The following is a 144179-nucleotide window of genomic DNA, read 5'->3' on the forward strand; positions in this document are numbered from 1 at the left end:
AAATGTCAATTTTTGACTCATTTTGATATAGTAATAAAAATAGCGTCACTTCTGACGTCATTCACTACCAGTAAGTGCAAATAAATCAAATAAATAAGTGAACATATTTTATATAAACTTTTAAACAGAAAAAAAAATACAAAAAAGAAAAAATAAGGACCATCAGTTTAATGTATCTTTAACATTTTTAAAAAATGGCAGTTATGGGTGCAAATTTTGACTCATATCTTATTGAACCATTTAATGTCATTTGAAAGGTGAAAGGACCGTTTAAATATATAAATTATAGCAAAAAAATTAAATCATAAAGAACGAATTCAATAGCTACCCATTTTATATGAATATAAAATGGGTTGGGAAGTTTACTATTTATAAACCGCGAAGTGGTTTAGAAAAAAAGAGCGTAAACTGTTCTTCTGATTTCATTCCTTAATTAAAAACAAAATTATTGAAACCAGATTGAAATTAAAATAAGAAGATGATAATGTAAGTATGCCTTTGTCTTAAAAATATATAAAGAAGTATACCTGCTAAGGCAATGCTCAAGATGAGAAAGAGACCGATAAATTTCCCCATTCTGAAGTGCTGATACGTCCAAATAGAAATGCAATAAAAGTTGATAGACAATTACCACCGTACTGACTGGTATATAAATAACCTTGACCCAATCAGTATATATAAGTTACAAAATTGAGGGATAAACACGTACTTCTATACGTGTCGAACTATCATTTTCGACTCATGTTTCATATTAAGTAGATAATTAAGTCAAATGTCAACAGGTTGTGAAAAGGATTGTATATCAAATTGTTTAATAAATATTAATGAAAATTTCAATTTTCAGGCATTTAAGCTTAAAAATTCGGGCTTCATGGGATTTGATCACGTGAGCAAACCGTATTTACACTACTGGCTCTAAAAAGTACTGAAAGTGCCATTTTTTACTGATAATTTCTGATATTTACTGATATTGTACGTTAAGTGCTGAGAGTTGCTGATATTTACTGATAATTTTACTGCTGTTACTGATAATTGCTGTTGGTTCTGATATTTACTGATATTTACTGATGCTTTTGCTGTGAGCTCTGATAATTACTGATATTTACTGAGATTTACTGTTGGTACTGAGAATTGCTAATAATTACTGAGAATATTTTAAGGACCAAAACATTGTCTTTTAATTATTAAATAACACATATTTCAGATTTAACACAATTTATTTAATTATATATTCTTAAGATTTTTTTATTTGAACTTCGGAAACTCACAGATCACATTTTAGACAATATTATAAAGCCGGTCAAAAATTGGTACTTAAACTTAAGGCAGACTCCACAAAAATTTTAATTTCTAAAGGCGGTTGACATTTTTTTTCAACAATGAAAAACCCCATAATTCCTAACATGATTATTTTTCTTTTCAAAATAGAGAGATACCCGGTCAGGACTTTATAATGTCTTTGAGGTTTTACTTCACAGAAAGATTAGCGAGGCAGTATCTGTGTATAGTATACATACTTTCAGCAGATCAAGAGGTTTGAATATCGCAATTCAACCTTGTAAATTGTCAGTCTGGCACCTTGTGTATGACATTACGTAATATCCGTATACAGGAATCCATGATCTTGAGAATATTTATTCAAAAAGAAAAGTATTATTTTTATTGACAACAATATAAATAACGTATTAGAATGATTTTCATATTCATCATCTTATTTGTTCCGCATTCAATTGATTCAAAAAAGTTGGATAAATAATCTCTCTCTCTCTCTCTCTCTCTCTCTCTCTCTCTCTCTCTCTCTCTCTCTCTCTTTCTCTCTCTCTCTCTCCTACCATTTGCTGAAATCAAAATAGGTAACAATCGGCGAAGAATAATTTCTATTGTCCGACCTTTCACTCTTTCTCTTTTAATACATATGTAATATATCTTCTGTTGCACGGCTAAGTTAAATGTTGTCATGATCTAGTTCTATTATTGTAAATCTGCCCACCCTGCTCTCTCTCTCTCTCTCTCTCTCTCTCTCTCTCTCTCTCTCTCTCTCTCTCTCTCTCTCTCTCTCTTGCTCGCATATATTATCTAGTCCTAAAATTTGAGTTTCCGAGTCAAAATGGCATAACGGCATTAGCACGATAAAGTTCTATTTCAGCATCACAACCGCCATTTCAAACTGTTAACTTTTCTAAGACTACAAAGAACACCAGCTTAATATAGTGAAAAAGTGTTACGGCTTATCATGCTTTAATTCTCTCTCTCTCTCTCTCTCTCTCTCTCAGAGAGATATCTATTATAACGTTTTTTGAGGCGTCAATGCAGAAAGGCATAAGCATGATTATGTCCCATTACAGTATCATAACGACCGATTGCAACAGCGATTTGATTGAAACCCCCCCTCTCTCTCTCTCTCTCTCTCTCTCTCATTAATACTTTAGTCATGCACTTGTATGCGGTTATATGACCAGCGGCTATATAATTTTGAAAATAAGACACACAATTTAACTGATTTTCCTTAATCTATGAACGCTTAGATATTTAATCTCCACGCCTAAAAGCAAGCAGAAAAAAATATTTTGTATGTCTGGGATTAAGAAAAACCTCAGAACTAACAGAGAGCACTCAGACTATACACACGACAGGGTGACCACGGCAAGATGTGAAAATTGACCACCTGTGTATATGTCTGGCAGTCGCTGAAAAAATTCTTTTGTATGTCTGGGATCAAGAAAACCCTCAGAACTAACAGACAGCGCTCAGAATATATACACGACAGGGTGACCGTGGCAAGGTGTGAAAATTAACCACCTGTGTATATGTCTTGCAGCCTCAGAATTAATAAATATAAATGGCCGGGAAATACAATGTGAAACAAAAGTGTTTGATTTTATTTTGAAAACAAAATTAGTGATTATGGCCGGGATAAAAACATCTTAAGTTTATAATTATAAATATTTAACACGGTTCAATTAAAGAGTTGATCGCTCAAAATTTAGAATCATTAACTAGGTGTTTATCAATTACATAAAGTGGTTAAAATCTTTTTTTTTTACTATGGATTGTTCTATATATACAATGTAACACTGTAGTATCGAGTGGATTGGCACACGGGGATGGGATATATAGCAATTCTGCAATTTCTACATTCATTTATTTATGTGCTGAATTGTGTTAATCAGCTAAAATAAAACTTAGAACAAGAACAAACAGAAAAATATGCATTGAAGTAAATAAGCAGATTATAAGAAGAATAATCAAATCTAATTTTTGTGGTTGTAAAAAAGAAGTTACTGTTGATAAAACTTTAGCTAGATCTTACATATTTCTTTTTAAAAAATGCCCGGTATTTGTTTACCGATAATTTTAAATAAATATAATTTGCATGTTACAGTAATTAAAATTAATCTCTTAAAAATCCCCTGCCTGTAATTCTCAGTAATTATCAGCAATTCTCAGTACCAACAGTAAATCTCAGTAAATATCAGTAATTATCAGAGCTCACAGCAAAAGCATCAGTAAATATCAGTAAATATCAGAACCAACAGCAATTATCAGTAACAGCAGTAAAATTATCAGTAAATATCAGCAATTCTCAGCACTTACAGTACAATATCAGTAAATATCAGAAACTATCAGTAAAAAATGGCACTTTCAGTACTTTTTAGAGCCAGTAGTGTTATATCCCGCTATACATCCAAAAATGATACCTTATGTTTTTAAAAAACTCAATCATCATTAAAACCTAGAAAAGTTTATAAATGTCGTTAAAATTACACGGTTTAGATGTTAGCTCAACATGTAAGAAATTTCAACATTTAATGTATTAAGTTTTTATTTATTTTCCAACAATAAACCATATATCGGGATGGGAAAATAGACCTTCAATGTCTTTTAACCTTTATTGTCTTAGCGTACGTATTAAATCTATGAATTAATTAATTTTAAGGTGGTATGGAACATCTGTCGATAAGATGTGGATTAACGTACAAAAGTAGTAGGAAAATCATTGACATTCATCACATGCTTAGTGTACCTATTTACTAGATATAAATCGTGTCCGCGTTATAATATGATATATGATATATAATATGGGCACTCCGTTTTGGAAAATTATTCCCATGAAAACTAAAATTGCATTAGATTGTTCCATTGTATTTATTCACCATCATAGTGATGTATTAACCAAAAATGTCCGATCCAAAGTGTCTGCCCGCGATGCATGATGAACTCGTCCTACACTTTTCGCCAATTAGTCAACCCACGTTCTTGGTTACCCCGTTCTGGAAAGTTCTATCCCATTCTATCACCAGGGGTCGCGTTTCACAAGCGTTTTGTACATCAAAATTGAAATGCGCATTCAAGAAACGAATTGATTTATTTTAATTATTCAACGCTTGTCAAAATTTAACGTCTGTGTGCAGTATAAGTTAGTTCCTAGTAAATATATTCACTCTTTACGTAATCATTCAATGTTTTTTCATTGCAAGCATTAATTGTGATGCAAACTCCTGATGACTTTAAACCGCCAAAGCGTGTCTACCACCTTACTCTCATTTTTGCTATTTCGGGCTAGTTTATCGAAAAAGGAATTATTAATTTCATAAAAATTACTTATCATGTATAATTCATTTAAAGCTTACGGACATCATCTCACATTTGTTGAAATATTAAATGTATAAGCCATTACACTGGTGCAGCCATTTCGAGTTTTATTGTCAAAAGGTCCGAATTTATAAATATAGGTTGTTACACCGTATATTATTAAGTAGTCGATAACTGAAGTCAGATATTTGTTTATATTCGACATCTAAACTTTTACAGACATACATTTTTTCCCATTGTTGAATGCAATGAATTTTAAACTCTTTTTACATTCTTGTCTGTAAACAAGGTTTTGTAAACTTCATCTTCATAAAATTTCTGCAAAAAAAATTTACATTTTCTTCCATACAAGTTATCAGAACCAGTTTGAAAATAAAAAATCTAAACCAATTTTCTTATCCACAAATTTTGACATGGAGATAATAGTCTTATATTCACATAACCAATTAGATTTATATTTAATAAAATAAGTAAAACTTTCTTAAGATCGAATTCTGCCATTATCATCCAGTGTATCTTTAACAAATAGGCTGCCACTCTTAACCCAGTTTTCGAAAAATAATACATTTCCTTTGTATCGCATATTACAACTGTTCAACAGTCGAAGCATATCGACATTTGAAATTGCATCTAATCGGGATATTGTTTACATTCATTTAGAGCACAAAGTACTTCTTTATAAAACAGTGAACATTTTTTATTATCTACGGTACTCGAAAATTGTAAATATACATTACATTGTACATCTATATAATATTTGTTTGGATAAATATTCATTAGAAGAGAACTTGTTAGATGATACACAATCCTTTTAAAGATTTAATCGACTGCTGTAAGGTAAGTGAAATAATATTATTTTTTCCCTTTGTTACGCTATATTGTTCAAATATGGTTCCATTTGATACTTTTTATCTCCTATGCGTTATATCTGTTCATATATATTTTTAAATAACTAGCTACATATTAAACAACAATACGTGCAATTGTTTGCTACCGCGCGTTGATTCGATACTATCATTCGTACCTCGTGAATTCTCATTTTAATTTTGTAGACTGCATCACCCCTTTTGATATGTACCCCAAAAGGTATATCAGATATCTGGGAAGAAGTGCTAGTATCGGCAGGTGTTTTTATTAAAGCTCTTTGTTCTAAATCATGTATACATCATATCATTCATTATCAAGTAGTTTAAAGAATTTTTTATTATTGCTTTTAAATGTTTTTTTAATTTCAAAATATGGTTAATTTCTGTGAATTGTCTTAACATACTCATTTTCCATTTCATATTTTAGCAATCATTTTGACTATAAGAATCATGAATTGTATTTTATTTGAAACAGAAATGAACATTGCTTAAATTTGATATGTTTTGTATAAATCAATTGCTAAAAATATGGAATGGGAAATGATTATATTAAAACAAATCGGCAGTGTTGTTATTGTATACAATAATTCAGTGATCAAATATGTTAGTTGAGCAAATTGCAAAATGAAACAGATTCATAAAAAAAAATGAAATTGATATTTTTATTCACGTTTTATTCAACTGTGCTTCACAAAGAATAACTTCTCGCATTCTCCTTGAGCACCTGTAAAGCAAAAAATAAATAAATAATGATTTGACAATTTTATCAAATTTATACATTGTGGAGTCGTTATTCAAGAAGTCAGTTGATTTGCTACCTTTGAATACTGTTTCTACGGCAAATGTTCAACATGATTTGAAAAGTGTTTAGTATTAAGAATGAAAACCTACATTATAAAAGGACCGGAAACATAAAATGTATTTAAATGACAATTTCTTTTGTTTTTACTTTTAATGACACAGTAAGTTCTTATTTGTGAAAACCTTAGAAATACTTTTACGTGCATCCCATAATCACCTTGTTTTGACCAAATTATCTATAATTGTTCTGTATTATGCAGCCATTAGATAAACGATTTTACACACACAGAGATGCAGCAAAATATCAAATTATGGACATAAATTAGTTCAACGTACTTATCTACAATGACAAACATTCCTGCTGTCACACCAAGCACCCCTGTAACCAAGAGCCAGGCAATGAGCTAAACAGAACCGAACTCCACCCATCTCACACGTAAATCTTTTCTGAATACCTGAAGTTGTAAAATTGTTTGGCATTTAATATAAATGATGGTGATCAACAGAATAATCTGAAAATACAATATCCATTAAAAAAACATGTATTTATAGTATGGTTATGTGATATTCAAAAATTAAAATGTATTCATATTATTGGAATATGATATTCAGTTATCAATTCTTTTATCAAGAACAAAAAAAAAACTTACTTGCATCTATTTCTGGAAACAATGTTCCTGAAAAAGTTAATGATAATAATCACAATAATGATACTACGAAATTATATCTATGTCAATAATAAATGATCTCAAAAAAGTTGAAAGATTTTAAATTATACAATTTTAAACTTATACCTTGTGTAACAATACACAATTGTTTACTTGTTGACTGATGACGTTGACATGCATATTATTTGCTAAGCATTACGAAACAATGCTGTATAGTTTTGATTTTTGTTTTATTCATTTGATATGTAGTATTGCATCAATTTCATTTTATTTTACACAATGAGAAATGTTGGACATTTAAAATACACATACGTTGATATCTTGTTATGATTAAATTCTTACTGTTACGCGCTTTCTGATTGACTATAAAAATTTATGTTATATCGTATAAAGAATATTGCCTACGTCACAGTGAGACTAAATTCAAAAACACATTAATCCGCCTGACGTTACGTTTAAAGGACTATATATGATTTGAGTCTAAAATGCCCCCCTAAATTGAACATCATCATATTACTGATATTTTTTGTTTTTTGAGCACAAATATGCGTGTGAAGATTTTTCATAATTTTCATTTTGATTCAAGTGCCCACACTTTAGAGATACATCATAAAGTTTACCTGTTACCGCCAATTGTACATATGTTGCCTAAAATGGCTTGTTTTCAAGCAGTTTTTTCTTTCAAAAAAACACTGAGCGCATGCTTGAACAAACAAAAAATTTCATCAGAGATGTATCTATCCAAGATTAATAAGTAACAAAAATATTTTTTTTGTTCAAAGTGTCGTTCTATGTTTCCCATTCAAACAAAAATCAGAAAAATGTCAATTTTTGACTCATTTTGATATAGTAATAAAAATAGCGTCACTTCTGACGTCATTCACTACCAGTAAGTGCAAATAAATCAAATAAATAAGTGAAAACATATTTTATATAAACTTTTAAACAGAAAAAAAATACAAAAAAGAAAAAATAAAGACCATCAGTTTAATGTATCTTTAACATTTTTAAAAAATGGCAGTTATGGGTGCAAATTTTGACTCATATCATATTGAACCATTTAATGTCATTTGAAAGGTGAAAGGACCGTTTAAATATATAAATTATAGCAAAAAAATTAAATCATAAAGAACGAATTCAATAGCTACCCATTTTATATGAATATAAAATGGGTTGGGAAGTTTACTTTTTATAAACCGCGAAGTGGTTTAGAAAAAAAGAGCGTAAACTGTTCTTCTGATTTCATTCCTTAATTAAAAACAAAATTATTGAAACCAGATTGAAATTAAAATAAGAAGATGATAATGTAAGTATGCCTTTGTCTTAAAAATATATAAAGAAGTATACCTGCTAAGGCAATGCTCAAGATGAGAAAGAGACCGATAAATTTCCCCATTCTGAAGTGCTGATACGTCCAAATAGAAATGCAACAAAAGTTGATAGACAATTACCACCGTACTGACTGGTATATAAATAACCTTGACCCAATCAGTATATATAAGTTACAAAATTGAGGGATAAACACGTACTTCTATACGTGTCGAACTATCATTTTCGACTCATGTTTCATATTAAGTAGATAATTAAGTCAAATGTCAACAGGTTGTGAAAAGGATTGTATATCAAATTGTTTAATAAATATTAATGAAAATTTCAATTTTCAGGCATTTAAGCTTAAAAATTCGGGCTTCATGGGATTTGATCACGTGAGCAAACCGTATTTATATCCCGCTATACATCCAAAAATGATACCTTATGTTTTTAAAAAACTCAATCATCATTAAAACCTAGAAAAGTTTATAAATGTCGTTAAAATTACACGGTTTAGATGTTAGCTCAACATGTAAGAAATTTCAACATTTAATGTATTAAGTTTTTATTTATTTTCCAACAATAAACCATATATCGGGATGGGAAAATAGACCTTCAATGTCTTTTAACCTTTATTGTCTTAGCGTACGTATTAAATCTATGAATGAATTAATTTTAAGATGGTATGGAACATCTGTCGATAAGATGTGGATTAACGTACAAAAGTAGTAGGAAAATCATTGACATTCATCACATGCTTAGTGTACCTATTTACTAGATATAAATCGTGTCCGCGTTATAATATGATATATGATATATAATATGGGCACTCCGTTTTGGAAAATTATTCCCATGAAAACTAAAATTGCATTAGATTGTTCCATTGTATTTATTCACCATCATAGTGATGTATTAACCAAAAATGTCCGATCCAAAGTGTCTGCCCGCGATGCATGATGAACTCGTCCTACACTTTTCGCCAATTAGTCAACCCACGTTCTTGGTTACCCCGTTCTGGAAAGTTCTATCCCATTCTATCACCAGGGGTCGCGTTTCACAAGCGTTTTGTACATCAAAATTGAAATGCGCATTCAAGAAACGAATTGACTTATTTTAATTATTCAACGCTTGTCAAAATTTAACGACTGTGTGCAGTATAAGTTAGTTCCTAGTAAATATATTCACTCTTTACGTAATCATTCAATGTTTTTTCATTGCAAGCATTAATTGTGATGCAAACTCTTGATGACTTTAAACCGCCAAAGCGTGTCTACCACCTTACTCTCATTTTTGCTATTTCGGGCTAGTTTATCGAAAAAGGAATTATTAATTTCATAAAAATTACTACTTATCATGTATAATTCATTTAAAGCTTACGGACATTATCTCACATTTGTTGAAACATTAAATGTATAAGCCATTACACTGGTGCAGCCATTTCGAAGTTTATTGTCAAAAGGTCCGAATTTATAAATATAGGTTGTTACACCGTATATTATTAAGTAGTCGATAACTGAAGTCAGATATTTGTTTATATTCGACGTCTAAACTTTTACAGACATACATTTTTTCCCATTGTTGAATGCAATGAATTTTAAACTCTTTTTACATTCTTGTCTGTAAACAAGGTTTTGTAAACTTTATCTTCATAAAATTTCTGCAAATAAAAATTTACATTTTCTTCCATACAAGTTATCAGAACCAGTTTGAAAATAAAAAATCTAAACCAATTTTCTTATCCACAAATTTTGACATGGAGATAATAGTCTTATATTCACATAACCAATTAGATTTATATTTAATAAAATAAGTAAAACTTTCTTAAGATCGAATTCTGCCATTATCATCCAGTGTATCTTTAACAAATAGGCTGCCACTCTTAACCCAGTTTTCGAAAAATAATACATTTCCTTTGTATCGCATATTACAACTGTTCAACAGTCGAAGTATATCGACATTTGAAATTGCATCTAATCGGGATATTGTTTACATTCATTTAGAGCACAAAGTACTTCTTTATAAAACAGTGAACATTTTTTATTATCTACGGTACTCGAAAATTGTAAATATACATTACATTGTACATCTATATAATATTTGTTTGGATAAATATTCATTAGAAGAGAACTTGTTAGATGATACACAATCCTTTTAAAGATTTAATCGACTGCTGTAAGGTAAGTGAAATAATATTATTTTTTCCCTTTGTTACGCTATATTGTTCAAATATGGTTCCATTTGATACTTTTTATCTCCTATGCGTTATATCTGTTCATATATATTTTTAAATAACTAGCTACATATTAAACAACAATACGTGCAATTGTTTGCTACCGCGCGTTGATTCGATACTATCATTCGTACCTCGTGAATTCTCATTTTAATTTTGTAGACTGCATCACCCCTTTTGATATGTACCCCAAAAGGTATATCAGATATCTGGGAAGAAGTGCTAGTATCGGCAGGTGTTTTTATTAAAGCTCTTTGTTCTAAATCATGTATACATCATATCATTCATTATCAAGTAGTTTAAAGAATTTTTTATTATTGCTTTTAAATGTTTTTTAATTTCAAAATATGGTTAATTTCTGTGAATTGTCTTAACATACTCATTTTCCATTTCATATTTTAGCAATCATTTTGACTATAAGAATCATGAATTGTATTTTATTTGAAACAGAAATGAATATTGCTTAAATTTGATATGTTTTGTATAAATCAATTGCTAAAAATATGAAATGGGAAATGATTATATTAAAACAAATCGGCAGTGTTGTTATTGTATACAATAATTCAGTGATCAAATATGTTAGTTGAGCAAATTGCAAAATGAAACAAATTCATAAAAAAAAAATGAAATTGATATTTTTATTCACGTTTTATTCAACTGTGCTTCACAAAGAATAACTTCTCGCATTCTCCTTGAGCACCTGTAAAGCAAAAAAAAAAAAAATAATAATGATTTGACAATTTTATCAAATTTATACATTGTGGAGTCGTTATTCAAGAAGTCAGTTGATTTGCTACCTTTGAATAATGTTTCTACGGCAAATGTTCAACATGATTTGAAAAGTGTTTAGTATTAAGAATGAAAACCTACATTATAAAAGGACCGGAAACATAAAATGTATTTAAATGACAATTTCTTTTGTTTTTACTTTTAATGACACAGTAAGTTCTTATTTGTGAAAACCTTAGAAATACTTTTACGTGCATCCCATAATCACCTTGTTTTGACCAAATTATCTATAATTTTTCTGTATTATGCAGCCTTTAGATAAACGATTTTACACACACAGAGATGCAGCAAAATATCAAATTATGGACATAAATTAGTTCAACGTACTTATCTACAATGACAAACATTCCTGCTGTCACACCAAGCACCCCTGTAACCAAGAGCCAGGCAATGAGCTAAACAGAACCGAACTCCACCCATCTCACACGTAAATCTTTTCTGAATACCTGAAGTTGTAAAATTGTTTGGCATTTAATATAAATAATGGTGATCAACAGAATAATCTGAAAATACAATATCCATTAAAAAAATATGTATTTATAGTATGGTTATGTGATATTCAAAAATTAAAATGTATTCATATTATTGGAATATGATATTCAGTTATCAATTCTTTTATCAAGAACAAAACAATAAACTTACTTGCATCTATTTCTGGAAACAATGTTCCTGAAAAAGTTAATGATAATAATCACAATTATGATACTACGAAATTATATCTATGTCAATAATAAATGATCTCAAAAAAGTTGAAAGATTTTAAATTATGCAATTTTAAACTTATACCTTGTGTAACAATACACAATTGTTTACTTGTTGACTGATGACGTTGACTTACATATTAATTGCTAAGCATTACGAAACAATTCTGTATAGTTTTAATTTTTGTTTTATTCATTTGATATGTAGTATTGCATCAATTTCATTTTATTTTACACAATGAGAAATGTTGGACATTTAAAATACACATACATTGATATCTTGTTATGATTAAATTCTTACTGTTACGCGCTTTCTGATTGACTATAAAAATTTATGTTATATTGTATAAAGAATATTGCCTACGTCACGGTGAGACTAAATTCAAAAACACATTAATCCGCCTGACGTTACGTTTAAAGGACTATATATGATTTGAGTCTAAAATGCCCCCCTAAATTGAACATCATCATATTACTGATATTTTTTGTTTTTTGAGCACAAATATGCGTGTGAAGATTTTTCATAATTTTCATTTTGATTCAAGTGCCCACACTTTAGAGATACATCATAAAGTTTACCTGTTACCGCCAATTGTACATATGTTGCCTAAAATGGCTTGTTTTCAAGCAGTTTTTTCTTTCAAAAAACACTGAGCGCATGCTTGAACATACAAAAAATTTCATCAGAGATGTATCTATCCAAGATTAATAAGTAACAAAAATATTTTTTTTTGTTCAAAGTGTCGCTCTATGTTTCCCATTCAAACCAAGATCAGAAAAATGTCAATTTGTGACTGATTTTGATATAGTAATAAAAATAGCGTCACTTCTGACGTCATTCACTACCAGTAAGTGCAAATAAATCAAATAAATAAGTGAAAACATATTTTATATAAACTTTTAAACAGAAAAAAAAAATACAAAGAAGATGAAATAAAGACCATCAGTTTAATGTATCTTTAACATTTTTAAAAAATGGCAGTTATGGGTGCAAATTTTGACTCATATCATATTGAACCATTTAATGTCATTTGAAAGGTGAAAGGACCGTTTAAATATATAAATTATAGCAAAAAAATTAAATCATAAAGAATGAATTCAATAGTTACCCATTTTATATGAATATAAAATGGGTTGGGAAGTTTACTATTTATAAACCGCGAAGTGGTTTAGAAAAAAAGAGCGTTAACTGTTCTTCTGATTTCATTCCTTAATTAAAAACAAAATTATTGAAACCAGATTGAAATTAGAATAAGAAGATGATAATGTAAGTATGCCTTTGTCTTAAAAATATATAAAGAAGTATACCTGCTAAGGCTATGCTCAAGATGAGAAAGAGACCGATAAATTTCCCCATTCTGAAGTGCTGATACGTCCAAATAGAAATGCAATAAAAGTTGATAGACAATTACCACCGTACTGACTGGTATATAAATAACCTTGACCCAATCAGTATATATAAGTTACAAAATTGAGGGATAAACACGTACTTCTATACGTGTCGAACTATCATTTTCGACTCATGTTTCATATTAAGTGGATAATTAAGTCAAATGTCAACAGGTTGTGAAAAGGATTGTATATCAAATTGTTTAATAAATATTAATGAAAATTTCAATTCATTCTCTCATGCCAAGCTGTTTGTTTTCTTTTTTCAAAATGTTTTGATCACGTGAGCAACCCGTATCTATATACCGCTATACATTTAAAAATGATACTTTATATTAAAAGAAAACCAATCACCATTAAAACCTAGAAAAGTTGATAAATGTCAAGTTACAATTACACGTTTTAGATGTTAGCTCAACATACAAGAAATTTAAACATTTAATGTATTAAGTTTTTATTTATTTTCCAACAATAAATCATGTACTGGGATGGGAAAATAGACTTTCAATGTCTTTAACCCTTTATTTTCTTAGCGTACGTATTAAATCTATGAAATGATTAATTTTAAGGTGGTTTGAAACATCTGTCGATAAGATGTGGATTAAATTACATGAAAAATGAAATACTTTCATTGGTGAAGAATTTTCAAATCTCACAATATTTAACCCAAAAATACGTTTAGAAATTTTTAGAGTTGTAAAAAATTTAAAATCAGTGGCATTCGAACTCATGACTTACAGATCCATAGCAAACCCTCTAACTAACTGCGCTACGCTGTCAGGTGAGAATTTTGTGAAAGAAACTATTCATAAAATTATACTTGATTTTTATTGTTTATTTCGATATACATGTATAATACGTCACAACATGGAGGTGTTCCATTCCACCTCCATCACGACTTTCTGTGTGTGTGTGTGGGTGGGTGGGTGGGTAGGTGGGTGTGTGTGTGTGTGTGTGTGAAAACAGAATTTCAGTTGATTGAACCAAATTTTAGCTAAGATAGAAATATTTTTTTCATTATGATGTAATAAGACTTTTAACTTGTAAAAAAATACAAATTTTATATGAGTAAATCAAACAAAAGCGGCTTAAATTATCAAATATGAACAGATTATTTTGGCTGAAAAAATATTAAAGAATGAAAATAATATCTGTGGCCTCATCTTAAATAAATCTTTTATTTTTCAATATGCAATAATATACAAATATTGACTTGGGTTGAGGGCAATATTGATTATATTAGCCCCCAAGGGACGAAATATTGCCCGACGCGAAGCGGAGGGCAATATTTTCGTCCCAAAGGGACTAATATAATCAATGTTGCCCGAAAACACAGTCAACATTTGTTTTGTTATATGAAGAAACAAACCAAAATTTAAGAAAGTAATTGAAAACAAATCGCCGTAATTTTCTCAGCTCAACAAAGAATTCACGAATTCAATTTTGTGCAAAGTTCATTTCCAAAATATCCTGAGCATCAAACGTCACTGGTGATATTCCGCCGACCGTAAGAACTACCATACAGATGTTCTACCTGATTTTACTTCACAGTAATTCGCAAATCCTTATATCCGGCATGATAGCAAACCGTCGCATTGCGCGTCCGTTGTTTACTTGCCTTGACTGACTGTCTATTATGACGTCACCTTGTTTTGGAGTTGCGAAAAGTTATTTACGTCATCGTTTACGAATCAACAAATCAGAGGCGATTATTTTAAAATAGAGGGAATGTTCTCTAGATGTTATTCCTAGCCAGTCAATATCAAAAAAAATATTGACCAGTCAATATTTTTCGGACGAGCTTATATTATGATTATTGACTATTCGTCTATATACAGTTATATAGTGAGAATATTCTACTGAATATAACAAAAACACTTAAACGTATTGATTTTTTAAAAGAACAAAATATGCAATCAACTTTGATACATCAATTCCTGCTTGATTGACCCTATCACTGAATTATGCATTTCTAATGTACGTTTAATGTAAGTATATAAGATGCAAAAAATGATGCCGTCATCAATTCAAATTTCTTGTCATAAACAATTTTTAAACTACTAGTAAGTCAAAGTCTGTTAAGACTTATACATACGCAAGAAACTTCTCTAAAAAATTTCATGTATTACTGTTTACTGTGCGTCGTAAGATACAATGTCAAAGATCATTTCGAATAAAAATGCAGAATCAAATGTAATTTGTGATATAAAAATCATCCTCAAACCCGAGCTTAAGTCATATCTCTCTGTCAGAGTGTCTTAACTTTCAGAACATGTTCTTAAAATACTAGAAATGAGTTTACTTGTCATAGCTGAGAAATCCGACACATTGATTCACTCAAGAAACGCATAATAGTTATTTGTATGATTGAGTGTTTAACTTTCCATTTGGATGTAAGTTGGGAAAGTTTAACATAACATTTGTAATGCATGACAGATATAGTTCTGAGATTCATTTCATTTTTTTGACAGTATTTTGTAAAAAGGGAATAATATAAACCCTTTTATATAATATACCCTGTATCTGCCCGAGACACTAATATCATCCAGATGACCGAAGGCCCGAAGGCTGATATTGGTCGAGGGCTGACACAGTGAGTGATTAGGAATATGGTATAATTTAATTTATTACACATTTAGTATTGTTATACTTTCATGTCAAATGCTGAAATCGCGTAAGGTTCGACGTAGAATTCACTGTTACCCTCCCAAACAGACGCTATTTATATAACAACATATCGCACATATCATAAAAAAAAAAGAAAGAAAACCCTTTTCCATGTACCATTTTTTCTATCTTTTAAATTCCAAAGACACGTAGCTATTGTCTTAATCAAAGTAGTGAGTAAAGTAACAACAACAATTTAACACAAAACGTTAGCATAAGCAATCGTATTATTAAAGGAAGTGAACATGAAAAAATTATCTAGAGCTCAAATTTGTCCGTTGTGTATAATGATATCTGAAAACCATTTAGACACAGCTTTTCTCAGTAAGAAGATATAGCACTTAGAATAACTAATTCTTGCAATCCATGAGCGCTGCCATATTGTTAAAATCATTACCTCCCTGCTGGGTTATCGCTTAACATAGAGGGCAGCACCGATACTGACGTCAGTGAGACACATATTTACTGATGATTTTACTGTTGTTACTGATAATTGCTGTTGGTTCTGATATTTACTGATATTTACTGATGCATTTGCTGCGAGTTCTGAAAATTACTGATATTTACTGAGATTTAATGTCGGTACTGAGAATTGCTGATAATTACTGAGAATATTTTAAGGCCCAAACATTGTCTTTTAATTATCAAATAACACATATTTCAGATTTAACACAATTTACTTAATTATATATTCTTTTTATTAACTGGATATTTAGCTTCTTTTGAACTTCGTAAGCTCACAGATCACATTTTAGACTTAATATTAGAAAGCCGGTCAAAAAATGGTAACTAAACTTAAGGCAGACTCCACAAAAATTTTAATTTCTAAATGCGGTTGACAATTTTTTTCAACAATGAAAAACACCATTTTTCTTAACATCGTAATTTTTTTTTAAATAGAGAAGATACCCGGTCAGGACTTCAAACTGTCTTTGAGGTTTTACTTCACAGAAAGATTAGCGAGGCAGTATCTGTGTATAGTATACATACTTTCAGCAAATCAAGAGGTTTGAATGTCGCAATTCAACCTTGTAAATTGTCAGTCTGCCACCTTGTGTATGGCATTACGTAATATCCGTATACAGGTATCCATGATCTTGACAATATTTATTTAAAGTGAAAAGTATTATTTTTATTGACAACAATATAAATAACGTATTAGAATGTTTTTCATATTCATCATTTTAGTTGTTGCGCGCTTAATTGATTCAAATAAAGTTGGATATATAATATTTATTACTACATGTAGTATTCATCTCTCTCTCTCTCTCTCTCTCTCTCTCTCTCTCTCTCTCTCCTACCATTTGCTGAAATCAAAATAGGTTACAATCGGCGAAGATAACTGACCGTCCTTTCACTCTTTCTCTTTTAATACATGTGTATTATATCTTATGTGTTGTCATGATCTAGTTACATTATTTAAAATCAGCCCACTCTTGCGCTCTCTCTCTCTCTCTCTCTCTCTCTCTCTCTCTCTCTCTCTCTCTCTCTCTCAGATAATCTACTAAAAGGTATTTTGAGGCGTCAATGCAGAAAAGCATAAGTACGATAAAGTCCCATTACAGCATCACAGCCGCCGATTGCAACAGCGATTTGATTTTAAACTTCTCTCTCTCTCTCTATGACCAGCGGCTATATATAAATTTTAAAAAAAGACACACGATTTAACTGATTTTCCTTAATATATGAACGCTCAGATATTTAATCTCCACGCTGAAAAACAAGCAGAAAAAATGTTTTGGTATGTCTGGGATCAAGAAAAACCTCAGAACTAACAGAGAACGCTTAGACTATACACACGACAGGGAGACCACGGCAAGGTGTTGAAACTGGCCACCTGTGTATATGTCTTGCAGCCGCAAAAAAGATTCTTTTGTATGTCTTGGATCAAGAAAACCCTCAAAACTAACAGACAGCGAGACTGGGATCAAGAAAAACCTCAGAACTAACAGAGAACGCTTAGACTATACACACGACAGGGAGACCACGGCAAGGTGTTGAAACTGGCCACCTGTGTATATGTCTTGCAGCCGCAAAAAAGATTCTTTTGTATGTCTGGGATCAAGAAAACCCTCAGAACTAACAGACAGCGAGACTATATACACGACAGGGTGACTGCGGCAAGGTGTGAAAACTTGCCACCTGTGTTTATATGTCTTGCAGCCTCAGAACAAACAGATGTAAATGGCCGGGAAATACACCGTGAAACAAAAGTCTTTGATTTTATTTTGAAAACAAAATTAGTGATTATGGCCGGGATAAAAACATCTTGAAGTGGTTAAAATCTTCACAATTTTTTTTTAGTATGGATTGTTCTATATATACAATGTAACTCTGTAGTATCGAGTGGATTGGCGCACCGGGATGGATTATATAGCAATTCTATAATTTCTACATGCATTTTGTTTATGTGCTGAATTGTGTTAATCAGCTAAAATAAAACTTAGAACAAGAACAAACAGAAAAAAATATACATTGAAATAAATAAGCAGATAATAAGAAGAACTAGAGCAAAGCTCGTTGCAAAGCAATGAGTGGGTCTTCCGTTAATGTCGAAAGTAAAGCTAAAAGTACTTCTTAGAAGCAGAGTTCTTAAACTAGTAACAGAAGTATCTTAAGTTCAAACAGATAAAATAAATCGAATGATTCTAGCTACGACTTAACAAAATCCGAATGATTTTAAGTACGAATTAACAAAAACCTTAACAATTTAAAGAACGACTTCACAACAAAATTTCGAATCGAATGTGTTTAAGTACGACTTTACTATTTCCGAATTATTTAAGGTACAAGTTAACTTAACCTTTAACTAACATCTATTTTATCAACCCAGAATGCAGAATCATAATTTCCTTAAAAATAAGCTTTTGAATGCTTATATCTCGCAATCAATCATCCGATTTTTAAACGGATTTCAGTTTTAAATTTAGATTGATAAGCTTTTTTGCATTTATAATTAATAAAAAACTATTGCTCCGGAAATAGTAATTATGAAAAACTTTTAGAGCCCTCCTGACCTCTAATTTGACAGGACAGCCCACTTTTTTTATTTCAAAAAAAGGTCTAGTAAATATAAACTTATTTTGTTCAACAAGTGTTCAAGAATTGTTGACCGTTCAAGTTATATCTGAACAACTGTGTTTAGGGGCCAACCCTTAAACTCCGTAACGGAGTCACCAACAAAAAACTTTTAGGTAGAATTTTGTTTAAAGCATTATTATGAGCAACTTTTTCTCTACACTGCTTTTCAAAGGGTCGATCTTCCGTACTGTGTGCTTGAGCATCATCAAATATCAGAAACTTACCGATGTATAGTTTACATAACTATACCTTTGTGAATATTTTCTATTTAAAATTACTATAAAGTAGACAAAATTAAGTGACCATTTTAAATGGCCCAGCTTAAATAATGGACAATAGGATAAAAACTATTTTTTTTAATTTTGCTTTGACCTTGACCTTTAACTTAGAAATTTCTCCAGCTGGCATAGAACTTCTAATTCAATCTCATTCCCCCTAATATACAGGCATTTTGTTTTAATTTGACCAAGATTAAGCAACTAGTACTGGGAAATAATCTACGGTGTAAAATTGATTTTAAAGAGATCTGTTTTGACCTTCATATTGACTTGGTTCAAGGTCACTGCACGCCATTAACCAAAACACTCTGTTTGAATTCTGCTAGGACCTTCACAGTTGACCTTGAAAATTGGCTCAAGGTCACTACACACCCTTTACTCAAAAGCACTATTTATGCGAAGTCTGAGCCAAATAGAGCTAGGTGGAAAGTATAAATGTCTGGAAAAAAGGATTTTTGCGTGATCCAATATGACCTTGACCCTTTACCTACAAAATCATTCAAGGTCTATGCACATCGTTTGACCATAGACACTCTGTGAGTGAAGTATTAGCCAGATTGAACCAAAGGGAGAGAAGATATCCCCTAGACAAGGATTTAATACATAACTGTGCAATTACCTTAACCTTACACCTATAAATATGGTTCAAGGTCACTGCAAGCTTTTCACCCAAAGGCACTCTGTGGATGAAGTATAAGCCAGATTGAGCCAAAGGGAGAGAAGCTATGCTCCGGATAAGTGATCTTGGAGGGAGAGAGAGACGGATGGACAGATGGACAAATTGATCACTATAGGGTACCCGCATAAATAAGCTTTTCTATCTAACTGTGAAATAGTTTCTGTGCTATCTGCCCATGGTGAATAATCATCAAAACCATTCCCCAGCAGCATTAAATTTTCCTCATTTTCAAACTCGGAACACCTTTGATGTAATCCGATCGCTGCATTAAATTCTTAGTCCGATAACTCTGATTTGTTTATCATAAAAACATTCTGCATTGCCGACAAATAAAGTTTTTTTGGGATAATAAAATATATATTTACTACTTGGACGATAGCAAGTTTATTGTCCACCTCGACAGCAACTATTTCCCTCGGCCTCGCCTCATGATATAGTTGCTGTCTTGGTGGAAAATAAACATGCTACATCCTCATAGCCAGTAAAAAGGTATATAATGTCCCATCCACCTACATTCCGAGTTATATAACCTCCCATTTGTAACCTGCAATATCACTGTGTAGTCAACACAACAGTCATAGCCGCAAGTTTCACAATTTAATCCTGCTTCTCATGCATTTAACATTAGTAACCTTCATATTGCATACCAATTCAAACAGGAGACATCTCTCTAACTAAAGATAATCATTTAAGTTCATTTCATGAATCATTACAACACTCATAAGCCTTCAAGTACAGCAACTCTCAATTTATACAAAATTATTAACGGGTACTTTATTCAAAACTGTCCCTTGCTGCCTTTAACTTAGTACACTATCATTTAATGAAAAGACGTTTTGTCTTAGACTTAGAAAGCTAATGCAATTCTGAGAAAAAGTATACCACATATTGCCAATTCCATTGAGGTGTAAGAAAAATATGGCCATTTAAGTGAACCCACCATTTCAACTTTCCTCCATTCAACACAGCCTTATTGGGTTCTCCATAGTAAAACATCTTTACCTAACCTTTTAGAGGACATTTGCTGCTCAAACTCCTTCAATAAGAAACCTTCTTCAATATAACATACATCTACATGATATTATCATGATAAAAGCATCACATCACTTAGAAATGCCCTACATGTACACTGTATTACCGCCCCCCCCCCCCCCCCCCCGCCCATCTTTTGATTTTTATAAAGTTATGGTTTGAAATCTTTTACCTAATTTTATGAAACTTTTGGCAATTTCTTTGAGTCATTTTCACACATAATTTAAATTCATCAATGATACTAAATTTTGATCTTTTTTTTGTTTATTGAATGATTTGTAGCATTTTAAAAAAAACAAATAGGCATGTAATTCTGCATGTGATTTCTTTTTTCCATGAAAAAAAGTAAGCTAACAATCCTATTTAGTGAATATCTAATCTATTCTGGTTTCTTGTCTCCTTTTAACAATGCTAAAACAGTAACACCTACAAGTTCCACATCTGTCTTTAAAGGAGAATTCCATGGAAAATGTTGAAATTTTACACGTTTTACTACATTTTTATGCATATATACATTAAAAGGTAAAAATATGTTGTTTCTTGATCATTTCAAACGTAATCAACATGGCAGCTAGATGTTATTTCAAGGTCAAATGTATATTTACATTACCAACATGTAATCTTAATGGTGACAATTGGAAAAAGCGTAGTGATTTTTCAATTACCGTTTGTAAACACATCTAAATATAATTATAAAATTATAAAATACAAAAAAAAGGAAACATAATTGCATACTTTGATTGAAAAACAAATTTTCACAGCATTACTTTAATAAAACAGCCTTAATTTTGTTTGTTATAATTTCTTATCAAACACAAACCACAATAAGGCATGATGCTTTCTTAAAAGGTCCATTACAGTAACTGTTCATGAATTATCCGATTTAATTTGAATTACCAGTAAATAGTCTGTAGAACACAAGGAATATGCATGTGGGTAGAGGTGACAGGTTAACCTCAAGAGCTGAAAAGAACAGGTAAAAACCATGTGGCCACCAATAGCTGAAATAAACTAGAGCAGAGCTCGTAGCAAAACCACGAGTAGGTCTTCCGTTGTTGCTGCTAGTTGAAAATATGTGATACTAGACTTTGACCCGTGCGTGCACGGATGTACATTGCATTTTATATCGGACATTTACGAAATAGATACATCGACACACTGTATATTGTTGACATTTGCAAAACCAAGCTTTAAGCCTAAAATGATGCTAATAATTTCACTTCACTCTGCTGATTTGGAATAATCTAACTGTGTCTCGGGAAAGGCCTTCACCATAGTTAAAATGCCTCCCATATTCCTGTAATACTACACAAAAAAAGCGTGTGACTTACGTGCGAGAAACATTTCGTGTAAACCGTCTAGAGCTTCGAGTGAATCGTGGAGCGTTTCGTTTAAACCGTTTAGCGTTTCGGACAAAGCGTGCAGAGTTTCTGGCAAAGCTTGTAAATCGTTTCGAGCAAAGCTTGTGAAACTTCATCAGATTTCATTCGAAACTCTCTGACAATTTAATTGTTTCAAAATGGCGCCCGTGTTTTTCATTACTTTAAATTAAACTGTCTGTGATTGGCAAAACTCTTTTGTAGGTATTAACATGAAAAAAAAATCTAGAAGAAACGATATACTTATCTTTTTACAAAATTGATTAATTTTCAACAAACAGAGGGAAGGTATTTGTATTAAAAGACGACTAGTTACAGAGTACATGTATATATAACGTTTTTATACGATGTTTCAGTACTGGTACAATATTAAAATTCGCTATACATAAAAGATATTAACTACAGTTGGCAAAACATGATTTCCATTAGAACAAACCTAAATCAACTTTAACTTACACGATCATGTTTTCATGTATTTGTTTTTAATTATATACATCGATAACTCTTACTGAGAAGCAGCACCACTCACCTCGGACATCGGGTGAGACCTGCACCTGGCTGAACCTGTCAATCAAACTATGTGTATTTGTTTTCATTGGATGATCAAGCGTCTCTTTTTCTGTCAATAGCCAATGGAAAATTCTAATTAGTTAAAAGAAATAAAATATCAAAGAAAAAAGTAAAATAATCCATCAAATAAACGGCAGGCGTCTAGATTTCCTCGGCAGGCGTATGAATTCTACGAAAGAGTTATCTATCTTTACCAACATTGAACATTTTTGCTAATTTTGTGCTAAATAATCAATATAAAGTCAACTTTTTATCCCCTCGCGCAACTTGTTGAGAAGGGGATATAGCATCGCTACCGTGCGTGTGTGTGTTCGTATGTGTGTATGTATGTGTGTATGTATGTATGTGTGTGTGTGTGTATGTATGTGTGTGTGCACTCCATTTCAATTTTATAGTAAATTAATAAAAAACCTTCCAATAGAATTTCCTTAACCTTTGCACAAATATGCCTCATTGTAAAAAATTAAAACAAATGCAATGTCATATTAATTGGTCAAATTTTTATGCAAAAACTTAGATAAAATTACACCATTGTAAAGGAGGGGGGGGGGGGCATACATTATGACAAAATTCGTTCAAAACTAAAAAATATTTATCATTGATTGCACACTTCTGTAAAATAACAAATAAAAAATGCATGTGCCTTTCCAAACCATTAATACTATTACAAATTATTATTTCATTAAATCAATGTCATAATCAATTTTGTATACGAGTTTCAATCGAAATTTCTGAGTAAGAGTTATCAATCTTCCGCTTCACTTCTTTGAAACCAAAGTGAAAGTAAGCAGTTCAAATCAACAACTTGATATTTTTTGGATTTAGATCTGGTACAGGTAAAGAAAATGTAGTTTTTGCAGTATTGGAGGGTTAGTAGAATGTGGTCTTCTCATTAATATAACTATATATTGCTAAATAATGCATCCCTACACACAATAACTCATGTTGCAAGGGGATGCTCCGCTTAGCGGTGCCCTCGTTGTTATTATGATACTTAATTTAGTTAAGTTAAATAAAATATCAAAGAAAATATTAAAATAATCCATCAGGTAAACGGCAGGCGTGTGGTTTTCTCTCGGCAGGCGTGTTTTCCCCGGCAGGCGTCGGCAGGCGTGTTTTAGTATGACCCTTTTACAGTGTTGGTGTGTTGTTCAATACAAAATAACACATACATATACATAATAGTAAATAGAAATTCAAAAGAGTAGTGTGCAAAATATACGTGAAAATACACTGGACAAATAATATTCCGAGATTCCTCTGATTCTAACGCCCGCTTTTATATTGTGACGCACGTCAAAAGCGGAGGTTAGAGTCAGAGAAATCTCGGATTAGATTGAAAAGTGCAAATACTTTGAAAAGAAAAAGTCAACACGACATATTCTGTATTGGAACATACCTTTATAATCTGTCATACGTTAGTTGAACTGAAATGTCCACTATCGACGTCTTGCAGGCCATTCTTCGTTGACACACCGCTATCAGCTGTTGGCAGTCAAAGCATGGTGAGTTGACATGGTGAATCGTACGATAATTATTTCGATTAAAACTAATAAGACTAATAAAAATTAACAATGTAATTATCGATCAAATTAACGAAATCGTTTCAATAAACACTCTGGTTCACTATTTTTAAAAAGGAGTTCGGTTTTATGACCTGTACGAATTGTTTTCAGCAGGAGTTACTTTCAGTGTGATTTTTGCACTATTTTTAAACCAATAACGAGGAATCAAAATTTCCGGAAAATTCAATTTTTAAATCCCAATATCTCTGTTATGCATCGTCCTATTTTAAAACGAATTTCTGTTTAAAATTAAGCTTAATAAAAGCTCATTTGTTCCTTTATGTTTTATATCTTATGTCAGAAGATTGTTATTATAAAAGACTTAGTAGCCCTTCTGTTCCCTAATTTTAGGGGTTAGCCCCTTTTTCTTGATATCAAATAAAAGGTCTCGCTTATATAAACATATTTTGTTCTACAAGTGTTCAAGAATTGTAAACCTTTCTCGAGATATCTAAACAACTGTGTTTTAGGGTCCGACCCTTTAACCTCTTACCGGGGCCATTAACAATAAAATTAAAGGCATCATGTTGTTAAGAACATTATTTTAAACAACTTTCGTTCTACATTGCTTTTCAAAATATTTCTCCTTTTTTAAAATATTAATGACAAAATTTTGAATTCTGGCCCCTTGAAACCCCTAATTACGTAATATATGACTTAAGTATGGTAATGGATAGATAAACAGCTGTACAATGAACATTTTTGCTTCTATAATTAATAACAAATTATTGTTCAGAAAAGAGTTATTGTAAAAAGACTTAAGAGCCCACTTAACCCCTTATTTGAAGGGTCAGTCCCTTTTTCTTGATATCAAATGAAAGCCCGTGCAAATTGAAACAACTTTTGCGTTTCATATTTTAACAAAATATGTACACATCGAAAGGTATTACAGAAATGAAAAAATTTGGTGCTAATTTTCAGGTTCAGGCGATTTTCGAGGTCTTGAGTATTTTGCATAATTGGAAGCATGGGGGTACATCTACAGGCATTCATCTACAATCCTTGAAAATTTCAAGCTTCTATCTTGATTAGTTTCGGAGAAGATGCATGGACAAAATGACCCTTTAAAATTTACCAAATTGTCTATATCTGATACCGGAAGTGACGTCATCATTTGAAAATTTAATTATATGTAGCGACGATGATGTTCTATCACTCCTGAAAATTTCGTGGAAATCGGTTGTTTTTTTTTTTTTTTTTTTTTTTAGAAATAACGCTCAAAAAAAGTCAGAAAAAAAAAATAATAGGAACTAGAGCAAAGCTCGTTGCAAAGCAACGAGTGGGTCTTCCGTTAATGTCGGAAGTAAAGCTGGAAGTTCCTGTAAGAAGCAGAGCTCTTAAACCAATTACAAGAGTAACTAAAATTTAAAAGATGAAAAAAATCGAATTATTCCTGGTACGACTTAACAAAAACCGAATGATTTTAAGTACGACTTAACAAACACCTTTCCGATTTCAAGAACGACTTAACAAAAAAAAATTCGAATGTGTTCAAGTACGACTTAACAATTATTTTTGGTACGAGTTAATTTCACTTTAAACATTACGCTATTTTTTAAACCAAGGACGCGGAATCAAAATTTCCGGAAAATCAATTTTTAAACCCCGATATCTCTGTAATGCATCGACCGATTTTAAAACGGGTTTCGGTTTTTAAATTAAGCTTAATAAAAGCTTCTTTGCTGCTTGATGATTAATATCAAATTATTGGTCAGAAAAGAGTTATTATGAAAAGACTTAGTAGCCCTTCTGGCCCCTAATTTGAGGGGTCAGCCCCTTTCTTTTGATATCAAATAAAAGGTCTCGCTAATATAAACATATTTTGTTCTACAAGTGTTCATGAATTGTAAACCGTTCTCGAAATATCTGTACAAATGCGTTTTAGGGGCCGACCCTTTAACCCCTTACCAGGGCCACTAACAACAACATTTTTGGTATCATATTGTTAAGAACATTATTTTGAACAACTTTTGTTCTACATTGCTTTTAAAAATATTTCTCCTTTTTCAGATATTAATGATCAGAGTTTTGAATTCTGGCCCCTTGAAACCCCTAATTACGTAATATATGACTTAAGTATGGTAATGTATAGATGAACAGCTGTACAATGAACATTTTTGCTTCAATAATTAATAACAAAATATTGTTCAGTAAAGAGTTATTGTAAGAATACATTAGAGCCCTCTTGACCCCTAGTTTGAGGGGCCAGCCCCTTTTTCTTGACATCAAATTAAAGGTCTTGTAAATATAAACATATTTTGTTTAACAAGTGTTCACAAAATGTTTACCGTTCTTGAGATATCTGTACAAATGTGTTTTAGGGGCTGACCCTTTAACTCCTAAATGGGGTCATAAACAAAAACATTTAAGGTAGCATATTGTACAAAACATTATTTTGAACAACTTTTGTTCTACATTGCTTTTAAAAATATTTCTCCTTTTTCAGATATTAATGATCAAATTTTGAACTTCTGGCCCCTTGAAACCACTAATTACGTAACATATGACTTATGTATGGTACTGTATAGATAGACAGCTGTACAATGAACATTTTTGCTTCAATAATTGATAACAAATTATTGTTCACTAAAAAGTTATTGCAAATAGACTTTAGAGCCCTCTTGACCCCTAATTTGAGGGACCAGCCCCTTTTTCTTGATATCAAATAAAAGCCCGTGCAAATTGAAACAGCTTTTGCATTACATGTTTTAACAAAATATTTATATGTCAAAAGATATTACGGAAAATGTGCGAAAATTTTGTGAAAAAATTTGGTGCTAATTTTCAGGTTTAGGCGAGCTTCCAAGCCTTGCGCATTTTTCGCAATTGGAAGCATGGAGGGAAATCTACAGACATTCATCTAAAATCCCTGCAAATTTCAAGCTTTTATCATGATTAGTTTCAGAGGAGATGCGTGGACAAAATGACCCTTAAAAATTTACAAAATCGTCCATATCTGAAACCGGAAGTGACGTAATCATTTGAAATTTTAAATAATCAGTAGCGACATTGATGCTTTATAACTCCTGAAAATTTGGTGTAAATCGATTGAATAGTTTTTGAGAAATAACGCTCCAAAAAAGTCAGAAAAAGAAAAAAAAGTATAATAATAAAGAAAAAGAAACTGTAGAATAACAGAAGGGTTTTCCGTTGAAAACGGAAAACCCTAACTAGAGCAAAGCTCGTTGCAAAGCAACGAGTGGGTCTTCCGTAAATGTCGAGAGAAAAGCTAGAAGTACCTTTAAGAAGCTGAGTTCTTAAGTCAATTACAAGTGTAACTAAAACAATAAGAAATAAATCGAATAATTCTTGGTACGACTTAACAAAACCCCAATGATTTTAAGTACGACTTAACAAAAACCTTTCCGATTTCAAGAACGTCTTAATAAAAAAAATCCGAATGTGTTCAAGTACGACTTAACAATTATTTTTGGTACGAGTTAATTTAACATTTAACTTTACGCTATTTTTAAACCAAGAACGCGGAATAAAAATTTCTGGAAAAATCAAATTTTAAACCCGAATTTCTCTGCAGTCCATCGTTCGATTTTAAAACGAATTTCAGCGTTAGATTAAGCTTAAAAACTTCTTAATTTTACTTAATGAATAATATCAAATTATTGCTCAGAAAAGAGTTATTATTAAAAGACTTAGTAGCCCTTTTAGTCTCTAATTTGAGGGGCCAGCCCTTTTTCTTGATATAAAAAAAGGTCTTGCAAATATTAACATATTTTGTTCAACATGTATTCACGAACTGTTAAACAATCTTGAGATATCTGAACAACAGTGTTTTAGGGTCCGACCCTTTAACTCCTTATCGGGGCCACGAACAACGAAATTTTAGTTGCCATATTGTTAAGAACATTCTTCTTAACATTTTTTGCTCTACTTTGCTTTTCAAAATATTTCTCCTTTTTTAAAATATTAATGATCAAAATTTTGAACTTTTGGCCCCTTGAAACCCCTAATTACGTAATATATGACTTTGATATGGTACTGTAAAGATACACAGCTGTACAGTGAACATTTTTGCTTCTATAATTAAAAACAAATTATTGTCCAGTAAAGAGTTATTGTAAAAAGACTTAAGAGCCCTCTTGGCCCCTAATTTGAGAGACCAGCCCCAAATTTTTGATATCAAATGAAAGCCCGTGAAAATTAAAAACAAAACTTTTGTATTACGTGTTTATACAAAATATTAATACGTCAAAAGATATTACAGAAAATGTGCAAAAATTTTGTGAAAAAAATTGGTGCTAATTTTCAGGGTCAGGATTCACAATTGGAAGCATGGAGGGAAATATACAGATATTAATCTACAATCCCTGAAAATTTCAAGCTTCTATCTTAGTTTAGGAGATGAGTGGACAAAGTGACCCTTTAAAAAATTTAAAATCGTTAATATCTGAAACCGGAAGTGACGTCATCATTTGTTATTTTTATAATCTGTAGCGACATTGATGCCTTAGAAGGCTTGAAATCTTGGAGCAAATCCGTTGAATAGTTTCTGAGAAAGAAGGCTTTAAAAAGTCAGAAAAAGAAAAAAATAATAAAGAAAGAGAAACCGTAGAATAACAAGAGGGTCTTCCGTTGGAAACGAAAGACCCTACTAATTAAATCTAATTTTTGTGGTTGTAAAAAAGAAGTTACTGTTGATAAAACTTTAATTAGATCTTTCACATTTCTTTTCAAAAAATGCCCAGTATTTGTTTTCCGATAATTTAAAATAATGTCTGAACAATTTGCATGTTACAGTAATTAAAATTAATCTCTTTAAAACCCCCTGTCTGTTATTCTCAGTAATTATCAGCAATTCTCAGTAACAACAGTAAATCTCAGTAAATATCAGTAATTATCAGAACACGCAGCAAAAGCATCAGTAAATATCAGAACCATCAGCAATTATCAGTAACAAAAGTAAAATTATCAGTAAATATCAGCAATTCTCAGCATTAACAGTACAATATCAGTAAATATAAAAAATTATCAGCAAAAAATGGCACTTTCAGTACTTTTTAGAGCCAGTAGTGTAACAGAGATAAAATGCCATCATCAAAATTTGAATTAAAACTTAAATGGATGTAAAGAGTTGTCATTTTCAAACAGGGTTTATGGAGGAAGATTTTGGATCTCAGAATCAGGGACGTATATGTCTCTGTCAGAATGTTGCATTCCCACCAGCAGTCACTGTTTAATGTGACATTTAAAGAATGGAATGTCCCTGGATCAGTGTTATTGTGACCTATTGTTTCTTGCATTCGGAAATTTCTTAATGTCTTGTTATGAGTTTAAACATTATTTGTGCTACATAAATGAGCACACAAGGTGCATTGCTGAGCATCCTGATTTTTAAAGAGTGTCTTATATAATTAATTAGTTCTGACAGCATAAACCGAACCGGCATACTTATCTAAGATAAAAACAAATCAGAAAGATTTCTAGAGCATTTCAGTAAAAAGTAACGGTAAGAAACCCCAAAAAGAAAATGAAATAACATTTTTATATTTATTTGAAATCTAAAAACAGCATTATATTTATGTAAACACTGACTGCCACATCTCTGTACAAACATATGGAATGCGATGGTCTCATGTTTCACAATTTTTGCACAAATCATATATAGTTACCTGAGGTTCATTTATAGAAATTTACTAAATCCTTGTCCTCTCATGACAGTTCAAAATTTTGCTTTTATACATCCAGGCAAAATTTTTTTTGTAACTTTCATCAACTCTGTATAAACACTGGCCCAGTTCTAACATTGACCCAGTCACCAGCAGCAATGTGGGTTATCTACGTCAGAGAACAGATGTATGATGGGAAAAAATAAATTACCTCCATAAACCTTTCACTGAGAGTGTTAAATTGATAAAATCCCATGATAGAATTAAACAAAAAGGTTACAGATCTCATTTTTAAGTTTCATAAGGCTTTTAAAATTTCTTAAGCAACAATGAATTTTTTGTCTTTTTGTCTTATTTTTTATTTGCTGCTTTGCGTAAGTAGGTAACGACATAAATTCAGGCAAAGTAGGCGACTAGCTAAGCTTGCGTGCCAGAACAATCGCACAGTGCCCGATTCTTGATATTTGCCCTTAGATTAACATAAGTTCCATAATCTGAAATCAAATATTTCAAAGATTTTTGCAGATGCCAAAATAAAATTTCTTGTAAACGGGAAATCGCCTTCATTTGTTTGAAAAAATCATCTACGGTGAGCCATGTGTGACAATTTCATGCATTCTATACGCATACAAGGTAAACAGTACAAATTTTAAAGCAGTTTTTGAAATTCAGTTTGATTTAATATTCTTTAAGCCTAATATTTAAAATTTATGCACATTAATGGAGAAAACAATTTTTTAAAAATAATATTCTTCGATTCACGTGATATAAAAACTCAAAACACTATGAATTGAATGAATATAGAAAATGGATTTGTGTGTTTTCTGCAAGAAAGATCTAGGTACATTGAAAACAATTGAATTACGTGAAAAGGGAAGCATTGGTGTTAACAATGCAAGCTCTGAAAGAGGTGATTCTATATCTACTAGGGCTGGACAGGTCGTTCATTACGAATGCCGACGCACTTATATCAATCCTATAGTTATAAAAAGTTTGAAAAGAAAATCAACATTACCGGTAATCCCTATTCCATCCAAATCACTTAGATCAGAAATGCAATTTAATTTTAACGAAGACTGTCTATTTTGCGAAAAACCGGTAAATGATAATGCAAAACGAAAAAAAAAACATGGTGTACACTCGGTTCAAACATTACAGTTTCAATCAACTTTAAAACAGATTTGCAATGATAGAAACGACGAATGGGCAGTCGAATTTAAAGGTAGGATAGAATTTGCTGGTGACCTTCTGCATACTTTTTATAATGAATCAGTTTTTAAGTCTGACGAAGAGAATTAAAGGTTTCTGATTAAAACAGCGGCAACACTGATCAAGAATGATATACGAAACATGCCGGTAGATAAAGCATTTTATCCAAGTGTTCAGGATATTCTGTCATAAGAGGGTCATTTACCAGACAGTTTATCATCATTTCTGAAAGTAGTTACTTCTGAGAATGTCTCATCAACCAAAATTAATTTAATTGGTCAAGCTATCATACAAGCCAGAATACCAAGAATAGTGATAGAACCTTTTCAAATTGGACTTGCAGTGCAGCTGCATCATATGCTTGGGTCCAGGTTTCTAATAGATACCCTAAACAGTATGGGTTTTGTTCATCATACTCTGAAGTCAAGAAATTCGAATCATCTGCTGTCATTTCATCAAAGCAAGAGACATACCCTTTAGACGAATCACATTGTCTACAATTTGTAGCAAATAATATAGACCTTAACATCAAAACCATTGATGGAAATAACACCTTTCATGGTATGGGGATTATATCTTGTTTGTCTCCCGGGTTAGAGAAAAACCCTCTACGCATTCAACGCTTTGATGTTACAACTGATGACTTAATTGCATCTGGCCATATCAGCTTATTTTACTTAAATGCGGAAAAACACAAGAAGTTCACACAACTTAAATTCCAAGAGCTGAGACCTCTTAAAAGCATGAACTTTTCTTGGAAGATCGACACCTTGAGAAATGTTTTATGGCCTTTAAGATCACCTCTGCCTGGTTGGTCTGGATGATGCAAATGGTTCAAGAAGGAAATAATCAAGGGGTTTCAGATATAACGTTAATGCCAATGATTGATTTGAACCCAAGTGATTTGAATTGCATCTTTTTAACGTTGATGTTTGTTTCCAAAGAAGCTTCACGATATATTCGAACTCCAATCATAACGTTTGACCAACCCTTACACTGGGAAACAGTTATGATGACAAGTAGTGAGGAATGTAGCAACGTTGTTGTACGTCTGGGAGCTTTCCACGCAGAGATGAGTTTAATTGGCAGCATCTGTAGAATTATGTCAGGCTCTGGGCTTAGAGAAATACTAGAACGCATATATGCCCCAAACGCTGTTAGTCATATGTTAAGCGGGAAGGCAGTTTCCTGTGCAGTTCGAGCAATGATGCTTTTAGAGACTGCGATGCAATGCACGCTTAACAAACATATATTCGATATGAATCAGTGTGATAAAGTTGAAAGTGACTTTGAGGAGGCAAGTCCCATTTTGGACAAAGCAGAAGAGTTAAACAGTCGCCTGTGTTCTAGGACATTTTTGTTAAGCAGGCTATTAATGATCCTGTTTTCACTGCATTGGAGAAGCGCATTCGAGACAAAACAAATGAAATCAAACAATCTCGAACAGCAAAATTATGACTTTTATTTAGTGAGATGGTTGCCATTTTGAAACGCTTCTTGGTTGCAGAAAGGACAGTGAATTGGCAGCTTCATCTTTCCACATTGCAGGAAATGTTGCCATATTGTGCAGCTGCAGGTCACAATCTGTATGCTAAATCTGTGTATTTGTATCTATCTTAAATGCAGGACCTAGACAGAGTCCACCCAGAGGTATATAACCATTTCATGAAAAGAAATCATGTTTTACGAAGAACCGATCGGTGTTGGTCAGGTTTGTATACTGATTTGATTATAGAGCAGGTATTGATGAGGAGCGTGAAATCTACAAGCGGATTCACACGTGGAAGAGGAATGGGGGAAGCTCAGAGGTCGCAATGGCTTTTGTCTATGCCAACATTAGCAGAATATAATCAGGCAATGCAAACATTTACTGACACAGGATACCAAACAAGTGATCAGTATGTCGATATGTTCAGATCAAGAATGGAATCTGAATCAGATCTAAATATATCAAACAAGCAACGCTTTGCTGAACTCCTTGTACGAAAACTGCAAGAGAGCAATATCGAAGCTATACAAAGTGAGTGTGAAGCAGATTTGTTGATAGGTCAGACAGCTGTTAATAAGGCAGACGATCACACAGTGGTTGTGTATGGAGAAGACACTGATTTGCTAAATCTGCTGTGCCATTATGCAAAAGAAGGCAGACAAATCTTTTTCACCGACAAACAAAAGTCAATGAAAAACCACAGAGTTTGGGATATATCAAAAGCAAAGTCAGTTCTTGGAAGTGATAGTTGTCGTCAACTCCTGTTTATTCATGCTTTAACAGGGTGTGATACAGCTAGTCGTTTGCATGGCATTGGAAAACCTGCTGCCTTGAAAAAGATAATGACTGACATTTATCTAAAATCACAAGGAGCTGTATTTTTGCAAGAAAATTCTAGCAAAGAAGATATAATAAAGGCGGGAGAAGAAGCATTAGTAAACTTGTGTGGTGGGGTACTGCTAGAGGGATTAGACATTCTCAGATGGAGAAAGTTCACGACAAAAACAATGTCATCTAAAAGGAATGCTGTGGTCCAAGTGCAGCCACTTCCACCAACATCTGATGCTGCCGTATTTCATTCAATGCGAGTTTATAACAGTGTCAGTACTGGAAAGGCAAATCAGTGGCAGATCTTGATCCTACAGAATGGGGTTGGTTTCTTAAAACTGGCAAACTTCTACCTATTGAAATGTCCAAACCACCTGCACCCGACTTCCTATTGAAAATCATCCAATGCAATTGTAAAACCAACTGCGACAATAAGAAATGTAGCTGTCGAAAAAATGGCATAGCTTGTTCAGGTGGATGTGGAGAATGTACAGGAATCAACTGTTCGAGTTCAAGAAATACTCCAGAATCTGATGACGAGAGTGAAAACAAAATTTTAAATTAGAAAACTGTTATATTCCTTTACAATAAAAGGATGTTAATTCCATTTCCATTTTATTTTTCATGGTGTAATGTAAACAATTTGCATCAATTGTACATATCCAATCTTGTTATCAGGTTATAAAATAAGCTGATACCATATTGATTTGATTTGGTTATTAAATTTTTCTTTATTACCATGATTAAAAAAAAAAATAAAAAATTATTTAAAAAATGCCATAAATTTGACCAATATTTCATGTTATGTTATTATTTCAATTGTTCAGATACTATTCTGTAATTTGGAGTGAAGATATTTCGTTACAAATTGATTTGATATGGTTTTTACTTTTTCCAACATTTCTAAAAAATTTTAATAACAATACATAAAAAAGCAATATTTGACCCAAAAGAATCTTAAATATTTCTAGTGAAATTGTTTTACATGTATTACTCGGACAAAAAAAAAATTAAACTGGAGTTTAGAATAAGCTGATACCAATTTATAAAATGTTTCCAGATTTCCGCGATTTTTCAATAAAAATGCTATTTTTTTACCCCAAAATACCTTCAATATTTTTTGTAAAAGTGTTTTAATCAGTTGTACAGATTAACTCATTTCATTTCAGAATAGCATCAATTGATACTCATTGATTTAATTTGGTTATTAATATTTTTCCAGATTTCCGCGATTTTTCAATGAAAACCCATGTTTTTACCCCAAAATAACAATTTTCCGCATATCATGCAAAAGTGTATTTTCAATATGTTATTTGCATATATAATAACCTTTGATTTCAGTAGTAATTAGCTTTGTAGCAATTTTCTTCAGGTTTTGCTGAAATTTTGAGAGATTGGCTAGACTAACAGAAATAATGTCTTTTTTTAACAGGGTGTCATAAATTATGTTGGCAGTCATACTGACCTGTGCATATGCAACATTTTCAGAAATACATATACATTGCGTGTCAAAGGACACAGCTTGACTTTCCAAATTAAAACGCCGAGTATTATACTCTGTTTAGAACTAAAACGCTTAACCCATGTTGACAGGTTGCAGAATGAAAAATCAATTTGCATTATCCAACGATTTCAATCGAGTTGATATTACTGTTATTGATAACAAAAATCAAATTCTAAAGAATTGTTAAAAAGTGAAATAAGGTTTCCAGGTAATCAGATTTTAAAAAAAATGATTCTTTAATATGTTATGGTTTTGTTGCTTCAATGCATACACAGTCCAACAGTTTCATATAATTCAATCTAATAAAATTGGTTTTGAACCACAAAAAGAATGGCTGTGAAATATCTTATTTGGTAAACATTTGCTGCTTGGTGTGAATTACTTATAACATAGAAACTCAGTACCAACAAAAAAACTTAAATTGTCAAATAAACTTGAATATCAAATATCGATGTTTCAACTATTGTTTTTCGACTCCGAATAAAAATAATATCTCACCATTTGTCTTTGAGAAGATTTTGAAGAAATTTCATGGTTAAATCCTAATCAATGATGGAACCAAATTTTTCGCGACAAGACACAGATATAAATTCGCTGCTTTCACCAACTAAAATCGATTTTTTGAAAACGGACAGCATTAATGTGACAGATTGCTTGTATAGCATTTCATGCTATTTGGGGTAAAAATTATTTATGAATTTATCTATATTTTCACAGATGAATGGCCATCTTTAAGTACTCCTTAAAATGGGCTTAAAGAAAGCGTAAAGATGGCTTAAAGGTGCTTAAAGGCAGCAAAAAGGCCAATTTTAAGAAACCTTTAATCCACCTTTAAGGACAACTTATAGGTCTCTAATGTCCAAACTTCTCAAGCCACTTTTAAGCCATTTTTTAGATCATGAGATTTTTTAATCAGTATTGTGCTTACTTTCTCAACAAAAGGTATTAACTTAATGACAATTTAATCAACTCTGATCAATGGATAAAAATATACCTAATATTTATGCAAAGTATTTATTTAAAAAAAACATAGCGTGCGTCTGGACAAAACAAACACCTGCTCTGTATATCCTGTATGTTCTGTGTTAGTTCCAGGGTTTTCCTGAGGTTGAACAAACAATAGATTTTAATTATATATACCCAAAGAAATGAATGCATGTCCAAATACACAAAGCAGCGATTTCATCAAAAGAAATTGATTCTACATAACGTGCACGGTAGTTAAGTAAGTAATGCATTTTCTGTCGCAAGTTCAATTATTCTAAGGCAGAAGAAGCATTAAAAACTGTTTTTCCTCTTAATAAAATGAAAAATAAAAAAAATGCCAAAAACGGGTATCGAACCGGTGCACCTTTGGTTTCTAGCATCAGCTCACTTCCAATACACCACGGAACCTCAAATATTCTTTGATAATTAGACTCTATATATCATTGTCCATTGAATCAATCTAATGTGTTTGTATGTTTCAAATCAAAAGATTTTGACTTCCATTTAGTATGTAACACGCAATATCACCTAATTACACGCATATATGTATTTAGATTGAATAACAGTACTTGGTCTTCAGTGATAAAAATAGATTATACATGATTAGAATATGTTAGGCTCAGTAGTCAATAAATTTAAACCGGTTATGCGCTCACCTAATTTATAACAATGAAAGCAAAGAAAAAGATGAAACTATTTTTTTTATAAATGCATTGAAACTATGATGGTAATAGTTCTACGCAAATTACCGGTTTTTATAATCACGGCGCCGTTCCAGCACGTAATAGTTATATATAATATTGAATATATAGGTAAAATTGCCAAGACATACGAACACAAATGCGATGGATTATTTGCTTAGATTGATTAAAGTTACCCCAAAAAGTATTGAAAATGATATACATGTATAAAACATAATGTGAGAAGTTAAATCTAATTTTTAACATCTTCAATGATATAGGTACGCTACGTTTATGACTTATATGGAACTCTCGATCTAAGTGATCGCAGAGTGAAAAAAAGAAAGCTAACGTTCTCATAAACATGTATTATACACGAAAAGAAATTTTTTTTTCAATGGTAAACAATTGGCCAAAATTATAAATGAATCATCACGGGCATTTTTTGTATGGAACTACAGAATGAATTTAAAGCAAAATAATGTTGATGACGTGCGGCAACTATTCTTAATTCATGCTCATAAAGTATGTTATCGTCAATAATTACTGTACAAAATAATTTTAAAAATCAAATTAATATAGGTTGTTATAGTGATTTGTTTTCCCTCGGACTGAAATGTCACATTTTCATTGGATTAAACATGGCACGTGATTGCCTCATATATCTCTATGTAGGTTCTTTGAGGATTAATATAAGGCAATATGGCCGTTATTGGCCGCCCCCTCACCTACTCATCTCGATATTTCATATTATTTAACACAGAAATTGTGTTCGGTAAGTCATTAAAATATTTAGAGTAGTGGCCCTTTGGAATTATTTTTAAATTAGAGTAGTTGCCCCTTGAATATTGACGTCACATAGTTGTGTCTGGAGCAGAACAAAATGGCAGCGTCTAAATTTGCTCAAATCTCGGCAGTGGTTTAAAATTGAATAGCAACGAAACATTGTGAGTAATATGGGTGAAGCGAAGATTTTTAAAAGGTATTTAAAAGGTGGTATTGATAATTTTGAAGAGTTTAAATGAGTTTAATTGTACGAGATGTGAGGTATCTAGTACATGGCTTTGCGTAGATCACCGCTATTTGTGAATGAATAGGTCGCTTGATAGTCCTCGGGAAAACAAAACACTTATTAGGTTAGTTACTGACTCACTACGGATATATATTAAGTTGATCAATCTGATAGACAGCTCGGTTTCGCCTCGCCATCTATGAGATTGATCAACCCAATATATTTCCGTAGTGAGTCAGTAACTAACCTAATCAGTAATAATATTAGGACTTTTGTTACTTTACGCCGATTTTCATTATTTTATTGCATCGTTGGTATACTCTTGGATAGTCAAAACATAGGGGTTTTTTAGCTTGTGTTAGATAAATTTAAGATAAATACTGCCAGTTAACCTTTTCTTCTCGATTTCATTTTAGAATAACTTTCATTAATGTAATGCAAGTTATAAAAATAGAAAGGATGATACATATTGAACTGTTTTCGATGTAGTTTGTTCTCTTGTTTTTCCAATCATTGCCAACCAAGAATAAGGTTAACATATTATCTAAAAACAAATTGTTCTAAATATAATTATGATACCTATGTTACCAATGTATGTTAAAGAACTTTGATTGTAGAATATTTTTTTTTTAATTTCTACAAAATAGGTTAATGAACTTTTTTTTAAATAAAGTATGTTGTCTGAATATTTTTGTGAATAATCCTTAAAGTCTATCAAAATTTAACACCATCAAATTGATTTTCAAAATTGTGAAATATTATTCATGAAACTCTTTAAAACAGTAAATACAATTAAAGGACAGAATACATTTTTTAAAAATATCAAGTTTTGATCAACAATTTTTAGAAGCATTCTAGTTCCAAAATCCTCTATAAAGTTTTCTAATTCTATCTTTTCTTAATTCAATATTTAAAACACATCACTGATGATAACATATAACAAACAGTCTTAAACTACCTTAATTGATCTCATTCTACTGACTATAAAACATAATAAAATAAAATTTTGAGAAATGCTGTCAATTCAAGCTTTTAGTGGATTTTTTTTAATGTTTTTCTCTGTGCATGTCATACAATTACGAAAGACAATCAATGAGATAAAACCAACCACGCAAAATCACATTGACTGATAGATAAAAACGTTACGTTTTATTATAGAGTTGCAACAAGATTTTAGTTGGAAAACAAAGTCAGAAAATTGAGTCCGAATTCCATCTTTTTGGCGCAAATATATTCATGGTTGAGCGCCATTCCATAAAATGATTTGAAAAAATGCCATTATTACCTCATGTAAAAGAAACTTAATGTGTTTCGAACAAAACGATCTCATATCATTGGACTTTATAACAATCTATTTTTTCAAAAGTCTAATTCTAAGTAATAAACACCCATTAACATTGCATGTGAAAGAGGATTAAAACAGCAATGCTAGAGAAATTTTTCTGACAATGATGGAATGTAAGAAATAAGAAACCTAAGCAACAGAAATGATGTCTTCTTTAACATAGTGTCATAAATAATGTTGATAGTCATACTGACCTGTGCATATGCAACATTTTCAGAAATAAATATACATTGCATGTCAAAGGACACAGCTTGACTTTCCAAAGTAAAACGCCAAGTATTATATTCTGTTTAAAATTAAAGCGCTTAAGCCATGTTGACAGGTTACAGAATGAAAAATCAATTTGCATTATTCAACGATTTCAATCGAGTTGATATTACTGTTATTGGTAACAGAGTTCAAATTCTAAAGAACATCTACTTGTTAAAAAGTGAAATAAGGTTTCCAGGTAATCAGATAAAAAATGATTCTTTTATATGTTATGGTTTTGTTATTTCAATGCATACACAGTCCAGCAGTTTCATATAATTCAATCATATAAAAATGGGTTTGAACCTGTGAAATATCTTATTTGGTAAACATTTGCTGCTTGGTGTGAATTACTTATAACATAGAAACTCAGTACCAACAAAATAAGTTAAATTGTCAAATAAACTTGAATATCAAATATCGATATTTCAACTATTGTTTTTTGACTCTAAATAATAATAATATCTCACCATTTGTCTTTGAGAAGATTTTGAAGAAATTTCATGGTTAAATCCTAATCAATGATGGAACTAAATTTTTTGCGACAAGACACAGATATAAATTCGCTGCTTTCGCCAACTAAAATCGATTTTTTGAAAACGGAGAGCATTAATGTGACAGATTGCTTGTATAGCATTTCATGCTATCTGTGGTAAATATTATTTATGAATTTACCTATATTTTCACAGATGAAGGCCATCTTTAAGTACGCCTTAAAATTGGCTTATAGAAAGCGTAAAGATGGCTTAAAGGTGCTTAAAGGCAGTTAAAAGGCCAATTTTAAGAAACCTTTAATCCACCTTTAAGGACAACTTATAGGTCTCTAATGTCCAAACTTCTCAAGCCACCTTTAATCCATTTTTAGATCATGAGATTTTTTAATCAGTATTGTGCTTACTTTACCAACAAAAGGTATTAACTTAATGACAATTTAATCAACTCTGATCAATGGATAAATATACCTAATATTTATGCAAAGTATTTATTTAAAAAAGCATAGCGTGCGTCTGGACAAAACACACACCTGCTCTGTATATCCTGTATGTTATGTGTTAGTTCCAGGATTTTCCTGAGGTTGAACAAACAATAGATTTTAATTAGATATACCCAAAGAAATAAATGCATGTCCAAATACACAAAGCAGTGATTTCAACAAAAGAAAGTGAACTTACTACCCGGTGTGGTAAGTTCCATTTATTGAAGAAGAATGCACAGTGAGATAACTCCCCCAACTGTAATAATCCTGCTTCACCTAATCCTTGCGCACATGCGCATGTCAAAAATAGCATCTTTTTCTTTTCCGATCTCTGTAGAATTCTGAAGGAGACGGTCAACATAGATCTGGACGCGTCTGACGTATTAGCCATACATAGAGTACCGGAAGGAAACAGAGGAGGACCGCGCCCCGTCATTGCGAAGTTCCGCGACACAGACACAAAAATCAAAGTGATCAAAAATCGTTCCAAAGATGAAATTAAGAAGCGCTTTGTGATGCACGACCACCTGACTCAGATGAACGCGCAACTCATCAAAACTCTAAATCTGGACGAGCGGATCAAAGGCGCGTGGTACTGTAACGGCAAAGTATTCGCGGAGGACCACGGTGGGAAGAGGCATCGATTCGACATCTTGGACAAGGTGTCAGATAAAGTCAAACATCGTCATGAGGAACAGCGGAGCAGTTTTTCCAATCGTTAAGATCGGGATCTGGAAACGAAACTTGGACCTTTTGTGATCGGGATCGAAATGTGCATATTAGCGTGTGAGTGTGTGTGTATGAATGTTGTGTTTTTTTTATCGTCTTCACTACCAAATACCAGTTTACCTCACTATTTCACTACCATTAAACTACAGGTTAATTTCTTACATAGTCAACCTTGTTTGTCTACAGTCTCAATGTGTTCAAGTGAACGAAGAGTTATATATACAACATAAAGTCTGTCAATTTTTCATGACATTTATTTTCTATTTTTTTTTGTTTTGTGATTGTTAGAAATGGCTGATCTCATAAGAATAGCGTCTGTAAACTGTCAGGGCTTAGCTACGAGCTCAAAAAGACAAGATGTACTTAATTATTACAAAAAACAAGGCTACTCTATCTTGTGTTTACAAGACACCCATTTTATACCTGATATTGAGCCACTTATTGAAACTCAGTGGGGTTATGAATGTATCTTTAATTCTTTTAAGTCAAATTCTAGGGGTGTCAGTATTTTTTTTAATAACAATTTTGAGTTTAAAATACACAATGAAATGAGGGACGACGATGGAAACTTATCGGCTATTGATACTACCATTGAAGACAATCATGTAACTTTAATAAATATATATGGCCCAAATGTAGATAATCCGGGTTTTTATGAAAAAGTTAGAGATACCGACAATGACTATTTTATATTATGTGGGGATTATAATCTTGTTTTGAACCCAGAGGTGGATACATTCAATTATTGTAACATTAATAACCCCAAAGCCAGAGAAAAGGTATTAGATATTATGAAAGATATTCAGTTAGTTGATTACTTAAAAATTCTTCATCCTGACAGAAGAATCTATACATGGCGAAAAAAAAATCCTCTGAAGCAAAGTCGCTTGGACTACATTTTAATATCAGAAAGTTTAACAAATATGGTAGAAAAGTTCTCTACTAAGCCTGGGTATAGATCTGATCATTCAGCTGTGGTTTTAGAGCTGAAATTTAATAAATTTTCAAGAGGTCGAGGGCTTTGGAAGTTCAACAACAGTCTTCTAACAGATCAAATATATGTTGAAAAAGTGAAAAAAAACTATTTTTGAAGTACAGAATCTATATTTATCTAAATATCTAAATATTTTTCAAAATCATAGCTTATTTCTTGAAGTTCTTCTCATGGAAATTCGGAGCATCACTATTTCATACTCATCATACAAGAAAAAAGAAAGAGATAAATTTGAAAAAATCTTGCTTGAAGAAATTGAGACTATTGAGGCAATGTGTAACATAGATTTCGATCTTTTAGAGGAAAAGAAGTTGAAACTCGAAAGGTTAAGGAAAGAAAAATTACAGGGTCATATCATTAGATCACGAGCAAAATGGGTTGAAGAAGGGGAAAAGCCTAGCAAATATTTTTGTTCTTTAGAATCGCGGAATTTTTTGAATAAAACTATATAAAAAAAAGTAGAAATTGATGATAAAACTATTTATGATCAGTTTGAAATCTTAGATCAGATCAGAACTTTTTATAAAACCCTTTATGCTAGCAAAGATTCAGATACCATAGATAGCAACATAGATACAAAATTTGGGGGCTCCAAAGTTGGACAAAAACACCTCTAAAGTTTTAGAGAGTAGTATATCTGAGAATGAAATACTTACTGTTTTAAAAAATATGAAAAACAACAAATCACCGGGAAGTGACGGCTTTACAGTAGAATTTTTTAAGTTTTTCTGGAGGGATCTCAAAGACCATATTGTTTTAGCTGTTAATCATATTTTTGCTAATAGGGAGCTGCCTATATCGCAAAGACTTGGAATCATTACATGTCTTCCAAAAGGTGACAAGCCTAGGCAATTTTTAAAAAACTGGCGCCCAATTACTCTTTTGAATGTTTTCTATAAACTTATTTCAGGGTGCCTTAGTTATAGAATTAAATCCTCCTTAGATTTTTTAATATCGGAAACCCAATCTGGTTTCATTAAGGGTCGTTATATTGGTGAAAATACTAGGTTTGTCTATGATTTATTATCCTTCACTGAGTCTAAAAATATACCTGGTTTACTGGTGCTCATAGATTTTGAGAAAGCTTTTGATTCTATATCCTGGAAATTTATTTACAAAGTTTTAAAATATTTTGGTTTCGGTAAAAACATAATCACTTGGATAGAAATCCTAAACACCAAGATCACAGCTTCTGTTTTACAGTGTGGTGTGCTATCTGAATAATATCCTATATATAGAGGTTGTAGACAAGGCGACCCGATTGCCCCATATCTTTTTTTCTTTGTGCAGAAATATTAGCGATCCTTATTACAAAAAATGTAAATATTAGAGGCATTGTAGCCAATGGAAAAGAACATAAAATATCCCAATATGCTGACGACACAACCTTGGTGCTTGATGGTTCTTCAGAATCCCTTTTTGCTGCTCTGGATACCATAGATCTTTTTTCAATTTTTTCAGGATTGCAGATAAATAGTTCAAAAACAAAAATTGTGTGGATAGGTTCAAAAAAATTTTCTAAACAAGTATACCATCATACAAGATGGAAACTGGAGTGGGGTTGTACAAAATTCAATCTGCTGGGAATAGAATTCTCTGTTGAGTTAGAAAAAATTGTTAGTCTAAATTATAGTGTTCAAATACCTAAATCAAAGCTTTAATACAACAGTGGAAAAGGAGAATTCTTACTCCTTTTGGTCGAGTTACTGTAGTTAAAACATTTCTTCTTCCAAAACTCAATCACCTTTTTATTTCGTTACCAAGTCCAGATATAGAAATTATTTCTTCCCTTACCAATCTTTTTTATGAATTTATATGGAATTCAAAAATAGATAAAGTCAGGAGACAACTCATTACTCAAGACTACTTAAAAGGTGGTATTAATATGTTGGATATTAACAATTTTTTAGTGTCATTAAAATGTGCATGGATAAAGAGGTAAACAAAAGATAACAAACCATGGACGGATATATTTTTAGACATTCATGGCAACAAAGTGGTAAAGTATTTGTTAGACTTTGGTGACAAATATGTACAAAACATAATAAATCATAGTAATTATTTTTGGAAAGATGTTTTACACTCATGGTTAAAAGTTTTAAGAACAATTGACTATTCATTATCTACAACAAATGTATTTGCTATGCCAATCTGGTACAATACAAATATATGTGTTGGTAATAAACCTATCATTGTCTATAATTGGTATGAACATGGTATTAAAACTATAGGTGACTTTCTAAATGAAGATGGTCAGTTTTTGAAACAGCATGATTTTCCACAAAATTATAGACTGTCTAATGTATGTACAATGCTATACACCAGTGTTATTAATGCAATATCTAGTTTCCTTAGATCTCAGTCTATAAAAAGATCTGATGTTAGAAAATATTACTATCCATACATTCCATTTTACTTTGAATGTGTTTTACTGTTTGAAAAATGTTCGAAAACCTTGTACAATCTTATTAATAGTAAAGATATTATACCAAGGTCCATTCAAAAATGGAACACTGAACTATCCATGCAACTAGAAATTAATGTTGCTGTTAAAGAGTTCTTTAAAGTATGTTTTAAAACAAGTGCTGATACCTCAGTACAATGGCTTCAGTACAGAATTCTTTTCAGAATGTTACCTACAAAATACTATCTTAAAAAAATCAATGTTAGCACTGATGATTGTTGTTCTTTTTGCAAAGAAGATGTAGAAACAATTCAACATGTATTTATTAAATGTTTAGAAATACTGCCATTATGGAATAAACTCAGCATGCATGTCTATTGTAAAACTACAAATAGAATTGGATTTAATGTTAATAATGTAATATTTGGTGAAATACCTCTAAATCAGGGTAACAAAGTTGTAAACTTTATAATTTTGTATACCAAACAGTATATTTTTAACTGTTTGAAACAAAAAAAGATCCCTCACTTAAAGGGACTATTATATAAATAGTGCCTGTTTGGGAGGGTAACAGTTGAAATTGACACCCCGAGAAAACCATTGTCAACCGACGCGAAGCGGAGGTTGACAATGGTTTTCGAGGGGTGTCAATTTCAACTGTAATCCTCCCAAACAGGCACTATTTATTTTGTTATACTGAATGTCTTTTTTAAAATTTTTAAGAAAATTTTACTGCTTTTATATAGGAATGACGTGAATTCTACAGCGAACCGTACGCGCATAATTTTCGCGCATGTAACATTTTTAAATGTTACCCGTTGCCAAGTGCGTTGCTAACGCTGAGGGTAATAGTAAATATTATTAACTGCGTCTTAACCAATCAGATTTCAGTATTTAACATGAAAGTATAACAATACAATATATCTATTTCAAATATAAGGTTGAAAGATACATATCAATTAAATCATGTGTAATGTTAAAATTTGACAAACAATGGTCAAACTGGAAAAATATTTTTGAAATTTAATTCTCCTGTAAACAATTAGAATGTGTTTCTGATATTTATGTGTGCAAGTGTATGAAAGGGTGTGTGAGTGCCAATAAATATTTGCTTTGTCTCTTTGATTCCTTGTAATAATTATGAAAATGACAATAAAAATTTAATAACAAAAAAAAAAAAAAAAAAGAATATTCTCAAAACCACCGCCATAAAGCTACTTGAGAGTATTCCTAGCTGAGTAATTCTTAAGATTTGAGTTGAGAATTTTCTCAAATTCATGTTCTCGCTCTCTCTCTAGTGTTGAAAGAGCAATAAAACGCATTGGACTACGTGTAAACAAAACGTAAGTATATCCTCTTATCGTCTGCATTTTCATTTAAAAAAAACAAAAATGGACGACAAAGCAATAATGGGAAAACGACGATCTCAAAATTGGCAAGATGACGAAGAAGTGTTGTTAATTGAGGAAGTTAAATTACGATCGGGGGCCTTGTTCGGCATGATGAAAGGGAGCGGAGCTAAAGGAAAGCTAAAAGAAACGCGAGAAAGGGAGTGGCAAATGATTGCTGATAAATTGAATTCGTTAGTATGAAATTTTGCTGGAAAACTATACTCGTTTGTATAAAATTTAGAATATATATTTGACAAATTCGTATCGGTTTAACAGTTTAAGAACATCGTCGAAGTGATTTTTCTTTGCTCGTATACACACAACTGAATAAATTTATACAAGAAACGTTTTACGATAAATACACTGAGGTGCTTAGAAGAAAGACAAACTAATTATGAGAAAAAAGGATAGTTGCATTGGTTATCAGAAAAAAAAACCGCAACTGACTGATCTATTTTTATCTCTGTTTTGTGGACACTAATAAAGGGGTGGATCATGCGTTTTCTTGAATATTGTAGACTATACGACACCAAAAGGAAGACCTGGGTGGAGGTTAAGAAAAAATATTATAATGTCAAATCAAGAAGTAAGTATGAATTCATTTTAATTTAAAAGAGTAAGATCTGTATGAATTTGGATTCATAACAAATAATTAAATGATTATATGAAATATTGCCAAATTTTACTTGATATGATCTAATTTTTTAAGAGCATAACTATTTCTTTTCAAACATTTGTTGTCACCAGAAACAGGAAATTCTTAACAATTAAGTGCATCACTTAATTTCATTTTTTATATGGTTGATGGTTTGAAGAAAAAATAGTTAATATGATCTAATTCGACACAAATTTGACACATCATTTTTCTTTTCCTTCTTGGGGTGAGGTGTATTTTTTTAGCATAAGTTTTAAATGCATATAAATTATATACATATATCATGGTCAGAATACAATTTAATTAAAGCTAGACCTTTGTTTATATATAAGCAGGCATGGGCGCGATTACTCAAGTAATTAATCGATTAATAATCGATCACTTAGGGGTATTTTGGGTTATCGATAATTAATCGATTACACTCATGTTTGTCCAGTAATCGATTACTTTATAACATGTAATCGATTATTAATAGAATACTTTAGAAAAAAATTCATTAAAATGCGCATTGTAACTGTTCTGAACATATCGTATAAAAACCCTTCAAGTAAATTTGGTTTTAGAGTTAAAGGGGTATTTTCATGATGATTGATATGAAAATTTTAGACTTCATATTTCAATCTTCATAAAATAACATTTTATAATTTCTACTGCTTATTCAAATGTCAAATTATAAGCAATTATATAGAGCTCTGTTACATATGTATATAAACAAGTTTTTTTCTTGGACGTTAACGAGTTTAGATGGAATCTTGACCTTGCACCTTTAGCCATCATAATTATTCGGTTGTTATTGGTAATACGAGAATTGCACTTGATTGAAATTTTATAATTTTGAAAAATATCATCAGAAATATGTAAAGAACTTTTCGGCAGCCTTGCTTCATGATTTGAATGAATTGTGTTTGGAGCTTGTAATTGTTTTGATTTTGAAATAGATCATTGTTGGGGCTATTTTGATTATTATTTAAACATGATTAGGGAGGTCACACCTCATTAACTGCTTTGTGGATTCCTTAATTGACAAGGACAAACACACTTACTGACACTTACACACCCTTTTGTTTCTTTCTCTGGCAAAATAGACACAAAATATAACTTTTCTATGTGATCGTAAGATTTAATGTCAATTAGTCAACAAAACCTTTTAAATAAATTTCAACGTCTTGATGAAATCTTCGTTATGCAAATGCTGCTAATTAATGTAGAACTATTTTAAGAAGACCTTGGACTTTCAGTAGGACGTAGCTATCTATTTCTTGCGTCAAAACAAGTTAAAAATGACGCGGATTCAAGTGATATATACACCGATTGCGTAGTACTTGCTCAAAAGCCAGACAAAGCTTGTTGATTTCAGAATGCCATGGCTGAGTGGCTGACAATGAAATAGACAGGCTTACGTCACATTGCTGTTTGACACAACTACCTAAAGTCCAAGCTCTTGTTAAAATGGTCCTAAATCGAAGAAAAACAATCATACTGAAAATATTGAAATGATAAATGGTAAAGTGGCATACAGTAGAAAACGATGGAGGTCATTGGGACTGTAAAGTGGCTTGCAGTGAGGTACAGTGCTTCTCAGTAGAAATGTAAAATTGGATACAGGGGAGGTCAGTGAAAGAAACATTTACAGTAAGTTACAGTCAATTTACAGTAAGTTACCGTCAATTTACAGTAGATGTCAGACAATGTCAACATTTACAGTAAGTTACAGTCAATTTCTTTAGATGTTAGACAATGTCAATTTACAGTAGATGTCAGACAATGTCAATTTACAGAACATGTCAAACAATGTCACTTTTCAATAACAACAGTTGATTTTGAGTACAGTATACCGAACCAAAGTAAATCATATACATACCATCTCACCCAAAAATCCGTTAGTTTGTCATCAGTTTTGTACAATGAGGAATAACCTTGATTAACAGTTTCATGTATCTCGTTAAAAGATCAAATTTTACACTTTTTTAAGACACTACGTCGCATTATTTTGTTTTTAACGTTTTGTTGTTGTATCAATTGGTTGGGGGAATACATGTATTATCAAAACTCGGTGGTTACAGTTGTTCACTCTGATTTGTGTAAAATCAACATAATTTATGATACCCATCCTGACAAAAGACTCAGACTAATATCCAACACTCACTTAGTCAACAAAATCCATGAACCTACGAGAATCACGAATTCCTCACGAACACTTGTTGACCCAATTTTTACAACAGAACACATTGACGTAACTGAATCCGGAACTTTAAACGTAGAGGCGCGGCCTAGCGATCACAAGGCAACCTATGTGTGCGTTACTATGAAATACAAAATTAATCGTGGATACAAACGTAATGTCTGGCGATACAAAGATGCGGATTTTGACAAACTTAGCAAACTAATTAATAAATGCGACTGGCGCAACGTAATAAGCAACGCAGAAAATGTCAATACTGCAACTGAAAACTTTACTTCACTATATTTAAAGCTTGCACGTGAATGTATGCCTGCAAAATCGGTCACTATAAAATAAGACACCAAGGAAAACTTTTGAAAATTACTAACCGGGAAAATCAAGCAACTACATCAAAGAAGATAATTTTAATCATTAGATTTATTCAATTTTTTGATCCAAGGGAAAATCCACAAGTCGGACGATATCCGAAAACCCCGAAAACTCTAAAACTGCTGAATTAACAAACAAAGTGAACATTTGTATACCGATAACAAACACAGGCACCTGACGTTAGAAATCTTTTTTTTACAATAAAATTCCAAGAACTTTGACAATAAAAAGATTTGTCACGGTCGCCATTTTGATTTTTTTAGACCGACTTATCTGACACGGTTTTCTTCATTTGCAATTCATGCAAAATTCATAGGTAAAAATAAATCTGTTCGCCACTTACTACTTTTTGTGTAAACTCGTGCATCACCTACACGAATTACGATACAACCGTTCCTTTGATTAAAAATCATACTCCGAAAATCAGAGACATAAATAACAGAGATTGTCAACTCCACCATTAGCGTGTAAATGTTACGGAATCAACCTTACTTTGAGAACTACAAGTGCAACCGCAATATTGTATAAGTCATTAAATTTGAACCTGATAGTGAACATGAACCTGTAAATATTTTAAGCATGTTTTATTTATGAATTATTTACAAAAATTCTCTATTTAGTTTTTAAATTACTTTTTAAAACTGATTGACTTTTCACAAAGTAATGGTAATGCATTACTTTACTCATGTAATGTACTGCATTATTTCAAAAAAATTAAGGAAAGGTAATGGTAATTAAATGCCCTAATTCATGAAGTAAGAGTAATGTAATGCATTATTTTACAATGTAATTCACCCCAAGCCTGATTCCAACTAAGCTGGAAAACATGAACATTAACATTTAACATGGTTTTTCAATCGATAAGATTGTATATTTTATATGATGTATAAGTATTCGTAAATGTAAAATCTATTATAGATTTTGCTTACAATGCATTGTTTAAAGTTTAAATTCAGTTTAATCATATAAAGAGCCAACGAACGAGAAGGCAAATTCAGATTTGCTTTTATTTTCTCTGTACAAAATTCCTTTAGAGACGAACAGCAGTCATACCGCAAGTAGACTGGACGCCAATAAAACACCTATTTAATTTGTAAAACATCTGTATATAACACGTCCCGATTTTAACTTCGGTTTGCGCATGAAGTTTGGTAGCATTCAGGTGAAAGATTGTCAAAATGAAATTCACAACTTTTCAAAAATGGCACATTGCGTTTGGGAACTTTAATTTTGATTCCACCATCAACCTCTTCTATTGATTAATGAGCTCGTACACCAATGAATCGTCAACGGCGCTGTGCATTCAGTTACGTTACTCATTCCACATTTGAACCCGAGCAAGAATATTTTGATCAATAAAACTATTTGTTTATTTTCAAAATAGAATTTTGTTTATACACAGAGGACTTAAAAAGATTTTATGCGTGTTTTTATGATACATATTTACTGAAATGCATGAAAGCTTTCTGCACTATTTTCTTACTCGTAGACTCAATTTATTTGTTCTACGCGTGCCTTCCTGTTTGAGACTTCGGCTGACAGTAAACGAATAGATGGGGTCACGTGACCCCGTCTAATAACAAATTATACTGGAAGTTAATTAAAGACGCCTTTTATTCAAATCCAACGAAAGACATTCCACCAATACAGTATACGTCTGATACGGGTGAATTTAATATTGCTTTTCCCTATACAGAAAAAGTTGATGTATTAAACAAATATTTTTCATCTGTTCCAAACGTTTATGACACTTTAAGTCAACTACCTCAATTGTATCACATATGTAATGACAAATTAAACAATGTTACTATTGAGGAGCAAGAAGTTATTGATATAATAAAAATACTCCCTGTTAACAAAGCCATAGGTCCCGATGCAATAAGTCACAAAATGTTAAAATCTACTTTACATTCTGTTGCCAAACCAATATGTCTGTTATTCAACAAATCTTAAACTGAAAATGTGTATCCAAATAATTGGAAAATTGCTCATGTATTACCATTGTTTAAAAAGGACGATCCTTCTGTAGCAACAAACTACAGACCTGTATCACTCTTGAGCTGTGTTAGCAAAATAATGGAAAGAATTATATTCAAACATGTCTACAATTATTTTATTAAAAATAACTTATTTTATAAATATCAAGCTAGTTTTTTGCCTGGCCATTCAACTTTATATCAGTTACTAAAACATATTACAGTATTGTTAAAGCCATAGATGAAGAGAAATTTTGTTGTATGTTTTTTGTGATTTGTCAAAAGCCTTTGACAGAGTGTGGCACAAAGATCTATTTTTTAACTTACAAACATATGGTGTATGTGGCAATAATTTTAATTGGTTTGAAAGCTACTGATGTAATCATTAACAAAAAGTTATGTATCAGAATATATTATACTCCTGCAGAGGAGTCAATGCTGGTGTACCACAGGTCTCAGTTCTTGGCCCTGTTCTAGTTTTGATATATGATAACGATGTGCCAAAAAATATGCTTTCACTGTGTAGACAGTTCGCTGATGATAACTCTTTACAATCTTCTGCATACAATGTTGCCAATATTGAATATGTCCTGAATCATGATCTGAAAGTTCTAGAAAACTGGTCATCCAATTGCCTGTTAAAATTTTATCCATCCAAATCAAAAGCAATATTTTTTACACTCAAAACAAATGTTTACACTCCCAAACTCCAATTCCAAAAAAGTCGATTAGAATATGTTTCATCACACAAACACTTAGGATTATTTTTTTGTCAGAACCTTTACTTGTCAGAGTATATTGATAATATTGTTTAAAATGTATACCAAAGACTAGGCCTGTTGAAGAAGCTCAAATTTAGCATAGGTAGAAATACCTTATCAGAAATACCTTATCTAAAATGTACATAACTTTTATTCGACCTTTAATTGAATACTGCTCTGTTGTCTGGGATGGTTGTTCGTTACAAGATGTCGAAAAATTAGAAAAAGTTCAACTCTATGCAGCAAGAATCATCATAGGCTTACCCATATTATCTTCAAGAGAGTCCCTTTGTTTAGAAACAGGTTAGATGCCTCTTTCAGAGACGAAATTTAGCAAAACTGAGCACAATGTATAAAATTCATAATAATTTGTATCAGACTATTTAAAAAAAAATTCCCTTCTATCAGGACTTAGGAATCGAATTACAATACACGCAATCGAGAATCACTTATTCATACAAAAAATTAAAGAATAATTTGGTTTAGAGAAAAAAATATTGAAAAAATTATGCAGCCATTTTTTTTTCATCGGAACTAGTGTTGAAATAATGAATAAGCACATATGTAACAAAATAGCCCTTGTTACATTTTATTATATAATCGAACACTGGTGATTGGACTTTATATTTACCTATTATTATATAATCGAACACTGGTGATTGGACTTTATATTTTACGTATCTTATAACTTTGACTATACTGATTGGACGTTACATATTATTCTTTGAACTTTTGGTGATTTGACTTATCATTTAATTTCAGAATCAGTATAGAATGCTTTCGTAAAGTAAATACCTTTATTTAATGTATATTCCATGTAAATCGAATCACGAATATTATGTGTCCATCAAAGACTTTATTGCTTTGGAGGAAGATCAGAGAGAGAGTCAATAGCTACCATGTTTACATATTTATGGGGTGTATGGTTTTGAGGTGATGATCCTTTAATGACCGTAATTAAATCCTTGCTGGTCAGTTTGTCTCCAATTTGGACATTATGTTCCCGATTTGTACACAAATATCCTGAGGGGGTAAGGTTTGAGATAAACTAAATAATTACATACATCATTCGGCTAATCGAATCAATTAGCCCTTTGATCGGCTCAGGTAGATGACCGTAATTACAGTGGTAACAACGTTATTGTTGACAAGCCAATCGTGTTTAATAGTTCGTGTAACGTGGGTGATCGTTCGTGTAACGTGCGGGATCGTGCGTGTATCAGGAAAATTGGTTTGCGTTTTTTACCGTGCGTGATCGCGCGTGATCGTGCGGTTTTTTCGTTTTGTAACTTTTTTTACGGAATGCCAGGATTTATTCTTAAAACAAAGACAAGTAGTTTTTCTAAAACAATGTGAATTTTAAACTTTTTTTATATAAGAACATTGACAGTTGTTAACATTCACTCTCTCTATCGTTGTTTAATACATTTTTTTATTTCCATAGCTCATTCAATCCTTTCTTCGGTCGAGTAAGGTTTGCTTAATTTTATAATCAGCCTATATCAAGCATTAATTGTGCATTGACAAATAATTTCAATCATATTAGCAAAAGCGACACGTTGAATGAGAGCGGCCAAGCTTACCCATTCCCCGTTTTAAACTAAACGATTATTCCCAACGTTTTTCTTTTAAATGAGAATACGATACGCATTATTATTAAGTAGATTGTATACATTTGTTTGAAATAAAATTCATTTAGACGCTTTAAAATTTAGAATAAATAGAAATAAATCAATTATGTACTGTAAATAATGAATATATTGGATGTGAAAAATCGAAATTCTATGGATCAAGGTAACAAATTTACCTGTATCCCGCATAATTAAATTGTACGTAAGAGAATTAAATTACATAAAAAGTCAACTCGTATGTAAATAATTTCGTGTAGTTTATGCATTATCTTCATTTCTATTACACGTAATTTTCTTTAACTTGTGATAGAAGTTAATATTTGTTATGGAGACAAAAAATTAATTTGTGTGTGAATCCTTTATATTTGTGTATGGATGTGTAAAAGTGTTAACTCGTAAAATACAAAACAGTGCATGACTAAAGTACATGCTGCTTCTCAATAACACACAAACATATTAAAGCAATACAAATTAAAGTAATACGTTTCCTTTATTCTAATCTTAAAAATTAATTTTGATTTTGCGTGTTTAATGGTGTAGAATCGTTCGATTGCGTGTTTTATCGTTTTTGTTCGTGTATCGTGAAGATTCGGTAAGTTAGTGATCGTCCGTGTATCGTGCGTGATCGTTCGTGTATCGTGCGTGATCGTTCGTGTATCAGAATCGTGCGTGTGGTTTGTCAACAATAACGTTGCTACCACTGTAGTCACGATACAGTGACCCTCCCACTAGTAAATCTCTGTTGCAACCTTGATTGACCCTAAGTACACTGAATAAGGGCGGGTTCTTGACTGACAAGCTTGACGCCATCTTGGAGCATCATAGTAATAAGGTGGGGGCGCCCTCTTAAGGAGCTTTTCAACACCCAATGAACACTTGTATTACTTTGATAGTCGTTTTCCCCAAATATTATAAAACTACCAACTTCTTGCAAGTTAGGTAAATTCCGACGCTCTTTCGAACTCTCAACATCTCTCTCTCTGACTTCCCCGAATTAGGACTGTGTATTTAGTTTTCTTTTTGTCGAATAAAACCACTATACGATCACTTAAGACTTTTACTTAACGTGTACACTACTTACGTAAGATACGCGTGGTAGTGTTATACATATTAAAAGGGTCATATATTTTCTTCATAATTGAAGCTTGACGTTAAATAAGATTTTCAAACACATATCATTTAGTTGTGAGATATTCACACCTTTCAAGTCAAACAACAAACGTAAACTGTGTAGATGGAATAAAACGGTTGACCAAAGCAAAATGTCAAAGTTGGAATAAATCGTAAAAATTCGCCGCATCGCGACCAAGATATGTGAAGTGACAAGACAGTTTATCCAAAAGAAATATTGAACATTGCAATAAATCATTAAACTTGTCGTAAAGCGATAATATTTAGTATACGAACTAATTACATATTGATATAGATCTGAAAATCTAATGCAAAATGGTAATCACTTCTAAAGACAGCACATGCCAAAGAGCCTGATGTACGAACATTTGCAGCACACCTGTAAAGTTATTCATGGATTCTTGACGTTATTAATTTTTAATTTTCTTCAAAATTTATTTCTTGTCAATAACAGTACAAAAGAATACAAGCGCACACAACCTTCAATGTTACAGGTCAATTAGTTACAGATTTACTAAATTACACATATAAATCATGAACAAATTTACTTGTATACTACTTGTAAAAAGAAGATAAAGTCAGTAAAAAAAAAACGGAAGATAAAAATTCTTGAGAGAAAACCGAGGGGGAGTGGTAGTTATTAGTCCCCTGCCGGTTTCACTGGAGGGGACTTTAGCTTTCCTCTGCATTCGTCCGTACGTCTGTCTGTTCGTCCGTCCGTTTGTCTATCCCACTTCAGTTTTCCACTTTTTTTCTTTATGCGTTTGAGGAATAATATTAAATCAAGTTTACACCTTTGTAGTGTCTGGTTGACATATTTTTGAGAAAATGAATTTGCTATATTCCAATTTCTTAATGTTTGGGTTCTTTATCGGGTTCAGTGTGTATTGAATAAACGAGGAAATTATGTAGTTTTCGAATATTTTTATGCTATAAAAATTGATTCTGAAAATAAGTTCAAATGTATGCCAAATCGTATCACAAATGATTCATATAAACTGGTTAAGCCCATATTTTAAAAATTGATCAAAACGTGACAGCTACATCTTTGTATTTAAGATTTCTAGCCCGAGAAAGAAAAAAAAAATAAAAAAAAAAATAAAATAAAATGAATAAATAAATATAAAAACATAAATAAATAAAAATAAATTCTCGGGCTCGAAATCTTAAATACAAAGATGTAGCTGCCACGTTTTGATCCGGTGTTTATACATTATCAAGTTTTGATATATTATTTAGTTTGTAGTTTAGTGCTAGTTTTGTAGATGTTTTTCTTCTTTCTTATGTAGTTTTTATTTTGTTGTCCTGAAGAAGGGACGGGTTGTTCCGAAAATTTGACAATATTTTACTCTATTGTTCGTGTCGTTGGTTATTTTTAGTGCTTATTTATATCTCATCTTATAACCGTGTATCTTTTGATCCGATACTTTAGAAACTATCATTTTATATATTTTGCTTCCCATCTTAGGTTCTAGTGTGTTCAATCTTCAAAATGGAGGAACTTCAAAAGTGTCGTAAAAGATATGAGGATTTCTTTGGAACTCTATTTGAAAAATTGGGATCTTTTATATCAAATTATCCCAAAATACTCATGAGTATATGTGTGGTAGTAAATAGTCTGTTTCTAATTGGATTGTTGAAGCTTTCAACTGAAAACAATGTTGAGGTGTTGTACACTCCAAGTAACAGGTAGGCGTTAGACAGAGAGTTTCTTAAAAACGTGTACTAAGATCCAACGACGAGCAATTTCGAGTCATACCAGCTTGAAACATTTGGAAGATACGTAGATGAAATGATGATTTCCAAAAACAAGCCAGACATCATGAATCAACGATATGTTGATGAAATAAATAATATCAACCAGTTTGTACAGAACTTAGTAGTTGTTTATGAAACAGATGGAACAGCTTACAAATTTGATAATGTTTGCGCGTTCAGCAGTTCTGGGTGTTCTGTACTTGGTGGAGTTGGTTTGGTCTGAATTTCAGCAACAGTTTATTTAGAGAAATTTCTCATTTCCTATGTATAATTCTCTATTATTGTCTCCAATATTTGCGAATGCCCGAAGTCAAAAGGGAAAACTTGCATCTACCATTGGAGTCAAATTGAGATATTACCTGCAACGAAACAATTCTCTTACCTAAACTTGGGAAAATGAATTTCTCAATCAGATAACCCATTTAAAACATAATCTTACAGATGTTGCTTATGCTAATTCTGAGTCGTTCGAAACAGAACTTAACAAATCTACAGACAGTGACATAACATTTTTAGTGTGACATTCACGTTAATGATGACGTATGCTTGCCAGGCTTTAGCATCGTCTTGGCTAAAATGTAACAATATTGCAAACAGAGCAAATCTGGGAATCGCAGGAGTCATCACACCAGTCTTAGGAATAGGAGCAGCGTTTGATTTTGTTAGTGCGATTGGCATAAAGTTCACGAATATTGTAGGAGTCAGGCCTTTCTTGATAATAGGTAATGCTAGTTTAATCATACATTCAAAATCATTTTGCAAACCTCTTTTACCTACATATGATAAAGTGGAGTGTTGTATGCTTTTCAGCAATATTGATGACATGTTTATTCTGATGTCTGGAATGGCGGGAGCACCGTCCCTGACGGAAGCATCAATTGAAGACAGGATGAAAAGCATGCTGAGGACGAGCGGAATATCTATTACCATAACGTCAGTTACTGATCTCCTTGCATTTGGTGTTGGGGCCACCTCGGTGTTTCAAAGCATACGAACTTTTTGTATTTATACAGGTAAGTAATATATCCTTTATTTTTCTTCGCATCTTCAATATCGATAGCATCATAGTTAGATGTCCTTTGTTTATATTTTCAGGAGTTGCAGTAATGTTTTGTTACATGAACCAGCTGTTTTGACGTGTCCTGCAATTTGTCTCAATGAAACCCGTACATCAAAAAGACGACATTTTTGTATATGCTGCATGGGAATAAAGGAAAGAGATTCTTCACAGAACAGCAAAAACACGATAGATAGATAGATAGATAGATAGATAGATAGATAGATAGATAGATAGATAGATAGATAGATGACTGGAAATATTCCACAATCAAGAGATGATGTAGAAAGACCTCTCGAAAAAGATCTTACTTTCATGCATACACTACCTGGGACAATGATTTTTTACTTTTGAGCCCGTAATTGCTGTATGTGTTAAAAATGAAAATACCTATTCACTGTCAACACAGTCTCACATTTCAAGCATCATGACTAAGGCTAAGGTAGATGCGGGATTTGACGATACATTTGAAATCAATTGGTTAACTGCATACAAACAATCACCTCTCTATGACGTCAGGACAGAAACGAAATTTGTCACTGGTTTAAAATCTTTTTTTAACACTGAACCTCGCTTTTCAAATGATATAGTCTTTAGCAATTCCAAATTAAAAATAAAATCTTCAAAATTTTACATAAAACCTCAATTTAAAATCGTCATCAGATCAAGGTGCCCTGATGGAAAGATTGCATGAAGTTAGTGAAAGTTTCCAGTTAATTTTTTTCTATACGCCTGCATTTATATTTTTTGAGCAGTACGTACAAATACTACCAAGTACCTTGCTAACAGTGGGTACATCTATTGTTGTGATTTTGGCCGTCACTTTTATTTTCATGCCGAAATCTTTGTTAGTTATAATTGTGGCATCAACTGTTATTAGCATAATGGTTGGTATTTTTGGTTTCATGTACTACTGGAATCTTACCCTTAGCTCTGTAACAATGATACATCTGTAATGAGCGTCGGCTTTTCAGTAGACTTCGCTGTACATATTTGCCATTCATTTCTATCCTCAAGGTCAGAAAGCGAAGTGCTCAAATCTGCCCTTGATCAATCTGGAGGACCAGTATTTAATGCTGCATTTTCGTCCTTGCTTGGTATTGTTATGCTATTCTTTTCCGAGAGTTATATATTTCAGTCCTTTGGAAAAGTCATGCTCCTTGTTGTCAGTTTTGGAATTGTTCACGCGGTTTTTTTTCTTCCGCTTCTGTTAGATGTACTGATGCTGTTAATGAAACGGAAAGAAATTGAAACTAGGAAAACCAACGACGAAGAAACTCAATCAAATACTACGATATTGAATGATGATAGAGTTATGTCATCGAGTGTCTCTACATTACAGGCCTTTAGACAATATATGTAGCGTAATATTACTTTGTATTGTAAACTTTAATATGTTATATATATATATATATATATATATATATATATATATATATATATATATATATATATATATATATATATATATAGGTATATATTCCTACTTGCTTAATTGAATTATTTTATAGCGAAATTGTCTTTACTGGGTTGATTGAGAAAATGATGTTCTACCAAGTCAAATTCAAATGAAAAGTCATTGTTTTACAATTGAATTACTTGAGTTGAACTATCTGTATGTTTTATAAAATCATCGCATGAAAAAAAAAAAGCCTTATCATGTTGGAATTCCTAAACACATCATTTTTACAATTCTATAGATATTTTACATGCATTGAAAAAATTATAAAATGAAATAATGACTTACTCTGTTTCACTAGGAGAGTTAAGAATGAATTGTTTTGATTTTCATTTATATATATATATATATATATATATATATATATATATATATATATATATATATATATATATATATATATATATATATATATATTGTAACGTGCGCCGAACTAGAAATCTAAAATTAGCCCAAAACTTTCCCCAATTCTAAATATAGCTACACTTACAAAAGACACCAGTCAAAACGATTAACGTTTACACATTTAATAATAGATTACACATATATCAAAACACACAAACGATAAACAAATACAGAATCAAATAATCTTAACAAAGTTTCACAGATACTCAGCTGATTGAATGGCGACAGGACGGTGTAGTTTTACGGGACGATACGCGCACACGGACGAATCACAGTTCCCAAGAAGATCACAGTTAACAGACGGATCACAGTTCACAGAAAATAAAAGACGGTCCAATAGTCACAGTTATATCTAGATCCCGCACGGCATGGCCGAATTACCGAGGATTCCTCAACGTCTTTTCTCACCGATCCCTGGCGTCTCTCTAACCTCGCAGACAACACTACACATCCAGTCGCGCGCTATGACGTCACACATAAACATAAACACAAAACAGCTGATCATCATAACATCTCCCCCCCTTAAAGAAAAGTTTGAGTAAACGAAAACTTTTACACATTAGAAAGTACACACACAAAAAATGTTCCACAATAAAATTTCAATCCACAACAATTCTTGACAAAGCATCAGCAATAATATTTTCTTTTCCTTTAATATGTTTAATCACAATGTTATGCTCTTGCAGTTCTAAACTCCATCTCATCAAATTCTGATTTTTATTTCTCATTTTGTTCACAAAGGTGAGAGGGTTGTGATCAGTAAAAACAACTACTGGATGAGCAGACGAATATAAATATACATCAAAGTGTTGCAATGCTAATAACATAGAAAGGCATTCTTTTTCAACAGTTGAATAGTTATGCTGACATTTAGAAAACTTTTTAGAAAAATATGCTACAGGATGACAAACATCATCTTCATCCTCTTGTAACAATACAGCACCACATCCCACATCACTTGCATCAATTTGTAACACAAATTCTTTGTCAAAATTTGGTGATGAAAGAACTGGAGAGACCATAAGAATCGCTTTGATTTGTTCAAATGCCTGCTGGCATGCTTCATTCCAAGTAAATTTAGAACTCTTTTTCAAAAGACAAGTCAATGGGTTTGCAATAGTTGAAAAATTGGGGCAAAACTTCCTAAAATATCCCGCCATTCCAAGGAATCTCATCAGTTCTTTTTTACATTGCGGTACTGGAAATTTTACAATTGCATCAATCTTTGCAAGAACAGGCTTTACATGGTCATTACCTACAACATGACCAAGGTATTCTACAATAGCATGGCAGAATTCTGTTTTCACAAGACTAACAGTTAAATTTGCATCTGACAATTTCACAAACAATGCTCGAATATGTAACAAATGTTCTTCAAAAGTATCACTATGCACAATCACATCATCAATATACGCTTCACTCTCATTCAGATCACAAATCAAATGATTAATCATTCTTTGAAAGGTCGCAGGCGCATTCTTCATACCAAAAGGCATGACCTTATATTGATAAAAACCTTTGGGAGTAACGAAAGCAGAAATCTCCTTAGCCCTCTCAGTTAACGGGACCTGCCAATACCCTTTTAAAAGGTCGAACTTACTTACATATTTGGCACAACCAATCTTGTAAATGCAATCCTCAATTCGAGGTATAGGGTAAGAATCTGTCTTTGTTACTGCATTTACCTTGCGGAAGTCAGTGCAAAACCGAAATGAACCATCTGGCTTGGGAACAAGAATACAAGGGGAACTCCAAGGACAATTGCTGTCTTTGTTACTGCATTTACCTTGCGGAAGTCAGTGCAAAACCGAAATGAACCATCTGGCTTGGGAACAAGAATACAAGGGGAACTCCAAGGACTATTGCTATGTTCAATTATGTCATGTTCTAACATGTTAGCTATTTCTGAATGACAATGTTCTTGTTTCACAGGGTTCATTCTATAAGGATGCTGTTTAATGGGAGATGAATCTCCAACATCTACATCATGATATACCAAATTTGTCTTTTGGGGTACATCAGGGAACAAGTCTGAAAATTCTTGTATAAGATTTGTAAGCTTCAATCTTTCAGTGTCATCTAAGTGAGCAAGTTTTAGCTTTAGATTAGCTAAAATGTCAGAGTTCTTCAACTTTGGTGTAGACTGATCATGGCACCAGTTCTGATTTGTAGTATATGTAATTGAAGAGTTTGATGCAACTACTTGTTCTGACTTGCAATAATGTGGATCTTGACTGTCATGATATTGTTTAATCATGTTAATGTGGCAGAGCTGTTTGCTCTTGCGTCGACCTGGAGTTTTGATGATGTAATTAATATCATTGACCTTTTGCTCGACCTCAAATGGGCCAAAATACTTAGCACGCAATGGTTGACCTGGAATGGGTAATAAGACAAGGACTTTGTCTCCAGACTTAAAAACTCTAGATTTACTATGCTTGTCATACCAAGTTTTCATTTTTGTCTGACTTACCTTTAGATTCTCTCTTGCCATGGTCCATGCTTGAGAAATTCTCTCTTTGAATTTAGACACATAATCTAACAGACTTGTCTCAGTTTCTGGACCTAACCACTTCTCTTTTAAGAGTTTTAATGGGCCACGCACAGTGTGACCATATACAAGTTCAAAGGGACTAAAACCCAAGGACTCTTGTTTAGCATCCCTAACAGCAAATAATAGATAGGGGATCCCCTGGTCCCAATCTTTCTCATTTGACAAACAATATGTACGCATCATAGTCTTTAAGGTTTGATGAAACCTTTCAAGAGCCCCCTGGGATTCTGGGTGATATGCACTTGAAGTGTGATGTTTGATACCTAACTCACACATGACTTGTTTAAAGACTTGGGATGTAAAGTTAGATCCTTGATCCGACTGTACTGATAGGGGTAGCCCTACATTGGTGAAAAACTTTGTCAAAGCATTCACAATTGTTCTTGACTTAATATTGCGCAAAGGAATTGCTTCAGGGAATCGTGTAGATGCACACATGATTGTCAACGGTACTGATTACCTACCTTAGTTTTGGGTAATGGGCCTACACAGTCTATAATGACCTTGGTGAAGGGTTCATCAAAAGCAGGGATTGGAATTAAAGGAGCAGGAGGGATTTTTTGAATGGGTTTCCCTACAACTTGTCACACATGACAGGACCTACAGTACTCAACTACATCCTTTCTCATCTTAGGCCAAAAAAAAATGAGCCAAAACCCTACAGTAAGTTTTCTTAATGCCCAAGTGACCTGACATAGGCGTGTCATGAGCGAGACCTATGACTGTTTGCCTGTATGCCCTAGGTACTACTATCTGATGGTGGACTTGCCACTCATGATCTACAGGAGCATAAAGGGGACGCCATTTTCTCATAAGAACACCTTGATTCTTATAATAACAAACAGGGACCTTTTCTGCCTCCTCAGGAGATAAGACCTGGGTACTTAGACCTTTAGTTTCTAAATCTGATTCTTGCTCAGATATCAGCCTATCCCTAGTAAGAGGTGTCTTATCAAACATTTCATGTAAACCCAACACATCATCCTTAGATGCATGCTGATGTTGGTTCTTAGAGGAAGTATGACTTTCTGATTTCAACAAATTGGACATAAATGTCTCATTTAGACCAATATTTAAGTCATTTCCCTTATCTAACCCCTCCCGACTTATCTTCAGATCAGGATCTCTAAGTTTATTAGCCATGGCTCTAGTGACTGCACAAGAAGGAAATAACTCTTTATTCTCCTCCTCCCCTATTATACTAGGCCTGTTACAAACAACTGGATCAGGAACAACCTTGCCCCCTGCCAAATCATTTCCTAACAGAAGAGATACACCCTTAACAGGTAAAGTAGGTCTAACCCCAACTACTACATTTCCAGAGACTAAATCTGATCTTAAACCTATGTCATGAAGAGGAACTTTCACAAATCCCAACTCTACACCCTGAATCAACACATCGGAACCAGAATACGATTTCTCAGACAGTGGCAGCACGCCCCCTAGAAACAAAGACTGAGAAGCACCTGTGTCCCTCAAAATTTTAATAGGGTGCAAGTCAGTACCATCTAAAGACACAAAACCATCAAACACAAATGGTATAAATTCCTCCCTAAGAATATTAGATTCAGACTTTACTTGGGGGTTTTCAAACTTGCTACAGACAAACTTACCTTGTACAGAAGTAAGGGCACTGGGACTGGGATTATCAGAATTAAATTTCTTTCTCTGTAATGCCCAACATTCTGATTTAATATGGCCTTTTCTCTTACAATAATTACATATAGGACCTGACTTGGTAGTCATGTCATTCTTGTCAGTGACTTTCACTTGCTCGGATGAAGTTGATTTCGAACCAAGTGTTACCTGTGAATTTTCTGGTCGCCCGCGAGAATTATCATTATTTGAATTTCTCTGTTTTGTAAATGACCCTTTATGAGTTAGTGCATAATCATCAGCTGCAGTAGCAGCCTGCTCCAAGTTTTCAACTTTTTGTTCATCTAAATATGTTCTAATTTCTGGATGAATGCAATTTTTGAATTCTTCAATCAAAATAATTTGCTTTAACTTTTCAAAGTTTGAACCCACATGCTTAGATGAGCACCATCTTTCAAACAAATTCTGTTTTTCTCGAGAAAATTCAACATGAGTCTGTTCATTGAATTTCTTATAGTTGCGAAACTTTTGTCTATAAGCTTCTGGCACAAGTTCATATGCTTTTAAGACATTCTCTTTGATAATATCATAATCTGAACTTTGGTGCAGTGACAATGCCCCATAAATTTCACGAGATTTTCCGATAAATGTACTTTGAAGCAAAAGTGGCCATATTTCTTTAGGCCAATTTAGATTTTGTGCCACTTTCTCAAAATGAATAAAGTACTTGTCAACGTCTTTCTCTTGAAATTTAGGAACAAGTCTTATATTTTTTGCGACATCAAAGTCAGGTTTAGATCTAGCATTTGCCTCAGCTTCTTCTCTTTTCAATCTTTGAGTGTCAAATTCTAATTGCTTCATTGACAATGCATGCTCATGTTCTCTTTCACTTCTCTCTTTTTCATACTCTCTCTCTTGTTCTCTGGCCAATCTCTCCTGTTCTCTAATCAACCTCTCTTGTTCAAATTTTTCCCTTTCATATGCACGTCTTTCTCGCTCTTGCTCTATCTCTAATTGTTTAAATTGCAACTCAAATTCATAATCTTTTTTCACAGGCTTTTCTACTTCAACAACTAATGACATAGCACTTGACTCTAAAATCCCTTCTTCTACCAAATACTGCACAACAACATTTCTTATCTCTGCTTTTCTAGAACTACGTTTCACATTCAATCCAAACTTTGTTACAAACAAAAACAGTTCATCTTTTGTAAGATGTTGAAGTCTGCTTGCGTCAGGAGATTTCAAAAAATCCTCTACGCTAAAAACCATTTTGACTGGCGTTTACAAAAATATTTCAACAAATTATACAAAGTTAATAAAAATATTCGAGATATCGACCCCTTTTAGTATTTACCATATAAAATGCCGAATGTTCGATATCCCGGACGAGCCCCCAATTTGTAACGTGCGCCGAACTAGAAATCTAAAATTAGCCCAAAACTTTCCCCAATTCTAAATATAGCTACATTTACAAAAGACACCAGTCAAAACGATTAACGTTTACACATTAATTAATAGATTACACATATATCAAAACACACAAACGATAAACAAATACAGAATCAAATAATCTTAACAAAGTTTCACAGATACTCAGCTGATTGAATGGCGACAGGACGGTGTAGTTTTAGGGGACGATACGCGCACACGGACGAATCACAGTTCCCAAGAAGATCACAGTTAACAGACGGATCACAGTTCACAGAAAATAAAAGACGGTCCAATAGTCACAGTTATATCTAGATCCCGCACGGCATGGCCGAATTACCGAGGATTCCTCAACGTCTTTTCTCACCGATCCCTGGCGTCTCTCTAACCTCGCAGACGACACTACACATCCAGTCGCGCGCTATGATGTCACACATAATCATAAACACAAAACAGCTGATCATCATAACATCTCCCCCCTTAAAGAAAAGTTTGAGTAAACGAAAACTTTTACACATTAGAAAGTACACACACAAAAAATGTTACACAATAAAATTTCAATCTACAACAATTCTTTACAAAGCATCAGCAATAATATTTTCTTTTCCTTTAATATGTTTAATCACAATGGTATGCTCTTGCAGTTCTAAACTCCATCTCATCAATCTCTGATTTTTATTTCTCATTTTGTTCACAAAGGTGAGAGGGTTGTGATCAGTAAAAACAACTACTGGATGAGCAGACGAATATAAATATACATCAAAGTGTTGCAATGCTAATAACATAGAAAGGCATTCTTTTTCAACAGTTGAATAGTTATGCTGACATTTAGAAAACTTTTTAGAAAAATATGCTACAGGATGACAAACATCATCTTCATCCTCTTGTAACAATACAGCACCACATCCCACATCACTTGCATCAATTTGTAACACAAATTCTTTGTCAAAATTTGGTGATGAAAGAACTGGAGAGACCATAAGAATGGCTTTGATTTGTTCAAATGCCTGCTGGCATGCTTCATTCCAAATAAATTTAGAACTCTTTTTCAAAAGACAAGTCAATGGGTTTGCAATAGTTGAAAAATTGGGGCAAAACTTCCTATAATATCCCGCCATTCCAAGGAATCTCATCAGTTCTTTTTTACATTGCGGTACTGGAAATTTTACAATTGCATCAACCTTTGCAAGAACAGGCTTTACATGGTCATTACCTACAACATGACCAAGGTATTCTACAATAGCATGGCAGAATTCTGTTTTCACAAGACTAACAGTTAAATTTGCATCTGACAATTTCACAAACAATGCTCGAATATGTAACAAATGTTCTTCAAAAGTATCACTATGCACAATCACATCATCAATATACGCTTCACTCTCATTCAGATCACAAATCAAATGATTAATCATTCTTTGAAAGGTCGCAGGCGCATTCTTCATACCAAAAGGCATGACCTTATATTGATAAAAACCTTTGGGAGTAACGAAAGCAGAAATCTCCTTAGCCCTCTCAGTTAACGGGACCTGCCAATACCCTTTTAAAAGGTCGAACTTACTTACATATTTGGCACAACCAATCTTGTCAATGCAATCCTCAGTTCGAGGTATAGGGTAAGAATCTGTCTTTGTTACTGCATTTACCTTGCGGAAGTCAGTGCAAAACCGAAATGAACCATCTGGCTTGGGAACAAGAATACAAGGGGAACTCCAAGGACTATTGCTATGTTCAATTATGTCATGTTCTAACATGTAAGCTATTTCTGAATGACAATGTTCTTGTTTCACAGGGTTCATTCTATAAGGATGCTGTTTAATGGGAGATGAATCTCCAACATCTACATCATGATATACCAAATTTGTCTTTTGGGGTACATCAGGGAACAAGTCTGAAAATTCTTGTATAAGATTTGTAAGCTTCAATCTTTCAGTGTCATCTAAGTGAGCAAGTTTTAGCTTTAGATTAGCTAAAATGTCAGAGTTCTTCAACTTTGGTGTAGACTGATCATGGCACCAGTTCTGATTTGTAGTATATGTAATTGAAGAGTTTGATGTAACTACTTGTTCTGACTTGCAATAATGTGGATCTTGTCTGTCATGATATTGTTTAATCATGTTAATGTGGCAGAGCTGTTTGCTCTTGCGTCGACCTGGAGTTTTGATGATGTAATTAACATCATTGACCTTTTGCTCGACCTCAAATGGGCCAAAATACTTAGCACGCAATGGTTGACCTGGAATGGGTAATAAGACAAGGACTTTGTCTCCAGACTTAAAAACTCTAGATTTACTATGCTTGTCATACCAAGTTTTCATTTTTGTCTGACTTACCTTTAGATTCTCTCTTGCCATGGTCCATGCTTGAGAAATTCTCTCTTTGAATTTAGACACATAATCTAACAGACTTGTCTCAGTTTCTGGACCTAACCACTTCTCTTTTAAGAGTTTTAATGGGCCACGCACAGTGTGACCATATACAAGTTCAAAGGGACTAAAACCCAAGGACTCTTGTTTAGGTAGCAAGGGACAGTTTCGAATAAAGTACCCGTCAATATTTTTGTAAAATTGAGAGTTGCTGTACTTGAAGGCTTATGAGTGTTGCTAAAATTCATGAAATGATTTTTAATGAATATCATTCGTTAGAGGGGTGTCTCTTGTTGAAATTGATATGCAATATGTAGGCCCCTTATGTTAGGTACATGAGAATCAGAAGTAAAATGCGAAACCTGCGGCTTTGACTGTTGTGCTGACTTTACACAGTGAAATTGCAAGTTACAGACGGGAGGTAAAATAACACGAAAAGTAGGTGGATGGGACATTGTAAACTATACACCGGTAAGTTTCTGACATGTGATAGTGCAGCATGCACGCGGTACGGAAGGTCAACCCTCTGCAGGGAATTAGCTGGGGGTGGTCTAAAAAGCTGAAAAATCATGAAAAATTAGCAAAATATGAAAGGGTCAAAATCTCATAAAAACCAGTATGTAGAGAATTTTACAGGTTTTGATTAGCAATTTTCTTCAGAAATTGGTGATTGGCCTTATAAAGAGTGAATTAAAGGTATTTGTGCTGAATGGGAACTGAGGAAACTCTAGTTACAGAGTTCCAAAGACATGCATCCCTTGGCTACAATGAATTGGATCAAAAAAACTGTCCCCTGCCACCTTCAAGACTACATGGTATTTTCATATTTCTCCTTTAAGTGTAATTTTGAGTGGATTTTGTACCATAAGTAATACATTTTGTGAAAATGGATGATTTTCTTCGCTATAGATGTCATAACATCATTTATTAGCTAAAATATTCAAGGGGAGTAAATCCCTCTTAAATGTGTAGAATGACCACCACTAGAGTAAATTGGCTTAGAGAGTAGGCATTTCCTATCCTGATGACAATTAATAGGCTTAAGTTAATTACTGAGATAAGAATAAATACTTTAAAACAGTTTTTATCAATTAAATCATTAAATTCATGAATTTGCAGCCATTTTGCTGTCTGATTTTATGAAATAACATTAGTCCACCTGACTTATATCACCCAATTTTTTTAAAACAGCATATTTTTATTTCAAATGAACTTTACATGTAGACAAATGCAGTTATCAAAGTATACCATATGTCAAAAAACTCAAGTTTTTGCTCCTTCCTATCAAAAAATGGTATTTTAGATGTATTTACAGAATTGAAAAAGCCACCCCCTCTTTCCAATGGACTCCATTACCATTACATGTAGGATATGTAACTGTACATTTGACCTTGAAATAACATCTGCTATGATGATTACTCTTGAAATGAACGAAAAACAACATATGTTTACCCTTTTATTGTATATATGCATCAAAAATGTAGAAAAACATGTAAAATTTGAACCTTTTTCATGGAATTTTCATCCCTCCCCAGGTACCCCGGTGTGTTTGAATTTCATTTTAATTAAACGCACATGTCACACTTGTAGGTCTTACTAATTTAGCAAAGTTAAAAGGAGACTAGAAACCAGAATATATAAGATATCCACTAAATATGATTATAGGCTTAGTTTTTCATGAAAACAAGAAATCACATGTAGGGCGACATGACTTTTTGTGAATAAAAATGCTACAAATCATCCATTTACCAAAAAAGATCAATTTTAAATATCAGTGATGGTTGTTTTCAAATATGTGTAAGAAATGACTCAAGGAAACTGCCACAAGTTTCATAATATTAGGTTAAAGTGTTCAAACTAATGCTTCTTGTGAAAATCAAAAGATAGGGGGAGGGTATACATGTAAAGGGATTTCTAAGTGATGTGATGCTTTAATCATGATAATATCAAGCAGATGCATGTAGTATTCAATAAGGTTTCTTATTTAAGGAGGTTGATCAACAGTTGACCTCTAAAAGATTAGGTAAAGATGCTTTATTTATGGAGAGCCCTGTGAATCTGTGTTAAATAGAGGAAAGTGGAAATGGTGGGTTCACTTAAATGGCCATATTTTTCTTAAACCTCAATGGAATTGGCAAAATGTGGTGTACTTTTTTTCAGAATAGCATAAGCTTTGTGATTTTAAGACAAGATGACTTTTCAGAGAATGTGAGTGTATGTTAAAGGTAGCAAGGGACAGTTTCGAATAAAGTACCCGTCAATATTTTTGTAAAATTGAGAGTTGCTGTACTTGAAGGCTTATGAGTGTTGCTAAAATTCATGAAATGATTTTTAATGAATATCATTCGTTAGAGGGGTGTCTCTTGTTGAAATTGATATGCAATATGTAGGCCCCTTATGTTAGGTACATGAGAATCAGAAGTAAAATGCGAAACCTGCGGCTTTGACTGTTGTGCTGACTTTACACAGTGAAATTGCAAGTTACAGACGGGAGGTAAAATAACACGAAAAGTAGGTGGATGGGACATTGTAAACTATACACAGGTAAGTTTCTGACATGTGATAGTGCAGCATGCACGCGGTACGGAAGGTCAACCCTCTGCAGGGAATTAGCTGGGGGAGGTCTAAAAAGCTGAAAAATCATGAAAAATTAGCAAAATATGAAAGGGTCAAAATCTCATAAAAACCAGTATGTAGAGAATTTTACAGGTTTTGATTAGCAATTTTCTTCAGAAATTGGTGATTGGCCTTATAAAGAGTGAATTAAAGGTATTTGTGCTGAATGGGAACTGAGGAAACTCTAGTTACAGAGTTCCAAAGACATGCATCCCTTGGCTACAATGAATTGGATCAAAAAAACTGTCCCCTGCCACCTTAGCATCCCTAACAGCAAATAATAGATAGGGGATCCCCTGGTCCCAATCTTTCTCATTTGACAAACAATATGTACGCATCATAGTCTTTAAGGTTTGATGAAACCTTTCAAGAGCCCCCTGGGATTCTGGGTGATATGCACTTGAAGTGTGATGTTTGATACCTAACTCACACATGACTTGTTTAAAGACTTGGGATGTAAAGTTAGATCCTTGATCCGACTGTACTGATAGGGGTAGCCCTACATTGGTGAAAAACTTTGTCAAAGCATTCACAATTGTTCTTGACTTAATATTGCGCAAAGGAATTGCTTCAGGGAATCGTGTAGATGCACACATGATTGTCAACAGGTACTGATTACCTACCTTAGTTTTGGGTAATGGGCCTACACAGTCTATAATGACCTTGGTGAAGGGTTCATCAAAAGCAGGGATTGGAATTAAAGGAGCAGGAGGGATTTTTTGATTGGGTTTCCCTACAACTTGGCACACATGACAGGACCTACAGTACTCAACTACATCCTTTCTCATCTTAGGCCAAAAAAAATGAGCCAAAACCCTACAGTAAGTTTTCTTATTGCCCAAGTGACCTGACATAGGCGTGTCATGAGCGAGACCTATGACTGTTTGCCTGTATGCCCTAGGTACTACTATCTGATGGTGGACTTGCCACTCATGATCTACAGGAGCATCACGAGGACGCCATTTTCTCATAAGAACACCTTGATTCTTATAATAACAAATAGGGACCTTTTCTGCCTCCTCAGGAGACAAGACCTGGGTACTTAGACCTTTAGTTTCTAAATCTGATTCTTGCTCAGATATCAGCCTATCCCTAGTAAGAGGTGTCTTATCAAACATTTCATGTAAACCCAACACATCATCCTTAGATGCATGCTGATGTTGGTTCTTAGAGGAAGTATGACTTTCTGATTTCAACAAATTGGACATAAATGTCTCATTTAGACCAATATTTAAGTCATTTCCCTTATCTAACCCCTCCCGACTTATCTTCAGAACAGGATCTCTAAGTTTATTAGCCATGGCTCTAGTGACTGCACAAGAAGGAAATAACTCTTTATTCTCCTCCTCCCCTATTATACTAGGCCTGTTACAAACAACTGGATCAGGAACAACCTTGCCCCCTGCCAAATCATTTCCTAACAGAAGAGATACACCCTTAACAGGTAAAGGTCTAACCCCAACTACTACATTTCCAGACACTAAATCTGATCTTAAACCTATCTCATGAAGAGGAACTTTCACAAATCCCAACTCTACACCCTGAATCAACACATCGGAACCAGAATACGATTTCTCAGACAGTGGCAGCACGCCCTCTAGAAACAAAGACTGAGAAGCACCTGTGTCCCTCAAAATTTTAATAGGGTGCAAGTCAGTACCATCTAAAGACACAAAACCATCAAACACAAATGGTATAAATTCCTCCCTAAGAATATCAGATTCAGACTTTACTTGGGGGTTTTCAAACTTGCTACAGACAAACTTACCTTGTACAGAAGTAAGGGCACTGGGACTGGGATTATCAGAATTAAATTTCTTTCTCTGTAATGCCCAACATTCTGGTTTAATATGGCCTTTTCTCTTACAATAATTACATATAGGACCTGACTTGGTAGTCATGTCATTCTTGTCAGTGACTTTCACTTGCTCGGATGAAGTTGATTTCGAACCAAGTGTTACCTGTGAATTTTCTGGTCGCCCGCGAGAATTATCATTATTTGAATTTCTCTGTTTTGTAAATGACCCTTTATGAGTTAGTGCATAATCATCAGCTGCAGTAGCAGCCTGCTCCAAGTTTTCAACTTTTTGTTCATCTAAATATGTTCTAATTTCTGGATGAATGCAATTTTTGAATTCTTCAATCAAAATAATTTGCTTTAACTTTTCAAAGTTTGAACCCACATGCTTAGATGAGCACCATCTTTCAAACAAATTCTGTTTTTCTCGAGAAAATTCAACATGAGTCTGTTCATTGAATTTCTTATAGTTGCGAAACTTTTGTCTATAAGCTTCTTGCACAAGTTCATATGCTTTTAAGACATTCTCTTTGATAATATCATAATCTGAACTTTGGTGCAGTGACAATGCCCCATAAATTTCACGAGCTTTCCGATAAATGTACTTTGAAGCAAAAGTGGCCATATTTCTTTAGGCCAATTTAGATTTTGTGCCATTTTCTCAAAATGAATAAAGTACTTGTCAACGTCTTTCTCTTGAAATTTAGGAACAAGTCTTATATTTTTTGCGACATCAAAGTCAGGTTTAGATCTAGCATTTGCCTCAGCTTCTTCTCTTTTCAATCTTTGAGTGTCAAATTCTAATTGCTTCATTGACAATGCATGCTCATGTTCTCTTTCACTTCTCTCTTTTTCATACTCTCTCTCTCTTGTTCTCTGGCCAATCTCTCCTGTTCTCTAATCAACCTCTCTTGTTCAAATTTTTCCCTTTCATATGCACGTCTTTCTCGCTCTTGCTCTATCTCTTATTGTTTAAATTGCAACTCAAATTCATAATCTTTTTTCACAGGCTTTTCTACTTCAACAACTAATGACATAGCACTTGACTCTAAAATCCCTTCTTCTACCAAATACTGCACAACAACATTTCTTATCTCTGCTTTTCTAGAACTACGTTTCACATTCAATCCAAACTTTGTTACAAACAAAAACAGTTCATCTTTTGTAAGATGTTGAAGTCTGCTTGCGTCAGGAGATTTCAAAAAATCCTATACGCTAAAAACCATTTTGACTGGCGTTTACAAAAATATTTCAACAAATTATACAAAGTTAATAAAAATATTCGAGATATCGACCCCTTTTAGTATTTACCAAATAAAATGCCGAATGTTCGATATCCCGGACGAGCCCCCAATTTGTAACGTGCGCCGAACTAGAAATCTTAAATTAGCCCAAAACTTTCCCCAATTCTAAATATAGCTACACTTACAAAAGACACCAGTCAAAACGATTAACGTTTACACATTTAATAATAGATTACACATATATCAAAACACACAAACGATAAACAAATACAGAATCAAATAATCTTAACAAAGTTTCACAGATACTCAGCTGATTGAATGGCGACAGGACGGTGAAATTTTACGGGACGATACGCGCACACGGACGAATCACAGTTCCCAAGAAGATCACAGTTAACAGACGGATCACAGTTCACAGAAAATAAAAGACGGTCCAATAGTCACAGTTATATCTAGATCCTGCACGGCATGGCCGAATTACCGAGGATTCCTCAACGTCTTTTCTCACCGATCCCTGGCGTCTCTCTAACCTCGCAGACGACACTACACATCCAGTCGCGCGCTATGACGTCACACATAAACATAAACACAAAACAGCTGATCATCATAACAATATATATTTATATATATATATATATATATATATATATATATATATATATATATATATATATATATATATATATATATATATCAATCCTGTTTTGATGTCGTTAATAAATTATTATAATATTATGAAATGATAATCATGTTAAAAGCATGGAGCATATATACTATTTTTCTCCTTTTCTCTAATCTAAAATAAGCCTGTGGTGAAGAAATCTTTCATTTATGGCACTTTTAATTTTTGTAGTGCAGGACTTAGAATTTAAAACTGTGAACTGTGGACGTTGAATTAGTCCGGATTTGCCTGTGCATCAAGTCATTGAAATTCGAAAATCTTTACCCGAACTAGCAATCCTGAGTATTTGAAGTCATAAATACTTTGTTTTGTTTGTCATGTGTATGCTTATTTTTATGTAAAATCTATCAAGAATGAAAAGAGTTCAAAGTTATTTTGACTGATATCCGTTTGTGTCTTTTTTAAATCTGAGTATTTTTCATTTCCTTCCTATTTTGATTTTATTTTGAAATTAATGTGTGTGTATTGGAGGGTTCGTGTATAAGTGTGGATGTATATGTGTTGCAATATGATATGATGATATCAATATCATCAATGTATCGTGAATCATATTACTTATATTTGTATTTATAATAAAGTATTTACTTGAAGACATAATTAGGTAAAGTGGCGATTTAATAAGTATAATATATGTACCTTGGTTTAATTGATTCGCTTATGTGGGAAAATAAACTCTTAGGTTTTGTTGCTGTTGTAGTGTTTTCTTTTTATTATTGCAACAAAGTGACATATTGACATGCATGTTTTTATTGGCCCTTAAAATGTTACAATTTTGTATACGTACTAAATTTTCACTCATAGGCAATTTCGCCACATATTATTCTCATATGTATTGCCTTTCATGTGAGAATCATATGATAATCATATGTGTATCATATGCATATCGAATCATATGAGTATCATATGTGGCGGATCATATGAGAATCATATGAACACTCAAATGTGGATCATATGAAGCAATATACATAGGATTCACATATGAAAATTCCTTCATATGATCATATGTATAACACAAGTGTAATCATATGAGAATCATATGGAAGAAACCTGTGTAAATAATTTCATAATTTTTTTGTGTTTATAAAAAAATTTATTAAAATTTGCATATTATTAATATAATCAAAGTTAAACAACATGATTTCATGTTTACAAACCTTGTAACGTTGTATAAGCCGTATTTTGGTTCTTATGTACAATAATGACACAGCTACATGTACTGCATGTGTGTTGGCTGACATGCGTGTTAAAAGAATTAATTTTAAAATATATGTTTACATATACATAATTATCCTTTTTGAAATGAATAAGTAACCATGAGAAAAAAATTAATTCAAAAAAGAAATAGAATCTCATTCCGGGAATTGAAGCGGAATCGGTTTAAAATTTGTTTTGTCACATACGTCACATTTTACGTCATCAGAAGCAGAAGATGGGATGAGAGCGATTTTTAAAGTAGGTAAGATTGTCATTATCCTATACTAAATCATTAACTTAAAGTTTATTTTGCACAACAGATTTATTCAATTTAGTCGTCATAAATTTCCTATTCACTCACCGTACCGATAATTTTATATGTATGTGAAAATATCGGTACATATATTGGGCCATAGACGTAATATTGTAGCATTATTAAGATGATTAATCTGATGTGCAATTCATATTTTTGATAGATGTATGTTACAGTTATCAGTTTATCTGTTAAACTTCGTTTATAAACAAACATCAAAGGTGAAAGTTGAGAAAAAACGATCATCTACCAAAGGGAAAATTCGGGTTAAAATGATGCAGAGCTACATGTACATGTAATACCAAAACATTCTTCATGAATGAAAATTTTTATTCATTGCGTCACTTCATTTGCCTGAAACCTTCTCTGAAATACTGTAATTGATGCATGTTAAATAACGAAACGTTAATTTTCCCGTTTAGCTACAGACCTAACACTTCATGTTTGTTTTGAAAGAAACAAAGCAGAGAAAATCAGCAGTAACAAAGCCCAATTAAAGACGCACACAACACAACAGGTGATTATGGGCAGGAAAAAGCAAACCTCGCAGAAATAATTTATAATTTGTAGGATGTAATTATTGGTCAACAGAAATCATCCTAACTCATGCAGATATTGTATAGTCAGGTTAATAATCTGCTATGTAAATATTATATTTTTTGCAAGTAAAGTTATTGATCGATATTTTCCTTGATGAATTTATACATCTTTTTTATAACTGGCATTTCTGACCAATGCAAAACATTCACAGTGTAAGTAAAAATATTCAGTATATAAAATTGACCATGATTTTACTATTTTTTGTTATGAAAATGGCCACTCAGTGACTCTATTAAATATAATTTTTGCTGGGCTTATTGAAAAGTTTATTTTTTAGTGTGTTTGATAGCTGAGTGCTCACCAGAAAGCATGTTTCAATTGAGTAAAACTGCACACAAAGATATAAATGTATACACAAACTGTGGGTATCAAAGGATTTCAAAGGTAGCATATATGTCAACCTTATGATAACTGTAAATTGCATTACAAGTTCATAACATTTCATTCATCCTAATCTAAAGAAATGCTATTTCAAAGAACCAGTAATTAAGGTCTTCCATTTCCAACGGAAGACCTTATAGTTTTCGTAGAGTTTCTTATTAAGGTCTTCCGTTTCCAGCGGAAGACCTTATTGTTTTCGTACTGTTTTTTATTATTAAGGTCTTCCGTTTCCAACGGAAGACCTTATTATTTTTGCTTTGTTTCTTCTTCCCTATTATTAAGGTCTTCCGTTTTCAAACGGAAGACCTTATTGTTTTCGTTCGGTTTCTTTTTCCCTATTATTATTTTTCTTTTTTTTTCCAACCAATTTTGTGTACGCGATTTCTCGAAAACTACTCCACTGATTTACATGAAACTTTTAGGTCTGATAGATAATGATCTGAACCTTATTGGAATTTTTTTTAATGATGACGTCACTTCCGGTTTTTAGTTATTTACAATTAAACGATTTTCAGAGGGTCGGCTTGTCCAGGGGTAAACTCCTAAACGATTTAAGATATTGAGTTCAAAATTTCAGGGATTGTAGACAAAAGGTTGTAGATCTGACATGTGGTATATATATTTTCCTGTGACCAAAAGCGCCGAAGCTCGCCCGAGCTCAAAAATTACAGTTAAAAAAGCGTCGTGATTTTTCGTGGTTTTCTTTCAATATCTCTTTCCTTGATTGTATTTTGTTACAACATGTAGAACAGAAAATCTTTATAAAGTCAAGAGCTTTTATGTGACATCAATAAAAAGGGGCTGGCCCTTCAAAGAGGGGGCTGAGGGGGCTCTAAGATCTTTTAATGATAACTTTTCACTGCGAAATATTTTGTGATAAGTTATAGAAGCAATTATGTTCATTCTAACGTTATCCACCTACACATGGCAATCATTTCCTCCTATGTTACGTAATTAGGGGTTTTAAGGGGCCAAAAGTCCAAAAATTTGATGCTCAATATCTCAAAAAGTAGGAAAATTTTGAAAAGCAATATTGAACAAAAGATGCTCAAAATATTAAGCTTAACTATCTGCAACCATAATTTCTTTGTTATGCGGTCCCTAAAAGGAGTTACAGGGTCGGCCCCGGAAACGACCCTCTCAACATATCTCGAGAACGGTACAAAATTTGTACACACTTGTTGAACAAAATGTGTTTGAATTGATTAGAGCTTTCATTTGAAATCATGAAAAAGGAGCTGGCCCTTTAAATAAGGGGCTGAGGAGGTCCTAAAGTCTTTTAATGATAACTTTTTACTGTGAAATATTTTGTGATACGTTATAGACGCAATTATGTTCATTCTAACGTTATCCACCTACACATGGCAATCATTTCCTCCTTTGTTACGTAATTAAGGATTTTAAGGGGCCATAAGTCGAAAACTTTGATCTTCAATATTTCAAAATAGAGGAAAATTTTGAAAAGCAATATTGAACTAAAGATGCTCAAAATATAGAGCAAAACAATCTGCAACCATAGTTTCTTTGTTATGCGGTCCCTAAAAGGAGTTATAGGGTCGGCCCCGGAAACGACCCTCTCAAGATATCTCGAGAACGGTACAAAATTTGTAAACACTTGTTGAACAAAATGTGTTTGAATTGACAAGAACATTCTTATGAAATCAAGAAAAAGGGACTGGCCCTTCAAATCAGGGGCTGAGGGGGGCCTTAAGTCTTTTAATGATAGCTTTTTACTGTGAAATATTTTGTGATACGTTATAGAAGCAATAATGTTCATTCTAAGGTTATTTACCTATACATGGTAATCATTTCCTCCTATGTTATGTAATTAGGGATTTTAAGGGTCCGGAAGTCCAACACTTTGATCTTCAATATCTCGAAATAGAGGAAAATTCTGGAAAGCAGTATTTAACAAAAGATGCTCAAAATAATATGCTTAACAATGTACAACCATATATTGTTTGTTATCTGGACCCTAAAGGAGTTTTAGGTCTGGATATTAAAACGATTTTTCCCAGATATCTCAAAAACGGTAACCAATTTCTAAACACTTATTAGCGGTACACAAAAATATCTGTTAACCTAAATGAATGAAAAGGAGCTGATCCTTTAAATAAAGGACACCAAAGGGATAGATAGTCTTTAACCCATAACACTCATAGATTCCGCCTCCTTTTCCGGATAAGTTTCGTTGACGAAGATCAAGAGTAAGGCCATTCCTTATTCAAAAAATCGGACGGAAGACCTCCTCGTTGCTCGCAACGAGATCGTGTCTAGTTATTATTTTTTTTCTTTTTTTTCTTACAAATTTTGTGCACGCGAGTTCTCGTAAACGGCTTGGTCGATTTTTATGAAACTTTCAGATCAAATATAGGTTGATCTGAACCTTATTGAAAATTTTTTATATTCATGACGTCATTTCCGTTTCCGAGATATTGACGATTTAGTGATTTTTTTAGGGTCTGCTTGTCCATTGAACTCCTCCTAAACGGTAAAAGATATTCAAATTTTCAGGGATGATAGACGAAAGATTGAAGATATGTCTTAAGGCAATCATCAATGTCTAGCTCAAAGAGCCTAAAAGCTCGCCTGAATCTGAAAATAGAGATAAAAAAGTCATGATTTTTTGTGGTTTTCTTTGTTTATATCTTTTCTCAAAATATTTTGTTAAAATTTGTATAGCAAAAAAGTTAATATTTATAAGAGCTTTCGTTTAATACCAGGAAAAAGGGGCTGGCCCCTAAAAAAGGGACATAATTGGGTTTAAAGTCTTTGATTTGTAGCTCTTTACTGAGAGTTATTTTGTTATAAATCATAGAAGCAAAATTGTTTATCTTACTGTTATGTACCAATCCAATAAAATGCCTTTCTCATATGTTACGTAATTAGGGATTTGTAGGGGTCAGAAGTTCAAAACTTTGATCATCTATATCTCCTTAATGAAAAATATGTTGATAAGCAGTGTAAAAGAAAAGGTGTTTAGAATGACGTTTTCAACAATATTCAACTCTCAAAATTTCGTTAACAGCCCCTAAAAGAAGATAAGGGACCGGCCCCTAAAACCTTCTTTCTTATATATCTCCAAAACGGTAACGAATTTCTTAAGACTTGTTGAACAAAATGTGTTCAGAATTAAATGACCTTTTATTTGATATCAATAAAAAAGGGCTGGTCCCTAAAATTAGGGGACCAAAGGGCTCTAAAGTCTTAAATCTGTAGCCCTTTACTGAGAGATATTTTGTTAAATGTTATAGAAGCAAATATGTTTATATCACAGTTATGTATCCAAGCAATGTAATGATTTTATTATGTGTTTCGTAATTTAGGGTTTTTAGGGGCCAAAAGTCCAAAATTTCGATCACCCATATCTCAGAAAGGAAAAATATTTTGAAATGTAATACAGAAGAAAAGTTGTTCAAATTAATGTTCTTAACAATATTCAGCCTTCAAAATTTCGCTAAACGGCCCCTATAAGGAGATAAGGGATCGGCCCCTAAAACCTTCTATCTCATATATCTCCAGAACGGTAACAATTTTCTAAACACTTGTTGAACAAAATTTGTTTAGAATTAAATGACCTTTCATTTAATATCAAGAAAAAGGGGCTTGCCCCTAAAATTAGGGGACCAAAGGGCTCTAAAGTCTTTAATCTGTAGCCCTTTACTGAGGGATATTTTTTGAAAGGTTATAGAAGCAAATATGTCTATCTCACAGTTATGTATCCAAGCAATGTAATGATTTTATTATGTGTTACATAATTAAGGGTTTTTAGGGGCCAAAAGTCCAAAATTTCGATCACCCATATCTGAGAAAGAAAAAATAAATGGAAATGCAATACAGAAGAAAAGTTGTTCAAATTAATGTTCTTAACAATATTCAGCCTTCAAAATTTCGCTAAACGGCCCCTATAAGGAGATAAGGGATCGGCCCCTAAAACCTTCTTTCTCATATATCTCCAGAACGGTAACGATTTTCTAAACACTTGTTGACAAAATGTGTTCAGAATTAAATATCTTTTCATTTGATATCAAGTAAAAGGGACTGGCCCCTTAAATAAGGGGATCAAAGAGCTCTAAAATCTTTTATCTATAGCCCTTTAATGAGAGCAATTTTGTAAAAGGTTTATAAGGCTAGATTAGGTATAATACGTTTATATATCCTAACAATATAATTATTTTCTCTTGCGTTACCCAGTTAGGGTTTTTAGGGACCAGAGGTAAACAAGTTTGATCTTTTCTATCTTAATTGGAAGAAATGCAAGTATTTCAAAAAGCAAGAGAACTTATAAAAAGCGGTACAATAAAGCATTAGTACTTCACTCCTTTTTCCATAACATGTTTTGTTGTCGAAAATCAAAGTCGATGATGTCATATTTCATTCTAAAAATCAAACGGAAGACCTCCTCGTTGCTCGCAACGAGATCGTGTCTAGTTATTATTTTTTTTTTTCCAAATGTTGTGCACGCGATTTCTCAAAAACTATTAGACCATTTTTCAATCATTTTTTCACAGATGATGAGGCATGATCTGAATTTTGTATGTTTTTGAAATTTTTGACGTCGTTACTTCCGGTATCGATTCATCGGCGATTTTGTAGTTTTTTACGACCTATTTTGTGCAGAGCTGATCTCAGAAACTATCAGAGATATGATTATAAAATTATCAGGATAGGTAGACTATAGTTTGAAGTTGTGCCCTTTTAATTTGTTTAACGCCAGTGCCGCCAGTTCTTGGAGCTCGCCTAGGCACGAAAATCGGGTACGAATTTTTTTTCAAAATTTTCATTCGTTTTGATCTGTATCTTTTTATCAGTTGATATTTTGTTAAGACATATATTATAAAAGTGGTAGGGAATAAAAAGTTCTTTCCAGCAAAATCAAGAAAAAGGGGCTGGCCCTTTAAATTAGGGGCCAATACACTCGTAAACTATATTACATATATCTTAAAAACGATAAAGATTTTGAAATGCGTTATAGAAGCAAAGTTGTTGATCGTTACACTATCTATCAGAAAACATTATTGCCACGCCTATTTATTACGTAATTAGGGATTTTTAGGGGCCAAAGTACTTAAACTTTGATGCAATCTATCTAGAGAAGGAAACATATTTTGTTAGGCAATGTAGAAGAGAAAAAGTTTGCATTAATGATTCTAATCGATTCCATCAATCAAAACACCAATGTCTGTCCCCATTAAGGATCTAAAGGGCTGGCCCCTAAAATAATAAATCATTTGTATCTCAAAAATAAACAACAATTTCTGATAAGTACAAGCACAAAATGTGTTATTATTCTTAAAACCTTTTCAACAAAATCAAGAAAAAGGGGCTGGCCCCTTTAATTAGTGGCCAAGACACTCGTAAACTCCATTACAAATAATTTTAAAACGATAGAGATTTTTAAACACATTATAGAAGCGAAGTTGTTGATCGTAACAATATCTATCAGAAAAATCATTGCCACGCCCATGTATTACGTAATTAGGGATTTTAAAGGGCCAAAGTACTTAAATTTTGATGCAATATATATAGAGAAGGAAACATATTTCGTTAGGCATTGTAAGAGAAAATGCTTGCATTGATGATATTAATCGATTCCACTAATCAAAAAACCAATGTCTGTCCTGATTAAGGATCTAGAAGGCTGGCCCCTAAAATATTCAATCATTTGTATCTCAAAAATGAACAACAATTTAAGATAGGTGTAAGAACAAAAAATGCTAGTATTCATGAGACCTTTCGTATAAAATCAAGAAAAAGGGGCTGGTCCGTACAATTAGGGGCCAATAGACTCCTAAACTCTATTACACATACCTTAAAAACGATCAAGATTTTGTAATGCATTATAGAAACAAAGTTGTTGATCGCAGCAATATCAGTTTGTAAAACTCATTTCCAAACCCACTGATGACGTAATTAGAGAATTTAGGGGACTAAAATCTTAAAACTTTAATATGCTGTATGTTAAAAAGCAAAACTCTTTGTTAAGCATTGTAAACGAAATTGACCATCGTATACATTATCTAAAAGGAAGTGGTTGAGGGAGAATTCTGAAATTTCTTTGATATTTTAATCGAATCGTTTAAAAAATTGAAGGGAAGACCTACTCGTTACTCGTAACGAGATCGTATCTAGTTATAATTATTTTTCCCACAAATTTTGTTCACGCGATTTCTCGGAAACTATCCAACTGATTTACACCATTTTTTCACAGATGATAGGCAATGATCTTAATTTATTTTGTTTTTTAATATTTGGCCGTCGTCACTACCGGTACCGATTTATTGCTGATTTTGTCACTTTTTCGACCCATTTTGTGCACGCTTCATCTCGAAAACTATCAGAGATAGGAATATGCCATTTTCAGGATTGGTAGACCATAGCCTTAAGTTGTGCCTATTGTTTTTGTTTTACGCCATTGGCGACGTTCTTAAGAGCTCACTATGGCTCGAAAATGGGTACGAATTTGTTCCCTTTTTTGTACCCACGATTTCTCAGAAACGGCTCAATAGATTTTCTTGAAATTTTAAGGAGTGATAGAAATAAATTATATCTATATTTTATTTAATATATTATATCATAATATATTATATAGAATCCAATTTTTAATTTTTTCAAAGTTTATTTCCTGTCGTCCGTTTCCTGTCCCGCGATAAAAAGCATGTGACATTGAGATCTCAAAAATGACAAGGACTTGAGCATTCAGACTTTGTAGGATTATAGAACTATAGTTGTAGATGTCTTTAAATTATTTTGTTTTGTTCGTCATAACTTCCGGTCGTCACCGGAAGCACTTCAATTTTTTTTTTTATTTTGCATTTAATTTGTTTCATAAAGAATTGAAATATAAGTAATAATCCTTACATATGTCATGTATCCGATGTTAAATAAAAACAAAAAATTCTACTTCCGGTGAGATATCTCAAATATCTCAGAAAGCGTTTTTTAAACAAATGTTTTACCCACGAAATCTCAGAAAGTCAAGTGATCAATACACGAAACTTATATAGATAATAGACATTCGATAGAACATGCGTTTAATCGCTTTCATTTTGTCAACCGTCACTTCCGGTCCTCGCCGGGATGGTTCAAACAAATCAAGCTGTTTGAAAGTTTAACTGTTTTTCTTCGACAATTTTAGTACAATTGATAAACAATAAAGTACAAGTGTCTAATGTTCAAGAAATACTAAGGTTTTTTTTTTCACTGAGCATTTCCGTTTGTCCGTTTTCTGTCAAGACACAAAAACAATGACTCCAAGAGATCTCAAAAACGGTGATGACTTGAACAACCAAACTTTATAGGATGATAGCACGAAGTATGTATCCATGTTTACATTATTTTGTTTGAATCGTCGTCACCGGAAGCACTTAAAAATAATTTTTTCCTTATTATTTTTTTTTACATGGAATGAATACCGGTATATATTACACGATCTTATATATGTTATATTAGCAAACATATTCTACTTCCGGTGAGTTATATCAAATATTTTAGGTACCTATCCTTTTTACAAATTTGATACCCACGAGATTTTAGTCACTGTAAGTGACTGAGACACGAACATTTATGAATTATAGACAATTGATTGACGATGTGTTTAACGGGTTTCTTTTGTCAACTGTCACTTCCGGTACTCACGAGAAGAGTTCATACAATTCATGTTTTTAACAACTTTAACCGATTGTCTTTGGTGTTTTATCTAGGATAATAAACAGTGATGTACACTAGGCAAGTGTATACAAAAAACCTAGCTTTTATTTTCATTAATCACTTCCGTTGGTCCGTTTCCGGTTTCGAGACAAAAAACCTAGTTTCACCAGGATCTCAGATTTTGCAGAGAGTATCCATATTACATCGTACCGTATAAAACAAAATCGGACGGAAGACCTACTCGTTACTCGTATCGAGATATAGTTATTTTTTTTTCCACAAATTTTGTGCACGCGATTTCTCGGAAACTATCCAACTGATTTACACCATTTTTTCACAGATGATATGCAGTGATGTAAAATTATTTTGTTCTTAATATTTTTGCCGCCGTCACTTCCGGTACTGATTTATTGCTGATTTTGTAACGTTTTCGTCCCATTTTGTGCACGCTTCATCTCGAAAAATATGAGAGATATGAATATGAAATTTTCAGGATTGGTAGACCATAGTCTGAAGTTGTGCCTATTGTTTTTATTTTACGCCATTGGCCCAGTTCTTAAGAGCTCACTATGGCTCAAAAGTTGGGTACGAATTTTGTCCCCCTTCTTTGTACACACGATTTCTCAGAGATGGCCCGATAGATTTTCATGAGATTTTTAGGAGTGATAGAAAAAAAATAGTTTTTCAAAGTTCACTTTCTGTCGTCCGTTTCCTGTCCCACGACAAAAAGCTTGTGACATTCAGATCTCAAAAATGATAAGGACTTAAGCATTTACACTTTGTAGGATTATAGACCTATAGTTGTAGATGTCTTTCAACTATTTTGTTTTGTCCGTCATAACTTCTGGTCGTCACGAGAAGCACTTCAAAAATTATTTTTTCTTTTGCATTAAATTTGTTTGATATGAAATTGAAATATAAGTAATATCTTTACATATGTCATGTATCCGATGTTAATAAAAAACAAAAAACTCCACTTCCGGTATTATATCTCAAATATCTCAGAGAGCGTTTTTTGATAAATGTTTTACCCACGAGATCTCAGAAAGTCAAGTGATCAATACACGAAACTTATATAGATAATAGACATTCAATAGAAATTGCGTTTAATCGTTCTCATTTTGTCAACCGGGTTCAAAAAATCAAGCTGTTTGAAAGGTTCACTGTTTTTCTTTGACAATTTTAGTAAAATTGATAAACAATAAAGTTCAAATGTCTAATGTTCATAAAATACTAACTTTTGATTCTCAGTGAACATTTCCGTTTGTCCGTTTCCTGTCAAGAGACACAACCCCCCCCCCCCCAAAAAAAAAAACCAATGACTCCACAAGATCTCATAAATGGTGATGACTTGAACAACCAAACTTTGTGGGATGATAGCCCTAAGTATGTATCCGTGTTTACGTTTATTTGTTTGAATTGTCGTCACTTCCGGTCGTCACCGGAAGTACTTAGAATATTTTTTCTTTATTTTTTTTTACATGGACTGAATACCGGTATACTATTACACGATCTTATATATGTTAAATAAGCAAAGATGGTCTATTTCCGGTCAGTTATATCAAATATCTTAGGTACCTAGGCTTTTTACAAAATTGATACTTTTATGTGTGTTGGAAGTTTTATGTTAATCATATGAAATGGCTATCATATGTAAATCATATGTGAATCATATGTGGATCATATGATTTGTCACATATGATTCACATATGATGCCCTTTTTTATGATCTCATATGAAACAAATCATATGATCCACATATGATTCACATATGTGAATCATATGTGGCGAAGTTGCCTATTTAGATTTCAATTGCTGTATGATATACATCTAGCAGTCGTTTTAACCATTTTATGTACATAAATCAGTGTAAGGGAAGTAAGTTGTACAAATTTAATGCATGTAAAACATTTAACTCTTCCTTAAAAATCATACAAATAAGCACTGACTTAAAAAAAAATTCAGACCTTATGAAAGTCAAAGAAAGCACTATTTGAAAGATTAGATAGATACAACATTAGAGAAATTAAAAATAAGTCTGGCCAGGGTACATCCAGTCATATATATGTCTTATTTACTAATACAAAAGGTTGCAAAGACATGTATGATAAACTTATTAAGGGAAAATGAGAGCACCTACATCTTCATAAATGGCTAGAAAGAGGTTTTCTTTTTACCAACAAAGATTGGAACAAAATATTTCAACTTCCTTTTAAAACAACAAAAAAGTCAAAACTTCAATGGATACAGTTTCAAATTCTACTTAGAATTATACTGATAATTGATTACTTTCACAAGATTACTAAATAAAGAATTCCCGGTATATTTCTATGTATATAAAAAAATTATCTCATTATTGACCACTTATTTGCAAACTGCTGTTGTGTACAAGAACTTTTGGAATTATGCGAGGGGTGGTTGTTAAGAAAATTTGAAATGCAATTAAGTGGCATTTGAGAAACACCCAAATTTAGTTGAAAAATAAAAAGAGAGAAATTGGTTTAAACTGCATTATCTTTTCATTTTTATAAAAAAGCATTACATTATTGAAAATATTTATGAAAGAGTTCAAGATTGAGTTTCAGTGCTTTGAAAATATAATGGAAAACAGAATATCTGTGGAGAAATATATTTTGTTCTAAAACTGTAGCTTCGCAGATTTTGAGAGGGATTGAAAAAAACTATGTGAGATATCATCATGACATACTGATTATATTTACAAGATTTAGTAGATAATATTAAAAAAAAATAGCCCCTCCCGATTTTTCCCAGAATTTCTATCGTTCGTCTCTTTCTCACTGACTTTATTTTTCTAAAGATAAATTTTATAAAGATCAAGTTAACAAAACCATGCTACCAGACAAAACTATCAAAGGAGTTTGAAATTCACGATACTCAACAATGGGAAAAAAAATATGTCTGTAAAATTTTAGATGTTGAACATAAACAAATATCTGACTTCAATTACTGACTGCTTAATAATATACTGTGTAATAATGCTTATTTATGTAAATGAAAGGTATTTGTGAAACCGGATTGCAGGATGTGTAACAATATGGAAACAAGTAAATATTTGATTTATGAATGTAAAAATGTGCTATTAATATGAAGGTTATTAACCGAATTTCTTTCTGTTGATGTTAAATGGAAACATATTATTATAGGTTTTTATTTAGAAAACAACAGAAAAAATGCAACATTAAATTTTGTAATAACCTTAATAGCAATAAGAATATATGAGTATAAAATGTATTGTAGATTAGAAAAAAATATATGAAAACGAAGAAGGTCTTAAGGATGTTGTTTACTCAGGTTTTGAGTTCTCAAATCCGGATTGTTAAAAAGTTTAATTTGATGAGTAAAATTTGCTTTAAATACAAAAGGTATTTATGAAATGAATTATTATTGACAAAACAATCGATATTTTTACTAAATTATGGAATTAGGCTCTGACAAAGTTTGACTTTTAGCGAAACAGAGGAAATTCGGACTAAATTTTTCAGATTTTGTTTTCCACTGAAATATTTTTGGTAGTACTATAATATTTAAAGTTAAGATTTTATTTGTTAGTCAACATATTTTTGCATATTTTCTGTTGGGTTATCTTGCTTTTTCGTTTAGGTAATCGCATGGCACACACTACAAAAATATTGAAAAATGCTTAAAAATGATAAAAGACACCATATCTCAAAATTTTGATCATTGACCTCATATAAATTTTATGCCAGCAGAGAAAAGTAAATATACTTAGTTTAATACTATTAATGTTTTAGCATTATCATCATTCAGTTTTTTGTAATATTGAATCAAAAATTGGTAATAATTTGAAAACTGATAGAGGAAATTCGGACTAGAATATCTATTAAAATTGTGAATGAAAACTTAATGCTTTGTATCAATTTAATGTCACTACCATTCATAAACTGTATTTCATTTGTCAAAGAGTTAGGCAATTTGTATTATTTTAACAATTAAGAAAATCTCAATCATGGTCTAAAATTTTTATGGATTTTTCTCAAATTTTCAAATAATATTCATTGGCCATTAACTCAAAAAGTAGGTCATTGACCTACTTTTTGGAAAGCGAAGAATAACACTACCATGTAAGGTCTATAACACACAATAGTTGGTTTTTCATTACCATCAGTGGAATTTTTTTTTCATTCTGAGTAAACGTCATCCTTAAGGCGCATATCAAATCATCTCTGATAAATTACGCATCTGTCTTACGTTTGAAGAACAAATCTAGAGCAAGTTATATCACTGATTTTGCTAGTATGTTGTAAAAATATTACTGTATGTAAACTTATATTATAAAGGATTATACATTTATAGATAAAGTATCTACTAAGAGGAGACCAGTCCTCCAGTAGCGCTGTCTGTGAGGTATGTGAATGAACTGTAACGAAAAATAGGTGATCCCAGTAGACAGCATATATCTACATGTTTTGTTAGAATTCTTCAAAATTATTTACTCGGATTTACATGTATGAGTTTTATGATAAACCCTATTATTATTAATACTACTACTACTACTACTACTACAACAACTACTACTACTACTACTATTATCCCGTTTACAGCAATATACGTGTACCTTAAAATGTAACTTTACTCTACTCTACCATAAAACATATTCTAATCAAGATCTTTCAAAACAAAGAACATGACACTCTTAGTGTCTGTACCGTCAAATAACTCGATTTATGTGAAGTTAGAGGTATGTTTTCGATTAATGCTATGAAATAGAAAAACCTGAACGAATACTATGGCAAATGATCGAACCTGTCTATTTTTTCAGTTATCTTTTATTGTCTTACAAATAACACCTGCGTTTTTTCTGATTGCCAAGACGATTAGTCTATAATGTCAAACTTTGATCTTATCACAGTTTATGTTTCTTTGATAATTGCTATTGCTTTGGGATTTTTTTTTAATCTTTATGTTCCTTTAAAACGTTTCTGTCTCGCGAATTATTTTTTGTCATTATTAACTACAAAAACAAAGTGTAGACCAGAAAACATAATGTTATCTGCTTGTATCTGGCAAGTACCATCACATTAAAGCAAGCCATATATCCTAAAAAGGACACCAATTATTTACTGATAAGACAAAAGATTTCGGCAGACTGGGGTAATTCCGGACACAGGGCGGATAATTCCGGACAGTTTTTAGAATGCAAAAAGAATATTGTATAGTCTTTAAAACTGGACAAAATTTTGTACTTTTTTGTATCCTTGTTTTATTTTTTATTTCTTTATATCGTTAGAATGGTATGCATAAAGTTTTAGTTCTGAAGAGAGACACGCAAGCAACAAACCGGAGAGAGAGAGAGAGAGAGAGAGAGAGAGAGAGAGAGAGAGAGAGAGAGAGAAATATTATACTCTTTTGTAAGGGCATTTGATTTTTTTTAAATACATTGTTATCTATTGATAATAATATTTCAAATAATTAAATGAAATTTGATAACGCATGCATTTAATTTAGGTTATTTTTAATTTGAACTTGTTTAAACTGATTAATTAAAATATATTTTAATGAAATTATTTTTTGATTGTTATAACATTCGTACACATTCCTTGTAGAACTTTACATTTTTCATAACTCAGTCACATTTAGTCAAAAAGTTTTGGTGAGTTCTGGATGATTTATAGGGGTGCACGATTTTGATATGTAAGAAATCAAACAAAAAATTGGAATGTATTTTATAAACCATAATTTACTTTATATTCTTGAAAACATAGCCTTTCTGGGGTTTTTTTTACATTTCCTTAAGCAATATTAAAACAAAGAAAAACAAATACAAATCAAAATAATATTCAATTGACTTCCAGATACACCACTGACAACGGATAAGAAGTCATTATTGACGCAAACCTTGGACCTGTCTGGAATTACCCGGTGTCCGGATTTACCCAGATTTGATTCTTATAGTAATATATTTTTTTTAATGTGCAGACGATATCGGAGAAGTTTGATTATTTTTTGGCAAATTTTAAACTGTCTTATAATTCTTGGTTACCATGCAGTGAATAGATTAATACAAATTTTAAACTTAATTATAATTTCTCATAAGTTCGGAAATAATCAGAGTGTTGTGGTAAACTTTAAGCTCAACGACCATTATCCATGTAAAGATAATCCATAATGTAAGAGAACTTCTTTAAAATCTACTAGCTATTTATACTTTTAACAACACTTCTAGCAAGTTCTAATATCGTTTAAAGAAATCAACTTTATGATGCTATGAAACACACAAGAACATAATTCTACATATCTAACGATGATTACTTTTAAATTTCAATTTATATATTACATTAAATAGTTTTTTTTTCATTCTGCATAATGCTCAAGATGTTTGAATAAGTTCATACTTTATAGACATGATGAAATTATAACCTACTGCACAGGTCCTATATAACCACTTTTACTAGCAATGAGTAGAAAACAAATATTTGTTTAAAGCACACAGTTTTATTCAATTATATTATTACGTCGACTGAATTCCAATTATGAACTTGTGCACATAGTTAACTGAATGAAATATAAAAGTGAGGGAATGTGACTGATTAGCAGAGCGCTGCCATTAATTTGGCTCTAAGTTATTATTTTGTTTACTTCATATTTTCATACTTCATCACAGCATGTGTTCAAACAATGTATCATGGTGAATCAATAAAAATAAAATTAACAACGTAAATTAATTTGATTGCAAAATAATATAAAACATACTTATTTTTCAGGAAATTTACATTATTCATAGTTTATAAGATTTGTTGTAAAAAGAACAATAGTTCAATCTCAGATACACTGTTTTTTAATAATAAAGATTTTAATGTAAATGTTCTTTGCACTGTATCTCCTCTTTTAAAGTGATTGTAACGTACGTCAGTTCAATCCCTCTTTTTTGCAATAGACATTTTTCTTAAACTTACATACAAAAATTGACTTATCATAGAGCCACCCCCAATGTTTATTTTTTTTTTCAATTTGCACATGGAAAAACGACTCATCGTGGAGTTGCCCTCTCCACTTTAAAAAAAAAATAATTTTAATTTTTTTTTATTTACGCTTAAAAAATTTGCTTATCATATTATAAAAGGAAAATGGAACCCCCCCCCCCACACACACACATTGGGATTGGGAGCATGTAATACATGGAAGTGAAATTAAAGACACCATTGAACTGCTAAAGAGCTGAAGTATTAGAATTTTCTTTTCATGAATTTGAGAATTATCATTTTTTATTTTTTTTGGCTTCTAAAGATTTTTAGATGAGGCTGCAATCCACCCACCTATAATTGGCCTAACCGCCTTTTAAAAAACGATGCTATGTGTACGTTCCTGGAAATTAATGTTACCGTAATTATAGTGAATAAAATAAATGTTAGCATTCATCCAAAGGAGTGCAAGTTACAACTGTTTCATATACCTATCTGAAGAAATGTCCTCATTCTTTAGCTTTGCAAGAATTTGAGAGGAATTTTAGCAGATTTACAATAACTTTAGTTAGAGTTATTTCCCCTTAATGTGACGTCAAAGTGCACGATGTCGTCTGACTTTGTAAATTTACACTCCCCTGAGATATTAAAGTACGCGAAGTATACTGTTGTATTTACTTAAAATGCACGATGTTCTTAAAATTACACATGTGTATATTTGATTCTCGCGAGAACGTGAGGTTGGAAACCATTGGTACTATGAATTGTGGGTCAAAATTTACTGACGCCGAAAAAATCTATCGGATCAATGTGTAAACCATTGTGACGTCACTCGATTATCTTTGATTGAGAGTGTACTGAGGTGAACTTTAGAGGTACCATTGATGTATGTCGTATAGTAGGCTCATACATCGTTATTGTTTTATTGCCTTGCTGATTCTCGTGAGAGTGTGAAGTGGTGAAAATTGCCATGATTACAGGGAACTACTGGGACAATTAAAACATTGCATTACTGGTCCGATTTACTGGCGCCAAAAAAGTTCGTTGAATGAATGTGCAACTAGTCCGAATTTTCTATTCACACACGCCTTGCCGGTAGAGCTCACTTCGCGCAGCGCTGCGCGCCGGCGAGCTGCACTCGCTATTAATTAAAACTCGTGAAATAATAAACTTGTCAGTTAAGATGTTTAGCTCTGTTACAGGAAAACAAGCACAAATGCATATATATATATATATATACATTTAACATAATGTCAACATCCATGTACATTATGTGCTGGTCGCAGAGCCCTTTAAAAAATGCCTTACATGTCTTATTTTGATATCTTTTTAATTAAAATATATTTACTACTATATTAAAAAAATAGACTCGAATTTTTGGGCTTTAATACCGAGAAACCGGAAGAGTACTGTCTTTTGTTTAATATATTTTAAACATCATTGGTACTTGAAGATTACCAATTTGTTTTTCTTTTTTCTCAATCAAGCTTCGCCAATTAATAATCAACGAAAATTCCTTTAAAAAATCAGGAAAATATCTGGATTTTTGGGGTTTTACAATCATGCACATGCGCATTACATTCACGCTAAATCATGGGAGGCTCTTTAGTTTTATGTTTCTACAATATCACATTTGCATGGATAAACTCAGAAACGATATAACAAGTACGTGTAAATTTTCATTGAAAATTTGTCTGATATTCTTTTAATCAAAAGAATATGGGATATAACTCTAAGTCAGTGCATTTAATATCCCGAGAGTTCCAAATGTGAACATGGTGTGTAAATTCGAAGCGAGTAAAAAAGTTGGTAAAAAGTGTTGAATTCTTCATTAAAATGAATTAAATTTTTAGATGAAAATCCAGGGGGGTTTGGCTACATTACGGGTATATGGGAGGCATCTTAACTCTGGTGAAGGCCTGTTCCGAAACACAGCTAGATCATTCTAACTAAGTGGAGTGTAGTGAAATTAATAGCATTTTTGTAGTCTTAAAGCTTGGTTATGTAAGTGTCGACAATACAGTGTGTCGATGTATCGTTTTCGTAAATGTCCGATACCATATGCAATGTCAACCCGTGCACGCACGGGTCAAAATTTAGTTGATTCATAAACGTTTAAGTACAAAAATATTGATGTCAACATCAAATAAGTGTAGGAGATTTTTGTTGCATGCATTTGTTACTAAAAGTAGGCACAGTATTCAACAATAATAGACCTCAAAGTACAAAACTCTATTTTTAAAAAGAGAATTTTTTAAAATATCAGTCTGCTTCCAGATAACCCCTTATATGTCAAATTTTTAAGCACTTCTGTTTTAAAACTCTAATGAAAGTGATCAGTTATTAAGTTTGAAAATGAAAAACAAAATAATCATGAATGAAGTTTGTATGATTTTTATTGGAATCCACATAAATATGAAAGTAAAATATCTAAAAATTCTTTTAAGTCAAACTGCTGGATGAAATCCCACAAAAATCTGAAAATAAAAAAATATTCGTTGGTTAATAAGATGAAAAAAAGAAACTGAATGAATTGAAAAATTAAAAGAAATACTGAATTAGTTAAAAAATCTTGGTTTGAAAGATCCTGTTTAAGAGTTGTCTTTCTTGATTTTACTTGGTCTCAAATATCTTGGGACCAATTTTCTAATTCAAAAAAAATCACGAAGAAAAATTTTAAAAAGGTAAAAGTATATATTTAATCACCAAGGGAATTGACATAATTTTTAAGCGTTTTGGTGATTTCACTCTTATCTTATCTCCCTCGTTAGAAGAGTTCAATTGAACGGTGTAGAGCTATTTTGTACCATGCGTAATGCTATCAATCAGGAACAAAATGGCGTTTCAAACGGATGTCAGACATATTGTGACGATGTAGCCTTCCACCTTAAAAATATAATTCACGCGCAGTATAGTAGTTAGCAAATTGTATTAATAAAATAAATTAGAAATAAATAACATCGAATATTAAATTGATGCATTCTGGTAGAAAGAAGCTTAGAAAGAATAAATGCATATGCAAAAAAGTTTTGTAGTCAATGGTCAAAAATGTGTCAATAAAATTTGGTTGGTCCACATCTTAGTTAATGAAAAGTTTAAAAAAAGAAATTTACTCCTACGCCGTCAGATTTCCTAATGTAATTACTACTACCTTGAAGGAGCAGGTCACAGTTTTAGCAGAAATATAAGACCTTATTGTTTGCAATATTTTATTAAGGCTATTTGTAATCAAAATTGAATGACTTGACAGCTGTCGAGTTAAATGTAAGATACTATTTTTTGCTTCTGCACTTGCCAAGTTTTTGTTTTCATTTTCCTATTGACTTGTTACTTTGAATAAAGACGATTTTTTCGGGAAGTAGGAAGGCTTATGTTTCTCAATAACAAGAGGCCAATAGGCCTTTACGGTCACCTGGGTAGCATGTAACCCATACACAAACTTGTTGAGGAGTCTCATATATAATTTAATTGGGTTTCATTCTGGAGTAGAAAAATTATAAATTTGTAATGACGACCATCCCCTGCCTGGAATCTTTCAAAAAGAACTAAGAAACCTATAAATTTGGCGAAAAACTTAAAGATCTGGTCTACAAAAGAAGATTTTAAAACATTATACGCATTAACACTATTTATCATATTGCCTCCCCCCCTCCCCCCATGTCCTGAACCCCTGACCCAAGGGCCATGAATTTCCTAATTAATGTAGAGGAGTTAGTGGACATCATTACCATGTATTCAGTTTTTGCCCACATATTTGTGAGAAAAGAGGAAGATTTTTAAGATCTAATACATTTTTACGATATGGCCATACAGGACCCATGAATTTTAAAGTTTGGTAGAGGGCTTCATGGACATCATTATCATACATTTAGTTTTTAACAAATATAGATGGGAGTAGAGAAGAAGATTTTCTAAGATTTAATATATTTTTACGATATGGCCATATTGGCCCCACCTGAACCCCTGACACAGGGGTAATGAATTTCACATTTTGGTAGACGGCTTCATGGACATCATAACCATACAACAAGTTTTTTACTGACATGTGTGGGAGTAGAGAAGAAGATTTCTCTTACCAAAGATATGCCTAACACCAAAAATGATAACAATTAGCCTTGTAGTTTTTAATAATAAGTTAAAAATGTAAAATTGTTAACGCACGACGGACGACGCACGTCGCACGACCGACGACGACGGACGAAAACAGATAGCAATAGGTTACCTGAGATTAGTCAGGTGACCTAAAAAGACATAGACCGGACACGCATTATGCACTTTTCCTTCGAAAGACCTTGAACTTGCTTAAATGACCATTACGCAAAATTATGACACACCCTTAGGTCGTAAACCATCTTTGTGTGAGGAAATAAAGAACTATATATGATTTTAGTCAAATTTGGCGCCCATAATTTGCTATTTTTAAAGCGATACAGGTACATTAATTTGTTGTGTTATTTTTAAAAAGGAGTTGACTTTAAATATGTTTTTCACCTATTTATTTGATTTATATACACTCACTGGCAGTATATGATGTCAGAAGAGATACTTTCATAATTTAATCAAAATCAGTCAAAAATGGATATTTTTGTTATCTTTTTTCGAATGGGAAACAAAGAGCGACTCTTTGAACAAAAACGAACTTTTTGTCACTTATAAGAATTGGAGAGATACATCTTTGGTGAAAATATTTTGTTTGTTCAAGTAGTCGCTCAATGTTTCCTTTGAGAAAAACTGCTTCAAACCAAGCCGTTTTGTGCTTAAAATGCGAAAATGGCGGGAAAAGGTAAACTTTATGATGTCATATTTTTAAATTATGGGCACTAAAATCAAAATGAAATTGTGAAAAAAAACTTCAAATGTATATTTGTACAAATAAAACAAAGATTTATATTAAAATGACAATATTCGTTTAAGGGGGCCATTTTAGGCTCAAACCATATATAGTCCTTTGAATGTTTTTTAATGAGAAGGATATGGACCGGACACGGCTGCATAGACAGCTGAACAGGGTGATTGTTACATCCCCCAAAACGATGTTTGCAGAGGTATAAAAATCTATTACCAAGACCCCATAGGCCACATTGCTCACCTAAACATCAGTTCTTGTAATTCTTTACATTTGTAATATGAAACCCTTTTAAAAAGATATTAAAAGCAAAAATTCTTATATGTTTTAAAATTTGAAAATACAAAAAAAAATCCAATCAAACAAACAAACAATGCATAAAAAGATGTCTTTTTTTACATCATATCCTTAGATCCAAGATGCGTCAACTTACTTATTTTATTTTCGAAGGTCTCGACGTATGAAAGATAACAAAACTGGAAAACGAACTATGAATAAATATAAAAAGTAAAGGGATTCAATATCTATACAGACTGCACTTTACTTCTTTTTTAAAAAGTGAAATGAACTCATAATTCAATGTATTAAAAAATAGGAACCGTTCCGCATATCAGAATAATATAGTTATAGAAAAAACGTTAGCAAAATATATTATTAAAAGATAAACGTTTTAATGAAAGATTTCATTTATTCATCGAGCATATAAATTTCTTCAAAGCAGTCGCACTATGAGCTGTACCCAATGAAAAGAGAAAAAAAATCACATCTACGATCGTGAGTCATACCTTTTTATTTTAGCTATGAGATGGAATTTTTCTTTGTCTATTTATCTTCCTTACCACATTTTAACGGGACATTTAATTATTGATTTTTTTTTAATTCCTTTGAAACTACTGTCCTTTTAAACTGCTCTGCATTCTGTTCGTCGCGTAGGCGTTGCAGTTTAAATCACTGCTATAAATATTGAGGAGAACACTGTTGTGCAATTACCTCATTGAATTCAAATGTAAAGAATATGTTTTTGTTTGTTTTGACCAAGAACATATCTTATGCAATTGAAATGACAAATAAATTTTAGATTTAAAGCGTGTGTACAATTCTTTGAACACATAGAAATAGCTTAAAATATTTAAAGTGAAATATTCTGGGTTTCAATATCTTCTGGGCATCAGACAATGATGACCGTTGTTTGAAATCGTCAATTACTCTTGGAGTGCACTGTATGTTTCTTTATTAATCTAATTCAATTTACAGTGAAAGAAAGAAGATATATCTGTTATTAAAGAAGTCGCATTTTTCACGTCTTACCTTTCACATAAGTTTGCGAAAAAGAAGAATCTATGATCGCTCAGAAATTTATTTTATTGCCAGATGAATTTTATAAAAATCCAAAAGCTTAGAAGTGGTTCATGCAAAGGTAGTAGTGGTAAAAAAAATTAGTAAGCTTGTTTATGTAAGACGTTATTTATTGTTATATTTAATTTTGATTAGGCTGTTCAGCCAGGAAAGACACGGTGATCAACTTAAAAATTTAAGAAATATAAAAAAAAAATTGTTTATGTTCTGCGATTTTAGAACCACTTTTATGATAGTGCGATGCAAATCGTGTCAATACAACCATGTATACGTTTAATTTTTTCAGTATAAGTTATGTCGAAGCGATCCCGGTAGCTCATAGCAATTTTTTAAATAAACTCCCACCTTTCCAACACAATTACGCTGCAAAATATTTTATTTTTCATTATTATTTCCACAAAATTGTAAAAAAAAAAAAAAAAAAAAAAAAAAATGGTCTTGAGTACACATCTTTAAATATTTTCAGTACTTTGATTTCTAAGAGGCGGGGCTAAGTTGTACCACGCTGATATCCAATCAAAGTTTCAGGAAACTTTTTATACAGAATAACTTAACGATTTTCTAACTGGTCATGCGATTGCAATTCAGTTCCTTTCTAGAGAAACATTTGACATGAGAGTCTTTTATTTCATGTTTTTAAACAATGAATGAAGAAAATGATATTGCCATTGTTGGTATTGGTTGTATGTTTCCTGGTGCTGAAAATATAGAGGAGTTCTGGAATGTTCTGAAAAATGGAGAGGACCATGTTCAGGAAATTCCGCCGGAAAGGTTTGATGTGGACGCTTTCTTTGATGCAAACCCTGATCATCCACACAAGACGTACGTGAGGAAAGCTGGTTTAATAAAACGGTAAAATCATATTATAAAATAACACTTCAAGTTCATCACTAATGTGTTGATATTTGAGCGTTTCATGCATATTTTATTACAAAATTAACTGTTTTAAATTGTTTTTTTTTTTTACATCGTATGTTGTACTTTTTCTTGATGTTAAATTTAGTAATTTATGTATTATCATTAATCATAGTATTCTTAAATGTTTAAACCCGACGGTCAGCTGTATTCAGGGTGATATCGGCAAAGTCTTTTCTTAAATTTTTATGTTCATAATAACTCTAATTTACTCTAAATAAATTGGGAATTAGCTTAAATTTCAAAGGAAATTAGAAGGCACCTAACTGCCTTGTGTGGTCAAGAAAGGTTAATTACATTGTTTAAGAATTGGCATTCATATCAGCTTTTTGGTCCGGTAGGACTTGAGTTTAAGTGTTTGACATTCTTTACATTTTGCAAACCATAATTTTGCTATAATATCGTCATTATCATTCACCTTTCTATTATGATTTTCGTATAAATTTTGAAATGCCCAGATATTTTTATGGCAAAACGATTAAGCTTAATTTGCTAAACGGTTTCAAATTTTTATGTTTTGATGACAAGTTTTTCCTTCAAAATATCTTTCTACGAGATGCACTATAATAACCAACTATATTAGATTCATTCTTGTAACTAGATGATAGCCCGCACATGCGCGGTAAATAATACTTTTCACATTTATAGCGTTTGTGTGTTAAGCAGATTTTTTATATACATTTTTTGCATTTAGTGTGTCCGAATGTTCTTCAAAATTGTTTTAAAATGTTTGAAAAAGGCAACTGGTATGAAATTTAGAAGACGAGCAAACTTAAATTGATTAAACATGTATATGACCTAAGTTCTTGTTGTTGTCGCAGCCTTAAAAATGACAAACATATTCGGCTTTTGACTGTTTGTTTTACATACATTTTTTATAAATATAAAAATTGAAACCAAATATGTCCGATCCAAGTTATCTACCCGAGGTGTGATAAAATTGTCCAACACTTCCTCCATGATGTTTATTAGTAACCCGCGCACTTGGTAACCCCGTTCTAGAAAGTTCTTTCCATCAAAACGAAAATTGCGCATTCAAGAAACGAATTATCTCTAAATACAGCTTGTTACAAATATGAATATTGAAACCAAATATGTCCGATCCAAGTTATCTACCCGAGGTGTGATTAAATTGCCCAACACTTCCGCCATGATGTTTATTAGTAACCCGCGCACTTGGTAACCCCGTTCTAGAAAGTTCTTTCCATCAAAACGAAAATTGCGCATTCAAGAAACGAATTATCTCTAAATACAGTTTGTTACAAATATGAATATTGAAACCAAATATGTCCGATCCAAGTTATCTACCCGAGGTGTGATTAAATTGCCCAACACTTCCGTCATGATATTTATTAGTAACCCGCATACTTGGTAACCCCGTTTTAAAGTTCTTTCCATCAAAACGAAAATTAGGCGTTCAAGAAACAAATTATCTCTAAATTCAGTTTGTTACACATATTTATATTGAAACCAAAAGTGTACGATCCAAGTTATCTGCTCGAGGTGTGATTAAATTTATCTAAACTTTCCGTCATGATATTTATTAGTAACCCGCGTACTTGGTAACCCCGTTCTAGAAAGTTCTTTCCATCGAAACGAAAATCGCGCGTTCAAGAAACAAATAATCCCTGCATAAAGTTTGTTACAAATATTAATTTTCCGATCCAAGTTATCTATCCGAGGTTGATTAAACTGCCCTACACTTTCCGCCATGATGTTTATCTGCATACTTGGTAACCCCGTTCTTGAAAGTTTTTTCATCAAAACTAAAATCGCGCGTTCAAGAAACGAATAATCTAATTCTATTTAATCTATATTTGACAAATCTTAATTTCTATAAATACTCTAAATATGTTACTGGTAAGTATATTTACTCTTTACGTAAATTCAAGTTTATTTCATTGCTAGTATATATTGTGATGCTTACTTCCCAGGTAAATGTAATAAAATCCTCAAGTAATGGCTTTCCCCAAAGCTTGCCTGACTAAACAAAATTATTCAATGGAAGCATGCATGTAACATTTAGGCTATCTTATCAGAAATGAATTTTAATTTTCGCTGCTGATCATAAATTTATAAATGGAACATGCAGATTTAAGACGAAATGTTAAATGTCATATAAATACATGTAAGTTTGAAAGCTGGAGAGTAAATAGTCGGTTTTTTCATAATGTATTTATTGCAAAATCAATTGAAAGGCATTTTTTAAAACTTCCAACCTTATGAAATATGAGAGGGTACACAATTCAATACGTATTGTTTTTGACTGTGTGTGGACAGCTTCATTAAAATCATCTTGACAAGCAATTAAAAAAGGTTAGTCTTTTCTTCGATCTAGAACATGTACATATATATCACTTGAAATTCATTTATAAAATTGATTCAAATTTTTAGGAATGTACATATATCATATAAGTACATGTAAGTTTGAAAGCTGAAGAGTAAATAGGCGTTTTTTTCTAATTGTATTTTTTGCAAAATCAACTGAAAGGCATTTTTTAAAACTTCCAACCTTATGAAATATGAGAGGGTAAAAACACGTAACTATTGTTTTGAATGTATGTGGGCAGCTTCATTAAAATCATATTTGACAAGCAATTAAAAAAGGATGAATTCTCAAATTCATGAAAAAACCCTAACTGTAACTTCAATTCAATTAGAATTCCTTATTTGCAGTTTCTTTATTGCATGCTCCTAAAAAGTGGAGGGGGGGGGGGGGCAAATCCATGATATTTCTATTTATCCTATAAAGTTAAGAAAAGTGCCAGCTGTCAAAAAAAGAGGGGAGGGGTAAGCAGCCTCCTTCACTCCAATCCCCGATGCTACGTGCCTGTGATGTAAACACATGGTGTGCTCTGGTGTATTTGCATGATCCCAACAGACTCGGCAACTAATCGACGCGCAAAAACTATAAATGAGACATTTTGGTGCGAAATCCTGCTTTACCGTTCACGCAACGAATGAACTTATCCAGAGATCTATGGAAGGGGGAGGGGGGGGGGTAAATTTGTTTTGTAACAGCTACATATATGATTATTATACTTTGGATCGGATGTTTTGGAAAAAATCTATCGAATTAAGAAACACACTTTATTAGTAATTGTTAAATGTAGTAATGTACATTTAGTAAGACACGCGAGTTATGTTCCCTTTTCAAGATTAATGAAATCGCCCAACTAAACGAAAATCGGGTCACACTCCGCTTTGGCGATTTAGTTCCTCCAGTAAACATTCCAGCTGTATGAATATATATTTGTTTTCATCCAAACTGATGACTTTCCTTTAATAAATATAATCCAACATCAATTATTTCTTACATTGTTCCGTAATAGATGATATGTTACAACTTGTTGCGATCGCGATGACCCCCCCCCCCTTTTTCACCATTCAAATATGGTGGAATGCTGATCTATTTTTAAATCAGGATTACACACGTGCTCTACGTGGCGACCGTCCTTTTTACTTGAAAACTCTTGCTCGCTGTTGTTATTACATGCAATATAACATTTCCATCAATTATGAACGTAAATGTTGACATCTTAAACATGCATCGGTTAATCTTTTTTTGTGAAATATCATAATATTGCTTGTCCCATTGTCTGCACTGTTTCGGAAATTGCAACTTTTAAACCTTAGATATGCCTGACGTCATGACGTCAGGCAATAATATTGCTCCAACCATTGAGCACAGTCTTCCTCATTGCAAACAATTAGGCTTCTTAATTGAAAAAATGCAAATTTACAATATCTTTTTACATTTCGTTAAACTTAAAAACTTTAAAATTTAAAGCAGTATGCATATGTTTGTAATTTGATTGATTTATTATTTTAGTGTTAAAATTGTCACGTTGATTCAAAAAGAAGGTTTTGGTTTTATGTTATCTCATGCAATTTGCATGACCTTGATACTTGATTTATGAACATTGAAACCAAATCAATCTTCTTGTTATATTCTTTAATAAAATTGATTTAAAAGTTTATCAATTGTAAAAGAATAAAAAAAATCAAATACCGTTTAAGAAATATAAATGCTAGACACATACAAAATGACACTTAATACTTCTTCTTCTTTTTTTTTTTTTTTTTTTTTCTTTTTTTTTTTTAATAATTTTTTTGTTTTTGTTCCATACATACTAATACTAATGTTGACATTAATAAATTCAGTTTTTATTAATTATATACACATGCATACTTACTCACACACAAGTATATTAACATACATTCTTCAATATTAGTGGTAAATGGTTACTTTGCTTCCAAAAAAACCCCCAAAAAATTAAAAATAAACTAGAACTTTTTTCGTCTGCAACAAAAAGTAAGGGCTTTTCGACAGCCCCATTATCTTTTTTTTTTTAATTAAAAATGTCTACAAAAATTATCTCGAATCTATTTCCAAAATTTCTGAACGCCTTGGTATAACCAGATGCTTAGATATGAATTAAAAGGTAGTGCAATGTGAAAAGAAAGATAACTCCAGAACTTTGCAAGATGCTACACTTCTAATTTCCAGACGACATTTTTTTCAAAAAATCAATTAAAAGTAAGTATTCATTTCTTAGACACAAAACTTGGTATGCATATAGTATTTATGCTCTGCATTCTTAGAGCAAAGCGAGATAACTCTAACTAAATAATTTTTTGAAATTTAAAAAGGTTTTTATCTTTTAGCCTTCTCAACCCCTATAAGGAGTCCAAAAGTGGCCCCTCGGACCATAATTTTAAAATAGAACTCTTTATTCTGAATAATAAACTGAAAAGATTTAAAAAATCCGATACAGCTAAAGGGCTGTTTTCAACTTTGACCCCTCTAGATCCCTTATTTTTCAAAATTTTAATCCTTAAACCTTTTCCGGTCTGCGTATTTGGTCCTTCATTATAAAAATTAAATATGAAAATATTTTTTGAGAAAACGTGGCACGCGTGAATTCAGTTTAACATTAAAGCACCCATAGACGATTTTTAATCAACTTATAAAACCGGAAGTTCTCAATGGTTTCAAACGAATCTTTAAATATATGATAATTATGACAGTTTGAAAATTTCCCATTCCTCATTTGGTGGTTATTTCAATTTTTATTTTTTTTAATCCCCTTTTTTCCTAGTTTGAAGTCTAATATCTCGAAAACAGCAACAGTTGTCGCTTACAAGTATCTAAATCCAAAATTTCATAGTTTATAATCAAAAAATAAAATAGATACAAAGGTCTTTTTAATATTTTGTTTTTTGCATGTGTAAACCGGAAGTATACAGACCGGAAGTCCAAAAAAGGACATACGGGAGAACTAAACAATTGCTAAAAGAATCTAACATTAAATTTTTAATTTTGGGTTCCGTTTTCAAAAAATCGCTGACGAAACTTTGTCGAGAAGAATAATAACTAGAACTTTTTTTGTCTTCAACAAAAAGTAAGGGCTTTTCGACAGCCCCATTACCCCTTTTTAATTAAATGTTCAAAAAGAAATTAATCTCTGATTTATTTCCAAGTGTTCTAAACGCCTTGGTATCCCCAGTTGCTTAGATAGTAACTTATGATTAGTGCAATGTGAAAAGAAATTCCAGAACTTTACAAGATGCTACACTTCTAATTTCCAGACGACATTTTTTTCAAAAAATCAATTAAAAGTAAGTATTCATTTCTCAGACACAAAACTTAGTATGCTTATAATATTTGTGCTCTACATTCTTACAGCAAAGCGAGATAAACTCTTACTAAAAAACATTTTGAAATTTAAACAAGTGATGATCTTCGGGCCTTCCAAACCCCTGGAAGGAGTCAAAAAGTGGCCCCTCGGACCATAATTTTAAGATTGTACTCTTTATTTCTAACAATAAACTGAAAAGATTTTTTAAAATTGGATGAAAGGTAAAGAAGTTACAGCTAAAGTGCTGTTTTGTACGTTGGCCCCTACAGACACCTAATTTTCTCAAATTGTCTACCCAAAAACTTTTCCGGTCTGCGCATTGTGTTTACCATTATACATCTGAAATATTGTAATGTTAACTTGAACACTTTTTGAGAAAACGAACGACGCGTGATTTTTGTTTAACATTGAAACTCCCATAGGTGATTTTCATCGACCTATAAAACCAGAAGTAGTCAATATATGTCAATGAAACTCGGAATGTACGTTTACTACTTCTATCTTAACAATGGTAAGGTATAATTTAAATTTTTAAAGGTCATTTGAATTTTTTGGTTTTTCATCCCCCCTTTTCTAAAGTTTAGGATTTAATATCTCAAAAACGATAAGATATAGAAAGTTGTCCACGCTTACAATTTTGTACAACAAGACAAGATGTATCTAATTCCAAAAGCTGAACGTTCTAATTCAAAAACTAATTAAAATATTGAGTTTCGTTCAATTTTTACAATTTTCCTTATATAAACCGGAAGTACCGGAACCGGAAGTTCAAAACATTACATTCCATAGACTGATATATTTGCTGTAAGACCGTTGCATAATTGTATCTATATACCTTCCAGTTTTATAGAAATCGTTGACAAAAAAACTGTCGAGAAAATAATAATAAAAAAAGACAAAAACAATAGGTCTTTTCGACCGAAAGTCGAAAAGCCCTAATAATAAAACAGAACAAAAACAATAGGTCTTTTCGACCGAAAGTCGAAAAGCCCTAATAACAAATAACAATACGAATAGTAATAATCATAATATCATAAACCAATCTAAAATGTTTTTCCATGTAAGCCACAATTTTTCAAAATTGCGCAGCTTTTGATTTTGGGTAGCAGCATATTTTTCTACATGATATTTTATTCTTAAATGACTGAGTAATCCAAGACAATTTGGCATTTTATTTTGCATTTAGGATATAAAAATATATTGTTTAAGATAAAGAATTATGAAGTTTATAACCCTGTTATTCTTTGACAATGGTAGCTCACCAAGAATAACATTCGAAACATTAAAACCAACTCTTTCAGCGGTCTTTCTGTATATATGAAGACTTAAATCACTCCAGAGTGGTTGTACTTTATCACAAGCAATGAAAACATGTATTATTGTTTCAACATTTTCCATACAAAAACCACAACTATCAGAAGTTTTAATATTAATTTTCTTAAGGTATTTTCCAACAGGAACAATTCTATGCAAGATTCGAAATTGTAACCACTGGGCAGAAGAATCACTAGTGGTTTTATAACAAATTTTAAAAACATCTTGCACTTATATTGTGTCTACTCCATATGGCATAAGCTCTGCCTCCCACTTGCTGATTGAGGTTGGAATAGGCTCATTTTTATTCAAAAAATTATAAAAGATTTTTGAACATTTTTCAGAAGATATGAGAGGTTCAAAAAATAAAGGTACATATAGCTTATGAAGTCTTTTGAAAGAAGACCTATCTATTAACAATGATTTCAAATATTTTCAAATAGCTGTAACAATGCTATTGTATTGCATCACACAACTGTCAGATAGATTGTATGTGTTTTTAAGAACTCCAAAGTCTAAAAGATTACAATCATAATCAGAAAAATCTTGCACAACCTTTATTCCCTTTTCATATCAGGATTTAAAAAAAAACTGGTTTGTTGTTCACTTTTATATATGAGTTATACCACAGTGGAATAAAATGAAATTTGTTTTTAAAATGGGGAGAGTAAGTAAAAGATTTCATATAACATGACCAAGCAATCAAAACATCTTTCCAAAAGGCGCTATTTTCTTTTAACAAACAATCAAACACAAAACTATCTCCAAAATCATTCAATTTCTGTAAAATATCATCTCCTTTGAGAGCATAGAAAATATCCATCTACGGTTTATGTGAACAAGTTAACCTTTTAATCCATGTACATTTAAGTGATGTAATAAAACTTCTAACATCTACCATTTTCATACCATCTGACAAGTAGTCTTGTGTTATAAGAGACCTTTTACTTTGTCTGTTTTGGATTTCCATAGAAACTCAAAAATAGCTTTGTATATAAATGATATAATCTCCTTTTTGGGAGTAGGAAGCGATATAAATAAATGATTTAGTTTTGGAATCAACAAACTCTTAATGACAGTTACACGACCAATTGGAGTAAGAATTCTTCTTTTCCATTGTTCCATAAGTGCAACGATTTTTGGAATCTGAATACCAAAATTAATTTCAACAATTTCAGAAAGTTCAATGGAAAATTGGAAACCTAATAAATTAAAAGATGTAGATTCCCAGTCTAATTTCCATCTGGTATGATGAAACACTTGATCAGAATATTTTTTTGAACCAATCCACACAATTTTTGTCTAAGATGTATTTATTTTAAGTCCCGAAAAGCTGGAGTAAATATCTATAGTTTCTAATGCTTCGAACAAGGATTTTGGTGAACCATCAAGGGCTAACAAAGTGTCGTCTGCATACTGTGATATTTTATGTTCTTTATTATGAACAAAAATGCCCTTAATATCATTGTTTTACTTTATAAGAATTGAAAGGATTTCTGCACAAATAATGAATAAATATGGAGCAACAGGATCTCCTTGTCTACAACCCCTTTGTATGTCAAATTGTTCTGATAAAAAACCACTTTGTAAAATGCAGGCACGGAAATTTGTGTTTAAAATTTTTATCCACTGGATAATATTTTCTCCAACCCAAAATTATTCAAAACTTTATAAATAAACGACCATGACATAGAGTCAAAGGCTTTTTCGAAATCAATGAGGATCAAAAGCCCTGGAATTTCATGTAGCTCTGTGTACGACATCAGATCATAAACAAAGCGAGTATTTTCCCCTTTGTATCTACCTTTTATGAAACCAGATTGTGTATTTGAAATAATAATGTCCAAAACTTGCTTGATTCTAAAACTAAGGCAACCAGATATGATCTTGTAGAGAACATTTCAAAGGGTTATTGGTCTCCAGTAGCCCTTTTCACAAAAAAAAACTGGAAACTGTCTTGGTTTGTCCCCTTTTGGCAAACATGAAATTATTCCAAGTCTTTGAGAGATAGGAGGCTCTTTTTTAAGAAAAATACAGTTAATAGCTCTAACAACATAATTTCTAATATCACTCCAAAAAAAATGAAAAAATTCTGCAGTATACCCATCTCTACCAGGGGACTTATTATTCTTCATGTGCTTTAATACGTTAAGAACTTCTCCTTCCTCAATGTCTTTCTCCAGACCTTTGGACTTATTTGTATCTATTTTAGGAGTATTAGAATTCAAGAACATTTCTTCTTAATTTATATTAACTAAACTTGAATCTGCACTTTTATACAGAGTTTCATTATATGTCTTAACTTCATCTAAAATTTCTGTTTGTTCATATATAGTGCCATGAAAGCATCCGATTCTAAATCCTCAATTTCTTGCAATAGTGTTTTTTCTTTTTGGTCTTTTTCTTTTTTTGATATATGAAGAATATGAGATTCATAGTATATCCCCGTATTTCCATCAGTAATACCTCAAGAAATAAACTTTCATCACTGTTATTTTTACATTGGAAATATTTACTCTCTGCATTCTCTAAATATTTTTTTTTTATTTTTATTTATGTTTTTATTCATGACTTTCACAGCTTTATTACATACTACATTTCTTTTGGAATCTCAACATTTTTTTTACATACAATATACATGCAAGAATAGAAATATGATAGTTCACAATGGTGTGAAAGTTTGTTTTTTATGTTTTTAGTGGGGGTGAGAAAGGACAGAAAACATTGAGTGAAATAATATGCATATAAACACAAAAAAAAGAAACATAAGAAGAAAAGCAAATAAAAAATATAACATGCACACCAACTTATAAATTGACAGCTCTAAATTTAAGGATTTTCCAATATGTGATTATAATATACACAAACAACAGCATGAATATAATATTTAGCACGTACATGTACATATGTTTATTTATGAGTGAAAAGAAGGCGGAGAGAAAAAAGCTGACGGGGCAATGGTTGCTTTGCGGCATAGCTGTCTATCAGGGTTTGCTTATCAAAAAGATTTATTTAGATATTTTAAAAAAGCATCATACATTCTTTTAACAAATAGTTGGGGATATAGTAAAGACTTGCTTAATTCTTTCAATAATATTCTCCAAGTGTCTCTCAAATTTTTCAAATTCACGGTTCTTTAAAAGTAAATATTTTCCACAAGAAGCCTGTTTTCAATTTTCCTTTTGAGTTCCAACACATTTAAAGTTGGGTAAGTTTTAAGTCTACAAGTGAAAACATACTGTTTTACAATATAACTTAACAGGTTTTGTATTCTATACATATCATAGTTTTTATATTTACCAAAAAGTATACTTTGCTTATCAAACATTAGGGACACCCTGTAGTTTCTTAAAAATAACTCTTTAATGTCACTCCATAGTTCTTTTACAAATGGGCATTCTACAAAAAGATGACTGATTGTTTCAGAAACTTGTTTACAAAAAGAACATTTAGGGGATTCAATAAGTTTAAGCTTATGCAAGTAATAATTTGTTGGTAATATCCTGTGTAAAATTTGGAATTGTAACCAATGGAATTTAGATTCTTGGGTTGTCTTAAAAGGAAATTCATATATTTTATACCAATCATTCTCATTAAATATTGTGTCATTCTCTTCCCATTTTAGTTTTGCTTTATTTTGGACCCTCTTTTCCCTTATCAATATATTATACATATCTTTACATCCTTTTCTATTTTTGTAGAATATGGCTAATGTATTTGGGATATATGGTCCAACTGTTGGTTTAATTTCTTTTATATTGCATTCACCTATTCGTTTTAATATACTCTTTTTTAGACCATTATATTCAACAAAGTTAGTCTTAATACCAAGTTCAATAAAAGATTCAAAACTTCTAAAGTCACCATCTATATCAAAAAGGTCAATGATGCAAACAAAACCAGCATTAAAAAAACTTCTCAAAAATATACTTTCCTTGTTTATCTTTACCCTTGGGTTATACCATATGAGTTCAAAAAGTGGATCGGTGTTTTGGGAGATTATCTCGCTTATTTTTATGTAACTTAGGAACACCTCTGACCAAAATTTGTTACCTATACTTTTACTGTGTTTAAGTACATAATCCGAGCCCTTTATCCATAAGTCATTTATTTTTATTTTTATTTGAGCTTCTAATAAATTAACCCACTTGGATTTTGATGTGAGGAGACTACGAATCTGTGAAAGTTTATATTCTTCTCCTTCTATAATTATACCTTTAATAATTTTGTTATTTCTTATAAGAATCCCTAAAACTTCTGCGCATAAAAGAAAAAGATATGGTGAAATTGGGTCACCTTGTCTACAGCCCCTTTGAGGGTAAAAAAAATCTGACGCTATCCCATTTTGAATAACACATGACTTGATTCCACTATAGTGTATATTTAATTGAATCACCAAAATTAAATAGATCAAGGGTCTGGTAAATAAAATTCCAAGATATGGAATCAAATGCTTTTTCAAAGTCTATCAACATTAATAATCCTGGTATTTGGTTTTGTTCAGTATAGTTCATTAAATCATACACTAGTCTAATATTTTCTCCTATGAATCTCCCCTTTAAAAATCCTGTTTGGTCACTACTGATTAGTTTGTCTAGGACTTTTTTTAATCGTTCAGCTATACATCCAGAGGCTAATTTGTAGACAACATTTAATAGACTTATTGGGCGCCAATTTTTTAAATATTGCTTAGGTTTTCCTTCTTTGGGAATACAGGTAATAATTCCTAATTTATTGGTTTCTGAAAAGTTAAACAATTCATATGAGTTATTTATTGCCCGTATTATAAAGGAACCCAAGTCTTTCCAAAAAAATTTCAAAAACTCGCTAGAGAAACCATTCGGTCCAGGACTTTTATCATTCTTCATTTTTTTAAGAAAGTTTAATACTTCTGTTTTGATTAATGGGCCTTCAATGTATTGCAATTCCTTAGCATCTAATTTTGGAAAGCATTCTCTAAATATTGATTACTAACACATTTTTTACCTTTTGAACGTAGTCTTTATCTGTAAGTAAATAATTATTAAATTTCCAAAGAACACGCCCTCTCCGGAAGGGATTAAATTTAAGCTCGAGCAAAATAATAGAATGATCAGACCTGTATCCAGGTTTGATAGTGCAGTTTTCAACCAGATTTGTTAAGCTGCCAGAAATGAGAAAATAATCAAGGCGACCTTGTTTTAGAGGATTTTTTTCCGCCATGTATAAATTTTTTCAGGATTTAGGACTCTATAGTAATCTATGAGGCATAAGTCCTCCATTATTTCCAGGACTTTACTTCGAGCCTTTGGATTGTTAACACTACAGTAGTTATAAGTATCCTGCGTGGGGTTCAATGCAAAATTAAAGTCCCCACATAAAATAAAATATTCATTATCACATTCAAGGAAGATACTTCTTACATTTTCATAAAACTCAGGGTTGTCAATATTAGGACTGTATATATTAATGAGAGTAACCTTGTGGTCCTCAATTGTCATGTCCAAAGCCAACAAATTACCTTCACAGTCGTTTTTCACTCTATGAATTTTAAACTCGAAGTTGTTGTTGAAAAGTATACAGATCTCTCTTGAGTTAGATGAATATGAATTAAACACACATTTATATCCCCACTGTGTTTCTATAAACTGTTCACGTTCAGAAATAAAATGAGTATCTTGTAAGCAAATGATAGAATAATGTTTTTGTTTATAGTAGTTAAGAACATCTTTACGTTTTGATGGTGTGGCGAGCCCCTGACAGTTCACCGTAGCTATTAAAATATTGTCAGACGACATCATATTGACGTTTTAAATAGAAAATAACAAAAGCAACACAGGCAAGAACAAAGAAAGTATTTAAAAATTACAGGCGAGAAGCAAATAACCACTTACCATTACCAAATTTTCTGATCCAACCATACCCAAAAATATTACACACACACAAGAAACTAAGCATCCTACCATTAAGAACACTTATAAAGGGAGAAACACGCACACTCACAGATACACACATGCATAAACAGAAAGTTCAAGAGACTCCAAAGATGTCAGATCCCTTTCAAATTTGCACCTGAGAATTCCCAATCAACTGTCACCAAATCCCTAAAACCCTGTCCCCAAGCTCCCAATATTTCATTAGCTATTGAAGATTTATCTCCCTTACTCAGACTGAAGAAAATAGCACAGATGAAACACATTTGGAGCCTCACACCAGGCATGACCTGAAGCCAATTTTCATCCTTAAAACAACAAGATACAAAATCATCTTGGTACCAAATCAGAGCATATACATTTTTCTTTACATCAAAACAAAAATATTTCATTAGAGTCACTTCATTATGCAATCATTGCATAACAAAGAAGAAATTTACCCCTATTGTTCACACATTTCATAACTATATTGTGAATTATCAGGTCAAAAATGAAATCTGTATCTGGTAAATTTATATATCAGGTAAAGCCGGTTTACTTGTCTACACACTGCCATACTCACTTTTATCTAAAAGCAGCATGGTAACACAGGACAGCCCAAATGATATCAGCGTGTAATGGAGCTCAGATCTGCTCTGACAACCATAAATCTTGCTTTGATGATAAGAAATGTAAAAGAAACAACTGGGATGCAACTTCATTCTGTGATTTATGTAACATTCTATCTGTAGAGCAAAAGTAGCCATGAAATTTCAATTGGACACACTTAATTATACCCCTCATCAGGTCATCCCTATAGAATTTGAAGAGAATTACAGATCAATGATGATTGACACATGTTAGATAATTTACAGCAAGAGCAATAAGCATATACATGAAGTAATTCAATAAGGCAATGCATTTCTGATGCATATTTACAAGAGAAATCACATAAGTGCATGCCATATCACAATACTAAAAAAAAGAATCATACCAACCCCCATAGTTGTGGATAAGGGTGGGGCATCTATATTGTACCCATACATGTTACATGATATGATTTCTTTCAAATTTTGATTTTCATTACTTAGAATAGGACAGGTGTGCTGAGGTTACCATATAAAAAATAGTAATATCTCCTTCTAAACATTTTAACAATGACTAATGTTTCAATATCTTAGGTCATTCAAACATAAATATCAGTATTTGTATTTTGTAAATAAGGAACTCCCATTAAAATGTGGGAAGAAACTGATTTTCTGGCTATAATGCATAAAAACATTTTCTGGTAAACTGAAATTCATCAGTTTTTTAAGGATGAAAACCATGAAAAGCTCAATCATGATGATATTATATATACTTGACTCATAATGACCTTCTCAACTAAATGCATGAAACCTCTTTTCTACACAAAATATGCATCTGTGTGATCTTGTAAATGGTGTTAAAGCATGTTTTTGCCTCAAACTATTACAAATGGGTAATTCAGTGTAAAATAAACATAAACATAGCACATATTTGCCCAAATCCCTTAATTCCTTGAATCAGGACTATGTAGGAAATGAAATTAAAACTCACATAAGGTGAGCAGAAATCAAAAAAATTAAAGTTTTTGTCAAAATAATCCTTCGATAGACTGTTCATGTTCTTCTTCGCAATGTTTCGTACTTGTCGCTTAATTCTGAGACTTGCACGTAAACTCAAAATTGGTCTTTCGATGAAAAACTAGTCGCTGCGTGCTCTTACGAGAAAGTCTGAGGGCATCAAATATGACTGCGACAATTGATCTGCACACTTTTACAGCATCTAGAGCACAGAAACCAATATTCTAAGCTCCAGTGACTTCATATCATCCAGTTTTAAAGGTTTTTATTATTATATATTAAAAATTACATGTTTTCCACACCAAAAATCATCATTTTTCATATTTTTTTCATTACAAAATTTTAAAAGCATTTTTCTATCTTCAGACTACAGACACTAATTTCTGTTAACAAGATTTGACATAAAATACTGAAAACTGGCACCTGCATGCATTTTTTCAATTTGACACACAGCCCTTCAAGGTATCACACCGGTAATTGTTTTCACTATATAACACTATAGAGGGGAAAAAATTCTTAAAAATCAGTTTGTATTTTTCATGACAAAATATTCGGAGGAAATGTTATTTGTTACCTATCTCATCAGCTAACATCATAAAAAGGGCAAGCGATACTGCATTTTCTCAAAATATCTAACTCCAAACAGGTCTACCCTCAAAACCACGTGTTTTCCATTTGTATGTAAACAGACTGCACACTCCCCAGGAAGCTGCTGCATGAGCCCTGAAAGAAGTAGTCCCTGTGAAAAAAAATCATCACCTAACAAAATACATGAAATATCCTACTCAGTGATACAACAAATTTTAAAACTGAGTAAAGGAAAATGTAAAAATGCAGTCAAGGAAAAAAATAATTCTGAAGTATATATGGAACTACAATTGACCGAAATTGAGATAGCGATCCCGATCTGAAAACCGTTGACCGATCCCGAGGCATCCAGATTCCACTCCGCTGTCTATCAAAAAAGTGTACTAGTGCCGTTTTAGTCCTTCATAAACATTATCCAGAATATCGAATTTGTGGCGGCGTCCTTGTTCGTCCAGCGCAGTGAACTGAGATTTCTCAACGACAAGCTCAAACAATGCGAATCTGCGGCACAATCTGCAATGACCCTCGACAATCAAAATCAACAATACTCGCAGAAAGCCAATATTAAATTTCTAAATTGGGCCGAGGAGAAAAACGAAAACCTCAGAAGTAAATTGTGTACAATTCTCAAGGAGGCAGTGGAGATGGACCTTGACCCCTCGGATGTTCTTGCGATTCATCGGATTCCTGGGGGAGATGGGAAAGGACCACGCCCTGTGATCGCCAAATTCCGTTACAAGGAGGTCAAGATCGCGGTCATCATAAATCGATCGAATGACAAACTCAAAAAATGTTTTACCATGCATGACCACCTAACACATTTCAACGCAAAACTTTCGCGCAATCTTAATGGTGACACTAAATACGTACCTTTTCTTTATAATCACTATTATAATTAATTTTTAATTAAATAATTTCTATAATAAAAATTACCAACCAAAAATTAAATTCAATAATCAATGTTGTTTTTAAAGTATAACTAAGGATGCAATAGTTTATGCACTGAATAAAATAAGGAGTATCTTTGTTTGAAAAGTGAGACCTGGAATACCTTATCTTTGACACATCACTTTCCTTGAACAAAGTGGGTTGCTCACGTAACCGACTCAACATATTGACCTATTGTTTTAGTTTTGAATCGGGAAAACATGATGACAAGACATTCGTTAATCTTTTAAGTAAAAAAAACCGTCGTCAGGATATATAATTTATATTCAGTCAAATATGAGGGATAAATTTATTGCAGAAAACATATCACTTTTAACTTCAACACACTTATAAAGCTGATATGAATTCATAAATATTCATTATTTCTCTTTATTTATGGTTTACTGCATTCAGATATTTTTATTAACCACGTTACATAGAATAGAACGAATCGTAAAACCGCGTTTTGATTAAAAACAATATGATAACCACTGCACTAGCAATGAATTTCCCATAAAAGACGATACAAGCAGATTAAAATCCAGGCACACATAATTATTTTTTTTAACAAATCCCCGATCTTTGTATAACATCGCACATGTGCAAGCCACACACTTTATCATATCATAAAGTGACATTATGGACTTAAGAAATCGAAGTGTTTTGACAAAAACCTATCTAAAAAAAATAGTGTTGCATCGTTTCTTTATTGGATTTAAAATCACATCACTTATCTGCTTTGTTGGATTTATTGCAACCAGGGTCTACAATTACATGCAGACGCCAGGCACTCTGTATGTATGACACAGGTGTTCGATGTGTGCAAGATAATGCAGATACAATAAATATATATCTTTAAAAGAATAAAATTCTTTTAAAGATTTAAATGACTGAACTTTTTTTTTACAAACGTATTACTACAATTATTTATTGTTGGTGCCGTTTAGGGAACCATATTTCATTTTCCAATTTTCTTTCAGGTTCATAAAAAGGTAGTGTTTCATAGGAGAATCATATGATACATGTATGAAAAATGCTTTTCAACACACAGAATATTCATAGGTATATCATATGAATGAGGCATCATCTAAAAATCAAAATAAAGAATCACAAAAAAGGTCTTTTAAACACCTGTGTTTGAAATGTGTACACTATATATACAACTTATGTGAATTGTCTCATATACAGAAAATGAGTATTATTTAAAAAAAAAAAAATCATTCTTTGAAAAATATTAGATGACCAATATGGTTGAGGCGCGATTAAGCACATTATGCATAATGCTACGACACTCTCTGTTTATTACATTTTGAATTGCTTTTTGTGCATTTTCTTTTATTATTGTTACAGAAGAATTCAATAATTAATATAACTGCGGTTTGTATACTTTTATTGTCTAATGATGTTATGACTGGAAGCAGCAGTTAATCAAGTTCTGAGGAACGGAAAGCCACATTTGTGTTTCAGATTTGTCTTCACTGAAGTTGGCACATATGTTTTTTTTCTATCCTTTTTGCTTTTTATTGGTATCAGGGGATTTTAGAATAACACTAGCATTTTTCTTAGAGGAATACTGAAAAGTTATTTTGAAGAGGGCTTATCAATACTTGGTGCTTACAGTTTTTGTTCATGGAACCTGCAAAAGAAAAGGCATTTTTATTTAATGGCATAAGTTGTGGAGGGGTGTCAATTGTATTTTTAACTGTGACTGAACAATACCCTCTGTATTTTCTACATTCTTTTTTTAATATGTCTGAACAAATATGATCTATAACACATAGTCGCAATGTCCCTTACCTCTGCTGACACACTGCAAGTTAATTTCCCGTGATGGATCGCTTTAAGGTTTTGAAGCTTTGACATTATATGTGTTTCTCTGTCCACATTTACACGTTTTTATTCACAGTTCTAATTTGTATGCATGTCATGTCGACATATGTTTGTTAAATAAGTTTTTGTGTCTGCGGTCCATTTTTTCTATTCTCTGCAGCATCTTTTAACAGGATTATGAAGTATTATACACGCGCATACAAAACTGTTAACAATTGCAATTATCAGAATAATGTTTAATAAGTAAGCAGGCAACACTTACATTTTATATATATGGCATTTGCTCCGCACTTACATCAGATATTTTTAAAATCAAAGCAGACACACTGTTACTCACCATTAAACAACCTTTCGACATAAATTGTGCTTGCATATAGATTCAATGTATCATAAATGAAATTCAACCTATCAATGTTGAATAACAAAATATTTACCATTCAAATCTCTCCCAAACTCGCACAAACATGTGTTCCGAAAACACACACATTTATATCTTACACAAGTTGCTGTCCTTTAAAAAACGACTACAATACGTGGACTATTTGCATGTGTTTCCAACGAAAACGTGAAAGCCTTAAGATTATCAGTGATTCCACCGACTCTAGCCCTCTGCTTTTAACCACTAAATTTGTACGTTGTATTACGTATACATGTATGTATAGCCCTGACTTTTTATCTCAGAATTTAAAGGATTCATACTTCTAAAATAATTATGATCAATCTATGAATGAAGTTTGCATGTATAGTATCAGGTATTCGGTGAATTCTACTATTTGCGCTCACATTACGATTCGCACTACTTATTTAACTATATGCAGTGACAGCTATGTGTATATTAAAAAATTCATATTTTAATGCATTTTTCCTGAGATTTAAACTTTTATACAGTGACATAATTATTCAATCATACTTAAATGATTAAAAAATTTTATCGGGAAGTTCTCTAGCCTCGCCTACTATAGAAGAAAAGTTAAGTTACATGTGTATTCGGAAAACAACAAAACATTGCAAATTATGCTAATTGATGCATGTTGTAGTTTCGACATAACTTTAACTTGTTTCATAATACTGATAGTTCATATCACATGCCAATCATTTCTTTAAAAGGAATACTTTGTTTCTGTACTGTTTACCGACAACTTTACAATTACAGCGCCTTTGAACTTGTGTGCATATGGCACGGAATCCCGATCCTGATTCAGATAAACGTGTGCTACATGTAGCCTGGTTCCCTTAGCTACCCATTACGCACAGGAACCAGGCTAGCTCATGCGCAGGCTGAATTTTCCCCATAGCATCCGGTTTAACCTCGCTTATATATTTTCTGCGTGGACCTCAGGGTCCACGCAATTAAAATTTTATAAAGTGAATATACATAAGCAGTCATGTGTTTATGCATCAAAATAAAAAATGTCTATGTAGATACACAATGTTGTGAACATTAAAAAAAATATATAGGACCACTAGCAATGCAGGTTCAGGGATCAATTCCTCAATGCCATGTCGCGGGAAAATGCAGTCTGCCAGTTGCAGGATCCTTTGCTGATTCATCTTCCGAGGAGATTGATCCTGATTCATGGAACTCTACAGGGTCGGTATCAAGCTGAGTGTTTCCCAACAACCCGATGTCTTGCACCGAGACATTATTCATCTCATGAGTCTCAATGGTGTGGTCTCTGACTGTATACGATGATGTTCAATGAGAGTTATGCTGCTCCCCAATTTAACGTTGTCATGGCTATGAGCAGCTTCAGTATACCCTTCATAAGTGACGATGACCTCATAAAAGTGGTCCTCTTCAGATTCACACTCATTCATCACAGCCCATTCTTCTTCACTGTCTACTGAAATTGAAACCGAGTGTGTGTACTTTGTTCTTAAGCCCTATTAATTGCTTCCAGCCCAACGACTTAAAGTATATTCAATCTGTGATGTCAAATTGTTTGTAAAATTCTTAAATTTTTAAAATTTGTGCAAGACAGTTTTATATATTTTAATGTGAATTATATTACATGGAAGTTATTCGAACTATTCTTAAGTTAAGGATTTTTTCGCAGCTTAATTCTGTCTGCACTTTCCATTTTTATGCATTTTATCTATAAAGGAAAAAAAAACTTTTATGACTTTTCTCTCAGTTGCATGTCTAAATGCTATAATTTGCTTTATCCCAACAATTAATTGCAAAATAAGTTTCTGTCTCTATGCAGAATGAACATATCTCTTAAAATTGGACGTCTACGTATTTATATGGGCGGAGATTCTTAAGTCTTACTGTCAGAGTTGGGGTCAATTACTTTGAAAAGTAATTAATTACTTTCAAATACATTGACAATTTTATCAATTACTTGCAATTACAATTACATTGATTTTTTTAAATGTAATTAATTACTCTCAATTACTTTGATAAATGTAATAAATTACATTTCAATTACTTGTTTTATATTTTTAAATCTTGAGAACATATACATATATTAACGACATTAAGATAGACAGGTCTTTATGTACGGTTATTTTTTTAGAGGTTGTATAGTTCAGTTCAGATCAGATTTCTTGAAAATTTTCTTTAACATCAAATTCATTAAGTACCATTGAGTTCATTTTTGGTTCTGAATAATATTTTTTCTATAGTGAATTAATTTTTATACACATATTAAAACTATGTTTATTGAGAAAGAACAACTTTTGGCAGTACAGCATATCAGTATATAAATAATAATTGCTATAATTCACAAGAATGAGATATTTTGATTCCCTTGAGTTTAAAATCAGTTCAGTTCAGTTCAGTCTAAAATCAATTGGGGTTCTTGGGTATTGGAGGAGTTCACACCTCCACAAAATAAAGATATTTACCTATTGCTCTGGGCAGTGTGTCATACTGTATAAACATATGAATCATTATGGGACATTTAATTATTGTATAAACAAAAGTCCATGCCAAACATGTATAAAATCTATTTATCATTATAAGACACCTTAATTATATCTTAAACTTGCAGAAAAGTAATTGAGATGTAATTGAAAAGTAATTGAAAGTACACAATATTTTTGGAATGTATTTAAATACATTCAATTACTTGTAATTGAAGACAGACTCAATTACCAATTACTTTCAATTACTTTGAAAAATGTAATTAATTACACTCAATTACAAATACTTTTTTCAATTACCCCATCCCTGCTTTCTGTCATGTTGTTTTGTAAAATGGTCTCAAAAATTTTCTCGTAGCCCTGTGGATTAAATGATTGACGTTTTTTTTTCAGAAAAAATATCTGGTTTCTCGAATTCTCTAACATTTTCAACAGTAGACAAATCATCTCTTAGAATATGTTTAGGATGTTCTTTAGATGCGAAATAAGGTTTGGGAAATTTTGATTTTGTCCTGGAGGGCCTTTAGTAGCTAAAAATTGACGTTTTTAAATTTTAAAGAAAAGTCTGTTTTAAAAAATGTCAACATTTTGCATTAGTAAAATTATCTACTAGAATATACATGTAATTATGGTGTCATTTTGATGTGTGATTAGGTTTCTAAATTCTTAATTCGGTGGGAACACAAAATGACGGTTTTTTGTCAATAAAGTAAGGTTCCTAGAACTCCTCCTACAACCTATGCAGTTGCTACTTCATCTCTATATTATCATTATAGGGGCAGTCCTATAGATGTGCAATAATGTTTTAAGACCTGCTTAACTACTCAATAGTGAAAGGCTGACAAAATAACATTTGCAATTAAAATGACAGAAACTGTACAAATGCGATAAGAAGGTAACGGTGATTAGCTTATTTACTGTTAAAAGATGATACAGTATTCTGGTATTCTGGAGAAGGGAAATTACTTATTTAGAAAGTGTGAGTATTACAAATATATACCAGTGTCTCATAATATTGTGCTACTACATGCATTATGCTTACATATATAGGTCAACCTCATAATTATAATCCAATTAGAGCTCACTATGAATTCCTTTAGAAGCTGATCACCACAAAAGAAAGTTTTATGCATGTTAATTATAATCCTATTGTGCATATTGAAAACATAAATGTACATGTACATCACCTAAACGCCTAAGAGCTTGGTAACAATTTTATCCGATGATGATGTTGACACTCAAAATCAAATCTAACGCTGAAAACCGCCGGGGGAGAGAGAGACGCTATTTTTTTTTTTTTTTTTTTTTTTTTTTTTTTTGTTATAATTAGATAGACCATACGTTCTATGACATGAAATGTAAAGATTATTGATCAATTCAAATTTTACATGCAAAGGTTCAACTCCAGATTGTACATAAAGGGCCAGTCATGTGTATTATGCAATCGAATCTCATCCTTTTGAAAATCATAATTTAAAAAAAAAATACCAGAAATAGCACGTGGCCTTTTTAACCAAAAGTGTTAAAAGATAATTTTTTTAGGAGCAGACATTTGGTACAGATATTACTGTCTAAAACAATATCAAGATTTTTTCTATTCAGACACGATGAATGGGACAATCGATTCTTTGGTATCAGTGACAAAGAGGCTGAACAAGTTGACCCTCAGCAGCATTTTGTTCTGGAGTCAGTGCATATGGCATTGGAAGATGCCGGGATTTCAAAAGAAAAAATAGCGGGTTCGGAAACGGGAATTTACATAGGTATGTTAGCATTGCCATTCGAAAGACATAGACAAATTAGAGAAAACAAGGTAATCATTTAATTTTAATTGCTGAACAAGAGATGTTTGAGTTGCATGATATTTAAATCTCAATTATGTGTAAGCATCACGAGACAATTGTTATATTTAAAACATTAAATAACTTTCAAATTATTTTTTTTATTCAGGTTCATTTACTACATATAATTAACAGTTTTCACATGCATGGCTTTTTGCCTCTTTTATATTCACGCAGCCGTAACTAAACGCTATAACTTTGTTTTTATAAAAGATGCAAGAGATTTTATCACAATATCTAGGAAAAAATAATTGGTTTCGGCCTCGTAAAAGGATTTAAAGACACGCAATATAACAAAAAATATCAACTAGTGTTCGACTAGCACCCCCTCCCCATTATACGACAAATCTCTACGAAAATCTGACACCGTCAGTATTCTGATAAAAAATAGTCCATTTGTGACAGCTAGACACAACAACTTTGGACAGACTGTAGTAATCTTTTATACAAAATACAATAAAACGTAGACAAAACGTAGACAAAAAAAAAAGACAACAACAAAACAAAGACACCTTAAAGAAAATACACACAATATCTAGCAGTTTACACTTTGTAATTATTTTAAGATAAATCCCGTCTATCAGTACATTCAATTTGTCACGGGTTGTTTTTGATGTTTCCATAAAATGCCTTAAGCGTTTAGTTATTGTCCTTTTGTAGGTGTTATGAATCACGACTGGGATTGTGTCTTACGGTCAGCAAGACACGAATCTACAAACACTACGGTGACGGGCACCGACTCCAGTATTCTGTCAGCAAGAGTTGCATACGTCTACAATCTGCTGGGTCCTGCTATAACAATTAACACTGCATGCTCTTCGTCTTTAGTAGCATTTCACATAGCTTCTCAGGCACTGAAAAATGGTATGTTGGTGTGTTCATTTATAAATTTATGACAAAAAAATAAAACCCTAAATATGAAGGAATTAAAGAAGTAAAATCTCTTCATTATATTTCATTTTTCCAGGAGAAATATCAATGGCAATTGCTGGTGGTGTCAGTTTCATCCTTGACCCGTCAGTTTTTGTAACCTTATCGTCAGCAAGAATGGCATCACCAACCGGAAAATGTCACACATTCTCAGAAAAAGCAGATGGATACGCAAGAGGAGAAGGATGTGGCATTGTTATAATGAAGCGGCTATCAGATGTAATATACTTTATACAATTTCCTTATTCTGACCAAATACTAGGGATGTTCGGAAATTATTGAGACAACGTGGATATTTCAATTCCTAAGTGACGAATTAGGGTGAAAATTGGCATGAACATTTAAGAAACCTTAACAAATAATTAAACAAAGTAATATTTATAAAATGTTTAATATTTTGTTTACAACGGTAGATAAACAAATCGGTGGTCGGGGTACCCGGCGCAAGCATAAACTCGGAGAATAATAAAACTAAAACATCGTCTATCTAAGTGTCCGCAAACTTACAGCTCATACTAAAAAAATCAGATCATATATGTTCATTTTGCTATTTATTGTGACTAACTTTTGATCAAGAGTTGAAATACGGATATGGTACAGATATATTTACCGAGGAATAGAAATCTGACAACGACGGTATATTGAATTTGACGTCAAGGCGGCGCAACGTATATACATCAAATTGGTGGAAATTTCGGAAAAAACCTTTTCGGGGCACCCAATTGCCTAAACAAAAGATATACGATGGCAAGGGATTGATGGCTTCAGTTTATAGTCTTCTTTTATTAATTGTTCAGCTAGAATTCAAACAAAGCGACTAAATATCAAGTACTTTTCGCACACTAAATGATTTCAACAGTTCTAAAATATGTACATGTACACAGAATGCCTGTAGGAGACATTTCACAGTTATTTGACTTTCGGTTAGAAATAACCCGATTTTTTTCACAAAAATCAAGAATGGAGAGAATATGTGAATGTTGACATCTTGTAATGTAAACAAAAGATGAGAAATGAAGAAATAATTCTAATATCCCTTTGTTTGTTAGGTGTTCAAAACATAGGATCGATGAAAAGCGTTAAAATGATGGTTGCGGTAAGTTTGCGGTTGCGCCAGGTCACTGGACGAAGGGAAGATGGTTAGTTTAGCATGATTTAATCATGCCATGGACACGAAACTGTTCACATTGATTAACTCTATCCTGGTGTACGTTTTGGTGAAATTTCAAGGGTTTCTTTTTTTCTCGAAGGAAATAAGAGTAAATGTCTCAATAATATCCGAACAACCCTCGTATACTAAATGAAGTTTGAATCCAAAAAAATGAAGAGATAATTATTGTTTCATTAGGCTAAACGTGACTCAAACAAGATTTGGGGTACAATTTTTACGAGGCTAAATCAAGATGGCCACACAAACACACCGATCACATCTCCTTCTAGTGAACAACAAGAAAAGTTGTTGGAATCTGTTTTCCAGAACTGTAAATTACCGGCAAATTGTGTGCAGTACATAGAGGCTCATGGTATGTTTAATTTTCGACTGTAACAAATGCCTATAGCATTAACATTTCTTATTCATAATACATGTATAGTATGTTGTACATCTAAGTCCAATTTTTTAATTGGAAACTCATCCAATATTTTTAATTTCTTTCAGGTTGTTTTAAAATGGATATTCCATTGCTAAATGTGTTTCTTTTGGTCTGTAGGTTCTAGTAAAATATGAAAAACTATTTCCAGTAAGCAAATAAAAGTAAAATAAAACAAAAATATTTACTTAAACTTTTGACTACTAACCAAAATAATATGTAATTTATGTTAAAAGCATGGCTACGAGAAAATCATGCAAATATTGAAAAAAGCTGTGATAGCAAGTCTCAAGAATAAACTTAACTTTATCAATGCTTTAATGGATACCTATTTAATGTAAGATATATGATGTTTGTTTTTGCACAGGATGTTTCTATTTATAGTAACAACCAGTATTGCATTCATGTTAAAATGCCTCTAAAATACAGAAAATTCACGGACAAAATTATCAAATTCTGTAATTTTATTATAAAATTTATCAACAACATTTAAAGAAAAGATGACAATATACTCAAAGTAAAAATATTAATGAATAAATGAAATTATCTTGGAAAATTTACATATATGTAATTGAATGACATTGAATTGTCCCATACTTTGAGTGTTATTCATTAGACCCAGTATATAACATATTTGAGTTCGAAGGAGGAGACTTGTATCTAGTCTTTAAAAAGCTAATTTCTATCACAAGATATTTATGCAGCACATTTGGACGATCTTTGCTATTAGCTAGGTGCATTTAGTTCGTTTCTTTGATTCCTATTTTTACATTTTTTTTTTTTTACATATTTTGGGTTAAAGATCAAACTTTTTTCTATGTTTTAATATTTGTAGAATCTAGAAAGGACGGGAAGGGTGCCCGGGATTTTTAAGTTCTTGAGAATGTAATTACATCTGAAATTAATAAAGAGCTTTACCCCCTGCCCCTCTACCAGCAGTATGTGTTTATTTTACTCTTCCTATTTAACCAATACCAGTATTTCAACAAGGTGCGTTTTTTTTGTTATTCATTTAATTATAGTTTTCACTCCCACAGTTATGAGATTGTGAGATGAAAATCAACTATGAATGTTTAATACCGGTGTACCTTTTCCCTGTTAAACTGTTATTTCAATGAGCTTCCAAAACCGAAATTCTTTTGTTTTTCATACACCAATAAATACGCCTTATGCAAACTGAAAACGAAAATGTGGACATGCTCCCTTTACTTGACACAAAATGTAAGCTTACACAATCAAGGGGCTTACACAGCTTGAATATATTATTATTCCAATTCCGGAATTATAGGAGTCACTCTCGTCGATTATACCAAATATCAAATAACACTGAAATAGAACAATGGTGCTGATTGGCAAAATTCAGTGAGGTAAAATGTTCATATTATTGAAAACTAGAGTCAGTTCTCCCCAATTAACAAGTATTAAAGCATAATAAATATATGCCATAATTTCCATTTTGCATTATAGAGAAAGAAAAACCAATTAACCACTTCTTTCTGATACGCCAGTTAGCAGCATCCTTGCATTATATAACATTTATACTGAGTATGTATTACTTTTTCGAAACTGATAATCAAGTTTATGGTGGTAATAATAAATAACGTTTGAATACACGTTTATGTGTTTTGGATTTTAACATCTGTCTTGAAAAATTGAATGGTTGCCTCTTTTATAAAATAAACGTTTAAACTACACATACTTACGATTAACAAGTAGGTCTTCTGTTCGATTTGTTTTATAAGATACGACGTAAAATCAACACTGACTGCCAAATCTCAGATCTTGTTGAAACTAATTTTTTTGTCTATGGGCCGGAAACGGACGAACGGAAGTGATTATTGGAAATTGGAAAACTGGTTTATCTTGTACATTTGCATAGTGTACGTCACTGTTTATCAGGCTAGATGACCCAAGAAAGTCTGTTAAACTTTTTAAAAACATGAATTGTTAAAACCCTTCAGTTAGTACCGGAAGTGACGGTTGACAAAATAAAATCCGTTAAAAACGTTTTTTTATCAATTGTCTATCATTCATAAAAGTTTTGACTAAAATGACTAAAATCTCGCGGGTATCAAATTTGTAAAAAGGAAAGTTACTTAAGATATTTGATATATTTCACCGGAAGTAGAATATGTTTGCTTATATAACAAAGTTTGGTTAACTTACATTAGATCGTAAACTGATATATTCATTCTAGGGAAAAAAATATGGAAAAGAAATTTTAAGTGCTTCAAGTGACGGCCAGAAGTTACGACGAATCACACAAAAACTTTCTTGAATCGGGACAAGAAACAAACGACAGGAAATGAATTTTTCAAAAATAAAAACAATCAAAATGCAGATATTATTATTTTCTACAAGTCCTGAAAATTTCAAGAAAATGAATATTTGTCAAGCCGTCTCTGAAAAATGTCAAAATTGGTACCAACTTTTCGAGCCATGACGAACTTTAAAAAATGTCGTCCTTGGCGAAAAACAAAAGCAATAAGAACAACTTCAAAATATGGTCTACCTATCCTGAACATTTCATATTTATATCTCTGATAGTTTTTATGTGCACAACATAGGTCGTAAAAATTTACAAAATGGCCGATAAAATGGTACCGAAAATGACGACAAAAACATTGTGGAAATCGGTCGAATAGTTTTCGAGAAATCGCTTGCACATTTTTTTTTTGGAAAAGAAAAATGATAAAAATTGGTACCCAATTTTCGGACGCAGGCTAGCTCCAAGAAATGGCACCACTTGCGTGAAACAAAAACAATAGACACAACATCAAAATGTAGTCTGGGTATCCTGAAATTTTCATAATTATATCTCTGATAGTCTCTGAGTTGTTGCGTGTACAAAGTTGGTCATATAAAAATTACAAAATCGGCCGTAATGCCCCAGTCACACATTCACGGATTAAATGCCGGATTAACTACGGAAGCGATCCGGAATCATTCGTGGCGATATGAATTGACCCGTGGCTTTTCCGTCTGTTATCGTATCCAAACGTAGCAATACTTGTATAGCTGCGACAATTTTTGAACATGTTCAAAATTCGACTACGGATGAAACCACAGTTGTACTTCCTTAGAAAAACTTACTAAACCGTTTTAGAACGTAGAAGTCCGTTTTAACTCCGTATATATCCGTAGTAATTCGTATGTATAAATTTGTATCCATTCCGTAGTGCATCCGTACTAACTCCGTATCATTAGATTTTCCGGTGTCAACCGTGTAAAATATTCCGTAGTAGAACCTAGGAGTTGATCTGTGAATGCGTGACTGGGGCATTAACGATTATTTGATTTTCCGGTGTCAACCGTGGAAAATATTCCGTAGTAGAACCGTGGAGTTGATCCGTGAATGTGTGACTGGGGCATAAATCCGGACCGAACGTGACGACAACAAAAAATTCAAAAACATAAAATTTAAACAACGTCCCAATATCTCTGAAAAAATGGTCGTAATCGGTCAAATAGTTTTCGAAAAATTGCGTGCTCAGAATTCGGGAAAAAATAAGAAAAATAAACAGTACGGAAACAACGTTGGAAGCGGACGACCATAATAATAATAACTAGACACGATCTCGTTGCGAGCAACGAGGAGGACTTCCGTGCGATTTTTTGAAGGTTATATGACCTTGACTTTGATCATTCTCAGCATTTTATTCTATATTGATTTTCAAAATGATGCTTTTTAAAATATTTGTTCTGTTTGAGGTATGTTATCAAAGTTTTGTACTTCTGGCCCCTTAAAATCCATTAAAAACCCCTTAATACGGAACACATGATAAAGTTAATATTATATAAATAGTGCCTGTTTGGGAGGGTAACAGTTGAAATTGACACCCCGAGAAAACCATTGTCAACCGACGCGAAGCGGAGGTTGACAATGGTTTTCGAGGGGTGTCAATTTCAACTGTTATCCTCCAAAACAGGCACTATTTATTTTGTTATACTGAATGTCTTTTTTAAAATTTTTAAGAAAATTGTACTGCTTTTATATAGGAATAACGTGAATTCTACAGCGAACCGTACGCGCATAATTTTCGCGCATGTAACATTTTTTAATGTTACCCGTTGCCAAGTGCGTTGCTAACGCTGAGGGTAATAGTAAATATTATTAACTGCGTCTTAACCAATCAGATTTCAGTATTTAACATGAAAGTATAACGAAATATATTGTTAAATAAATGTGAGATGAACATTATTGCTTCCTAAACATATAACAAAAAACTTTTTCAGTAAAGTGCTATGGAAGAAAGACTTTAGAGCCCTTTTGGTCCCTAAATTGAAGAGCCAGCCCCTTTTCTTGGCATCATACGAAAGTTCTTCTGATATTAAACATATTTTGTTCAACAAGTGTTTAGAAATTCTTTGCCGTTTTTGAGCTATCTGGGATATGACGTTTTAGGGGCCGACCCCTAATCTCCTAATTGGGGCCAGATAAAGATTCTTTTATGATTGAATATTGTTTAAAACATCATTCTAAGCATCTTTTATTCTATATTGCTTTTCAAAATATGTGTCATATTTGAGATATATTCGATCGAAATTTTGGACTTTTGGCCCCTTGAAACCCCTAAGTACGTAACGCATAATAAAATTTTTTATAATGAATAGTTTTATTAGTGAAAGATGAACATTTTTGCTTCTTAAACATATTACAAAACATTTCTCAGTAAAGTGCTATGAAAGAAAGACTTTAGAGCCCTTTTGGCCCCTAATTTGAGGGACCAGCCCCTTTTTCTTGTTTTCAAACGAAAGATCTTGTAAATATAAATTTTATTTGCTCTAAATATAATGTTAAAATATTTTCAGGAATGGAGATAAAGAACGAAAACCATTAGAACTTACGTCGATTTTTCAAACTCGATTTTCGGGTCCAGGCGAGCTTCAACGCCTTTGAAGCCAGACAACCATAAATGCCTTTAAACACATCTACAATCTTTTGTCTACAATCCCTGAAAATTTAAATTTAATATCTTTTTTCCTTTAGGAGGAGATAGCAGGACAAAATGACCCTCTAAAAATCACTAAAACATCAATATCTCCCGAACGGAAATGATGTCATTAAAATAAAAATTATATGTAAGGTTTTTATCAATATCTACAAGATCTGAAATTTTCACGAAAATCGGTTAAGTCGTTTTCAAGAAATCGCTTGTACAAAAAAGCGTAAGAAAAACTAGAGCAAAGCTCGTTGCAAAGCAACGAGTGGGTCTTCCGTTAATGTTGGAAGTAAAGCTGGAAGTTCCTGTAAGAAGCAGAGCTCTTAAACCAATAACAAGAGTAACTAAAATAAAAAGATGAAAAAAATCGATTCATTCCTGGTACGACTTAACAAACCCGAATGATTTTAAGTACGATTTAACAAAAACCTTTTTGATTTCAAGAACGACTTAACAAAAAATCCGAATGTGTTTAAGTACGACTTAACAATTATTTTTGGTACGAGTTAATTCTACTATGAACATTATGCTATTTTTTAAACCAAGGACGCGGAAACAAAATTTCCGGAAAAATCAATATTTAAAACCCGATATCTCTGTTATGCATCGTCTGATTTTAAAACGGATTTCAGTTTTAAATTAAGCTTAATAAAAGCTGCTTTGTTGCTTTATAATAAATATCAAATTATTGGTCAGAAAAGAGTTATCATAAAAAGACTTAGTAGCCCTTGTACCCCCTAATTTGTGGGGCCAGCCCCTTTTTCTTGATATCAAATTAAAGGTCTCGCTAATATAAACATATTTTGTTCTACAAGTGTTCATGAATTGTAAACCGTTCTCGAGATATGTACAAATGTGTTTTAGGGGCCGACCCTTTAACTCCTTACCGGGGCCACTAACAACAAATTTTGTGGTTTAATATTGTTCAGAACATTATTTTGAAGAACTTTTGTTCTACATTACTTTTTAAAATATTTCTCCTTTTTCAGATATTAATGATCATAGTTTTAAGTTCTGGCCCCTTGAAACCCCTAATTACGTAATATATGACTTAGGTATGGTACTGTATAGTTGAACAGCTGTACAATGAACATTTTTGCTTCTATAATTAATAACAAAATATTGTTCAGTAAAGAGTTATTGTAAAAAGACATTAGAGCCCTTTTGGCCCCTAATTTGACAGGCCAGCCCCTTTTTCTTAATATCAAATTTAAGGTCTTGCATATTTAAACATATATTGTTCAACAAGTGTTCATGAAATGTTAACCGTTCTTGAGATATCTGTACGAATGGGTTTTAGGGGCCGACCCTTTAACTCCTTAATGGGGTCATAAACAAAAACATTTAAGGTAGCATATTGACAAGAACACCATTTTAAGCAACTTTTGTTCTAGATTGCTTTTAAAAATATTTCTCCTTTTTCAGATATTAATGATCAAAGTTTTGAACTTCTGGCCCCTTGAAACCCCTAATTACGTAACATATGACTTAATTATGATTAAAGTATAGATAAACAGCTGTACAATTAACATTTTTGCTTATATAATTAATAACAAATTATTGTTCAGTAAAGAGTTATTGTAAGAAGACTTTAGAGCCCCCTTGGCCCCTAATTTGAGGGGTCAGCCCCTTTTTCTTGATATCAAAGGAAAGCTCGTGAACATTGAAACAACTTTTGCATTACATATTTTAACAAATTATGTGCACATCGAAAGGTATTACAGAAAATGTGCAAAAATTTCGTGGAAAATGTTGGTGCTAATTTTCAGGTTCAGGCGAGCTTCGAGGCCTTGAGCAATTTTCATAATTGGAAGCATGGGGGTACATCTACAGACATTCATCTACAACCCATGAAAATTTTAAGCTTCTATCTTGATTAGTTTCGGAGGAGATGCGTGGACAAAATAACCCTTAAAAATTTACCAAATCGTCTATATCTGAAACCGGAAGTGACGTCATCATGCAAAAATTTAATAATATGTAGCGACGATGATGTTCTATCACTCCTACAAATTTCGTGCAAATCGGTTGAGTAGTTTTTGAGAAATAACGCTCAAAAAAAGTCAGAAAAAGAAAAAAAAGAATAATAAGAATAAAGAAAAAGAAACCGTAGAATAACAAGAGGGTCTTCCGTTGGAAACGGAAGACCCTAAAAATAATAAAATGGAAAAGGAAACTAGAGCAAAGCTCGTTGCAAAGCAACGAGTGGGTCTTCCGTTAATGTCGGAAGTAAAGCTGGAAGTTCCTGTAAGAAGCAGAGCTCTAAAACCAATAACAAGAGTAACTAAAACATAAAAGATGAAAAAAATGGAATTATTCCTGGTACGACTTAACAAAATACGAATGGTTTTAAGTACGACTTAACAAACACCTTTCCGATTTCAAGAACGACTTAACAAAAAAAAATCCGAATGTGTTCAAGTACGACTTAACAATTATTTTTGGTACGAGTTAATTTTACTTTAAACATTACGCTATTTTTTAAACCAAAGACGCGGAATCAAAATTTCCGGAAAAATCAATTTTTAAACCCGGATATCTCTATAATGCATCGTCCGATTTTAAAACGGGTTTCGGTTTTAAATTAAGCTTAATAAAAGCTTTTTTGCTGCTTTATGATTAATATCAAATCATTGGTCAGAAAAGAGTTATTATGAAAAGACTTAGTAGCCCTTCTGGCCCCTAATTTGAGGGGTCAGCCCCTTTTTCTTGATATCAAATAAAAGGTCTCGCTAATATATACATATTTTGTTTTACAAGTGTTCATGAATTGTAAACTGTTCTCGAGATATCTGTACAAATGCGTTTTAGGGGCCGACCCTTTAACCCCTTACCGGGTCCACTAACAACAAAATTTTTGGTATCATATTGTTAAGAACATTATTTTGAAGAACTTTTGTTCTACATTGCTTTTCAAAATATTTCTCCTTTTTCAGATATTAATGATCAAAGTTTTGAACTTCTGGCCCCTTAAAGCCCCTAATTACGTAATATATGACTTAGGTATGGTAATGTATAGATATACAGCTGTACAATGAACATTTTTGCTTCTATAATTAAAATCAAAATATTGTTCAGTAAAGAGTTATTGTAAGAAGACATTTGAGCCCTCTTGACCCCTAATTTGAGGGGCCAGCCCCTTTTTCTTGACATCAAATGAAAGGTCTTGTAAATATAAATATATTTTGTTTAACAAGTGTTCACAAAATGTTTACCGTTCTTGAGATATCTGTACAAATGTGTTTTAGGGGCCGACCCTTTAACCCCTTACCGGGTCCACTAACAACAAAATTTTTGGTATCATATTGTTAAGAACATTATTTTGAAGAACTTTTGTTCTACATTGCTTTTCAAAATATTTCTCCTTTTTCAGATATTAATGATCAAAGTTTTGAACTTCTGGCCCCTTGAAGCCCCTAATTACGTAATATATGACTTAAGTATGGTACTGTATAGATAAACAGCTGTACAATGAACATTTTTGCTTCTATAACTGATAACAAATTATTGTTCACTAAAAGGTTATTGCAAATAGACTTTAGAGCCCTCTTGGCCCCTAATTTGAGGGGCCAGTCCCTTTTTCTTGATATCAAATAAAAGCCCGTGCAAATTGAAACAACTTTTGCATTACATGTTTTAACAAAATATTTATACGTCAAAAGATATTACGGAAAAAGTGCGAAAATTTTGTGAAAAAATTTGGTGCTAATTTTCAGGTTCAGGCGAGCTTCTAGGCCTTGCGCATTTTTCGCAATTGGAAGCATGGAGGGAAATCTACAGACATTCATCTACAATCCCTGCAAATTTCAAGCTTTTATCATGATTAGTTTCAGAGAAGATGCGTGGACAAAATGACCCTGAAAAATTTGCAAAATCGTTCATATCTGAAACCGGAAGTGACGTAATCATTTGAAATTTTAGTAATCAGCAGCGACATTGATGCTTTATAACTCCTAAAAATTTGGTGTAAATAGGTTGAATAGTTTCTGAGAAATAACGCTCCAAAAAAGTCAGAAAAAGAAAAAAAAGTATAATAATAAAGAACTAGAGCAAAGCTCGTTGCAAAGCAACGAGTGGGTCTTCCGTTAATGTTGGAAGTAAAGCTGTTAGTTCCTGTAAGAAGCAGAGCTCTTATACCAATAGTAAGAAAAACTAAAATAAAAAGATGAAAAAATAGAATTAGTCCTGGTACGACTTAACAAAATACGAATTATTTTAAGTACGACTTAACAAAAACCTTTCTGATTTCAAGAACGACTTAACAAAAATAATCCGATTGTGTTTAAGTACGAATTAACAATTTCCGAATTATTTTAGGTATGAGTTAATTTATCTTTGAACACAACACTATTTCCTTAACCAAGAACGTGGAATCAAAATTTCCGGAAAACTCAATTTTTAAATCCCAATATCTCTGTAATGCATCGTCCAATTTTAAAACGGATATCAGTTTAAATTAAGCTTTATAAAAGCCCCTTTGTTGCTTTATGATTTATATCAAATTATTGATCAGAAAAGAGTTATTATAAAAAGACTTAGTAGCCCTTCAGGCCCTTAATTTGAAGGGTCAGCCCCTTTTTCTTGATATCAAAAAAAAAGGTCTTGCTAATATAAACATATTATGTTCTAGAAGTGTTCATGAATTGTCAACCGTTCTCGAGATATCTAAACAACTGTATTTTAGGGGCCGACCCTTTAACCCCTTACCGGGGCCACTAACAACAAAATATTTGGTATCATATTGTAAAAAACATTATTTCTAACCACTTTTGTACTACATTGCTTTTCAAAATATTTCTCCTTTTTCAGATATTAATGATCAAAATATTGAATTATAGCCCCTTGAAACCCCTAATTACATAATTTATGACTTAGGTATGGTCCTGTATAGATGAACAGATGTACATACAACATTTTTGCTTCTATATTTAATAACAAATTATTGTTCAGTAAAGAGTTATTGTAAGAAGACATTAGAGCCCTCTTGGCCCCTAATTTGAAGGGGCCAGCCCCTTTTTCTTGATATCAAATGAAAGGTCTTGCAAATACAAACATATTTTGTTCTACAAGTGTTCAAGAAATATTAACCGTTCTTGAGATATATGTACAAATGTGTTTTAGGGGTTGACCCTTTAACTCCTAAATGGGGTCATAAACAAAAACATTTAAGGTAGCATACTGTACAAAACATTATTTTGAGCAACTTTTGTTCTACATTGCTTTTAAAAATATTTCTCCTTTTTCAGATATTAATGATCAAATTTTTGAATTTCTGGCCCCTTGAAACCCCTAATTACGTAACATATGACTTTAGTATGGTGTTGTATAGATAAACAGCCCAACAATGAACATTTTTGCTTCTATAATTAATAACAAATTATTATTCAGTAAAGAGTTATTGTAAGAAGACTTTACAGCCCTCTTGGCCCCTAATTTGAGGGCCCAGCCCCTTTTTCTTGATATTAAACGAAAGCCCGTGTAATTTGAAACAACTTTTGCATTATATGTTTTACCAAAATATTTATACATCAAAAGATATCACAGAAAATGTGCAAAAATTTCGTGAAAAAATTTGGTGCTAATTTTCAGGTTCAGGCGAGCTTTGAGGCCTTTAGCAATTTTCATCATTGGAAGCATGGGGGTACATCTACATATATTCATCTACAATCCCTGAAAATTTCAATCTTCTATCTTGATTAGTTTCGGAGGAGATGCGTGGACAAAATGACCCTTAAAAATTTACAAAATCGTCAATATCTGAAACCGGAAGTGACGTCATCCTTTAAAAATTTTATAATATGTAGCGCCGATCATGCTTTATCCGTCCTGAAAATTTTGTGCGAATCGGTTGGATAGTTTTTGAGAAATAGCGCTCCAAAAAAGTCAGAAAAAGAAAAAAAAGAATAACTAGAGCAAAGCTCGTTGCAAAGCAACGAGTGGATCTTCCGTTAATGTCGGAAGTAAAGCTGGAAGTTCCTGTAAGAAGCAGAGCTCTTAAACCAATAACAAGAGTAACTAAAATAAAAAGATGAAAAAAATCAAATTATTCCTGGTACGACTTAACAAACCCGAATGATTTTAAGTACGATTCAACAAAAACCTTTCTGATTTCAAGAACGACTTAACAAAAAAATCCGAATGTGTTTAAGTACGACTTAACAATTATTTTTGGTAAGAGTTAATTTTATTATAAACATTACGCTATTTTTTAAACCAAGGACGCGGAAACAAAATTTCCGGAAAAATCAATTTTTAAACCCCGATATCTCTGTAATGCATCGTCTGATTTGAAAACGGATTTCAGTTTTAAATTAAGCTTCATAAAAGCTGCTTTGTTGCTTTATAGTAAATATCAAATTATTGGTCAGAAAAGAGTTATCATAAAAAGTCTTAGTAGCCCTTGTACCCCCTAATGTGTGGGACCAGCCCCTTTTTCTTGATATCAAATAAAAGGTCTCGCTAATATAAACATATTTTGTTCTACAAGTGTTCATGAATTGTAAACCGTTCTCGAGATATATGAACAAATGTGTTTTAGGGGCCGACCCTTTAACCCCTTACCGGGGCCACTAACAACAAAATGTTTGGTTTAATATTGTTCTGAACATTATTTTGAACAACTTTTGTTCTACATTGCTTTTAAAAATATTTCTCCTTTTTCAGATATTTATGATCATAGTTTTGAGTTTTGGCCCCTTGAAACCCCTAATTACGTAATATATGACTTAGGTATGGTACTGTATAGTTGAACAACTGTACAATGAACATTTTTGCTTCTATAATAAATAACAAAATATTGTTCAGTAAAGAGTTACTGTAAAAAGACATTAGAGCCCTTTTGGCCCCTAATTTGAGTGGACAGCCCCTTTTTCTTGATATCAAATTTAAGGTCTTGCAAATTTAAACATATTTTGTTCAACAAGTGTTCATGAAATGTTAACCGTTCTTGAGATATCTGTGCGAATGTGTTTTAGGGGCCGACCCTTTAACTCCTACATGGGGTCATAAACAAAAACATTTAAGGTAGCATATTGACAAGAACACCATTTTAAGCAACTTCTGTTCTACATTGCTTTTAAAAATATTTCTCCTTTTTCAGATATTAATGATCAAAGTTTTGAACTTCTGGCCCCTTGAAACCCCTAATTACGTAACATATGACTTAAGTATGGTACTGTATAGATAAACAGCTGTACAATGAACATTTTTGCTTATATAATTTATAACAAATTATTGTTCAGTAAAGAGTTATTGTGAGAAGACTTTAGAGCCCCCTTGGCCCCTAATTTGAGGGGTCGGCCCCTTTTTCTTGATATCAAAGGAAAGCTCGGGCAAATTGAAACAACTTTTGCATTACATGTTTTAACAAATTATGTGCACATAAAAAGGTATTACAGAAAATGTGCAAAAATTTCGTGAAAAAATTTTGTGCTAATTTTCAGATTCAGGCGAGCTTCGAGGCCTTGAGAAATTTTCATAATTGGAAGCATGGGGGTACATCTACAGACATTCATCTACAACCCCTGAAAATTTTAAGCTTCTATCTTGATTAGTTTCGGAGGAGATGCGTGGACAAAATGACCCTTAAAAATTTACAAAATCGTCTATATCTGAAACCGGAAGTGACGTCATCAAGCAAAAATTTAATAATATGTAGCGTTGATGACGTTCTATCACCCCTAAAAATTTCGTGCAAATCGGTTGGGTAGTTTTTGAGAAATAACGCTCCAAAAAAGTCAGAAAAAGAAAAAAAAGAATAACTAGAGCAAAGCTCGTTGCAAAGCAACGAGTGGGTCTTCCGTTAATGTCGGAAGTATAACTGGAAGTTCCTGTAAGAAGCAGAGCTCTTAAACCAATTACAAGAGTAACTTAAAAATAAAAGATGAAAAAATCGAATTATTCCTGGTACGACTTAACAAAATACGAATGATTTTAAGTACGACTTAACAAACACCTTTCCGATTTCAAGAACGACTTAACAAAAAAAAATCCGAATGTGTTCGGATTAAGTACGACTTAACAATTATTTTTGGTACGAGTTAATTTCACTTTAAACATTACGCTATTTTTTAAACCAAGGACGTGGAATCAAAATTCCCGGAAAAATCAATTTTTAAACCCCGATATCTCTGTAATGCATCGTCCGATTTTAAAACGGGTTTCGGTTTTAAATTAAGCTTAATAAAAGCTTCTTTGCTTGCTTTATGATTAATATCAAATTATTGGTCAGAAAAGAGTTATTATGAAAAGACTTAGTAGCCCTTCTGGCCCCTAATTTGAGGGGTCAGCCCCTTTTTCTTGATATCAAATAAAAGGTCTCGCTAATATAAACATATTTTGTTCTACAAGTGTTCATGAATTGTAAACCGTTCTCGAGATATCTGTACAAATGCGTTTTAGGGGCCGACCCTTTAACACCTTACCGGGACCACTAACAACAACATTTTTGGTATCATATTGTTAAGAACATTATTTTGAACAACCTTTGTTCTACATTGCTTTTAAAAATATTTCTCCTTTTTCAGATATTAATGATCAGAGTTTTGAGTTCTGGCCCCTTGAAACCCCTAATTACGTAATATATGACTTAGGTATGGTCATGTATAGACGAACAGCTGTAAAATGAACATTTTTGCTTCTATAATTAATAACAAAATATTGTTCAGTAAAGAGTTATTGTAAGAAGACATTAGAGCCCTCTTGACCCCTAATTTGAGGGGCCAGCCCCTTTTTCTTGACATCAAATAAAAGGTCTTGTAAATATAAACATATTTTGTTTAACAAGTGTTGACAAAATGTTTACCGTTCTTGAGATATCTGTACAAATGTGTTTTAGGGGCCGACCCTTTAACTCCTAAATGGGGTCATAAACAAAAACATTTAAGGTAGCATATTGTACAAAACATTATTTTGAACAACTTTTGTTCTACATTGCTTTTAAAAATATTTCTCCTTTTTCAGATATTATTGATCAAAGTTTTGAACTTCTGGCCCCTTGAAACCCCTAATTACGTAATATATGACTTAAGTATGGTACTGTATAGATAAACAGCTGTACAATGAACATTTTTGCTTCTATAACTGATAACAAATTATTGTTCACTAAAAAGTTATTGCAAATAGACTTTAGAGCCCTCTTGGCCCCTAATTTGAGGGGCCAGCCCCTTTTTCTTGATATCGAATAAAAGCCCGTGTAAATTGAAACAGCTTTTGCATTACATGTTTTAACAAAATATTTATACGTCAAAAGATATTACGGAAAATGTGCGAAAATTTGGTGAAAAAATTTGGTGCTAATTTTCAGGTTAAGGCGAGCTTCTAGGCCTTGCGCATTTTCCGCAATTGGAAGCATGGAGGGAAATCTACAGACATTCATCTACAATCCCTGCAAATTTCAAGCTTTTATCATGATTAGTTTCAGAGGAGATGCGTGGACAAAATGACCCTTAAAAATTTACAAAATCGTCCATATCTGAAACCGGAAGTGACGTAATCATTTGAAATTTTTATAATCAGTAGCGACATTGTTGCTTAATAACTCCTAAAAATTTGGTGTAAATCGGTTGAATAGTTTCTGAGAAATAACGCTCCAAAAAAGTCAGAAAAAGAAAAAAAAGTATAACTAGAGCAAAGCTCGTTGCAAAGCAACGAGTGGGTTTTCCGCTAATGTCGAAAGCAACGCTAGAAGTACGTCTAAGAAGCAGAGTTCTTTATCTAGTAACAAAGAAACCTAAGTACAAAAAGATAAAAAAAAATCGAATGATTCTTGGTACAACTTAACATATTCCGAATGTTTTTAAGTACGACTTAACCAAAAACCCTTAACCATTTCAAGAACGACTTAACAAAAAAAAACAATGTGTTTAAGTACGACTTAACAAATTTGACTTCATTTTAGGAACAAGTTTACTTAGTCTGGTACCCTTCCCACAATTCCGTTCGCGCACTCTCTACATTGTAGAGAGTGCGCGAACGGAAATGTGGGAAGGGTACCAGACTACAAGTTTACTTTACCTTCAACTAACATCTTTTTTCTTAACCCAGAATGCAAAATTAAAATTTACGTAAAAAATCAATTTTGTTTAAAACATAATTCTGAGCAACTTTTCCTCTTCACTGCTTTTCAAAGGGTTGACCTTTCGTACTGTGTGCTCGTTGCGTCATTAACTGTCAGAAACTTATCGATGTAAAGTTTACTGTACCTCTGTGAATATTTTTTATGTAAAATTACTATGAACCAGACAACATTAAAATGGTGAACATTTCAAAGGGCCCCGCTTATGTTATTTCAGAGAATTCTGCTTTGACCTTGACCTATAACTTGAAATTTTTCCAGCTGGCATAGAACTTTTAGTTCAATTTCATTCCCCCTGCATTTTTTTTCAATCTGACCAAGATTAAGCATATTTGGAAAATAATCTACTGTCTAAAACTAATTTTAAAAAGATCTGCTATGACCTTGGCTTCACATTGACAGACTTGGTTCAAGGTCACTGCACGCCATTAACCAATAAACTCTGTAAAGGTAAAATATTAGCCAAATAGGGGCTAAAAGGAGAGTATATCTATGCTCTTAAAATATGGATTTTTGTGTGATCTGATATGACCTTGACTCTTCATCTACAAATATCATTCGAGGTCATTGCATATATTTTGATCAAAGGCATCATGTGGGTGAAGTATGAGGCTGAATGGAGCAAAGGGAGAGAAGATATACTCCGGACAAAGATTTTTAAAAATATAATTCTGCTATGACCTTCACAGTTTCTTTTCACTGAAAATAGGTTCAAGGTCATTACACACCCTTTCACCCTTTACTCAAACGCTCTGCTTATGTGAAGTCTGAGCCAAATAGGGGTTAGTAGAAATTATATATGCTCTCAAAAAAGGATTTTTGCATGATCCGATATGATCTTCACCCGTTACCTAGAAATTTGATGCAAGGTCACTGCACATCGTTTAACCATTGAGACTGCACATCGTTTAACCATTGAGACACTCTGTGAGTATTAGCCAGATTGGACCAAAGGGAAAAAAGATATGCCCCAGACAAGGATTTTATATATATAATTCTGCTATGACCTTAACCTTGTACCTAAAAACATGGTTCAAGGTCACTGCACATCCTTCAACCAAAGGAACCCTGTGGATGAGGTATGAGCCAGATTGGGCCAAGGGGAGAGAAGCTATGCTCCTGTCAAGCCATCTCGGATAAACAAACGGACAAATTGATCACTAGAAGGCGCCCGCATAAACATGCCATTTTATCTAATTTAAAATAGTATCCATGCTATCTGCCCATGGTGAATAGTCATCAAAACCATTCATCAGCAAAATTTGATTTCCCTCCTTTTTAAGGTAGTATGGGACATCTGTCGATATTAATGTGGATTAAAGTACTATATAATTGAAAATTTTCACTGGTTTAGAATTTTCAAATTTTACAATATTTAACCAAAAAATAGCTTTTAAAAATATTTGAAAAGGTAAAAATTGTAAAAACCCCAGCGGGATTCGAACTCATGACTTACAGGTTCCTAGTAACCCTCTAACCCACTGTGCTAAGGAGTTAGGTGACCATTTTTGAAAAGAAACTACATGTACTTATATAATTACACTTTATTTTATTGTTTATTTCGATAAACAATACGTCACAACATGGAAGTGTCCCATATCACCTTAAACTCGGAACACCTCTGACCTAATAAGATCGCCGCATTAAATACAAAGTTTGATTTAACTCTAATTTGTTTATCATCAAGAAATTCTGCATCGCTGACAAATAAAGTTTTCTTCTGTATAATGAAATACCAATTAACTGACTATTCGGACAATAGCAAGTTTATTGTCACACTCCACAGCAACTATTTCCCTTGGCTTTGCCTCATTAAATAGTTGCTGTCTTTGGGGACAATAAACTTGCTATTGTCCTCATACCCAGTAAATACTAAATAGGCATATAATATCCCATCCACCTACATTTCATGTTATATAACCTCCCGTTTGTAACCTTTAATTTCACTGTAAAGTCAACATATCTGTCATAGCCGCAAGTTTCACAATTTATTTCTGCTTCTCATGTACTTAAAATTAGGGGCCTTAATATTGCTTACCAATTCCAACAAGAGACATCCCTCTAACTATTGATAATCATTAAAATTCATTTCATGAATCTATGCAACAATGATAAACCTTCAAGTACAGTCACTCTCAATTTTACAAAAATATTGACGGTACTTTATCCGAAACTGTTCCTTGTACCTTTAACTTAGTACACTAACATTTTTATGAAAAGACTAAGAAAGCTAATGCAATTCTGAGAAAAAGAATACCACATATTGCCAATTCCATTGAGGTTTAATAAAAATATGGCCATTTAAGTGAACCCACCATTTCCAATTTCCTTTAGTAAACACAGATTTACAGGGTTCTCCATAGTAAAACATCTTTACCTGACCTTTTAGAGGTCAACTTTTGTTCAACCACCTTTAAAAAGAAACCTTATTCAATACAACATACGCCTACATGATATAATCATGATAAAAGCTTCACATCACTTAGAAATACCCTTACATGTATACCCCCCACCCCCCAATCTTTTGATTTTCATAAAAAGTCATGGTTTGAAATGTTTTACCTAATTTTATGAAACGTGTGGCAATTTCCTTGAGTAATTTCTCACACATATTTGAAAACAATCATCAATGATTCTAAAATTTGATCTTTATTTGTTTATTGTATGATTTGTACCATTTTAATTAACAAATAGACAGCTGTCCTGCTTGTGATTTCTTGTTTTCATGAAAAAAGTAAGCTAACAATCATATTTAGTGAATATCTAATCTATTCTGATTTCTAGTCTCCTTCTAACCATGCTAAAACAGTAAGTTACAACCTACAAGTTAGACATCTGCCTTAAATTAAAATTAAATTCAAACACACCCAGGTAGCTGGAGACAGATCGAGTTGATTTCCATGAAAAATTTTCAAGTTTGACATGTTTTTCTACTTTTTTTTATGCATATATACCTTAGAAAGGTAGAAATAGGTTGTTTCTTGTTCATTTCAAAAGTAATTATCATAGCAGATGTTATTTCAAAGTCAAATGTACATTTACATATCCTACATGTAATCTTAATGCAGACAATTAAATAGAGGGGGGGGGGGGGGATTTTTCAATTATGTAAACACATCTAAATATCTTTATGAAATAAAAAATAAAGGAAACATAATTGCATACTTTTATTGAAAAACAAATTTTCACAGCAATTATGAATTTCTTTATAAACAGCCTTAATTTTGTTTTCATAATTTCTTATCAAACACAAACCACAACATGGCATGATGCTTTCTTCAAGTTCCATTATTGTTCATGCATTATCGGATTTAATTTGAATTACCGGTAAATAGTCTGTAGAACACAAGGAATATGCATGTGGATAGAGGTGACAGGTTAATCTCAGGAGCTGACCCACAAGAATCAACAGGTACCGGTAAAAGCCATGTGGTAACAAGAGTCTGTTTTGAGCTGAAATAAAAAAAAAAATAATTAGCTGTGTTTACATACATGTACTAGTAATAGCTGTGTTTACATTAACATATGCATAGTATATCTGGAAAATATACACTGACCATACAGTGTAATAGGTATGACATTTCCCAATACATGACATAACATTTAGGCAGTACAAGATCAAAAATTTGCATATCAAGTCATAATATAATATTAAAAAATTTTCATAGGTATAAACACTTATCAAATTGAGAGAGAGAGAGTTTGAGAGAGAGAGAGTTTATTACCATACTTGTAGTGCAACAGTCAATATTTCAATTCGTAAATTACAAACGAATATTACCCACCGAACAGCGTCAAAGTACATGTACTGGTATTAGCTTCTGGTATACCATTTTTTATCAATTCTACTGTGTTTTTTTTTTTGCAAATAAATTTAGCGAGGGTTTGTGCTTATTTTCTTATAAATCACATGTTTTAAAAACAATACTATGTGTAATAAGCATAAAACATGTATGAGTAAACTTAATGAAGAATTTTTAATACATTATTTTTCACAGAATGTGGTACATTACATGTATGTCAATCTTTATAAAACTAGCGTATATTTCGTGCGCCATAAATTGCAAGTTTTTTGTAAATATCATTTACTTGCATGATAGGTATATATGGTCTAACCAAAATTTTCTTCATAAAGCTACAGCTGTATGTACCACATATATGTTTTGTCACAAGTATACATTTAAAAAAAAAAAACCCCAAATTCCAACAGTTGAAATAAACTCAACTCATTCTCTGATAAGTTCATTGTGTTTTGTGCGTGCATATCTTATTTGTCTGCTGCAACAGCAGCCAATCAGCGGTAAGCTGAATCCACAAAAAGAAAGTTTGTGTTTTAGGAGCGGGTAAATTGTTTATGCGACACTGTCAAGAAAACCACACCAAATAATAACAAGAAACATAAATATTCACTTATATGTATTGTGTTGTAAAGTAAAGGTTTTTAACACTTATTGCATCTTGCAAAACATGTGATGACCCTTAATCATCTGTCATATATCTGATATACATGTATATGTAAAAGATGGGAGAAATAACAACGGAACAAACTGGGATTCGAACCTGGCCCTCTGAATCTCTAGTCAAGTGCTCTACCAACTGAGCTACATGTATCTGGCACCGGTATTCAAACCAGTCTGACCGTCACATTCCTTCCCCCTTAAATGATCTTCACCCTCGAAGATCACCCCTGGCAGGAGTTAACCTGTTAGTTCCAGGGGTTGGTCACAACACCAATATTGTAACAGGATGGGAGAAATAATGAAGGACCAAACCGGGATTTGAACCTGGGCCCCCTGAATCTCTAGTCAGGTGCTCTACCAACTAAGCTATCTGGCACTGGTATTCAAACCGGTCTGATCATCACATATATAAAGAATTATTTTAAACAATGTTGTTCAATAAAAAATAACACGAGCAACCTTCAGTTTTTGTCTGTAATTAATCAATATTGGCGTGCGATCAGTTCTCGCCGAGTACCATTTCTCACCAGTGCATTCACTGCATTGTTACGTCATTTTATCAACACATAAAATTATATACGAAAATATGATGTAACAGTGCACCAGCGAGAAATGGTCCTCGGCGAGAACTGCTCGCAGGCCAGTACTGCCAGTAGTCAGATTAAAAAAAGAGAATAAAAAATTACATTTAAAACATTAACAAGGACAATTTAAATACACATCATAACTGCTAAACAAGAAAAATTATGTGAACTGGTAGAATAGTACGCATAGTTCTAACTTGTAACCTACATGTACAAGTACATGTACCGGGTACCCGTTGGTCTGCTAAACCTTTCTAATGATACAATGATTGGCATCATAAATATATTAAAGTCATGTTTTAACTCTGAAGTCTGAAGTATACAATTTTATTTACTTGAAGTTATGTCTACAGGATATTCATGACTACATTTGGAGTCTTCTGCACAAGAATATATGATATGTTTCTAATTAGACCCTGCTTTGAATTTTGAGTTGAAAATTCACAATCTGTTATTTTTTTAAATAGATAAATTCAGTTACCCTTTCCAGTCCCCCATGAACCTCGAGCGAGTCTAAACATCCATGAAACATGTAAAAATTACACGTTAGTAAACAAACACCCACACCATAACAAAAACAAACAGTGTGCACGTACTTACATGTACATCTATACTATATACTAAATTTTAACTTTAACTTTTTTAAATTTTAAAAGGAGTAAAAGCCTCACCTTCTTCAGTAACATCCACATAAATCACACACTTTAATGTCCATCTTTTCTCCTTTATTACTCGTAGCTTATCAACGGCTGATCGTCGACAGAAGTGTGGCTGTCAGAATTTCCTCGTAAACGATTCACACGAGAAAAATATCCTCCTTAAACAAATATGTAGTATTGTTCCCTGTGCATGTTCATATGTTTCACAGTAAATTGAAAATGCATTTGTACATCGAAAGAATACACAACTTCTCTTCTGCATTACCGCTTTCTCTTTTCTACAATGCCGTTCGTTACTGTTTACATTCGGCGCGCGCGCGGGGGTTACAAACAGGGGCGCCCCGACAAATAGTTGCACATAGAACGTTAAAATAATGTGTGTTCATTGAATTCATAAATGATATAGATGAAAAAAATAAAATTGAATCACAACTATTTATCTAAGACGCAACACAACGTAATGCAGTAAATGCCTGGGCCTTAAAGTGGCATTTGTTCGCTTGTGTGTCTATGTAGACAAATTAACTCGTTCATGTAACGTTACGATTCAC

General features: G+C 32.5%; 2 protein-coding genes, 3 long non-coding RNA genes and 1 pseudogene across 8 annotated transcripts in view; 2 read left to right on the forward strand and 4 right to left on the reverse strand.

Annotated features, from left to right (window-relative positions):
- The window catches only part of LOC128175570 (uncharacterized), a 2235-nt gene extending 1645 nt beyond the window's left edge, over positions 1-590 (reverse strand). Inside the window, exon 1 of the long non-coding RNA XR_008242699.1 lies at positions 528-590. This is a non-coding gene — a long non-coding RNA (uncharacterized LOC128175570). The remainder of the gene's footprint in view (positions 1-527) is intronic.
- Positions 591-6107: 5517 nt separating this feature from the next.
- Positions 6108-8380, reverse strand: LOC128175506 (uncharacterized). Of its 2 annotated transcripts, XR_008242692.1 has the most exons (4): positions 8276-8380; positions 6911-6937; positions 6597-6715; positions 6108-6183 (listed from the first exon to the last, which is right to left on the reverse strand). It is a non-coding gene; the product is annotated as an uncharacterized LOC128175506 (long non-coding RNA). The 2 variants fall into 2 exon arrangements; XR_008242693.1 differs by lacking the exon at positions 8276-8380 and having other exon boundaries at positions 6911-7043.
- Positions 8381-11093: 2713 nt separating this feature from the next.
- On the reverse strand, positions 11094-40739 carry LOC128177924 (U-Asilidin(12)-Dg3b-like). Of its 3 annotated transcripts, XM_052844843.1 has the most exons (5): positions 24434-24539; positions 22994-23083; positions 11901-11927; positions 11586-11704; positions 11094-11169 (listed from the first exon to the last, which is right to left on the reverse strand). In XM_052844843.1, the coding sequence occupies exons 1-4, from the start codon at positions 24447-24449 to the stop codon at positions 11586-11588; spliced, it is 252 nt and encodes an 83-aa protein (XP_052700803.1). In that variant the 5' UTR covers positions 24450-24539; the 3' UTR covers positions 11094-11169. The 3 variants fall into 3 exon arrangements, 1 of the variants encoding a protein (XP_052700803.1); XR_008242885.1 differs by lacking the exons at positions 22994-23083; positions 24434-24539 and adding an exon at positions 40699-40739; XR_008242884.1 differs by lacking the exons at positions 22994-23083; positions 24434-24539 and adding an exon at positions 35752-35888.
- Positions 40740-45903: 5164 nt separating this feature from the next.
- Positions 45904-58903, forward strand: LOC128175576 (patched domain-containing protein 3-like; annotated as a pseudogene).
- A 38708-nt stretch (positions 58904-97611) lies between these two features.
- Positions 97612-122864, forward strand: LOC128175583 (phenolphthiocerol/phthiocerol polyketide synthase subunit C-like). Its single transcript, XM_052841334.1, has 5 exons — positions 97612-97820; positions 120150-120310; positions 121049-121252; positions 121356-121537; positions 122667-122864. Exons 1-5 carry the CDS (start codon positions 97612-97614, stop codon positions 122862-122864), a joined length of 954 nt encoding a protein of 317 aa, XP_052697294.1.
- An 18214-nt stretch (positions 122865-141078) lies between these two features.
- Positions 141079-144179, reverse strand: part of LOC128175030 (uncharacterized) — a 3626-nt gene continuing 525 nt past the window's right edge. Inside the window, exons 1-2 of the long non-coding RNA XR_008242627.1 lie at positions 143641-144179; positions 141079-141378 (exon numbers count right to left, since the gene is read on the reverse strand). The exon at positions 143641-144179 is cut by the window's right edge and continues 525 nt beyond it. This is a non-coding gene — a long non-coding RNA (uncharacterized LOC128175030). The remainder of the gene's footprint in view (positions 141379-143640) is intronic.

Source organism: Crassostrea angulata, chromosome 3, assembly GCF_025612915.1.
Source record: "Crassostrea angulata isolate pt1a10 chromosome 3, ASM2561291v2, whole genome shotgun sequence".
Classification (NCBI taxonomy): Eukaryota; Metazoa; Mollusca; class Bivalvia; order Ostreida; family Ostreidae; genus Magallana; species Magallana angulata.

What these genes read in the sequence shown, in the direction of transcription:
- LOC128177924 (XM_052844843.1), bottom strand. An exon ending in GGTCTCACCCGATGTCCGAG is followed by an intron (nt 11,928 to 22,993) that starts GTGAGTGGTGCT and finishes TAACTTTTTCAG; the next exon opens with GAACATTGTTTCCAGAAATA. An exon ending in GTTTCCAGAAATAGATGCAA is followed by an intron (nt 11,705 to 11,900) that starts GTAAGTTTATTG and finishes TTACAACTTCAG; the next exon opens with GTATTCAGAAAAGATTTACG.
- LOC128175583 (XM_052841334.1), top strand. Translation starts at nt 97,612, where the DNA reads ATGAATGAAGAAAATGATATTGCCATTGTTGGTATTGGTTGTATGTTT. An exon ending in TTCTCAGGCACTGAAAAATG is followed by an intron (nt 121,253 to 121,355) that starts GTATGTTGGTGT and finishes TCATTTTTCCAG; the next exon opens with GAGAAATATCAATGGCAATT. An exon ending in TAATGAAGCGGCTATCAGAT is followed by an intron (nt 121,538 to 122,666) that starts GTAATATACTTT and finishes TTGTTTCATTAG; the next exon opens with GCTAAACGTGACTCAAACAA.